This window comes from Panicum virgatum, chromosome 3N (assembly GCF_016808335.1).
Source record: "Panicum virgatum strain AP13 chromosome 3N, P.virgatum_v5, whole genome shotgun sequence".
In the NCBI taxonomy this organism is placed as follows: domain Eukaryota; kingdom Viridiplantae; phylum Streptophyta; class Magnoliopsida; order Poales; family Poaceae; genus Panicum; species Panicum virgatum.
In genome coordinates this window covers 49,546,640-49,690,818 of record NC_053147.1, presented here as the reverse complement: position 1 = coordinate 49,690,818, position 144,179 = coordinate 49,546,640, and the positions used below count along the sequence as shown (strand labels likewise).

The 144,179-nt window shown below is 45.7% G+C and overlaps 3 protein-coding genes, 1 long non-coding RNA gene and 1 pseudogene across 7 annotated transcripts; 2 read left to right on the top strand and 3 right to left on the bottom strand.

Annotated features, from left to right (window-relative positions):
• Window positions 1-23,649: 23,649 nt before the first annotated feature.
• Window positions 23,650-25,143, bottom strand: LOC120667855. Its single transcript, XM_039947848.1, has 3 exons — window positions 24,489-25,143; window positions 24,066-24,344; window positions 23,650-23,921 (listed from the first exon to the last, which is right to left on the bottom strand). The coding sequence occupies exons 1-3, from the start codon at window positions 25,141-25,143 to the stop codon at window positions 23,650-23,652; spliced, it is 1,206 nt and encodes a 401-aa protein (XP_039803782.1).
• A 12,529-nt stretch (window positions 25,144-37,672) lies between these two features.
• Window positions 37,673-38,987, top strand: LOC120666090. The gene is made up of 2 exons (XR_005671550.1): window positions 37,673-37,830; window positions 38,726-38,987. It is a non-coding gene; the product is annotated as an uncharacterized LOC120666090 (long non-coding RNA).
• A 373-nt stretch (window positions 38,988-39,360) lies between these two features.
• On the bottom strand, window positions 39,361-40,006 carry LOC120667854 (annotated as a pseudogene).
• A 43,990-nt stretch (window positions 40,007-83,996) lies between these two features.
• LOC120666089 (protein transport protein Sec24-like CEF) lies at window positions 83,997-98,149 on the top strand. 4 transcript variants are annotated; one of them, XM_039945873.1, is made up of 24 exons: window positions 84,013-85,018; window positions 86,088-86,327; window positions 86,453-86,527; window positions 86,607-86,705; window positions 87,843-87,954; window positions 88,230-88,357; window positions 88,524-88,643; window positions 90,848-90,928; window positions 92,005-92,082; window positions 92,230-92,322; window positions 92,590-92,644; window positions 92,881-92,957; window positions 93,099-93,170; window positions 93,266-93,349; window positions 94,545-94,664; window positions 94,751-94,819; window positions 95,429-95,506; window positions 95,754-95,904; window positions 96,334-96,498; window positions 96,591-96,736; window positions 96,823-97,002; window positions 97,333-97,421; window positions 97,503-97,534; window positions 97,613-98,149. In XM_039945873.1, the coding sequence occupies exons 1-24, from the start codon at window positions 84,119-84,121 to the stop codon at window positions 97,717-97,719; spliced, it is 3,351 nt and encodes a 1,116-aa protein (XP_039801807.1). In that variant the 5' UTR covers window positions 84,013-84,118; the 3' UTR covers window positions 97,720-98,149. The 4 variants fall into 4 exon arrangements, 2 of the variants coding, with proteins under 2 accessions (XP_039801807.1, XP_039801808.1); XM_039945874.1 differs by having other exon boundaries at window positions 84,017-85,018; window positions 95,754-95,892; XR_005671548.1 differs by having other exon boundaries at window positions 83,997-85,018; window positions 96,823-97,421.
• Window positions 98,150-110,174: 12,025 nt separating this feature from the next.
• On the bottom strand, window positions 110,175-114,612 carry LOC120663329. The gene is made up of 2 exons (XM_039942138.1): window positions 114,474-114,612; window positions 110,175-111,807 (listed from the first exon to the last, which is right to left on the bottom strand). Exon 2 carries the CDS (start codon window positions 111,804-111,806, stop codon window positions 110,451-110,453), a length of 1,356 nt encoding a protein of 451 aa, XP_039798072.1. The 5' UTR covers window position 111,807; window positions 114,474-114,612; the 3' UTR covers window positions 110,175-110,450.
• Window positions 114,613-144,179: the final 29,567 nt, after the last annotated feature.

Here is a 144,179-nt window from a genome sequence, read left to right as displayed (position 1 = left end):
GGGCTTACCGGGGCTGCCACGGGGAGGCGCGTGGGAGAGAAGGGATCGAGGAACACCTACCCTGGTCGACGTTCGAGTGTTTGGTGCACGGGTTCGAGCTCGTCGGCGTCAATGGCGGGTCAGTTGTTCGGTTCGCCGGCGCTGGAGGTGAAGGAGGGCTCGGGGTAGGGGAACAAGGCGCGCACGAGCACCGCGGAAGCTTGTGGATGCTCCTGGGGTAGCTGTCGTGCTCGGTCTCCCTCGGAGCTGGCCGGTCCGCGGTGAGCCCGAGCTCGCCGGCGGCGGCGCAAAAGGGGAACGGAGTCGGGAGGAGGATTTGGTTCGATTCCGCGCGCGTGGAGCTCTAATGGAAGGTGGAGAAGCTGCTGCGGTGGTTGGAGGGGGCAATGCAGGGCTGGGTTAGCCGGTCCGCGCGAGCCGGATCTCGGCGGCCATGGCGGAGCGGCGGGAGGAGGAAGAAGGAGGAGAAGGCGCGCGACGGTGGAGTTCTGGGGGTCTTTATAGGCCAAGGAGCTCTTGGGCGAGGGATGTAGCGACTGGGGGCGGTCGATTTGGGTCCGGGGCGCACGACGGCGAGCGAGCGGAGCTGCCAGCGGCGCGGCGTAGGGCGGGGGTGTCGTGGCGGCTCGGGGAGCGGCCTGGGACGCGTGTGCGCGTGAGGAGGTGCCAAGAGAAGGGCCAGGTGGCGCTGGGGGACTTCCCGGGTCCATTTGGCCGCTGGCGCACGGTGGACGAAGTCCACCGGCGGCGTACGTCAGGCGGCGGCCGAAACAGAGCAAGCCGGGAGAGAGAGAGATGGAGATAGGGGCTTTTCTGCGATTTCTGAAAATCCAGGGACCTTTCGGTAAACTAAAATTATCTCCTATTTGGAGGTCTCAAATGGAAAAGTGTTGAATACCACTTTTGCATAACTTTTCAAGATCTACAACTTTTGTGTTATGCAAAGTTTTATTTGAAACTCACATTTTGAACTATTTGTACATTTGCAAATTTGCACAAAAGGACTTTGGTTTTATTCAGTTTTTGACTTGATTTTTGGCTGAAGTTCAATTGAGCACATGTCAATTGAAGCACCTCTCATAAGCCAACTAAAATTTTATGCACCTTTTTGAATTGAAATTTGAATAGTTTTTCACTCTTTTTCTTGTCCCTTTTAATTTCTTTTGTATAATTTGTCTTTTATTTGACTCTTTCTCTTTGAATCAATTTCCCAAAAAAAATTTTAACTTTAACTAAGGTACAATGATTGTATTTAGATGTACTGACACCTGAGGTGTCACAACCTACCCCCCTTAAAAAGAATCTCGTCCCGAGATTGGATGATTGAATTGAGGTAGGGAAAATGATATACCTGAGGTGGAGCTAAGAAAACCCGGATAATGTCGATTAAGATAATCTTCCGCCTCCCAGGTGGCTTCTTCTTCAGTGTGATGAGACCACTGAACTTTATACATTTTTACCACCTTTCGACGAGTACCTCTCTCTTTTTGATCCAGAATTCTGAGTGGATATTCGGTATATGAGAGATCGGGCTCCACTAAAATTTCTTGTTGATCGATGATTTCCGTAGGAACTCGAACACATTTCTTGAGTTGGGATATGTGGAAAACATTATGGACGGCGGCGAGCCGTGAAGGAAGTCGCAAACGATAAGCCACGGGTCCACATTCTTCAATGATTTCATATGGCCCGACATAGCGAGGTGCTAGCTTACCCCTAACTCCGAAACGTTGAACGCCTCGAGTTGGGGACACTCGTAAGTAGACGTGGTCACCAACCATGAACTTCAAAGGATCCCTTCTTTTATCAAAATAACTCTTTTGCCGAGACTGAGCTGCTCGGAGATTTGCTTGTACTATTTTTACTTTCTCCTTAGCCTCGACCACTAATTCGGGTCCAAATAGTTGGCGTTCTCTAGTCTGGGACCAACTCAAAGGAGTACGACACCGTCGACCATACAAGGCCTCGAATGGTGCCATCTTCAGACTGGCCTGATAGCTGTTGTTATAAGAAAACTCAACCAAGGATAAACATTTGTCCCAGTTCTTGTCATAATGGATGACACATGCTCGAAGCATATCCTCAAGAATTTGATTCACCCTTTCGGTCTGTCCGTCAGTCTGTGGATGGTAAGCTGAGCTTCGAATTAATTTAGTTCCGAGAGCCTCTTGGAGTTGCTCCCAAAACCTTGCCACAAACTGAGGACCATGATCCGAGATAATTGTTTTGGGTATACCGTGTAGGCAGACAATCCGATCAATATAGATTTTAGCATATTTCTTGGCTCGATATTCAGTATGCAATGGAATAAAATGAGCGGTCTTTGTGAGCCTATCAACAATGACCCAAATGGAATCATGATGCTGAGAAGTATTTGGTAAGCCCACGATGAAATACATGCTGATATCTTCCCATTTCCAAGACGGAATTGGCAGCGGTTGTAGAGTTCCAGCAACCTTCAAGTGACTAGCTTTCACTCTCTGATAGGTGTCACACTCTACGACATATTTGGCAATCTCTCTCTTCATGCGAGTCCACCAAAAATTTTGTTTTAGATCTTGGTACATCTTGGTGCTACCCGGATGAATAGAGAATTTAGAGAGATGCGCTTCGTCCAGGATTTGTTTCCGCAGCTCGTGATTTTTTGGGAACGACTAAGCGATCCTCGAACCACAAAATTCCTTTATGGTCCATTCGGAAACAATTATATTTATTTTCATCTTCTACCACTTGCTGCTTGATGATACCAACACTTTTGTCATGCAATTGTGCCATGATGACCTTGTCATAAAGCGTCGGTTCCACCGAAATATGATTCAAAGAACCTTGAGGGATGATCTCCAATTTCAGCCTTTGCATTTCAACACACAATGTGTCATTATATGACTCCACTGAAAGGCAATTGCAGTGAACCTTGCGACTGAGCGCATCGGCTACAACATTAGCCTTGCCCGGATGATAATGAACTTCCAGGTCATAATCTTTGATTAATTCTAGCCATCTTCGTTGCCTCATATTCAGCTCACTTTGAGTGAAAATGTATTTGAGACTCTTATGGTCGGTATATATATTGCAATGAGTGCCCATAAGATAATGTCTCCAAAGCTTGAGAGCATGAATAACTGCGGCTAGCTCAAGATCATGAGTGGGATAATTTAGCTCGTGTGGCCGAAGTGCTCGGGAAGCATATGCTATAACCCGATTGTCTTGCATTAGAACACAACCAAGACCAGTACCTGAAGCATCACAATAAACGTCGTAGGGTTTATTGTTGTCAGGTTGAGCCAAGACTGGTGCAGTGGTTAGATGTGCTCTCAATGTATGGAATGCTTCATCACACTTCGCATTCCATTTGAACTTGACATCCTTCCTTAGTAGCTCTGTCATGGGCTTAGCAATTCTGGAGAAGTCCGGAATAAATCTGCGGTAATACCCCGCTAAGCCGAGAAAACTGCGGATCTGATGAACTGAAGTAGGAGGTTTCCAATCCATCACTTCTTGCACTTTGCTGGGATCAACTGAGATGCCTTCACTGGAAATAGTGTGACCCAGAAATTTGACTGTGTCTAGCCAAAATTCACACTTTGAGAATTTTGCGTACAGTTTATGATCTCTGAGACGTTGAAGAACAATGCGCAGATGTTGCTCATGTTCCGCCTCGTTCTTGGAATAGATCAGAATGTCGTCAATAAAAACCACGACAAACTTGTCAAGTTCCGGCATGAATACCGAGTTCATGAGATACATAAAATAAGCCGGAGCATTGGTGAGACCGAAAGACATAACCAAATATTCATAGAGACCATATCGGGTTGAGAAGGCGGTCTTGGGAATATCAAAAGGCCGGATTTTAATCTGGTGATACCCCGAACGGAGATCAATCTTGGAGAAGATCTTTGCTCCAGCCAACTGATCAAACAATACATCAATGCGGGGAAGTGGATATTTATTTTTGATGGTCACCTCATTGAGAGGCCGGTAGTCAACACACAACCTCAGACTATCATCCTTCTTCTTTATAAACAATGCTGGACAGCCCCAAGGTGAAGCACTTGGGCGAATAAAACCCTTGTCCAACATTTCTTGTAGCTGGATTTTTAGTTCAGCTAACTCTTTAGGCGGCATTCGGTACGGCCTTTTTGAAATAGGTGCTGTCCCAGGCTGAAGTTCAATGACAAATTCGATATCCCGGTCTGGCGGCATACCAGGTAAACCGTCCGGAAAAACATCTGCATATTCACGGACTACCGGAATATCTTCGAGACGAATATCTTTCATGGCATAGGCACAAGAGTTGTGACATTGATGATGAGGTAAATATAGAACCGAATGACCATGAGTTGGAGAATTTATTTCAACGGCTCGGGAAGAGATATCTAACATTACCCCATGTCTTTTCATCCAATCCATTCCCAGAATAATGTCCATACCTTCTAGTGGCAACAATATTAAAGTAGTAGGAACGGTTTTACTACCCAAACTTAGTGGCGCATTATTAACGATTTGGTTTGATGCAACTTTACCACCCGGGGTAGATATCATGAATGACCCTTTCGTGTGACAAAAATCTAACCCAACCCTTGCTCCGAATTTAGAATTAATGAAGCTATGAGATGCACCAGAGTCGAATAAGATAACTGCGGGGTGATGGTTTATGGAGAATGTACCCGACATGATTGGTGCTCCCTCGGGAAGTTCAGCAAGGTTGGTGAAGTTAAGTCCGCCCTGCCTGACTTGAATAGTTTGCCTCTGGCCCTTGTTCTGATCATTTCTGCGAGAAGCCTGCCCTTGAGTTTGTCCCGCCTGGGGGCACATCTTGGCAAAGTGATCCGGACTCCCGCATCTGAAACATCTGTTATTGTTGTCAGGGCGAACGGATTGCTGAGTATTCGGCCTTGGGCCGTTCTGCTGCTGCTGAGATGCAAATCGAGCTTGCTGAGGAAACCCGAATCGAGTCTGCTGCTGCTGTTGAGGAGGCCGAATAATCCAATGCCCTGGATGAGGGGCCTTCTGAGAGGGTGCGGGTGGGTTATTCTGCACAATATGATACCTCGGTGCAGAGGCACTCGAGGGTCCAGCAGGTGCCTTGCGCTTCTTTTTAGCGCGATGAGAAGAAATAAGATCCTCCTGGGAGATAGCCATATTCACCAATTCATTGAAAGTGTCCGCACGGACAAGATTTAGCCTTTCTTGTAATTTGGTGCAAAGGCCTCGACGGAAGCGTTCACGCTTCTTAGCGTCGGTGTCCGCGTGATGTCCAGCATACTGACACAATTGATGGAATACTTGGGCATACTGCACCACAGTACGAGTGCCCTGAGTTAAAGCCAAGAACTCGTTGAGCTTACGGTCAAGAAGTCCAGCTGGAATATGATGATCTCGAAAAGCCAATTTGAACTCATTCCAATTCACCACATGATCAGCCGGTAGCATCCCGTGGTAATGATCCCACCACATCGGAGCTGATCCGCGAAGCTACTGCGCGGCGTAGCGAGTCTTGTTCGCTTCGGAACAAGGAATAGTCAAAAGAGAAAACTTGGACTCGATTGTGCGAATCCAAGCGTCCGCGTCCAGAGGCTCATCCGCTTTATTGAATAGCGGAGGCTGGGTACTAAGGAAATCTTGGTAGCTCACTTCTTGTGCGTGATGAGCATGATGTCCACCCCGCAGTTGTTGCTGAGCTTGAACCAGCTGCCGCAAAATTTCCGTCTGGGCGGCAAGAACCTCAGCGATACCCACTGGTGGAGGAGGTGGAGGTGGATCGCCATTCCCCCCGGCTCCAAAACCACTAGGGGTGCCTCGAGTTGATCCAACCATCTGAAATGGAATTGCTTTTGCATTAGGCTCAACATTATCATCATTTCAAATGGAAGTTACAACTCAAAATGACATGGAGGTAATGGAAATTGCTTAAATCATGTTGTGCAGCAAAACTAGTGATACGAAAACGCTCATAACTGGAGTTCTATACATGATATAAACTTGAAATTTTTACAAGAGATAGAAAATTTCATGAGATACAACTTTGGTATTCATCACAAAGTCAGATTCCAAAAGTAGATTAGTCGAAAAATTCATTTACTCCTTCTCTGGTTTTTCTGTTTTACAGAAAACAGAGCTTCTGTACTTTGTCATTATCTCCTGCGATACTAATCCGTTTGGGCTGAAATTTTGCGAGTATTTCCACGATGAATTTTGGAACAACTTTGGTATTCAACTCAGGAGCTAAATCCGAAAGAAAAAGAGGATAAAAATTCGAACTTGCTGCTGCCTTCAGCTTTTCACAGATCACTGGTAATTCACATTAGTAACATTAGGGATTCATTACATCCATCATCCTCTCATTTCTACTTGGTTACTCCTAACATCAGTACTAAGGGGGTTACTCAACTCTAAGTTAGCCTAGTAGCCATGATTCAAAAGTAGGCTACACTAAGAGGAGTCTACAAAAGCTAAACAAACAGCGCCTCAGTCTACATGTTGACCGATGCCTCACTCGCCGCGGGAGTGTGAACCTCAACCGGTGCGGGCTGCGGCGCCTGGTCCTTGGAGTCCATCTCTGAAACGCCCTCGATCTCCTGAGGCTCATCCTCCTCGTCCACCTGCATCTCGTCGGGAGGTGCGTGAATGGCATCCTGCGCGTGCTGTATCGCGTGGAGCTGCCCCTGGGCCTCGTCGAACTCAAGCTGCAGGTCATGAAACTGGTCCTCCAGGAAGTTGATCGTAGCGTCACGATCCGACACCGTGTCCTGAAGCTCGTGAACCTGACCGTGGAGCTGAGCGATAAGAGTAGCCCTGCTCTCGAGCTCGGTACTAGCCTCCTGAAGCTGCCCATCTCTCAGCTGGACCGCCAGGCGCAAGGCCTGAGCGTGGTCCACCAACTGAGCGACGGCGTAACTCTGGTAAGTGTGAAGTCTGTAAAGACCGTCCAAGCACATCGCTATCGTCCGAAGTGCCCCGACCGGGTCAAGGGTAGCGACCACGTCCACGTGTGCCATCCGGTCGAGCCAAAGCGGGTCTGCCGGGTCAGGTGCAGGGAACAACCCGAACGCGGTCAGAACCACCTCCAGAGGGTGCGAAGAGCAAAAAGTGGTCATCACCCTCATGGCGGTAAGCTCCCAAGTGTCCAGCAGGTAGTGACCGACCATCTGAGTCACGATCGGCTCCCACCCGTTGAGTGGGTGCTGCGGGATCACCATCGTTACACTGCAGCGACGAACTCCGTCCTCCACAAACTCGTGGCCATCGTAAATCGGTGGCTGGAGGTAACTGGCTGCACTCAAAAGCTCCCAAAGACGGCGGGGAAACCCGTCCCAGTGCAGCCAAGTGGAGTGCACGTGCCCCTGCGCGTCAACGACCAGCAGCTCTTCCATCTGTCCCAACAAAAGACCGATGGATCAGCTGATGGTAACAAGAACTACTAACTCTGGACAGTGAAAGAAATTGTCAAAATGATAGATATTTTGTTCCAAAAATTCTCAAAAATTTACACAAGCTCCCTAGGATAACAAGGAACAATTCATCTAGTCAACACTAAGATCAATTCGGACTATAAGGGGGTGATATGCTCAGGTTTTCAGAGTGACGTCAACCAGAAAAACTGGGTGTCCAGAGAGGGTGTATTTTGACCATAATTCTCAAACTATTTGTCAAGAATTATTCAAATTTTTATGGTAAGATCACCACTTAGTTGTATACAACTTTCATATTGAACGATTTTTCGTTTGAACAACTTATGAGTGTCGAAAAATTTCAGTTGTTCAGACTGTTCAGAGTTAACAGTTTTACACAGGGTTGATCTAAAAACCCAAATACCAAGCTAGAAGGCTTCAAAAATTTTCAAAATTTTACAAGAGGTTGGTAACTTAAGGAACATAATTTAGTATTACTATCCCATGTGGATTTGAATGATTTAACAGAGGATTAAAATTCGTGGAAACCAATTTCCCCGATTTTGCAGACTATCTAGATGCTCCTTAAGACAAGTTTTTAGCCAATTTGACTGGGATTTCTTCCAAGGACTTCTTTGTTAACCATTTTGAGGATGAATGCAGAACCTATACGTCCTCACCAAGAAAAGAATTGCCAAGTAATCTTGGTCTTACGCAAATGACTTTGGTGGCATACATATTACGTCTCTCACTATATAGCTACTCGACATAGCTAAATAGCCTATAATTCGTTTTCGAGTTAGCGTACCTGTAGAAAATTGACAATATATAGATTGAACCTTCCGTGCCAACACTCACGAAAGCGTTCCCATACATTACCGATCTCTATAGAACCGGTATCCATACAATTACCGCCGTATGGACAACGTTAAGCATACGTCATCGAAATAACGTATTGACTAAGTACCGTCTTTGATGGGGAAATGAATTCCAATTTCGAACCATTACTCCCCATATATTCAACCGAAGTTGGTATATGGGCAGCAGCTCAAGTAGGCCACTGCTTGAGCTCCAGCGTTCGGCTCGCATCACCGACGGGAAGGTCAGACTCCCTCAGCTGACTGAGTAAGCATACCTTCGTGGCGATGATGTAGTTGCAGAATTAAATTACAGAATTTAAATGCTGAAAAGTACGTGCTGGAAGTTAGCCATACAAAATAAGCCACCTGATTATACCCATAAGATCCCTAGGGCTTTACGTCCTAGACTTGTCCTTGGAGATCCTAAACTCTTTCAAACACTTTAGGAGCTTTGAAGTCAAGTTTTAATTTGTTGTTTCGAAAACCGAGGCTGTCATCTCTGGTAGGCTGTCTGCGAGCTCTGATGCCAGCTGTGGCGGAACCACCCAAATTAACTGGGCCCGGGTGCACTGATCTTTGTTGCTAAGCAACTCTGACCCAAATTGGCACTCACCGGTAGTTCCTCGAGTGAAGCCTCGATAAAAGTCACGCTATTCCAGGATCAGCAGACAACACTCACATGAAGGTGAGCCCAGAGATTACAACACAGAACATTTCATACATCTCAGAGTGATTGCAGCGGAAAAGAAATTTATTACAAACCATGTTCAGAATAGTAAAGTACTACAGAGTTCCATCTACTCAAATTATTCAAGTTTCATTGTTCAGCGGAAGCAGTAAAATATAACTAGCGAAATACGTGACACATCGATAAAGCCCGTACGAATGCGTCACTCAGCGGGAGGGTGATTAGCACCAGCTGATGGGCCATCCCACTCAACATACCAACCCGGAGGCAAGGTACAAGGCCAAGTAAGACTTGCAAACAGATCCTCAAAGTTAGTACCTGAAAAACAGTGCCACAAGCAAGGCTGAGTATACTAATACTCAGCAAGACTGACCCGTCTCCGGATATATCATAGTCCGATAACTAGACATGCAAGGCTTTTTGGTTTGTGGGGTTTGATTGCCAAAAATGCCACTAAGAGTTGATCCTTATTTTCATATTATAATTAGCCATCTTCTAGTTAGATTAACCATTCTAATTTGCAACTATCTCTACTCAAGCATGGTAGAGCATACATTTAATCATACAGCAGTATTATCAACATTGGTTCCACTTGTTACTCTGTGTGACCGAAAGCATTAAGCAATCTCATGCCGTGAGAGGCGGACAATTCTAAATCGAATTTCAACCTGGCCAGGGGAACCTAGACCACACGCATGGGGATCGACTTCGCTTCCGCCCACGCTACAGTTCCCCTTTCTTTCCAGTCCGTGGATCCGGCACACCCTCCCCAACTACAGAGTCCGACCACTCTGCACCCGTACGTCGCGACAAAAATATAAATCCTACTTCTACTAGGAGGGTGCGAGATCGTTCCACTCGCCGGTCCAATCAGGTACTTAAGCTTACCGATTACCATATTTCTCGGTATGTGGCTAGTACTTTCAAACGCTTAACGAAATGAGCCACACACCGCGACCTTAGCCATTTTTGACTACACCAGCGGGGTATCACAACTACACAACCCCGCCCGTTGTCCTTACATTTCAACAGGAAATAAAGTCAGTACAATTCCTATTTGCTCGCGAGAGGCAGGAAACCACTCGACTTCTACCATACCTATTTAGCATGGCAGCTAGTCGATAAAAGATTCGGTATCAAACATAGGTTCCTAGAGATCATGCATCTACGGTTTTCGATCAATGCCAAGAAAACTTAAATGCAGAAAACAAAATATTACAATACATTCATAAATAGATAACTGAATGATAATTCGGAAAATAGTGGGATTATGCTCCGGGGCTTGCCTTCTGGGGCACTGTCAGGCAGAAAAGCCTCTGGGGCTTGGCCCAGGTCTTGAGACAAGTTAGCACAATTCAGATTAACCTCCTGCTCCGCACGAGAGTCCGCGGGCACCAATTCGTAGTCACCGTCCGTGAGATTAACCGTTTCTATATGCAATGCAAGATTATGAGTTACTCATGGATAACGATTTCTTTCCTTCACGATAAAGTTGTAGTCAACAAAGGTTACGTTAATGATGATTTCAACATTTCAGTTTCATGGGCAGTCATTTATAGAGTAGTAAACATAACTACGTTTCTTCATGAATGAGTGGGGGTTTTGGTTTTCATTTTCAATTTCAACACATAGCATGCTTTCATTATTTCATAACACAAAACTACTAATGAGCTAGTGATGAAACACTAAAGTAACACAGATCCAAACTTAAACATTCATGGTATAAATTTCAGCATCTACCCATAAAGCAAAAACTAACTATTCATGCAAATGGATTACTCTAGTTGCTTCACCTTTTTGTACAGAACGTTCAACATGAGTTCTGGTGCTACAAATGTTATGTGAGCAACTTCAAAGCATATACTCAGCACTGAAATTTTTCCAGATTTTATACACTTATACAGCAGGGGTGACAAAAAGAACAAAAACAGCAAGCCATTAACAAAGTTTAATTCTACAGAAAGTTTTGCTAGGGATATGGTTCTCAAATTTTTACCAGAGTCTAAACATGAGCTAAACATACTCCAGAAAAATTATCGAGCTTTATAACCACCAGATAAATTGGTTATGCATTTAACTTAACATGAATTAGCATAAATTTCTCAATGTGAATTTAATCAGTACTGCATATGAACTTTTTATTACAGATAGAACATACTCTAAACAAGATCATGTCCAAATATCAAGATCAGTTATGGTGTAGATTATTCAGAACAAAAATAGTAAATCTAGTCCTAAGATGCTAAGCATGATTATTCACCAAAGAAACACTCAGCAACTGCAGCTCAAAATTTTTAGGCATGGTCACAGAGCCAAAAAGAGACTTCAGAAATAAATATAGATTTTTCTGAGCATAAGAACTATATATGAAAATTAAGTTGATTAAACAAACATAAATCATGGTATATATCAAATGAACTCTAATAAATCTGAATTTTAGGATTTAGCAGGTATTCAGTGGCACATGCATTCAGTAAAAATTCCAGATTAAGTTCATGTGTATAATTTCCATAATTAAATGGAGAAATCTAACAACAGATTAGAGAATCTTGATTGTTCCAACATGATAACTGCTTTTGGTGGGTGTCATCTTTTTACTGTGATCTTAATATTGCATTAGTGATAACATATCCAAAAATCAAGGTCATTTGCTGAGTAGAACTTCCTAAACATGCATAAGGTGGTTTTCTTATTCTTTTTCCCATATTAAAATTGGTTGAGTTTCTGCAGATGTGACTGTTACAAAATTTTTAGATCTTGTTACAAGGATTCCAGATCAGTTGAGTTTATATTTTTCCGATTTTTCTGTGATTTGTTTCGCATTTTAGAAGTTCACTGATATACACTAGAAAACTTGCAGAAACACCCTTGAACGAAAAAAAGAAATTACAACCGGGTCCTTCGCCGGCCTTCTCCGCCGTGGCATCTTGCCGGTGGTGTTCTGCGATGCAGGGCTTACCGGGGCTGCCACGGGGAGGCGCGTGGGAGAGAAGGGATCGAGGAACACCTACCCTGGTCGATGTTCGAGTGTTTGGTGCACGGGTTCGAGCTCGTCGGCGTCAATGGCGGGTCAGTTGTTCGGTTCGCCGGCGCTGGAGGTGAAGGAGGGCTCGGGGTAGGGGAACAAGGCGTGCACGAGCACCGCGGAAGCTTGTGGATGCTCCTGGGGTAGCTGTCGTGCTCGGTCTCCCTCGGAGCTGGCCGGTCCGCGGTGAGCCCGAGCTCGCCGGCGGCGGCGCAAAAGGGGAACGGTGTCGGGAGGAGGATTTGGTTCGATTTCGCGCCCGTGGAGCTCTAATGGAAGGTGGAGAAGCTGCTGCGGTGGTTGGAGGGGGCAATGCAGGGCTGGGTTAGCCGGTCCGCGCGAGCCGGATCTCGGCGGCCATGGCGGAGCGGCGGGAGGAGGAAGAAGGAGGAGAAGGCGCGTGACGGTGGAGTTCTGGGGGTCTTTATAGGCCAAGGAGCTCCTGGGCGAGGGATGTAGCGACTGGGGGTGGTCGATTTGGGTCTGGGGCGCACGACGGTGAGCGAGCGGAGCTGCCAGCGGCGCGGCGCAGGGCGGGGGTGTCGTGGCGGCTCGGGGAGCGGCCTGGGACGCATGTGCGTGTGAGGAGGTGCCAAGAGGCGGGCCAGGTGGCGCTGGGGGACTTCCTGGGTCCATTTGGCCGCGGGCGCACGGTGGATGAAGTCCACCAGTTGAGTATGACAGGCGGCGGCCGAAACAGAGCAAGCCGGGAGAGAGAGATGGAGATAGGGGCTTTTCTGCGATTTCTGAAAATCCAGGGACCTTTCGGTAAACTAAAATTATCTCCTATTTGGAGGGCTCAAATGGAAAAGTGTTGAATACCACTTTTGCATAACTTTTCAAGATCTACAACTTTCGTGTTATACAAATTTTTATTTGAAACTCACATTTTGAACTATTTGTACATTTGCAAATTTGCACAAAAGGACTTTGGTTTTATTCAGTTTTTGACTTGATTTTTTGCTGAAGTTCAATTGAGCACATGTCAATTGAAGCACCTCTCATAAGCCAGCTAAAATTTTATGCACCTTTTTGAATTGAAATTTGAATAGCTTTTCACTCTTTTTCTTGTCCCCTTTAATTTCTTTTGTATAATTTGTCTTTTATTTGACTCTTTCTCTTTGAATCAATTTCCCAAATTTTTCTTTTAACTTTAGCTAAGGTACATTGATTGTATTTAGATGTACTAACACCTTAGGTGTCACATGTTGGCCTCTCTCACTTTTATTACTATTTTTTTCATTTTTTTACTGGCCAACTAAACGTGTTGGCCTTTTATAATACAGCCAGATGGATTTCATCGGCTCTTGTTATTCGCCTTCCCACATGCTCGGGAAATATTTCTTGAGGTGTTGGCCATTGACGGTTATAGGAAACTTGACACCATCCAATTCTTCAAGCATGTACCCATTTCCAGGCAAGACTTGATCAACCTTGTACGGCCCATGCCAAGTTGGAGACCACTTACCATACCTCCTATCTTTAGTTCCCAATGGTAGCACTGCCTCCCAAACCAGGTCTCCGACCTGGAAATCTTTTGGCTTGAACTTTTTGTTGTATGCACGAGCGACTTTAGCCTTGTTTTCCTTGATCTCCTCAAGTGACCAAAGTCTTAGCTCTGTGAGATCCTCCATATTGTCGCTCATCAAGGCTGCATACTCCTCAGCCGACAGATCATTCTGGAACTCAACACACCTCGATCCGGTCGTGATCTCCCATGGCAACACAGCATCTTGACCGTAGACCAGATGGTATGGTGACGTCTTGATGGATCCGTGACACGAGATACGATATGCCCACAAAGCCTCTGACAACACCTCGTGCCAGCGCCTAGGATATTCATCGATCTTCCTTTTGATCAGCTTGATAAAGCTCTGGTTGGATGCTTCAGCCTGTCCATTAGCCTGGGCATAATATGGGGATGATCTGATCAGCTTGAACCCCGTGTCATCGGCGAACTTCCTAAATTCCTCCGATATAAAGACCGATCCTCCATCGGTCGTAATGGTCTGGGGAATCCCGAACCTATGAATGATGTGCTCTTTAACGAAACTGATCACATCTTTCGATGTCACCGACCTCATGGGTACCGCCTCCACCCATTTCGTGAAATAATCCGTGACAGCCAACACCCATTGGGGACCTTGCTGGATGGCGGGTTGATCTGGCCAATCATATCCATGGCCCAACCCATAAACGGCCATGGCTTAATGATAGGATTCATTACTGATGCCGGCACCATCTGAATCTTGCCGAATCTCTGACATGCCTGACATCCCTTGTAATATTTAAAGCAGTCCTCAAGCATGGTAGGCCACTAATATCCCGATCGCCTAATCAGCCACTTCATCTTATGAGCCGATTGATGAGTACCGCAGGCTCCCTCATGAACCTCATGCAAGAGCCAATTCAACTCCGAAGGCCCCAGACATTTAAGCAGCAGTCCTTCCAAAGCCCTGTAGAACATATCGTCCCCTATCAGAACATACTTCATAGCTTTGAGTCTTATCCTTCTGGGTGCCCCCCGAGCCGAATCCTTCAAATAATTGAAGATATCGGCTCTCCAATCTCCAGGTTCTAGAAATTGAACCTCTACATCTACCCCATCGGTTGTTTCCTTGTATCCGGAAGCCATCTGTGCCAAGTCATTGGCTTCATTGTTCAAAGTCCTACGTATCCAGTGGAAATTAATGTACCTGAATTGTGACATCAACTCACGGCACTGCATCCATATCGGAAAAAGAGCCTCGCTCTCACATCTGTATTCTTCCGTGAGCTGAGAAATCACCAGTTTCGAATCCCCAAAGATTCCCACCGCTTCTACACCAGCTTCCAGGAGTAATTCCATCCCCTTGCGAACGGCCTCATACTCTACTAAATTATTGGTGCATGGAGTGGTCATCCTGATGGAAAAGGAATAAGTCGCCCCTCGAGGCGATACCAAAAGAATTCCTACACCGCACCCATCATCACACGCCGATCCGTCGAAAAACATGGCCCATGGATGAATGAAAAGTGCAGCCATATCAGTGCTGATCATGTCTGCAATAAGATCTGCCAGTGCTTGTCCCTTGACTGCCTTTGCTGGTTGATATCGGATATCGAACTCTGATAGCGCGAACATCCACTTTCCGAGTCGGCCTTTCAGAACAGGAGCCGACAGCATATGCTTTATGACATCTGATTTGCAAATAACGATTGTTTCCGCCGAGAGCAAAATATGACGAAGCTTTGTACATATAAAGAATAAACAGAGACAAAGCTTTTCAATCTCAGGGTACCTGGTCTCGGCATCCAACATGCGCCTGCTAAGGTAGAACACAACCCTTTCCAATCCGTCATGCTTCTGAACCAGCACCGAGGCGATGGAGGTGTCGCCTACGGATAAGTATATGTAGAAGGGCCTGTCTTGCTGTGGAGGAACCAAAACTGGAGGCTTCGTCAAGTATTCCTTGATTTCATCGAAAGCTTGCTACTGCTCTACCCCCCAGTGATATTCATCATCGGACTTGATTTTCACGAGACCCATGAATGGCTCGATACGTCCAGACAGATTGGAGATGAATCGTCTGACAAAGTTGATTTTGCCGATGAGCTTTTGCAACTCCTTCTTCGTAGTAGGCGGCCTCATCATCCTTACAGCTTCTTGACTTTTTAGGCCGATCTCGATCCCTCGCTCATGTACCAAAGGCGCATTTCTTCGGGTTCATTCTGAGCCCAAACCTCCGAGTCCGCTCCAATACCTTACGCAAATCTTCCAGATGTCCCTCAACCGATGTGGACTTGACCACGACATCATCAATGTAGATTTCTATAAGTTTGCCGATGAGATCATGAAAAATGTAATTCATGGCGCGTTGATATGTCACACCGGCATTTTTCAACCAAAAGGTCATAACCAAGTACTCGAACAAGCCGAACGCGCCTGGTACTCTAAACGCGGTCTTGCTTATATCCTCTGGGGCCATGAAGATCTAGTTGTAGCCGGCATTACCATCCATAAAGCTCAGTATTTTGTGACCGGCAGCTGCGTTGATCAATGTTTCTGCGACGGGCATCGGGTACTCGTCCTTTTGCGTTGCTCTGTTGAGGTCTCTGAAATCCACGCAGACTCGTCATCGGCCATCCTTCTTTTGTACAGGGACCACGCTGGAGATCCATTCTGCATACCGACATGGCCTGATGAACCCTGCGTCCAACATCTTTTGCACCTCTTTCTTAACCTCCTCTAGGATTTCGGCCTTCATCTGTCGTGCTCGTTGTTGAAACGGCCGAAATTCTATCTTAAGCGGGAGCCGATGATCGACGATGCTTCTATCCAGACCAGTCATTTCAGTATAATCCCAAGCGAAACAGTCCCGGTATTCTTTCAATAGTGCTATCATCGGCTCACGAAGGCTCGGGTCTAACCTTTTGCTGATAAATGTTGGTCGAGGCTTATCCCCGGGACCTATATCGACTTCCTCCAAATTGTCAGCTGATGTAAACCCGTACCCTAACTTGCCGTCACCTATAAATTCAACTGTGAACGCAGGTAACTCATCGTCATCTGCCACGTCGACAGCAAATACGGAGAGATAACAAAAGAAAATTTTCGGCCGACCGCACGGGATGGCCGTTTCTGTATTACCATTCGAAACTGAATGCTCATTAACAAACCAACTGCCTGAGCAGGCTATTGTTTGTTCATAATGTAACAGTTTCAACTCTAAATAAGAATTATCTACCTTTTGGGGCCGGTCGCTGGGACCGGCCTCTCTAAACCTGCTGAATTCCGTAGCGTGCCAGGATGTGTTTATTCTGTGAGGCCAGTGGATAAGACCAGCCTCTATCCATTTTTTGTCGCTTCGATCCTATCACAGTCTTCTAGCACAATCCCTGAGATCGGCTCTTGTCCTTCCGCATCCCAGGCGTTTATGTCTGCGAGCGAAACCTCGTTGGAGTCATCTGCACGGACCACCTCCACTTCGTCGCCATCCCATTGAACCAAACACTGGTGCATTGTGGAAGGAACACAACAATTGGCATGAATCCAATCCCTCCCAAGCAGCACTGTGTACGTACTCTTACTGTTGACGATGAAGAATGAAGTTGGGAAGGTCTTGAGGCCAACTGTCAACTCCACATTGAGGACGCCCTTTGCCTCCGATGGTTGCCCATTGAAATAATTGAGCATTACGTTGGTCTTGATAAGGTCAGCACCAGAATAAACACAGTTTGATGTGCCCCGCATTGGGCCACACATAAGTAGGTTCCACCACTGCATACCCATTCTGTACCGGTACTGTATGGCAAGTCTGTTGATTTGGATAGACAGTGCTTAAAGCGAGCTCCATGTCACACTCGCTGCCATCCAGAAGACTGCACTTAGTTGGTTTTGTCAGCAGATCTATTGTGTCCGGCTGAGGTGGACCATCATTTTGCCCCTTGTTAATGGGCACATCCTCCTCAGCTGTGTTTCAGCTGTGTTGTCAGAAGATCTATTATGTACACTTTGGGTGAGGTACAGACCATCCGGTATGGGCACGCCTGCAACTCTCAGCAACTCCATAACTCTATTGATTGCTTCACCAACTATCTCTTCCTTGTCTGCATCAGACCTCCTTTTCTTCTTCTTCCTGTACATTTCAGCACATTCTGGGCCAAACCCTTTACCCCAGCCAAGTGAACTAGAGACACCTCGCACCCGACCTCGATGCTCTGGATTCTCAAGTGCCTCAGTAAGAACATCATTCTCCCTAACCCCAGTGAAAGAACCATCACCAGCTTGAGCTGCAATTCTTTTCACTTTATCTGCTACGTCTGCCACCAGAGGGGAAGTGAATGTTATGTCCTCGCTTGCACTAGTGGTCGGCCCTGACCTTGCCCGCAGATATAGCCTACAACGGCCAGGATATTGCTCCCAAGGGTTCTCCTTTCCTTCTGCAGCTAGCTTTTCATCCTCCAACTCCCATTCTTTCCTTTTACCATAATAATCTTTTTTTCCCATCTTGTGCGGCTTATTGTGCTTGGCTCGCTTCTCTTTCATCTCCTGGCTCACATGCTCGAACAATGGAGATCTGATTGTCTCCACAAACTGCTCCCAGTCTTCTGGCTTCAAAAAGGGGTGCTTCTCAAAGGGAAGCTCATCTTGCCTCACAAAATCTGCTCTTAAATGCGCCTTGAATTGCCGTTGCAAAAGTGCAATCTCTTTCATAGCTGACTTAATTGCCTTATCGCGAGCAGCTGTGGACAGATTGGCTGGGTACTCTAGCTTTTCCTCCAAAATAGTGAATAGATCTCTCCTCGTTTCTGGTGTGAGATCCTCAACCTTGACGTTGATTGACACCCTCTCCCGAGCAATGAGGCCACAGACCAATACGAATCTTTCCCTTGCAGCATCTGGGGTAGGCCAACCTTGTTCATCAAGTCCAGTTGCAGTCACCTTGTCTTCTGGCCATTTAGTTTGTGTTATTGACTTGCGCGCTCGAGTGCTACTCCCAGCAATTTGTGATGAGTAAGCCTGTGAAGCAGCTGCGCTGTTTAAATTTGCACCTTGTGTATCAGTTGCATTATTAACAGGTTCACTGTCACCAGTGGAACTCTTTGATGAGCCAGACTGCATAGATTATATATCAGGTTGTCAGTAGAGCAACATAAGCAAGGCTGAAAGTGTAAACAAAATAAGTATTACATAAGTTCTACTTAGCAAAATTTTATTTGTACTAGTTTAAAATTTCTCAACTCATTTTGTACCATATGCACAAAGTTGCATCAGTAATATAATTATATACTCGTTGGGGATAGGTACTAACCATTTTGACAGGGTGAAACAATGCTTATAATAGGATAAAGCAATCAGTTAGTATGATTATGATAGCAAAAAACTATACATTGTAAATAAGTTACAAACAGTGGTAGGTGCTAAGCTTGCGTGCATCGAGGGGGCCACCACACCGGGGCTTACAGGGTATACACCACAATACCACATGCCACTCCGTTGGTTTTTTTTTTGCCCCAAATAAAGACTTACGCAGCCTAGCACCCACCACATCGCTAAAGAAGAACAACAATGTTTAGCTAACCAAAGTAGGTTCAATAGTGAGTGTGACATACCTGGCAGTCCATGAGTAGACCAAATATTGCTTGTACAAATAGTATGAAATTAATATCATGCAAACTAATAGTGGAATATTTTTTATTTGCATGCAAAACAATAGTATTCACCAAAATAACAGCAAAGTAGTCATGCTGAACTAATAAAGGTAATTCCAAGAGATTAATCCTATGTGAACTCACCGTAAACAACAGCAAATTACCATTCTCATGAGTAGCAGAATAATTTTTAACTAGTTCCTGTAACTAATATAGGCAATTCCTACCCAAAGCAACAGCAAAGTATCCTATCCAAAATTTCAATGATCAGTCACACTTGAATAACAGCAAATAGTTCCTGTAAGTATCCTACCCAAAATTAACCAGAACTACATCAAAGTAGCATGCAAAAGTAGTCAAATTCACCATGACAACAGCAATTCCATGAGAATAATCCTATGTCTCCCTAGGCCAAGCCGCAGATTTGAGGAACGAGCATTTACCTCTGTCGGAAATGAAGTAGTCGTGCTCATTGCCTGATCCGTGTTGCCTCATTGCCTGAGTTCGCCGGGTCGCTGTCGCCGGGCCGCCGGGTCGCTGTCGCCGGGCCGCCGGATCCATGGCTGGGTCGTCGTCACGCCAGGAGCCGCCACGCCGTCGTCACCACAGGAGCCGCGTCGTCGCCGTCGGGTCGGGTTAGGGTTTCTTGGTCAAAACCCTAGTCGCAACTGGCCACTGTGGGCTGCGATGGCGCGCGGAGGAGGGTCGAAACCCTAGCCGTCGGGTTGTGGGCAAAGGCGCGCGCGAGGAGGAGCGGCGCGCGTAGAAGAGGCTCCGGGAGGAAGAGGCGGGACGCGCGGACGAGGAGCATAGGGCCAGGGAGGAGTCAGGGCGCAGTGAGGAGGAAGCGAGGCACGGCGAGGAGGGCGGCGGCGGACGAGGAGAGGAGAGCGGCTGCAGAGGAGAAGACGAGAGAAGAGAAATGGAACCCAAATGGATTTGGTTGGGAGGAGGAGAAGAGGAGACGCTGACCAATGGGCCCGGCGGCCACAGCGCCCATGGCGCCCGCGTGCGAGATCCAAATTTTGGGTCGGATGGCGCCTGCGTCCATTGACGCTGACGCGTGGGCCCGACATTTTCTTTTCAAACTAAATTTGCTACCTTCAAATGCCTAAGGTACTCAAGTTCAAAAATTCAACAAAAAATGTTCCTGGAAAGGTAAAAACACAGGTAACAATCTAAGACATGGATCACCCATTGATCTGATATGGTTTGATCACAACTCAAAAAGAAAAACAGCCCAATCCTAATATTCCACAAATTTTAGAGCCCAGGAAACTGCACCTAAAAATTAATAAAAAATATCCAAAATTCATCATTTGACATATAGAATTTGAATAAAATAACATCAGTCATAGTTGTGTAATAAAAATGAAACTTACTTTACAAGATGATGAATGTTGTAAAAGTAAAGATGATATAATAATTTTAACCACATCTTAACTTGGTCAAAACATTCTACAAATTGATGTGGCAACATAATTTGGGTCCCTAAACTTTACATAAAAATTTCAAATGGATTCGATGAAGAAAGAATATACATTGTGTACAAATGACTACATCTTTCACATAGTTCCATGGAATGTTACTTGAACATTGAAGTTTAGCATACATTACAACATATACGAACTCGTATGCATGTAAAATTTGAACATAACCTTGTTCTCACCTTAACATTGCAAAATACGATGTTTTATAAAGTTATGGTTGTGCAAAACAAATGTTTTTTCTATATGCTATTTAGAAGTAACAAGATAAGGCATAGACATAGAATCTCTTAAATATATTCTGGCCTTACAAACGTCATCAACGAAAGGAGGGTGATTTTAGAAAAATTTAGAAAAAAAAACCATCCAATTTGGATTAAGTATGACGGAGAAATACCAGTTACAAATTTTAATTATATATCAAAAGGACAAATATCAACTTGGCCAATAGAACTGGGCCAATCCCGCGCTACCACCTGGCCCCGAGGCAATCTGGCGCAGCCATCTTGGTAACGAGCATATAGTAATGCCCATTTCCTTTAATGAAAAATTCAACAAAAATGTGGGGCGCCGCCCAGAATCGAACCGTGGCCGTCCAGATTCACAAAGAAAAGCCTTTTCATTGCGCTATGCGAGTAAGTTCGTTTTGTATCTGGAGACAAATATATTTAACCTTTAAAGCCGAGACAGGTGGGCAGACCGTTCCTCTTCCAATCTTCCAATAAATTGATTCGAACCGCCTCGTCTCTTCATCTTCCTCTCCCTCTCCTCGCCTCGTTTCTTCTTCTCCCTTTCCCTGGACAACTCTGGCGACGGTCCGGCGCTTCCTCTTCCTGTACGCGTCGTCTCCCTCGTCTCCGGCACCATGTCGTCCCGCAAGAGCCGTGCTCTTGTCGCCCTGCAACTCCGGGAAAAGGGCAAGTGCGTGCCGGGGAAGAAGGAAGAAGCCCAACTGCCGCAAGTGCCGAAGCCCACTCCGGCGCGCGCGGGGACAAAGGCGGGATCAGGGAAGGCGGCCGCAGGGATGAAGGCCGGCGCAGGCAAGGAGAGCGCGGGGAAGGCAGCCGCAGTGCCCCCCACGAAGCGGTCGCCACCACGGTTTCAAGAAGAGGTGACCTCCTCCGGTAGCAGCGACATCGGGCCGCCGCCGGGCTTCTCCGGCAACCCCACTCCGGCGAGCATGATGAACAAGGGGAAGGAGAAGGCCGGCGCAGGCACGTCAGGCGCGAGGAAGGTGGCCGCGTTGGTCACCCCCAAGAAGGAGGTGACCTCCTCTGGTAGCAGCGACATCGGGCTGCCGCCGGGCTTCCAAGGCCCGCCGCAGTACAATGGAATGCAGGAGATGGGGAACAAGGGGAAGGGGAAGTCAGAGGTAATCCACTGTATGAATTTGCTCCAAGTCCTATTTTGTGTGCCTGAATTAGTATGAATTTGCTCCACTGTCTTACTTTTTGTACTATTTAGCCTGAATTTGCATGAATTTGACTGAAGTTGTCTGAATTTCTCTGAACATATCATGTGAAATTAGCATGTCCTAATAAATTTGCAAGTCAAATTCTGTGCTTTGAAGTGAGGAGTTTAAAACTTAACTGGTATTCAATGTCAAACTGAAATGTGTCTGAATTTGTCTATCTGCAGAGTGATCTTGTTATCTGAAAATGTTTATTTAGATGTTCATTTTGGCTTTTTAGTTGTTTGTTGCATATATGAACATGTTAGTTCACAAGATTGAATGAATTTGTCTGAATATTCAGACTAACATGTTAGTCTGAATTTGGCTAAATTTACTGATTTTTTCCGAATATTCAGACTAACAAAAGCAAAGGAATTTAAACTTGTGCAACTTGTGCAACTATCAATGCATTGAATGAATTTGTCTGAATATTCAGACCAATATGGTGCCTAATTTCTCTGAATTTGACTGAATTTCACCAATTGTTAATAGGATGAGAATGTTTGACTGAATTTGACTGAATTCAGAATCTGTCTTTGCAGTGCTCTGAGAATGTTTTATCTTGCAGGTCCCTATTAATAGGATGACCTTCTGGGAGTTGCACAACAAGACTGCAGCATCACAGGAGAAGATCATGGCACTTCAAGATGAGCTTGCTGCCGAAAAGGCAAAGAAGAAGGCACTTCAGTGCACACTTGAAGCTGCGGCCGAGATGGCGAGAGGCAGAAACATCTAGGTTGACCAAGGCCGTAGTGGAGGCAGCTGCTATTTTGTATGCCTGATTTTGTCTAAACTTGTGTGACTGGATGGAGGAAACATGTTGGTAGAATGCCTATACTGGTTGAGGCACACTGCTTTTGTCTGTCCTTGTGTGCTTGCTAATATATATGTTATGTGAAGAAAACACTGAATTTGTGTGACTGCTAATATATATTTGTATGTATATATATGTTATGTGATCTCTAAAAATGAACTGTGTGTTCTGTGTTATGTGCTTCTGTGATTTTGTGAACTCTGGGAATGAACTCTGTGTATATATATGTTATGGGAATGCAGGAGAAATGTGAACTCTGGAAATGAACTTCTGGTGAAATAAGAAATAGGTAACGGGCATTGTGGTAACGCCCGTTACTGATAATACATTGGTAACGGGCATTGTGTTAATGCCCGTTACCAATTACAACTGACAATAATACCAACAAAGAACTTCTGGAGAACATGTCTTGAGATGAACTCTGGGGAATGAACTCTGTGATTTTCTGGAGAACATGTCTGGAGAGCACTCCACATCATATATTACAAATGGATTCAAATTTCACCAATCCACATCATATATTACAAATGGATTCAAATTTCACCAATCCACATCATATATTACAAGGTCATTCAAATTTCACCAATCCACACCAATGATATTACAAATGGATTCAAATTTCACCAATCCACACCAATATATTACAAATGGATTCAAATTTCACCAATCCACACCAATATATTACAAATGGATTCAAATTTCACCAATCCACACTAATATATTACAAATGGATTCAAATTTCACCAATCCACACCAATATATTACAAATGGATTCAAATTTCACCAATCCACATACATCAAACTTGCTTTTTCCTTGCTTTACGAACATTGATTGTTTCTTGATGGTTGCTTCGCAAGTATGGTGTTTTATCATTTGCCAAGAGTTGGGGCCTGTATGGCATGTCCAATGACGGAATTTTGTCAAATTGGTTGTATTCCTCCTCCTCAACGACATTTTCAACCCCAACTATCCTTCTTTTTCCAGGCATAACCACATACCAGTTCTTCTTTGCAAGGTCGGGTACATAGAACACTTGCTGCACATCCTTGGCGAAGATAAACAGTTCATCTTTGTAACCAAAGACTCATAGATCAACACTAACAAACCCATATTTGTCCTTGGTCACACCTTTCTTCCCATTGACCCATCGACACCGAAATAGGGCTACCTTCAATCCAACATAGTGAAGCTCCCATATCTCCTCTATCTAACCATAATATGTGTCTTTCTCTATGTCGTTGTCGATGGCATCTACACCCACACCAATATTTTGATAGATGCTCTTGCCATCCTGGGCTATGGTGTAGAAAGTGTATCTATTGATATCATATGCTTGGTATGTTGTAATAGTGAATAATGGCCCCGCTGCTAGTTTTCTTATCAAATTATCAGTTATAGCAGCGCTAGCTTTCTGGACATAATCTCGGAGCCAAGTGTTAAAGCCTTGCATGTGCTTCTTTGCAACCCAAGCCTCATTACGATTAGGATTACCTTCACATAGGTGTCGCAAGTGCTCATTGACATAAGGTGTCACTATGTCGGTCTATTGAAGCACGATGAAATGAGCCTCGTTGAAGGAATCTTGACCCGGAGTGATTGACTTTTTGCCCAAGGTCCCAACACCTGCAAGCCTACCTTCATGCCATGAATGAGGCACACCAATGGGGTTTTGGGGGTCCTTATAACCCATGGCCCACTCCACTGCTTCGATGGTACCATAGTCACGAACCATGGCTCCCTCCGGTAACGACCGGTTATGTACCAATGATTTCAGAAAGCCATAGAACCTCTCATATGGAAACATTTGATGAAGGTAAGATGGGCCAAGGTAGAAGATCTCCTTTGCAAGATGTGCTGTTAGATGGACCATGAGATCAAAGAATGATGGTGGGAAAGTAGCCTCAAGCAGGCATAGGGTCTCGAAATGCCTTCTCTCTAACCTCGACAGTGCCTCCACATCAATCACCTTCTGTTCTATCGCATTGAAGAAAAAGCACAAGCTCATGATAGCCTCGCGAACCAGTACTGTCTTGATACCTCTAAGTGCAACAGGAAGAAGAGCTGTCATCAATACATGGCAATCATGAGATTTCATCAAGTGGAAATTTAATTTCATATCCTTCACCGACACTAGCCTCTTGAAGTTCGAAGAGTAGCCTGAAGGTACTTTCAAACCATGCAAGAACTCACAGAATTCTCTTCGTTCCGTCTTTGACAATGTAGTTGCAGCTACGGGAAGGACTGTCCCCGTGTCTGTTTCCTCTGCATAGAGCTCCGGCCTAATGCCCATATCTTGCAGATCCTACCTTGCATTCTCATGATCTTTTCCTTTGCCCCTCTGTTGCAACAATGTTAAACACAGGCTCTCGCACACATTCTTCTTGGTGTGCATGGTGTCAATCGAATGACGCACATCCAACAACTGCCAGTACTCTAGCTCCCAAAGTATTGATTTTTTGTTCCACATCCCCTGCCCATCTTCTTCTTCACCATCTCGCTTCTTTCTTTTGCCAAGGATGGTCTTCTTTGGTAACTCCTCAATAGTTTTGATGTCTTTCACTTGCAGGTGGAGCTCCACTCCGGACACATGCGGAGGAGCCATTCGATCCTCCTTTTCCCCATCAAACTGACAGTCCATGTTCCGGTATGGATGTTTCTTATGGAGGAAACGACGGTGCCCCAAGAATACAAATTTCTTTGACTTTATCAGCCATAATGAGCATGTTTCATCTAAGCAATGGGGGCAAGCTTCACCGTTCCTTTTACTCTGCCTGGACAGGTTGCGATGAGCCGGGTTGTCGTTGATGGTTGTGAATAACATGGCTTGCAATGTAAAGTACTTACGCTCAAACTCATCCCAAACCTCCTCCACACCAGGCCTCCAAAGTGTCTGCAAGTCATTAACCAATGGCCTCAAGTACACATCAATACGGTCACCAGGTAGCTTTGGCCCGGAGACCAAGATTGACAACATCAAGTATTTTCGTTTCTTGCATAGCCAGGGTGGAAGGTTCAATACTGAAAGGACGACAGGCCAAGTGCTATGCGTTGAACTCTGGTTACCAAATGGGTTCACGCCGTCTGTGCTCATAGCGAACCGAATGTTCCTACAATCATCTTCAAACCAAGGGAAGTGGGCATCAATGTTACCCCACTGCGCTGCATCTGCGGGGCTGCACTGCATCTGCGGGGTGCCTAAGCTTGCCATCATCTGTCTTCTTTAGGCCTTCCTTATGCCAACGCAAGAGTTGGGCCTCCTTTCGTGTGGCAAACATGCGTTTCAAGCGGGGAACGATGGGAAAATACCATGCCACCCTCACAGGATCCCCTCTGTTACCCTTTCTGCCTCTGATCTCTTCGGGCTCGTTCCCGTCCTCAGCATTATTATCTCCGCCATCTTTGGCACTCTTGAAACGATCGAACCCACACTTAGGGCAATTGTCAAGGTCTTCATACTCTCCACGAAACAACACACAGCTATTCTTACATGCATGGATTCTTACATGCAGATCCAATAGTTGTTTGAAACTTTTGTCGGTCCAACCATAACTTGCCTTCAGCTGTAAAAGTTTGAGATCACCAGAAAGACGAGAATACTTGTGACAACCAGAGTACAGGGGTTTCTTTGAATCTTTGACGAATTGTTTCAGCCTTGATAATTCTGAAGATGTGTACACACCCTGAAACTCAACATCTCTCAACATTTGATCAACATTGTTCACACGAGGCAGCAAATCATTATCGTTGAAACCCGTAACCTCTTGGTCAGTCATATCCTTAGGACGCATGACGCTGGGTGGGAATGCTTCATATTCCTCAAAGTTGTTGCCACATTCTTCTTCCCCTATAATAATGACAAATCAATGAGTTAAGCCATTAACAATGAGTTAAGTCAATAGGCACTCGTTTCACCTTCGTTAAGGGCTTCAGCATGGCATCGACGTGCCCCTTCAACATGGTGTCGCGATTCGCCTTTGTTAAGGCATCCTTCTTCAACCTCATTAAGCCCTTCCTCACCATGCTGGTTCCAACACGTGTAATTCTCTTTGAATCCATGTGTGATCAAATGATGAAAAATGTTGTCCCATTGTCCAAACTTCTTCTAGTTGAGACAATCAACACAGGGGCAACACATTGTGGGGACAACCTGATCTCTCATGTCTGCCTCTGCTTCAGCTAGAAAACCATTGACCCCACTTAGGAATGTCTCCTAAACTCGGGGATGTCTATACATCCAAGTCCGATCAGCTGCCATCTACAAGTTCAACAAAAAAAATTTTTGAAACAAATAATATATCATCATAATCTAATATCAAGAGGAGAAGGGATAGCATGCATTTTCATAGTATTATCACCATGTAGATTACACACAAGAATTGTGGTGCTGGGTAGCTTTACAACAAAAATATGATCATTATTCCTCAATATTTGTTCCAAAGTTTCTTTGATTTAGTTGAAACAAGAATTGTCCACTAGCATTTTCACCATGATATGATAATTGTTCCAATTTTCCTCAATATTACAACAAAAATATGATAATTATCACCATGTAGCATTTGCATAGTATTATTATCAGAATCTAAACAAGAATTGTCCTATTTTTTCCTACTAGAGATGCCTACTAATTAGGAGGGGTGGAGACAGCAACGATGGTCAACGAATGGAGCTGCTGCGGTGACGACGACTGAAGCAAGCTGCTGCGCTGCAGAAGGCGCCGGAGTGACAGACGAAGGTGGAGGCGTGCTCATGCAGAGCGGCGAGCAGAGGCACCGGAGTGATAGACGAATTAAGGTGGAGGCGCGCACAGACGAAGGAGGCGGCGATCGCGGCGGCGAAGGACCGGAGCAAAGGGGAGTTATGGCTGCAGCAGCGCCGGGAGGACGCCCTCCGCCGCCGGGAGGGTGCTGGAGCAACGACGGCCGACGGGACCGGCAGCCATGATGAGGGTGGCGCAGCCGGAGGGTGCTGGAGCCGTGATTGAGGGTGGTGCAGGAGGCGGAGGGGCGCGCAGTGGCGGCAGTCGCAGCGGCGCAGGACCGCCGGCGCCGGAAGCGCCGGCTGGACGCCCGCCGGCTGCCGCAGCCTCTCGCAGCTGGAGGACGAGGAAGAAGATGCTGCTACAGGGATGCTACAGTGCTCCCCTCAATTATTGCAACAGTACCAGTAACGAGCTTCAAGTGTGTATACGTAACGGTCACTCACTCACATTAGCAGAATGGAACATCGGTAACGGGCATTAAAGTCCGTTACTCGTAATTGAGATATTTGTAACGGTCATTACCCGACCGTTATGGTTATTTGTATTTTTAGTAACGGACGTTAAGAGACCGTTACGGATTATGACATTAGTAGTAACGGTTGTATTTAAGAACCGTTACGGGCTGAAGCTAAGTAACGGTCGCACTAAATGCCCGTTACCAATGTTACTTATCAGTAACGGGCGTTGTTGTGGCGTGGCCGGGCTCGGGCATGCCAGGATTATTGGTAACGCTCGTTGTTCTGCGCCCGTTACAGATGTCCTTCTCTGTAACGGGCTTGTAGCGCCCGTTACCAATGCCGTGTTACCTATTTGAGGTTTTCACGTAGTGTTTCTAACTCAGTTATCAATACTGTTGGTGGAGTTTAAGCATCATGTGTATTATCGACGGGCCACCCACTGGCAGTGAATTGGTCAATTAAAGCAGATGAGCAATATACTTAGAAGAGCTATACACCTCGCCGGTCGCCGATGTCCATGGACGAACTTTCCTATTGGAACATGAGCGGACGATCAATTGGCTATACTGGGGATTAGTGGCTATTATTTCTCTATCGGCTATTTCTTCTTTTGCACATATTGGTTAGCCGATAGACGAAAGAGCTCGAGTTAATATGATCCTACGGCCAGGAAGTCAGCTGCCAATTTGAGCATATTTTGAAAATGAAGGAATTTAAAATAACTCATCGGCTGCCAGTTTGTCTTGAATATTTGGCATAGCCGATGGCAAGCTAATAGGGATTTTATCGTCCAGATCAAAATGCACATATGTTTTGATACCCTTTGTTTGCTAACACGGATGAAATCCAGAAGGGAGTGCTATGCAAACATGCTGGCTAATTCTGTCATCCACGTGGGGACTGATCGGCTATTAAGGATCATAGAGAAGAAGCAAGAACTCCTCCCATGCATATATGCATGTGTGGCAGGTTAATGCAGCTAGTCATTGGTATACATCGGCAAGGGTACTTGTGTCACGCCGCCTGCATGACGTATTCGGAGGACAGAAGATGTATTCAGTAGCGAGTGCGTGTGCCACCTGCGTGTGGTTGTGTGGGCCCGTGTGGGCAGTGAGTGAATAGGTATACAAAGACCCTACTGGCTGTAAAGGAAAACGAGTTGAATCTTATCTCTGAAATCGAATTCGCGAAAGGGACAGGGGACCTTCCCCTTCCCCACGCCATGTCCATCTCGTGCTACTAGTCTAGCTCACGTCGCCGGCGATCCGCCGCGGCCACGGGTGTGACAGGTGGTATCAGAGACGGTCTTCCTCGGCATCTGGGTCGTTCCTCCACCTTCCTACGGTACGCAGTCGCTGTTTCTCTCGATCCCCCGGCCAGGTTTCACTGCCCCGGCGACCGGCCCTGCTTCGCCGTGATCTCTCCGATCTCGGCGCCCACGCCCCGCCCACTGGCTCCCAGCCGGCGGCGGCCACCGCATAGCGCCGGTTAGCCGTTCCGGCGCCGTCGCCCCCAAATCGTCCAGTTGCGCCGCTTAGGTCCTTAGTTCGGGGATCGTCCTGTTCCGGCCGCAGTTCCCTGTGTCACCACCCCTCGATTTGTCTTCGGGTGTCCTTCAATCACGGCGCTCCCAAAGCCATCACCGCAGACGCAGTTCATCTTGACTGCCATGGAAGAATCTAGCCGGTGGGATGAAGACCATTGGAGTCAGGTGACCTCGAGTTTGGATCTCTTATTTGCTCGTGTCAGTGAAATTGGGGCTTCTCAGAAGGAATTGCGGGCTCGTCTAGATCTCACCACCGAATCCATGGATCTGTATGCCCGAGAGCAACAAATCATCGCCAAGCAAGTCGAGGCTACAGGTCAGGCCGTCGCTCGTCTCACTATGGATATGATGTCTGATGGTAGTGACATTGATGCTGCATCTGAGCACCCACCAAACCACCCTCGGTTCCAGCATTCTCGGCCACCCCCTCGAGGCGAGTCTTCTCACAATAGTCCTCCGGGTTTCTCTGCACGAACTGCCCGTGATACCCACACATTACCCCGTTCGGTGATACCCAAGATGCAATTTCCACAGTTTACCGGACAGCATCCCAAAATCTGGAGAGATAAGTGCCTCACCTATTTTCAGATCTCAAACATTGATGAAAGTATGTGGATTACAGCAGCATCATTGCACTTTGATAAGAATGCGGCTAAATGGTTACAAGTATACAAGAGACAGCACCCCACAGCCACTTGGGAGGAATTCGCTGATGCAGTAGAGGCTCAATTTGGTCAATATGAGTACAGAGAGGCATTGGATGATCTGCTACAGTTGCGACAGACAGGCATAGTCGAAGAGTATGCTAACCAATTTGAAGATCTGTACTATCAGATTAGCATGCACAACAGTGGGTATGATTCTGTGTTCTTTATTACTCAGTTCATCAATGGTCTGAAGCCTGAAATTGGCACTCTAGTGCACACACAAGTTCCCACCACTTTACATCGAGCAATTATGCTGGCCAATTTGCAGCAAAAGGTGCAGGATAGAACCAAACTGAAGTATCCGAAACAAACACCTTCTACCAAACCCCCATCTCCTCAGTCCAAACCACCCTCACAGTCTAGCACATTGTGGAAAGAGCGCCAGAAGAGAGATTATTGTCGTGCCAATGGGTTGTGCTACTGGTGCAATGAGAAATATGACCCTGCACATGCTGAAGTCTGTACCAAACGACCCAAGGCCCAGGCCAATGCACTCTCTTTGAACAATCTTGATGTGGATCTGAACGAGAATATCTTAGCTCAACTGGAGTTGGAAGATGCACTTTCTCAGGATTTTGGCCAGCTGTCATTGAATGCTTTGGCTGGTACATCTCAGGGCCAAGCCATGCGGGTCCGAGCTTTGGTCAAGAACAAGGTCATGCTTCTATTGGTGGACAGTGGCAGTTCCCACTCTTTTATCAGTTCTACTTTTTTGCACAAAACTGGTATTCCTTCTGTTCCTTGTGCAGCCAAGACTGTCAAAATGGCAAATGGTTCTACTCTGCTCACAGATCACATTGTTCCAGCACTGGAATGGTGGTCAAATGGCCACACTATCACTACTTCCATGAGAGTGCTAGACTTAGATGCTTATGATGCAATCTTGGGATATGACTGGCTTCAGTCCAACAGCCCAATGGTGTGTGATTGGGAGGCCCGAACAATAGAATTTGAACAAGGCTCCAAAAAGATTAAACTGCAAGGTGTGCCCACTCCCCCTCCAACTCTAAACTCAGTGACCCTAGACACCTTTTGCAAATGGGTTCAAGGAAATGAAGTCTGGGCAATAGCTTTGGTGGAACCTGTCACCACAAAACATTCACCCCCTCCTCCTACATCATTAGACCAAGTACTGGACACATATGCAGATGTGTTCCAAGATCCCAAAACACTTCCACCCAAGAGGATTCATGATCATCCTATCCCACTACAACCTGGCACTACTCTAGTTAATTCTCGGCCATATAGATATTCTCCCCTCCACAAAAATGAGATTGAAAGGCAGGTCAGGGAACTCTTACAAGCTGGCCTGATAACACATAGCACCAGTCCTTTTGCCTCCCCAGTGCTCCTAGTGCAAAAAAAGGATGGTAGCTGGAGACTTTGCATTGATTATAGGAAACTGAATTCAGTGACCATTAAGAACAGGTTCCCTATGCCTGTTATTGAAGAGATTTTAGAGGAACTAGCTGGAGCCAAATACTTCACCAAACTGGACATGAGGTCAGGATACCATCAGGTTCGAATGTTGGAACAAGATGAATTCAAAATAGCCTTCAAGACCCATCATGGCCATTTCCAATTTAAGGTCATGCCATTTGGTCTTACAAATGCACCAGCCACCTTTCAATGTTTGATGAAAGATATTCTTAGTCCTTTCCTGCGTCACTTTGTGCTTGTGTTCTTGGACGATATTCTCATCTACAGCCCCACATTGTCTAGCCATTTATCTCATTTGCAGCAAGTACTCCAGAAACTTAGAGACAATCACCTCTACCTCAGAACCAGTAAGTGTTCATTTGCTCAGGAACAATTGGAATATCTGGGACATGTGATTTCTGCTGTGGGTGTAGCTACTGACAAGTCCAAAACTGAAGCTATGGTCCAATGGCCAGTACCTAAAACTGTTACAGAGTTGCGAGCTTTTCTTGGACTCACTGGTTACTATAGGCACTTTGTCAGAAATTATGGGATCATTGCAAAGCCTCTCACTCAACTTCTGAGGACAAAAATGTTCAATTGGACTGACCAAGCTCAACAAGCTTTTCAGCATCTTAAAGAGGCAATGAGCACCACCCCAGTGTTGGCCCTGCCTGATTTCACTCAGCCATTCATAGTGGAGACAGATGCTTGTGAGGACGGTATTGGTGCTGTTCTAACCCAACATGGTCAACCCATTGCCTTTCTTAGTAAAGCTCTTGGGCCAGCTCAGAAGTCCACTTCTATCTATGAGTTTTTGGCTCTTATCATGGCAGTAGAGAAATGGAGAACTTATCTCCAGTTACAAGAGTTTGTCATCAAAACAGATCATAAGAGCCTCTCTTACTTGTCAGAGCAGAATCTCCACTCCGAGATGCAGAGGAAAGCAATGACCAGATTGATGGGTCTCAAATTCAGAATTGTCTATCGACAGGGCAAAGACAATATAGTGGCTGACTCTCTATCCAGAGTGGGGCATATGATGGCTCTCCAGGCTGTGTCTGAGGTTCAGCCAGTGTGGCTCCAAGAAGTACTCAATTCTTATGCCACTGACCCCAAAGCCCAACAACTTCTTGCACAACTGGCCATTCATTCTCCTGACACTTCTGGTTTTTCCCTTCATCAGAATCTCATCAGACACCAAGGAAAGGTGTGGATTGGTGACAACTCAGCTCTTCAAACTAAGCTTATTGCTGCTTTTCACTCCTCAGCCATTGGAGGCCATTCTGGAACTAAAGCCACCTACCACAGACTAAAAAATCTGTTTGCTTGGAAAGGTATGAAACAGGATGTTGACAACTTTATTAAACAGTGCTCCATTTGCCAACAAGCCAAACATATTAATGCTTTGCCGGCTGGATTATTAGCTCCTTTACCTATTCCTGATGGTGCTTGGGAACAAATCTCCATGGATTTCATTGAGGGCCTGCCAAAATCTGATGGCTATAGTTCTATCCTGGTTGTGGTAGATCGCCTCACGAAGTATGCCCACTTCATCCCACTGAAACATCCTTTTACTGCTGCACACATAGCCAAAGTAGTACTGGATAATGTGGTTAAGCTTCATGGGTTGCCATTGTCCATTGTCACTGATAGAGACAAAATATTCATCAGTGGATTTTGGAAAGAACTGTTCAAGCTCTACAACATCAAACTGCAGCTTAGTACAGCATATCACCCCCAAACCGATGGTCAAATGGAGCGGGTCAGTCAATGTCTCGAAATGTTCCTGCGATGTGTTGTCTATGACTCCCCTAAACAGTGGCATTCTTGGCTATCCTTGGCTGAACTTTGGTATAATTCCTCTTTTCACAGTTCTCTTAACTGTTCTCCTTTCAAAGCACTGTATGGCTATGATGCTCGGGTGGGAGCCATTACTACTATTCCAGAACAAGCCTCCTCTTCGGTGTCTGAGTTTGCCACCACCCGACAACTTCACCTGGACTCGTTGAAAGCCCATTTGTCTACTGCCCAGAATCGTATGAAACTTCAGGCTGACAAGCACCGAGTCGACCGTCAATTCATGGTGGGTGATCAAGTACTTCTTAAACTTCAGCCGTATGCTCAGTCTTCCGTGGTAAACCGCCCTTTCCCTAAACTTGCTTTCAAGTATTTCGGTCCTTATCAAGTGCTGGAACGCCTTGGACCGGCCGCATATCGTCTGGCTCTCCCTGAAGGCAGCTTGGTACATCCAGTTTTTCATATCTCCCAACTCAAGCCTTTTACACCTGATTACACACCAGTTTATACACAACTGCCATTACTTGCTGATTTGAGCGCTACTGAGCTTGAACCGGAATCGGTGCTAGATCGTCGTCTCATTAAGAAAGGTAACCGAGCTATCCCACAAGTCTTGGTGAAATGGGCTAACATTCCGCAGGCATCCGCAACCTGCGAAGATCTATACGTGGTGATGCGCCGCTTTCCTACATGCCTTGACTGGGGACAAGCAAGTTCTGCAGCGGGGGAAGATGTCTCGCCGCCTGCATGACGTATTCGGAGGACAGAAGACGTATTCAGTAGCGAGTGTGTGTGCCACCTGCGTGTGGTTGTGTGGGCCCGTGTGGGCAGTGAGTGAATGGGTATACAAAGACCCTACTGGCTATAAAGGAAAACGAGTTGAATCTTATCTCTGAAATCGAATTCGCGAAAGGGACAGGGGACCTTCCCCTTCCCCATGCCATGTCCATCTCGTGCTACTAGTCTAGCTCACGTCGCCGGCGATCCGCCGCGGCCACGGGTGTGACAACTTGCTCCCGTTCTATACATGCATGAACCTCCATAAGCTCAAGGGAGATGAAGAGGAAGGTATAGCTCGAGTATTGTCGACCTAGTAGTTCATAATGTCAGATGGGATATGTTAGATGGTCGATGGACTTACTGGCCGGCGTCTGAGAAGTGTCAGCCTATGCAGCCGATCAAGAGGAGCTAACAGAAATATGCCACGAGCGTATGGAGAGGCATTGGCCACAGAGGCATCGATTGATCTACCAGGAGGTATGTTTGAAGAGGATCATCAACCATGGAAGGATTGTACCAGAAAAGTTCGCCACGGTCTCCAGTTCGCTATGGTTTTCATCTGTCAGGTGTTCTAGGCTTTAACTTCCGGGCGCATCGCTGTCGTTTCGCCTAGATTCATATGTCAGCTATTGAAGTCTCAAGGTGTCATACTGGAGTCATCAGCAAAATTCTGGTAAGAAGCTTGAGGAAAAACATCGGCTGTGAAAAGATAGCAATGAAGAAATCTAGATGTCGGGTATATGAGTGACCAAGCTGATTCAGATATTGGATTTACAGAGTTTCAAAGCATGAAGCCTTCATACTTCGAAACTGGGGGGAGCTTGTGTTGACACTAGATTTTGGTAAATCTGATGTAATCTGAATAATGAAGCAATCGGCCATTAGTGTGCCTGGACAGAGTATCAGTGTGGAGGCCGATATACATTGGCAGTTGTCGACGGAGCCGGGAGCCATGCAAGTGGAGTTTGCTCGTGAGAGCAAGAGGAGAAAGCTAATAAGACTTGCATGCACATGTGTGGTTACATCATGTGAAGAGCTCTCGTTAATCAAGTTTGATTAGCATCGCAGCCGGATATTTTATTATTATTATGGGGTGCCCATGAGCCCATGCAATAAAGGAAGGTGCATGCAGGAGCAGTGTATGCGTGTCAAGGCAATTAGAATAAAGAAAGCAAGATTGCCACGTGAGAAGAAGACCAAGCTAATCAGGCATGCAGATTTGCCCGTTCACCGATGGATCGAAAGAAAGCTTAATTAGCAAGGATTTTACGGAAGGGAAATTAGAGTTCATGTATTTTAATATTTCCTTTTAATTTAGATTTTGTTTGTTAGGCAAGTTAGTTCAGATTATAAATATGTACCCCCATCCATTGTAAAAGGTTTGTCACACGATCAATACAAACACATTTACTTTCTCAAGTACCTTTACCTTTCTGCCCTAGGAGTAGTAGTAATGTAGATCTCTGATGAGTTCTTCAGCAAGCTTGGCTGCATCGCTTCGATCTCCAGTTCGATGTGGTCTTCGTCTACTAGGAGTTCTAGGCTTTAACCACCGGGCGCATCGCTGTGGTTTCGTCTAGATTCACCTACAAGTTACCGAGTATCCCAGATCTCAACTTTCGGGCGCATCACTGTCGTTGAATCTGGTTCTTATCCACGAGTACCTTGGATCTTCGGCCAACGGCACATTCGCTTCTGTCTGGATCTACGGTATTCACCAGTTATCGATTTTGCCCTATCTTGTGAGCGTTATCTCTTGCTAGATGTGGTAGAATCATAATTATTCTAGCTTTGAGTAAGATTGCATCGGCTGATTTATCTTTAATCTATCGTCTTGTTGTTCAGATTAATTTAATTAGTTTTATCTTGATAAAATAGACAATAGATTGTTCAATAGCCTGTTGCATCTTAATCTTGACTGCTTCTCAAGTGTTATCGGGAACGAGTTCTATTGTGGATAGATTTATTGGCTAGTGAGATTAGATTAATCTTTTGCTAGCAGTATTTCTAGACTGCAACTTCTGGGCGCATCACTGTCGTTTCATCTAGAAATACTGGTGGTAATGTTAGTCGAAGTATTATTGGCTTATGGTCCTGTTCATGGTGGATTAAGAGCCCAATGACACTTTGTTTTCTATCGGCTTCCTAGCCGATAGCTCCTGAGCTTTATTATTATTAATTGCATAAATGTATTTCGGAGAATCGATGAGTTGCTTATACTCATCAGGATGTTGGAGATCGACCTCATGGCAAACTGTGCTGTTATTCATTTATCATGGCCGATTATTTATTTATCATGTTTTATTTTGATGTGCTGTTATCGCTACTGGTGCCATGATGAAATCGGCCTGATTGGCCGATCCCTTTTGACCTTAGAAGAATTATCCTCACCTTGCCAGTTGAATGGTCAAACTGACTGGCACGCTTGGTTTGTATTCTGAAGCTTTGGCGAACAATGCCTTTAGATTCCAGTGTGTTGATTTTTGCGTCAACACCGGCCGCGCCGCCCCTCTCCCGGCCATCGCTCGTGGGCCTTGCGGTCCTTCCCCCGCTGCACGGGCCGTCCCTCGCCCGGCCACCTCTCGCGAAACCGGAGCGGGTGGAGCTCGGCACGGAGGCGGGCAGGCGGCATTCCGGCGGCGGTGGCCCCTCCCCCAGCCATCGCTTGCGAAGCCAGAGCGGGCGGAGCTCGGCGCGGAGGCGAGCAGGCGGCACTGCGGCGGTGGCCCCTCCCCCGCTGCATGGGCTGCCCCTCGCCTGGCTGTCGCTCGCGAAGCCGGAGCGGGTGGGGCTCGGCACGGAGGCAGCACTCCGGCGGCGGCCGAGGTCGGGACAAGGGTGGCGCTTGGCGTGGAGGCGGAGCTCCGGCAACAGCCAAGCTTGGGGCGAGGCAGAAAAGGCCGGGGGCCATAGGGTGGCAAGGCGGCGTGGGAGAAGCTTGGGCTCCTGCGGTTGAAGAGAGAGGAAGGAGAGGATTGGGAGACTGACATGCGGGCCTCATGTGACGGTGGTTAACGAAGCAATAACGCTTTCCATTCTCGTTCGTCCAACCAAACATGAAATAGAGCCACTCCATCTCTCCAACCAAACACGAGCATAGAACCATCATATCTTTAGAATCTGGGATAGATCCGCTCCATCCTACCTCGCTCTCCAACCAAACGCACCCTAAAGTAATGACCGGGTGATGGAAATCTCCACGACGAGCAGGTCGGCAAAGTGGCAAAGACTAAGGAGTGCCGCTCAAGATGAGAATGGACCGGGTCGACTCATTGGGTCGTTGGCCCGACCCAGATTAGGAAGGCCAATGGACCACCGGGTCCGCCTCAAATAAAATAGAGACCATTTAGAGCTGTAACTCGTTGGCCCAACGGGTTGATAGCGTCGACCCGACGCGACCCCATCCTGCGCCGCCAGCTCCTCCGCTTGGGCGCGGAGGCGAGTGAGCGGCGGCGGCGGGCGCGCCGTCTTCCCCCGACAGCGGCGACTCCGGCGGATCTCCACTCCGGTAAGCTTGTTATCTCTCCATTCTTTCCCCCCTCCCCGTCTAGCCATCTCCTTTCTTTCTGGGGCGACGCACATGCGGCGGAGGGGCGGGGCTCCGCTGACCGCTGCGGCCACGGCCGTCCTGGCTATCGCAGTCAATGTTTAGTACGCGTTCCTTGTTGATTCTGAGCGAAATCGTTGCCGAAGTTTTGGGTGTGCCATGCCCTCCTCGAGTCACCGCTGCGCCCTCCCACTCCAGCCGCCTGCGACCTAATCGAATGGAGTAAAGGCTAAACGTCGGTTAATTCTTTGCAACCGGAATCGCTTGGATTTTGGTGCATTCTGCACCTTTTGCTTGTCGCTTTCTTGCATTTTCTGAGATGATGCTGTCTAGGGTTGTTTGGGCGATTGCAAAGCATTCAGTAAACCGTAAAATCAGTAGCCCTGCATATTTTGCTGATCTTATAAGACCTCTTTTCGCAACACATCAAACTTATACAGACCTCTGTTTGCTTTTTGTAAGTGTTCTATGTATGCACATTTCCAAGACCATCTAAAGGGCTCAATTTCTGAGAAAGAGTGAGATTGTTGGCTTACTGCCCCTAACATCACAAATAGGAATGTTACACTCTGCCTCTTGCATGTACAGTATTCCCCAGATTGCAGACTCCTTTCTCTTTCTCACTCACAGTTTTTCTTGGCCATGTTTATCTTTTGGAACTGTGTCACTGTTCTTGAGAATATTGTTTACTTTCTTTGATTTGGACTAATCAGAAACATGCTTTAGAATTTAAATTAAGCAGAAGTAGTTGAATGGAAAAAATCTCAGATCTAGTATAGTATCATTTTGATTGTTTGCTCTGTTTCTTATTCACAAAAATGAACTCGTCCTTTTACTTATTCCCTTGGGATTTCAGATGCTGAGGCGTTAGTGCACCAAGATGTTGACGCACCAGGACCATAGAGGAATACGGGAGCAGAACTTTCAAACTGGTGAAGGCATTATGTAGAACTTTCAAACTTGTCTTGAGAAGTAACGTTGGGTGTAGTTACAAGAATGGATGTTGCTGGTTTTGCTTGTAACTTGCTTATGATACTTAAAAAATAGAGTCGAAGCCTGTTGAATTTAACTTTCAATTTAAGTCATGGTTATGAATAATGATGTTTGAAATGATTGCATATGCATAGATTTGATTGGGCCAAACTGTGACGCCCATTGGGCCATCAAGGTCATAGTCAAAACGTTAATTTGGGTCTGCCCATAGCCTGATAAGTTGGCCTTGAGGCCATGGGGGCCAGGTCCAAGGCCAGGGTCGGGTCGGCCCATTCTCATCTTGAGTCAAAGCGATTAAACTTGACGTGTCTCCTGCTTGGAAGAGAGAGAGGATTGCTCCCAGAATTTTTGGCTTCTTATTGAAATTTAAACAAAATTCTTAAATTTGAATCCAAAACCCACTTATATATGTATGGACAGATAACGCACACGCGTGGATTCAATCCTACAATTACACAATTCTGAGTTTCTGACAAGTGCTGTCCGACAGTCCCAAAGCTACACTGCCGCCTCCGCTGGTGGCTCGCCGGCGGCGACCTTGACGTCGGCGCGGCACATCGGGCACGTGGCGTGCGCGCGCAGCCACCCGTCGACGCACGGCGCGTGCAACGTGTGCCCGCACGCCGGCAGCCTCCGCACCTTCTCCCCGTCCCGGACGACGTTGATGCACACCGCGCACTGCTCCGCCGGCCCGGCCACCTTGCGGCGGTACTCGAACGCCGGGATGGCCTCGACGTCCTCCTGGCTGAGCCCGGCGGCGCGTTGACCTCTTGCCCCACCGGCACGGTGACGCGCAGCGGGCCGAGGTGCTCCGGGAGCAGCAGCGGCTCTGGCGCTGCCCTGTAGTAGTATTATGTGAACCAGCACCCGGCGACCAGGAGCGCGGCCGTGGCGACGGAGCCCCACGTAGCTGGCGAACACGAAAACCAGGGCGGGGATCGCGATGGCCGCCCCCACATCATGAACAGCTTCGCGCAGCGGTCCGACCGCGCCGTGTCCGGCCCAGGGCGAGTGTAACATCCCAGGGTGAAAACTTCAAAAACCGGAACCTCCGGGTTCAAAAACCGGAACTTCCGGTTTTACTCTGCTTCGTGGGCAGAGCACGAATCGCGGCGTGCCGCACGTCGCCACCGCCGCCGGCCATCCTCGGCTGTCGTGCTGCCCCCTCACTCCTCTCCTCGCCTTAAGGCCTGACAGCCCCTGCCCCCTCGAACCCTAGCCCTATTTGTCCCCAAATCCTCCATTGCCGCACCACCCCGAGCTCCGTCGCCGCCGCGATTCGTCGTCCCCGGTGAGCCGCGGCTCGATTCCTCACGTGGGGAGCATCTTCTCCTTCTCCTCGCTCGATTCCTCTCCTTACCCGGCCTCTTCATTCGCCGTGCAGAGCCCCCGGCGAGCTACTCCGCCCGCCGCCGCTCGTTTCCGTCGCGCCGCCGCCTCGTCGCCGTTCCTCGCCATCTGCCGCCGGGGTGAGCTTCGCCTTGCTGTGGAACACCCCGTGCGTGCCTCCTTCGGCCCGCTCCGGCCCTGCTCTGCCACCGGAACACGGCCGTGCCGCCGCTGCGCCATGGTCGCCGCGTCGAAGTCGAGTCGCGGACGGTCCGGCTCTTTGGAGCGGACAGTCCGCCAGTGACCGGCTGAAACCGGAACCTCCGGTTTTGTCAGAGTTGCATATCCAAACGTTATTTCATGTACATCTTTTCGCGCATATCATTTCATGCCGTTTATTTTATGCATAAGCATAGCATCGCACTAATGCATGCATTTCATTCATGCATTATAGTGACCGAACCATCAGAGGTCGAACCCGTGGAGTCCACCGAGTCCGTTGAGCCCGAGCCTGGAGTCCCGTTCGCGGTCGAGCCCGAAGCTAGCCGAGGCAAGCAGCTAAGCATAATTCCTTGCACCTATTTAATCTGAGTTAGTTAGTTATCTCACCGGGTAATGTTGGGTTATATAGTATGTAGGTATTGCATTCTTGTACCCAATTTCATGCATTGTTCTTCCTTGATTTGTTACTCATGTCCTTGTCACTTGTTAGTCAGTTAATTACTTAACTTGATTAGATGATTCGCTCTGCTTAGAATACTTATATCACTTGCTAGGAAGGAATGTCTTGTAGTGTCACACTTACTGTTTATCCTTGTTGCACTGGTTCGGCTTGGTGGTAAGAGTTTGGTAGTATCGAGATTCGAGCGGAATAGTAGGGCCTAGAGAATGAAGTCACATGGGCATAGTCCGCTTGGATTGATTAAGGACCGGGTGGATAACATCGGTTTTGAGCACCTTTTCGTGCTACCACATATCCAATATAATGGTACGGATGAGCCAATTACCTTCTTTGACTTGATCATTGGGTCCCGGTCCCAGATACGTGGCCAAGGGCTATGCAGGGAGGCTTAGTGTGTCCCCGGGTGGAACTATGTGTAGGAAAGTTTAGAGATGTCCCCGGTGGAACTAAGTCTCCACATGCAAGCTGGGCGTACCCTCAACGGTTGAGGCTTGTTGGGAACGGTTGACGTGAGTACCCCCTTGCCCGACGTGATCGGTTGGGTGAGTCGCATGGTCCTCGCGTCATGTGGGTAAAGTAGTACACCCTTGCAAGATTTGAATCAATTCGAATTGCCGCGCTCTCGGTTATGAGCACGCTCTTTATCCCATGAACTCCTCGTAGAAGTGCGGACATGTGGAAGTGGGTTTTAGTAACTCGGGAATAACTATGTTATTCTTAATATGTTCTACTAAAATTTAATTAGGGTTCGGGCAACATTAATTAATTTTGCTAGGTGTTAGTTTAGAGAGCTCATGCTTATGCAATAATTACTTAACCTTAAAGCTTTTACTTGAGCCCTTGCATGATCCTTGTTTATTTAATCACGTAAGTCTTGCGAGTACCTTTGTACTCAGGGTGCTTCTAATCCTAGTTGCAGGTGAACCGGAAGTGGTGTTCAGCCACTTCTACCCCGTCGTTCCAGGTACGGGGGAGGAGTAGGTCGTTGAGGCTGGGATGGTGTCTTTGAGCAAGACATCATCATCGTAGTAGGTTTTATCGTAACCGAACTCCGTGAGAGCATGTAAATATAATAATCTTTAAGTTTCTAAATAACATGGCTTTCGTGAGGCCAAGGCTTGTAATGGAGATTAGTTTGAACATTCCTATGTTGAACTTGTAATATAAAGTTTTGAACTCTGGTAATATAAAACTGCTCTTTGTGGTTCATTGGCGATGTATTCGATTGTAAACGGTATGTGTATATGCTGATTCTGGGCGTATGTTAGAACACATACCGGGACTACCGGATTTAATATTATTTTAGGCGAATGACGTGTCGGTTATTCGTGTCTCTAGATGTGGGGTAACACATGGCACGCTCTCTGGCAAGTACGTGTTAACTCTCATCTAAAAGATAATGATTGACGGTCGTTTAAATAGTATTAAATTGGGCGGTTCTCACAGCGAGCCAGCTCGATCTCCCACGCGCCGATCGGGCGCGCTCCGTCCATGCTGCTGTCTCGGCTAGCTTGCTGGTTGCTCAGTTGGTGGCTTATGGTGGTTGCCTGGTTGGTTGGACAGTGGACACAACTGGCAGATGATGAGAATGTCTGTGCCTAACGGCCTATATATATATGTATATATGTATATACGTATATATATACATATATATATACATATATATACAGATATATATATACATATGTATATATATGTGTATATACATATGTATATATATGTGTATATATGTGTATATATATGTGTATGTATATGTATATATGTATGTATGTATATGTATATGTATATGTATATGTATATGTATATGTATATGTATATGTATATAGGCCGCGACATGCTCTCGTAATCTATGACAAAATTGAGCAATCATTGTTGGGTAGGATGCTTAAAATTTCGTGGTCAATTTGGGGAAGAAGATGGAGAGGAATGGTGTGCAAATGAGTGGGAAACTGCATGCGAGCAGGAAGAACCAAATCAAGAGTTCAAAGACTCTACTTGATGAGGAAGTAACACCCACTCCGCTGACCTTGTTTAACCTTTTTTTTAAGGACTGACCTTGTTTAACTTGTTTAACGGAAAGCTGTATTTTGTTTAGGATTAAACAGCAAATCACCAGCGTCAGATAGCAATTCTGCCGGGGGAGCACGAATCGTCACGCGGTGTCTTTGTGGGAGCCACATCATCTTGGATTCATTTGACTCGTACGCAAATTGTTACTATTCAATGCACATGGTTGACCAAGAACTGAATTCCTAGCTAAACAAATAGAGAAAAATTGCACCTGGATTACGACTTAAATTGACATTATCTGAAAGCGTCAGGAGTATCGACATGAAGTTATCATGGACGCGCTTTGAGGTCGACAAGAAAGGAGGAAGACGCTGATATATATAGGAGCATCTGTCATCCCCTGCCCGACCCACCCACATGTGTGAATTGCTGCCATTTACCGGTAAAACTTCACAGCATGCAGCTAAACGTCAGCTAGTTATTTGTACATAGAATCATGTTGGGCAACAAATTGATGTCCAGAATAACTCCAATCTTTCTATTATTTTAGTAACGCAAAACAAATTGATGTCCAGAATAACTCCAATCTTTCTATTATTTTAGTAACGCAAAGTTGAAGTTAAAATCATATATACATATATATAAAAAAAGTGAGTGTAACCATTTGTTTCTTGAAAAAAAATTTAACCGTCCCCTGCTGGGTGATCAAGAAAACAAAAGCAAGCAATGATTACTCTATGTTGGGCCTTTTTCTATCATTGAGCGGTGTGGGCCGGTAGCATATCGCCTGGAACTTCCTGCCCAAATATCCGCGGTTCATAATATTTTCCATGTCTCTCAGCTCCGGAAATGCCTCCGTGTTCCAGAAAAGGTGATTGATATAGAAAAATTGCAACTGAAGCCCGATCTTGTCTATCCGGAGTACCCAATCAAAATTGTTGATCACAAGACCAAGGTCACTCGGAATCAAACCAGTGACTTTTATAAGCGGTAAGCTACTTGGGAGACGGAGGAATTTGTTCGGACTAAATATCCGGAATTGCTACAAGCCTATCGAGGTACACACCAATTTCTGACTCTCTCTTTAGCCATTCATTAAATCTCGGGGCAAGATTTCTTTTAGGGGGTAGGATTGCAACGCCTGCCTCGCGGACAGTCCGCGCGGGACCGGCGGACAGTCCGCCAGGCATCGCCCAGATATTTATCTGGATGGGTGTGGGACCCACTTGTCATTTCTCTCTTCCTCCTCACTCCGTCCAGAGCCAAGCGGAGCTCGTGCGCTCGCCCCGCCGGTTTCCCCCTTTCCGTCGATCTCCCTTCTCCGGCCACCAAACCTCGATTCCTCGCGCGGGAACCTTCCTCGGCACCTCCTCCACCCTCCCCAAACCCCTAGACCGGCTTCTTACAGCGGAATCATCCCCCGCCACCGCCGGTTGCCATTGGAGGTGCTTGAAGCTTTGCTCCACGTCGATCCGCTTCTCCGGTCGTCCTCCACTTGAACTGACTGCGAGAATGGATTCGTGGTGAGTTCCTTGTGCTTTCTGGACTTTTTCCCCTTCCGTGGTATGTCGCCGGCGCCGGTGAACGGCCGCCGTCGTCGCCGCCACACTTGCTGCTGCCTGCGGCACTGATCAGAAGCTAGGTATCGCGGATGGTCCGCCTGGGAGGCGCGGACAGTCCGCCGGTCAGATTAGGTTTTGTCTAGAGACGATGTTGTCTCTGGTGGGTGAGCAAAATTGACTGCGGACAGTCCGCTATAGGGGAGCGGATAGTCCGCCGTTGAAAGTTGAAAGTTGTCCAGAGACGATGTCTCTGGTGGGGTTCGCAGGATTGAACTGCGGATGGTCCGCCACTTGGGCATGGACAGTCCGCAGTAGAGTTTAGAAATTGTTCCAGAGGCGTTATTATCTCTGGTGGGCTGGCGCAGGTGTACCGCGGACGGTCCGCTAAGGGTGAGCGGACAGTCCGCCGTATAGATTGAAGTTTTTGTTCCAGAGAGGTACTTGGAGCTGGTGGGTCGGTAAAATAGTACGGCAGACGGTCCGCCACTGGGGAGCGGACAGTCCGCAGGGTAAACCAGTTGAAATAAAGTAGTTACATAATTGAGCTGCACTCATTTATTTCATATGCATACGTATAGCATCCGCAGCTGAGGGCCCCGTATTTGAGGAGATTGCGGCACCGCAGGAGGAGCCGACGCAAGCCCAGGAGGAGAGGTGTGAGCACCCGGCCCAAGGCCCGTCTGACTCCAGCTCTGTGCAGCAGCCCGAAGGCAAGCCCCGGTGCACATCCTATTAATTTTAAATTATGACACCTATATATGTATTTATTGCTTATGCATTACGTTTATGAGTTGTTTGAAACCCTAGTTGCATGAACCCAAGGTGTCCTTGAGTTGTACTAGTTTGTATAGGACGGTAGAAATGCTATGCTAGAAAGGGTTCGGTAGAAGTCGAGTAATTTTTGGTTACTCGCGAGATATAGGAAGGTTTTAAATTTCCAGATATGAGTACTAATTTTGGAAGAAAGTCTTGGAATGAAAGAAAGAATAAAATCTGAGACCGGGCAGGAGAAGTGTAGTTCCGCCTGTGTCGGTTAAGGACCGAGCCGTTGTTGGCTCTGCTGATCATGTTTGAACTGTACTAACCGCATGCCGTGAGTAGGAGATAGTCGAAACCGGTAAGCCGAGTACTGCCTTGCTTCGAAAGTACAGAACTTCTACCCACCCCTTAGGGCGAGTCGAGTGGCCGTGGAGAATCGGGATGCATATGTTTATTTTTGGTGGTCTCTCGTAGGGCTCGGCTGACTATATGCAGGTGGGGCGGTTCTGTAGTTCGAGGCGGGGAGGGGAATGGTTGGCATGTATAGTCCAACGGGGCATATGCGTGCCGTGTTGGTTAGGTCCACCTTGCAAGGTTAAAACGAATTGATTCGCCGTCAGTCGCTCTCGGATATGAGCACCTTGGTCACTGCGTCGCAGCATAGTGTTGTGATGAAAAGAGGGTTATACTTATGTTGATAAACACTTGAATTATTACTTGTTGTTCCACTATGTATGCTCTAGATTTGGTTATGCAAATATTAGACTTTGTTAATCTATATAGAACTTGGGCTAAAATAAGGAAAGTGAGGAATAACTTTAGTCGCTGTTTTCTGCAAAATAACCACCAGCCAAAAGCCTTGCATGTCTAGATACGTGGGCTAAGTTATACCCATTGGTCGGGTAAGCCTTGCTGAGTATTAGTATACTCAGGGTTTGTTGCCACAATTATTTCAGGACACGCAGACGTAGACTTTTGTCCCTGCTGCGCCAAGTTCATCCGCCGTGATGCAGAGGGATGGGAGGTCGTGGAGCCAGACGTTTAGTTAGGGGCCTCCCTAGGGCATGCTTTTGGCAGTTGTAGGCCCCTTTCCTCTGGTTTGACCCGGATTTCAGAAATGCGAAGTTGTAAATTATGTATTTATTTAAATTTGGTTTGTAAAACTTAAGGTAAAGTCTTATGTATATTTGTTGTATTTTCAAATACATGTCGTGCTTGTACCATCTGCGCCCACCTTCGCGTGGGACTATCGGTGATGTTTCGATCGGGACGTGGGTTGAGAAAGGATCGCCAAATTAAGCCGTTAAGCCAATGAGCCCGATGTGTTCAAATGACGGCCATTACGCTTAATTAGAGTTTTAATTTGGCGGTTCCGTCACATGCTTCATCAACGACCACCACGGCTTCATCAACAACCGTATGCAAATCAACTCAGGAATGACTCCATGTAACTCACTCGACTCCGCCGGCCCTCATGCTCGGGTGTTGGATGCCATACTTCAGGTCAGCACGCTCCTGCATCTCTGCCAGCTCTCACACTTAGGGACTGAATGCTTTTCTTTCGGCAACATCTCCATGCTCCTGTTCCGGCATTCTTCAGGTTTAAGTAAGCATTCATGGTTACTATCTCTTGTATTTTACTTGGTATAGTAGATGCTAATAGTAATTTTAGTTGGATGAAAATCAATTCTCTTACTCGCGGGTTCGTCGCTCTGTATTCATACATAGTGCTATTATTTGCTACGGGGATCCATACATAATTAGACTGCAGTAGTAATCAGTAGCGTAGGCGTGGGGTGTCTAGGCTAAAGATTATCCTTCCTTTCTCATGGTTCATTAGAGGTAGGCCGTAGGTGGTGACAGCTGTATTGCCCTTTTGTAATCCTCCATGTTCGGATAAAACGTAGAGTTGTTGGCTGGAGTCGTCTAGTAGACCAAGTGTAAACTGGTGCCTGTCAGACCCGGGGCAGCGGGACTACTTATAGGCATAGAATGTTCCAGAATAAGGGATATCTTATGGATGTATCTTATCTCTTTTGTAACTACCTGAATAGGCGTAGAACTGTCTATAGTACAAAGAAAACTACCCGATTATGTTGTAGTAGGACTCCAACTGTACTCGGCTAGGACTTTTCATGTAACCCTGTCCACCCAGATATATAAGAGCGGGCAGGGACCCCCTCCAAAAAATCAACACCTAAGGCAAAACAAACAACCACACATGACATAGGGTATTACGCAACTCGCGGCCCGAACCTGTCTAAATCTTTGTGTTCCTTGCACCATCGAGTTCCAGAGCAGTCGATCCCTACCTACGAACCTTACTGCTAAGGGTATCCCTGAGCAGGCTTGGCAGTAAACACCGACAGCTGGCGCGCCAAGTAGGGACTCGGCGAGCTCATCGGCGAGTTCGATGGCCACCTTCGCTTTCAGCACCATGGCGCCTCCTCAAGGCGCCACCTTCGTCTTCAGCTCGTGGGTCTACGTCGCCAATGGTTCGGGCGGCTTTGACAGCTACCTAACCAACTCTCCCACATTGAAGATCACCACGTCGGAAGAGTCCAACAAACTCGCCGGATCAGATGATCACATCATCATGTTGCTTCCCGACCACGCTAAGGAGATCGAGGCGAAACTCGTAGACAACTCGAGTTCCACTCGGACTCAGATCAATCTCAAATCGAAATTTACTCAGTTCGGACTCCTCTTGCTCAACCCGTCTTCGGATTGTGCAATTTGTCATCTCCTTACAAACAGATGATCAGATCCATCTATGAAAATAGCTTGGATCATCTCCTTTGCGTCGAAAACCACTCAGTCAACGCTAGCCGGGACGCACCCATTTTCGACGTATACCCAGATCCAGTCAAGTTATCTCAAGATAGCCTGGATTTCATCACCAATGCGTTGGTAAAAATCCAATTCGAGTCATGCCAAAGTCATACTCTTGCAGAACTACTCGATAACCTCCGGGAAGTTGCCAGCATTGACAATCTCTCGTTTCAACATGGTACTCCCCTCGTAATCGAGAGGGAAACTAGGTCTGGAGAAACTGTCCTAGCTAATTATGACTCAGACTTGAAAAGCTTCTCCCCCGAATGTTTGGTTCCAGTGATCATCCAACAACCTCAAGGTAGTCAGCATGATCCAAACAAAGCCTTGGATCAGATTTCAGCGGACAATCTGACCCAAGACGCTCCACAAGATGAAGATGAAGCTACTCGCATAGCTCGCAGGGCAAGAAATCAACGCAAAGAGGAGCGCAGGGTTCAAGCTGCTGAACGAGCTCGTCTTCCCCCGCGCAACCTCAATAACGAATTCAATAACATCGCGGATCCAGTTTTCAAAACCCCAATCGCCGCGATGACAGAAGCAGCCTTGCGACTCATGCAGATGCCTCAAGACTCAGAGATGGAGCATGTCAAACACCTTGCCAAGAACGCCGTTGAACAACTTGAGAGACAAAACCCGTTGTCCTCACTCCACGGCACCCGGTCGAGGGATACCGCAACAGTCATACCTCAAGCAAGTCATACTCCTGGAGGCCGTCATCGCCAACAACAGCTGCAACAGCAAAATCAAAGAAACCAGGAGGATCAGGAAGTTGCAAGCAATCATCGACCTAGGGGTGGCCAACCACCGGCAAACCAAACTCCTGGGCTTCAGCCAAATCACAACAACAACCGCGGGAACAACAGGGAAGAGGTAGCCGATTCCATAATGGACGCATGGGACATCATCAACGCAAGACGCAGATTGCAGCTTGCAGACAACTCTGATCGCTTCCAAGCCCTCAGCAAAGTCTTCGACAACACCTAGTACCCGAAGGATTTCAAACCTACGAACATCCAAAAGTACGACAGTAAGCAAGACCCTGCTCAATGGTTACGTTTATACTCGACCGCTGTTAGTGTTGCAGGGGGAGACACCAACACCAAGGTCCTCTACTTCCCGATGGCCCTGGAGCCCGCACCCTCACATGGCTCGAAAGCATGGCGCGCGAGTCCATACACTCGTGGGATGACCTCAAGATGGCCTTCATCGACAACTTCCAAGGTTCGCTACACCGAGTAGCTACCCGACACGCCTTGTCTATGTGCAAGCAGGAGCAAGGTGAGTCGATCAGGTCCTGCGTCAAGCGCTTCTTCGACACAAGAGCCACCATCCCCAACGTCGCCGACGACGACGTCATCGACTACTTCCAGAGCAGCATCACCGTTCAGTCTCGGTACCGTGACTTCGGGCGTAATCGCCCCAAAACGGTAGTGGAGCTACGAGACATGATGCAGCGCTGGGCAGACGAAGAAGAGCAAGAACGCAGTGGCTTCCCACACCGTAACAACGACAACAATGGGAAGCACCACAACGACCATGGAGGGCCCAATAACCAGCGGGATCCAGCGTGTAAACGCAAGCCTGATGACACTGTCGGCACTATGGATCGCACCCTGCGTGGTAAGAAGGGCGACAAGCCGCAGGACTAGTTCGACAAGATTCTTTACAACAAGAGATGTCCAATCCACCCCAAGAGCAACCACTCGATGTGGGAGTGCACGATCCTGTGCAAATCCTTCCAGTCGGCACCTGCAGACGCTCCTAAGAAAAAACAGGACAAAGATGATGAAGATGACAAGAAAGACCCTGATGGTTTCCAACAGCAACAAAATGTCGACAACGTCATATTTGGAGGAGATCCCAGCTTCTCCAAGCGAGCCCAGAAGCTCCTACTCAGAGAGATCCTTTTAGTCGAGCCAGCAATTCAGAGGCCACTGAAATACAGCGAGGTCCCCATTACCTTCTCCAGGGAAGATCAATGGACCAGCTTCTCTGAACCTGGAAAGTTCCCGCTAGTACTCGACCCAGTCGTCCAAGGCTCCAAGCTCACTCGAGTACTCATCGACGGCGGAAGTGGGCTCAACCTGATCTTCGCAAATACATTAGCCAAGATGGGCCTTAACTACATGAGTCTACTCACTCCGAGCAAGGCCCCGTTCTATGGCATCGTCCCCGGAAATTCTTCCAGACCAATTGGCTCGATCACCCTTCCGGTCACATTTGGAACAGAATATAACTTCCGGACGGAGTACATCAAGTTCAAAGTAGCCGACTTCGAATCTTCTTACCACACTATCCTGGGAAGACCAGCGTTAGCCAAATTCATGGCAGCACCATACTACGTGTACCTGCTCCTCAAGATGCCAGGCAATACAGGAGTACTTTCCTTACGAGGAGACCTCCTTAAGTCCTTCGAGTGCGACAAGGAAGCAATAGATCATGCTGCCACAATCCGGGTTCCTAGCTCTGTCAGCGAAATACTTGCTGCCGCTAAGGAACTCTCGCTCAAAGAGTCAACGCCCTCCAAGAAGCCAGGCCAGTCGTCGGTCAAGCCAACTGGTAACATAGGCACCAAAACTATCCAGCTACAAGAGGGAGACGACTCCAAAATTGCTATCATCGGAGCAGGTCTGGGCGACAAATAGGAAATCGAGCTTGTCAACTTCCTTAGGGCCACCCGAAATGTATTCGCGTGGAAACCAACGGATATTCCAGGGGTGCCCAAGGAGTTGATCGAGCATGCCCTGAAAGTCGACCCTAAAGCCACACCCAAAAAGCAACGGTTGCGGCGCTTTTCACCGGACAAGCGAGAAGCCATCAAGAAAGAGCTGGCAAAACTACTTGCAGCAAGGTTTATCAAGGAAGTCTACCATCCCGAGTGGTTGGCTAACCCTGTGCTCGTCCAGAAGAAGAACAACAATGAGTGGAGGATGTGCGTCGACTACACTGATCTAAACAAACATTGCCTAAAGGATCCTTTCGGGCTACCACGCATTGATCAAGTAATCGACTCTACAGCAGGATGTGTCCTGTTATCCTTTCTCTACTACTACTCAGGGTATCATCAGATCGGCTTGAAAGAAGAAGACCAAATCAAGACGGCCTTCATCACCCCTTACGGGGCATACGCCTACAAGATCATGTCTTTCGGATTGAAGAACGCTGGTGCTACCTACCAGCACGCGATACAGCTGTGCTTTGCCGACCATCTACATCGTAATGTTGAAGCCTATGTCGACGATGTTGTCATCAAAACCAAAACCCAGGATCAATTCATTACTGACCTAGAAGAGACCTTCAACATCCTCCGAAAATTTTGCTGGAAACTCAACCCAACCAAGTGCGTCTTTGGCGTACCCTCTGGAAAACTACTTGGATTCATCATCAGCAACTGAGGAATCGAGCCAATCCAGAGAAGATCAATGCCCTCATGGCCATGGATGCTCCAGCTACTATCAAGAACATCCAAAAGCTTACAGGCCGCATGGCAGCTCTGAACCGATTCCTGTCTAGGCTTGGTGAACAGGGCTTATCCTTCTTCAAGCTTCTAAAGCAACAAGACAAATTCGAGTGGACTACAGAAGCCGCGGAAGCACTCGAGAACCTCAAGCATCATCTCCAATCACCGCCAACTCTAACAGCTCCACTACCTGGCGAGGAACTGCTCCTCTACATCGCTGCGACTACTCATGTAGTCAATACGACGATAGTAGTCGAACGCCCGGAAGAAGGCCACGCCTATGGCGTTCAGAGACCAGTTTACTTCATCATTGAAATACTATCTGAATCAAAGGTTAGATATCCATCAATTCAGAAACTTCTGTATGGAATTCTAATCACCTCCAGAAAGTTTTGACATTACTTCGACGAGTACAAGATCTCAGTAGTAACTGACTTTCCATTGGGGGATATACTCCATAATCGGGATGCCACTGGACGATTTTCAAAGTGGGCAGTTGAACTGGGAGTCTGGGAGATCAACTTCAAGACAAGAATAGCAATCAAGTCACAGGCACTAGTCGACTTCTTAGCTGAATGGTGGAAAAATCAAATTCCAGCGCCTCATAACGTTCCAGAGCATTGGGTAATGTACTTTGGCGGCTCACTCAAGCTCGACGGAGGCGGCGCTGGAGTCCTGTTCATCTCCCCAAAGGGAGAGCAATTGAAGTATGTGTTTCAAATCTTGTTCAAGGTCTCCAATAATGAAGGTAAATACGAGGCCCTGCTACATGGCCTTCGACTAGCAGTTTCTCTTGGCATCAAGCGACTACTTGTTTACGGCGACTCTCTACTCATCGTCTAGCAAGTCAATAAAGAATGGGACATGAACAAGGATACAATGGACGCGTACGTCGAGGAAATCAGAAAGCTCAAAAATAAGTTCTCAGGATTGGAAATCCACCACGTAGACCGTGACAATAACTTGGGAGCCGATGTCCTTTCTAAACTTGGATCTACTCGAGCAGCTATTCCACCTGGAGTTTTAATCCATGAACTTTATCATCCATTAGTCAAGGTACAAAGCCAACAAGCCACTGACATGGAGGCCCTGGCCACAGTTAGAGAAGTACTGATGATCAAAGAAGATTGGCGGATCCAGTTTATTGACTTCATCAAGGAGTTCAAGCTTCCACCACATGTTGATCCTAAAAGCACTGAAGCTGCCCGCATCATCAGGCGTAGCAAGGGTTTCGTCCTCGTCGACAACAACCTATACAAGCAATCTGCTTCTGGCATCCTCATGAAGTGTGTTACCTTTGAAGAAGGCAAAGACATCCTCAGAGAGATACACGAAGGAGTTTGCGGCAACCATGCAGCATCAAGGACACTTGTCGGCAAGGCTTACAGGTCAGGTTTCTTCTGGCCAACAGCTGTTTCAGACATAGAAGACCTTGTCAGACGATGCCCCAGCTGCCAATTCTTCAGCAAAAAGACTCACGTCCCAGCAAACAACCTGATAACAATCCCTCCATCATGGCCGTTCGCTTGTTGGAGTTTGGACATGATCGGGCCATTAACCGTAGCTCTAGGAGGATTTAATCATGTGCTGGTAGCAGTCGATAAGTTTACCTAATGGATCGAGTACAAGCCCATTGTCAAGATCTCATCCGATAGAGCAGTGGATTTCATCTCTGACATCATCCACCGGTTTGGATTTCCTCATACCATCATTACGGATCTTGACTCTAACTTCACGTCACAATCTTTTTGGGATTTTTGTGACAACTCTTGCATTGAGGTCAAATATGCTTCAGTAGCTCACCCTTGAGCAAATGGTCAAGTAATGCACATCAATGGCTTAGTGGTCGACGGCCTGAAGAAAAGACTCTACGATGCCAACACCAAGAAAGGCAGCAAGTGGATTCAAGAATTATCCCATGTAGTCTGGGGGCTACGAACGCAGCCCAGCAAAGGAACTGGACAATCTTCTTTCTTCCTTACCTATGGTTCAATGGCTATACTACACGCAGATATCATGTGGAAGTCTCCAAGAGTAGAAGCCTATCAAGAAGGAGAAACAGACGTATCTCGATAACTTGAGTTAGATTCAGTCGAAGAAGCCAGAATAAATGCTTTAACACAATCGGCTAGATATCTTCAAGGAATCAGACACTATCATGATCGCAATGTCCAGCAAATATCTTTCAATGTTGGAGATCTGGTATTACGAAGGATTCAAGATGAAACAGGATTGCACAAGCTAAATTCCAGATGGGAGGGTCCTTTCATCGTAACTAAGGTTACAAGACCCGGATCATACAGAATTTCTGATGCAGATGGCAATGAGGTACCCAATTCCTGGAATATCGAGCACTTGCGCAAATTTCATCCTTGATCAAAGTAGCATGGTGATGTCAGTGGATCTCTTTAATAAAGCAAATGTTTTCATTAGCTTTTTGACTACATTAAAGGCAGCTTTCAATCTGGTAGCATCATCACTACCCTACAAAAAGGTTCATCCAACAAGGGTAATCTCTACAGATTCATACTGACCTGGATAACCTATTCAGGATAGCTTACACAGTTTTCCATCAGAATAACTACACAAGCCACATTCTTGTCCTTGACATAAGGGCACAACCTACTCGCCTAGCTCGAGAAGGTATATGTATACCTTTACTAGTTATCCATCTTGGGTAACTCGACGGAGTTCATCCTAACAGGTCAACTATAAGGAACTCCAGCCTTGCTTTAAAAGCAAAACTACTCGCCAGCTCGAGTATATTATGGATACTACTACATTTTGTCCATCTTGGGTAATCCGACGGGGTTCATCCTAACTGGTCAATTTTAGTAGTTACTCCAGTCTACAAGTTAGACACCCTATTCACAAACTTGAATAGGTATTGGATCTTTTTAAGATGATTTCATCTTGGATAACTCGACGGGGTGCATCCTAACAGATCTATCTTAGAAGTTACTCCAGTCCTTGGTCAGGACACCCTACTCACTCGCTCGAGTAGTTTATGGATATCTTTACAGTTTTTTCTATTTGGGTAGTCCGACGAGATTCATCCTAAATGATCAACTACAAAGATTACTCCATATGGGCTTTCTACTTGATTGATTGAGTAGTTTGTACTTACCCTACGGTATCAGATCATGCTTCTGAAGACATACCAACAGGATAAAAGCTATATACACCATCAAAATCTTACTGAAGAATACAAGACTTGTTACAAGCAGTTTACTCTGCCAAGTTCTTCAGAATTTCCTCAGTGATCACTTCTGATTCTTTACAATAGTCCTGAAATTTCTCATCAGAACAATCGGGAGCTATTCCTTTAGCTATGGGAGCTAAATTAAACTGAGACAAGTAAGACTTGACAACTCCTATCATGTGGGTCAGATAGTTCTTGGAGGTAGACGTCATAACATCAAAGATCTTCTTGGGAGCCTCTTCTAAACGCTCTACCAAGGACTTGCTATTCGACGACCCCTCTTCAGAATCGACTATGTCCACAATAACCTGAGCTGCTGCTACCAGTCGAGTATGGTCATCTGAAGAACCTGATGGAGGGATATTTCAGTGATTGTTATTGAAAAAGCAATATCAAGACAAAAGATCGAATACTCACAAGCTTGAGCAATCTACAACTGTTCTTGAAGCTTTGAATTTTCCTCCTAGAGCTTTGATCTTTCTTTTTCGAGGCCCTTGATCTGCCGCTTCATGTCACAAAGTTCCAAATAATGCTTCCGGTTTGCTTCATACAGCTTGTTCCGAGCAGCAAGGGATTCATCTAGTCGTTTGGCAATCAGGGCATTTTGCTGCTCCAAGGTTTTCCGGTTGTCAACAGTCTTATATAAAGCATGAGACTTCAGGAAGGACCGATTGGTGACATCTTGTAACATACAAAGAAGAATTGGTCAGACATCACCAACTACTCGACGTAGGCAAATAATAGCAGAAGAAGGCTCACCTTGGTATATTTAAAGCTCCATTGTATATAGTCAGCGAGCTTCTTTATGTTGTCTACAGACAACAGTGGATCATCAAAAAGTTCTTTTCCCAACTCTTTCTGGGTTGACTATGGCATAGATTGAAAGGGTACTAGTCGAACGGCAGGACCTCTCGATCCTTCAGCTCCACTACTACCAGTTCCACCAGCATTGGAGGTACCTTCAGCAGCCGCAGGAGTATGTTCGGGTGCTTCAGGGTTTGGCTCATTTGATATTCCATCCATTTCTGCATCTGGTATACTGGCAGTTGAGTTCTCGATCAACCCAATTACTGGTGACTCGGGGGCTGATCGAGTAGTTGTTTCTGGACCACTCTGTACCCAGTTGCGGAAATTTTGGATCTGATCTTTCTCTTGTGCTGTAAGATATTGGATCATAGCCAAGCAAGATTTTAAATACGAAAGCTGAGGCAAACTGGATACAATTAAAGAAATTCAGATTCTTACTGGCCAGCATCAAGACGAGGTATCTTCCTCTGTAGCTATGATCTAGGAGTGGCCTTCCGTTTCTTTCTATCATCAGAAGCAGCATCTACTGAAGTTGGAGGCATACAATGCCATGTCTTATAATTTTTCTGCAAAAGAAGCAAGGGTCCATCAGAAGATAAAAACTTTAATTACAAGTACTCGACGGTGTTTTTCAACACTTACCTATGCATTTTTGGGAGGATTCTTGGCCCAGAAGAATATTGGAAGCCTCAAAGATTTGTCAAAATTATCGAGTACTTTACAACATCTTCTTATTACATCAGAATGCGCTATTGGTTCTGGCGACATTCTGGTAGCATCTTCTAACCCTTCATATCTAAAGGATGGATGTTGTCGATGCTGAAGAGGTTGGATCCGATGGCTCACAAAGGAGAAAACCACGTGATCTCCAGTAACTCCCTTATTTTTCACCTGTGCAATGACTCTAAGGAGGCACTCGACTTGTTGGCCACCAGGTCCTATACTTTTCCAGTTTTTTTGGACTTGGAGGGCACCAGGAACTCTTTGTGGAAGTGGAGATTCAAAGTTCCCGACATGAAACCAGAATTTCTTCCACTCGAGTCCTTTACCCGCTGGATCATACGCTAAGTACTCGTCCCAAGTTTCAGGACGGAGTATTAGTTCACATCCGCCGACGACGGCAGGTTTGGTAGCATTTGGGATGGGGACATAGATGAAGAAATGTTGAAAAAGGTGAAAGTGGGGAAGAATACCAAGGAATGCTTCGCAAAAATGAGTAAAAATAGAAAGATGCAAGATGGATTGGGGAGTCAGATGATGCAATTGGATTCCCAAGAATTGCAGAAGAGCATATAAAAATTCCGACACGGGAAGTACAAGGCTACGTTCCACGAAATCACAGAATACAACGGTTTCCAGGGTACCTTCCATAGGGTAATCTTCTCCTTCGCCTGCATGCCACTGGATCACGCCCTGAGTTTGGAGGAGACCCAAATTCTCCAGTTCTTGCACCGCGGATTCAGACATTTTGCTTTTGCGCCAACTCGTTGAAAGATTAGCAACCACTTCATTTTCAACCTTGGATTTGTCCTTCTTGGGGGCCATCTCAACATCACGAGTTCAGGCTCGGGGGCTACGAGAGGGACTATGGATGGCACCGGGAGTGGACAAGTGTGGATCTAAATTTGACGGCGGCCAGGAATTCAAAGGGTAAAACCCTCACAAGTTACCAGACGGATTTATATGGTCTCTGGTGGCAATTTTATGAATATTTGGGAGATCAACGGATTCTTTCCTTTTAAGGGAAGTTTTTCACTACTTATTCTGCCATGAGTTTTCCTTGATTCTTAAATCTAAATGGAGAGATTTAAATTCAAGACTGGGGGGCTGCGAGATATGTGTATCAGAGATTTATTTTTAATTTTTTTGGAAAATAAGGAAGCAAAAAGACTGACGTGACCCTCACCCTGATTCTGCGATTTAACCTAAGGCTCGGGGGCTACTCCATAGGGAGCGCGAGTACTTCGCGCACCATATATGATCAAGATTTGGGGGTTTGAGCACCTCACAGTCTCGGAGCAACCAGAAGTACTTGGAGGACTACTCGACGTATCTAAAGGAAGGCCCAGAAGCAACCAGAAGGATGTTCTTACTACTTGAAATACTCGAAGATGCCCACCAAGTACTCAACGCCTGCAAGACTCGGCTACGAAAAGCTAGGGGGCTTGTCAGACCCGGGGCAGCGGGACTGCTTATAGGCATAGAATGTTTGTTGACGCTCCTTAGCGCCCCCGATTTATATACCGCAAGCGCACGGTTTCGTGTAGCTTTTCCCTTAGAGTATTCCCCCCAAGGTTTATCAATCCACGGAACCAAAGAGACAAGAAACAATCTACTAGCATAGAGATTCCTTTGTGTTGAGATGGTGAAAACGAATCTAATCTACTAAAAACACGACAAACACAGAAGGTAGCAAGAGAAAGTTAGAGATAACCAATCTAGATCATGCATATGTTGTAGTTCCAGCTAGATGAAGTAAAGTAAGATAGATGTGAATCTCAATGAAAAGCATCTTTAAACTCAAAATCTCCAATCCGATCCCTCGATACCCCACCTACTTAGTGGCAACGGCCTGTCACGACGCCACCCCTTTCAACAAAGATACCCTGAAGCAAGTCGAACCCCCTTTGGTAGTTCCGCCATGAACCTCTAGCCACCATGACTACAAGATCATGCTAAGTGATCTATCTCGATAATAGATCTAGGATGAAGCGAACCCAATGAAAAGAACGAAATCGAAAGAGAGAACATGGTCGCTAAACATTCGGAATCACAAATAACTTCACCATGAATGATAGTACATCACAAGATCACAACCGGGGCCCTACCTTGATCTTGATGATCCTAGCTCCAGAACTCCGACGTGGTCTTCCTTGCAAGGTTCCCATGTCGGCAAGGGCGAACCCTAGACAACTAGCACGACCCTCGGCTCTCCGAGAGGTGTCCCTCTATCTTCTCTGCTCCTTGGCATCATCTCCCGAATTGATCTCTGCGTGAACCTTGGGGAGGGGTCTTTAAATAGACTCAGGGAACCCTCGGTCAAAGGGGAGGTCGAACCGACCTAAAAAAGGGCTGGGCCGGCCAGCCCAATGAGCCTAGGCCGGCCGGCCTGGCACTTTCCTTCGCCGGCTCGTGTTCATCTTTCTCCCCAAGTCTCCTGGAATCTTCTACAGTTTATGTCTTTCACGATTGCACCCCTTTAGATGTCGTTATCTTCGAGATTTCTTCGAGGAGAAGGATAGGATGGAAAATCCTTCCTTAAATATCTCTTTGCTTTGCTTAGCTCCGAAGTATCTTGATCTTATCTTGTGGGCTTTGTCTTTTGGGCTTCATTGGAGGGTGGATGTGCATGAACGGGCCTCTAATCATCATGGCCTTCGATCCTTTGTTCGGGCTTTGGCCTTCGTCTTTCTTCGTGTCATCGCATGATCGTGGGCCTCGCCATTTCATGCTCCAAAATTGGTCAAAAACCTGCAAAAACGAAGTACCTCCAAAATATATGTGCAAACATGAAAACGACCAATAATTGGGCCGAGGTTAGGATGGTTAGTGATTTTGATATTAAATTAATGCCATTATTAAAGTTAAACAGGGGATAAAATGGATACTTAAGGAGTGCCAACATTCCCCCCATGCTTAAACCTTGCTCGTCCTCGAGTAAGTCTTTGATAAAAATCAGCGCTGCCTTTCAGTGTCCAATCCCTGCACTTGATCATACACGAGAAAACACAATGCTCCCAAAAAATATTTTTCAATTAATAGTTCAAGTTGTAACCAGCTTTTTCAATGTGGAAGGTAGATACAAGTTAAATGCTTCCCCACAATTATTAAGCACATGCTCTCAAAATTAAACAAGTCTCAGAATTAAGAAAGTAAGTTCCATAAGTAATGCTAAACCAAGATCAATAATTCAAACCTCATTGCAATTTGCTCATGGAAACTCTCAGCTCATCTTGTCTCTCAATCTTGCTAGAACTCTCTCCTTTCTTTCTCTCATATGTATGTGTGAGGCTTTATCTGGAGCTCTGGAAAGGTTAGTCCTAACAAAAGATATTATAATCAAGATATTATCAAAACAAGAAATACTTCTTATGGATTTACCGAGACTCATCAAAAAGACCATTGGAAAATAATTTCTTTATGGAGAGGGAGAGAATGGAACACACTCTTTAGATGGTGGACATGTGCAAATGGCAACGGTTGATCCCAAGGCACGACTGAAGTCCTTGTTATCGGATTGCACATGGTTGGAATAATTGAGTATAGAATAATCTTCAAAGTACCTGGAGTTTAATGAAGCTAAAGGAACCGAGGAGCTTTTCATCATCATTCTTTTTTTTCTTTTCTCTCTTCCACTTTTTTTCTTTCTTTCTCTTTTTTTTCTTTCTTTCTTTTTGCTCCTCAGAACCATTGGCAACACAATGCACTTACTCCACCTCCCCCCATGCTTGAACGTTTGCTTGTCCTCAAGCAATGAAGTGATGATAACTTGATGGAGTGAGTGCACAAAACCTTTATCAATTCTCTGGACTCAACTTTGGAATTTAATGGAGCATCTCCTCGTGAAAGATTGAAGCCAACAGAGGAGGAAAAAGAGCAGGCCGGCCGGCCAAAGGGTGTTGAGCCGGCCAGCCTACTGTCTGTTGGCCTCCACTTCTTCGGATTTTTCTTCTGCGAACTCTTTGATGCTTCCTAAGCTTATGTTTTACTGAATTTTGCTCTTGATTCCACTATTTTGCCGTCGAAATAAATATATACTCAACATATAGGTTGTGGTCAAGGAGGTGTTTCACAAAAAGATGTTTTTGGTTAAGGGTGGAAATCCAGCGAGGTTTGCGAAGTTCCCGGTATAGAAACTCACAATGCATGGATAGAATGGCTAGCAAAAGAGAGGTACGCAAAAATACGGAATGGTCAGCTTCTTAGTCTCGTACCAAAGAAGATAAATCCTGAATTAATTCACCTGAAAATAATTTCTTGCTCTATGGTTTGTTATGATGTATCATTTAGGCTTGTAGAAGGGTAGAGCAATTGCAAAAGGTATCATTGACAAGGTTAGGTCAAAATTAAATCCAAATTAAATTTTTCTTGACAAGCTTAAGTAAGAGAGCAAGAGTAAAAGATATGGGTCTTAATTTATCATAACCTCCACAATTGAATTAGCCGGCATTTAAGTAATTTTCAGATCATGTTAGAGAGAGCATTAGTTTAATCATGCATAAACCAAGCACAAGAAAGTAGACAAAGCGGCAACGATCATCATATTTTATCATGGCACAAACTTTCTATCATCATTACTAACCATAACATTAAAGCATAGGTGATGCATTTATTTATCATGGTGATGAAAGCAAAAGAAAACAAATTGCACACATGCTGAAAAACAGAAAATTGCTACGCACACACAAGCTTGCATACATGCTGAAAATAAATGAAATGAAATAGAAAATCCAAACCACACGTGTGAGCATTTTATTCATGGTCTTGTCGTTGATCACTCTTCTTGATTGGCTCTTGCGTTATATCCTTGGTCATAATACTGCTGAAATGCTCCTCCATTAAATTGTTCCGGTGGCGCCAGGCCTAGAAGTCCCATTTGATATGCAATTCCCGCAGTTCGATCTTCTAGTTGGGTTGTATGCCTCCGGATGGCATCTATATCTTCCATGTTTCTTCTCGCATAGGCACCCATGATTCTCATTCCCTGTTCCGGTTGAGGGAGGTCAAAATATTGTGCTCCAAATGACGGGTCGCGCATCTCTCCTTGATATGACGAGGGTGGGTAGCCGTAGTTGCTAAACGGTGGGGGTGCCGCCGCAGTGTGCCCCCATGCTTGTTCTTGGCTTCCTTCCCATTGACTCGTCCATCCTTGCGGGTATCCCTGTCCACTTGATGCACCTTGAAATTCATTCCTCCAATAAGCGGAACTTGGCGGTGGAAGGTTTACTTCTAAGTCTTCTTGTTGTGCCGATGCCGATGTCCCTTCAATTAACCTTCCTCTTTTTGATTTCTTCACCTTTTTTCCAATATTCTCAACTCGCCAATCGGTCCTCCCTCTTGCAAATAATTTCAGCCTTTGATCGGGGAGGGAAATATCCATCTCAGAAATAGTAAATCCCTTCTTTTCATCCCCTCCGATATAATGGCCTTGCCTCAAATGATCCATTCCAATATCTCTTCCCGGGACATAAAATTTTTGGATCACTCGTAACCTCGGATTCATGGCTCGGGCTATCATTGTGAGATAACATCCCGAACCAACTTCTCCCATGCCGGATGATGCTTCACAAAGCCACCTTTCAACCATGATGTTGGTGGGATCAATTACTTGCTTCTTCACCAATGCAGCATACATCCAATTTAATTCTTGGTCGGTGACCTTCGATTCTCTCATCCTCTCGAGAATTCTCTTGCTCAACCAAGAGTGGAATATTTGGATAGTCACATTACTTATATTTTTCCTTTAGCGGTTGACATCTTTTGCTATTTTTGTCCAAAATTCATCAAGCTCTCCATCTTCAACTTGCACTATTTCATATGCATTACTTTTGAATCCGAGCAAGCTTCCTATTTCTCCATAGGTGATTACTTTCTCTTCATTCTTGAGCCTAAATTTCAGACATGGAACTTCTTCATCATCAACCACTTCCATTGATTTTTCTAATGTCATGAACATCTCAAGAGCCACTTCTTCTTGCATATCAACTGTGACACCGTCGGAAAATAACTTCCAACCGATGTTCTCCAAGAGCTCATAGATGTCATGATGAAATCCCAGCTACACCAATGCTTCATCATCAAAATCATAATTTGCTCGTAGTCTTCCCTTCATGAACTTGAGCCTTTCTTCTTCTTCCTTCGACAAGATAATAAACCCATATTCTGAATTCTTGGGCTTGTATGGCGGTGGTGCGGATGACCTTGTCGAACGTCGTGGAGGAGGTGGCATCCCTTCGGTGAATCTCATGGAGGAGCTTCTCGGGTCTCTCATCCCACCAAGGAGCAGCATGTCACTCCTCAGTGTGGGGTTGTCTTCCTCCATGCTCCGCGGAGACTCGGAGACCGAGTGCCTCCGCGAAGAACTTGCCGATGCGTCGGATGTTGATGAACGCGTCCTTCTCCTCCCGGCGATGAACTTCATGAGGCCACTCATGGTGACTCCTTGCTGCACACACTCAAAAACAAACACACCGGGGGTTTCTTGCCGGTGGGAGAATAATATATCGAAGAGTGGAACAAAGTAGGAATTGTGGTGAATTTTCTGAGATTTTTGGAGTAGATTTTGGTGGACGAATTTTTCAGGGCTCTAACTGATGTTTCTGGGTGAAGAACTTGAAGAACATAAGCAAGAAAATGAGTGAGGAGTATACCTGCCAAAGGGGAGCAGCCGAGGGATTAAATAGGGGCTAGGCCGGCCGGCCTAGGGCATTTCTGGCCCTCCTTCACTTCATTTTTCTCTGGTGGCTTCCTGGTGCAATTATTCGCTTCTGTCCAGTACATCTTGCATGCTTTGCACCATCTAAATCCCGTGAACCACTCCTTCTTTGCCTTTGATGTCCACTTGCAACATTATTTCTCCACTTTGTGTCATTCACCTTGTCCCATGCTTAATCATTCATCACATGGTGCTATCTTTGCTGGAAATCACATGTCCTTCCATGCATGGCTGCTCCCTCCTTTGAATTATTTGCATGTGGTGGTAGGTAGAGAGAACTACTCTTTCCCGTGAACTCACTTTGATCAATGGATGTTAATCAAGCACATAAACCCTTTCCAAATCATGCTTAGATGTTTAATCCTCCTCTAACTTCGAAATTTCAGAATTGACTCAAAGCATGCAATGAGTTTAAATGAATAATTAGAGGGGAATTGAAACATCTTTACATTTGTAAGTCGAAAAAATATTTCCCGACTACATTAATTTTGGTTGCACCGGAACCGTTCACTTTCATGAATTGATAGCGAACAATCTCGAATTCAACCGTGGGTCTTGGGTTTAGGTTCTAATTTTTGCCAAAATGAGAGAGAGATTTTTGAAAAAGAGAATAATAAAGTTAGGAAAATTCTAATCCTATGGTGATGAAACTGAAAATTCTCTCTATGTTTGCACGAACCTACGCACCAAGAATTCAAATGATATAAACATAGCACGGCTCTATTCGTGTGTTTTATCTCAACTTGGTCCGGCCGTCATGGAGAGCACGGTCGCCAAAAATAGGTATGGAATTTTGTATGTGGCTTTCTCAAGAAGAGGCAAATAAATCATAGGATGGCTCATGTCATTGGTTTAGAATAAGAGATAACATCGGAATGACCGAGCGAATAAAGTCCAAATCAAATTGTTCGACCGAACTACCAATTGTTCAAAAGTTTATCATGTCCTTGCGTAGCAAAATTCTTAACTCACTTACCTAAACCTTTCGCGGGTTGTCCTCCCAGCAGCTTATTCTTGACTCGGCGAACGGGTTGAACTCCCGGCAGCTTTATTCTTGACTCGACGAACGGGTTGCCACCCGCAAAGCGCTTCGTTTATAGTCTATAGCTAGACTTTCTTCTTCTTCACTTCGGACCAACGCTCGGTGATGGCGCTGCAGTCTTGGGTACCCACTTCCGCACAATCCGTGGTGCGGGTTTGTCTTCTTGGTTAGTCGTCTTTTTGGTCTTCACAGGCGGGCTTTTAGCTTTCTTCTTGACGGGTGCAACGATCTTCTTTGTCGCGATGGACGCGACGACTTCTATCTCCTTCTTCGATTCCTTCTTGTTTGGATCCTCTTCCTTCTTTGGCTTCTCCTCTGTGACACAGCGGTGAGCTGGAACATATTTGACATTGATCATGTTGCATATCTTGAGGCGTGGACGAAACTTGAACTCGCTTGTGGTGCCATTGATGTCGAACTTTATCTCCCCCTTGCCAACGTCGATGTTTGCCTTTGCGGTCTTGAGGAAAGGCCTCCCAAGTATGAGAGGTGCCATGCTCCCTTCTCCCATATCGAGAATCACAAAGTCAATGGGGACTAAGTGTTCTCCAATCTTCACGGGCACGTCTTCGGCGATTCCCAAAGGATAACGAACGGAATTGTCCGCTAACTCTAGGCACATGGCGGTGGGCTCTGGCTCCGGTAAGCGTAGCTTCTCGAACACATTCTTTGGCATGACGCTCACACTTGCACCGAGATCACAAAGTGCTCTTTCGAACATAAGAGACCCAATGGAACACGGGATGGTAGGACATACGGGGTCCCTCTTCTTTTCAGGAGCTTCATTAGCGATTGCCGCACTACATTCCTCGGTTAGCTTGACAGTGCTTGGCGGTATCTCGCTTGTTTCCCATGATGTCTTTGAAGTAGCGAGAATACGTCGGAACTTGTAGAGCGTCCAAGAGCGGCATATTGATGCTCAACCTACGTACCATGTCAACAAATTTGTTGAATTGCTCATCTTCATGTTTACCTTTGCGGTATCGTGGCCTTGGCGGTAGAATCTTGGTGTCTATATCATCTATCTCAAACTCCGGTTCTTCGGTGACTATCTCTGGCATAGGAGTAGGTGCCTTCTCTTTGATGATGGTCTCCACTTCAACTCTTGGCTTAGGCTTCCTTGCTCCCGCCGCATGTTCGGGTTCTTCGGTCTCCTTTCCTGGGCGAGTTTGAATTGCCTTAGCCGTCTCCGGACTTTGAGGTTGTCCGGGCAATTTTCCTTCGTTGCTAGATAGGCGTCCGGTGAGCTGGGCTACTTGTGTTTCTAGCATCTTCATCATGTTGAGTACTTGAAGGTTAGAGCTCCCGACCTCCGTCACCTTGCCATCAATGTTCTCCAAAATCTTGTCCATAGCCTTGAACTTGGTGACGGTGTCCTTGTTGATCTTGCCTTGCTCCTCCATGAACTCCTTCAATTGTATACGAAGAGGCACCGAGTTTTGAATGGAAGAGCTTGCATTAAATTGGGGTCTACCTTGCCCATAGCGGAAGTTGGTTGGCGGAATCCATTCTCCCTTCTTCATGTAGTCGAGCATCTTGGCTTCCTCTGGACAATTCTTTTGTACATGGCCGTACTCTCCACATTCTTCACATATAGACCTTGCTTCGGTCGCCTTCAAATCAATAGCTTGGGCTTCTCTCTTTTCCACTTCCATCTTCTCCAACCTTCTCATGAGCGAGTCGATCTTCCCTTCTAGCACTTCTTCGCATTCCACTTGTAATACACTCTTCGCGGCGCCCACGGCTTGGAGTGGTTGTAGGCGCCCCGATGATGCCCATGCGTCATTGTCCTCCACCTTCTTGAATAGCTTGAAAACTTGAGTAGGCGTGAGCTCAATGATAGAACCTCCGGCCGATGCGTCAATGATCCCCCTTGATGCAGTAGTGAGGCCTTGGTAGAACTTCTGGACCACATCCTCCCTTGAAAACTTGTGATGAGGTACGCTGCGGATGTAGTCGTTGAAGTGCTCATAGGCTTCCGCAATAGTCTCCGTCGGGGCTTGCGCGAATGTTACAATCTTGTTGCGCAGAATCTAGGTCTTGCCCGGCGAGTAGAACTCCGTCATGAATTCTTTCAACAAGGACTCCCAATTTTGCGCCGTGCGTGGTGGTAGAGAATGAAACCATTGTAGCGCTCTCCCAAGTAGAGAGAACGGAAAGAGCCTCGCTCTTATTTGATCTTGAGTCATTCCTTGCATGTCGAAGGTGCGGCATAGTTGGAGGAACGCTTGAAGATGTAGATTAACGTCTTCTTTTCCAGTGAAGGGCGAGCTTTGCACCATCCTCATGATTGAAGTCTTGATCTCGAACGGAACTCCGATGTTGTCGAGATTTTGGATCGGCAAGTCCCGAACGTCCGGAGTGCATAGCTCTCCGATCGTACGCTCCGGTTCCGGTAGCGCCATCCCTTGGTGAAGTGGCGCCTCCTTTGGAATTGTTGGTGGAGTTGCTTGAGGTGAAGACGATGAACCGCCGACTTCAACGTTTGGATCTACTAGTTCCGGCTTGTTTGATCGTGCTTCTCGTCTCCTTTGCCTGTAAATTTTTTCTGGATCGTCAACAAAATTTTCGGGTTTGTTAGAGAGGCTCCCGTCCATCTCCTGTTAGTGGTTAGTGAAAAAGAAAAATATAAACGAGATCTAAAAGATGAATATAAAAGAAAAATAAAGCAAACTCTAGATTAGATTGATTTTCGTGGAATAGATCCGTTTTTTTAGTTAGCACAGAAAAACAAGAGATGTAAAAATGGTCAAAAAGAAAAATCAAGAAATATTTACGAATGCAAGTAAGATTGGATCTTAAATCGATGGTTCCCTGGCAACGGCGCTAGAAAAGCTTGTTGACGCTCCTTAGCGCCCCTGATTTATATACCGCAAGCGCACGGTTTCGTGTAGCTTTTCCCTTAGAGTATTCCCCCAAGGTTTATCAATCCACGGAACCAAAGAGACAAGAAACAATCTACTAGCATAGAGATTCCTTTGTGTTGAGATGGTGAAAACGAATCTAATCTACTAAAAACACGACAAACACCGAAGGTAGCAAGAGAAAGTTAGAGATAACCAATCTAGATCACCTAGATCATGCATATGTTGTAGTTCCAGCTAGATGAAGTGAAGTAAGATAGATGTGAATCTCAATGAAAAGCATCTTTAAACTCAAAATCTCCAATCCGATCCCTCGATACCCCACCTACTTAGTGGCAACGGCCTGTCACGACGCCACCCCTTTCAACAAAGATACCCTGAAGCAAGTCGAACCCCCTTTGGTAGTTCCGCCATGAACTTCTAGCCACCATGACTACAAGATCATGCTAAGTGATCTATCTCGATAATAGATCTAGGATGAAGCGAACCCAAAGAAAAGAACGAAATCGAAAGAGAGAACATGGTCGCTAAACATTCGGAATCACAAATAACTTCACCATGAATGATAGTACATCACAAGATCACAACCGGGGCCCTACCTTGATCTTGATGATCCTAGCTCCAAAACTCCGAAGTGGACTTCCTTGCAAGGTTCCCACGTCGGCTAGGGCGAACCCTAGACAACTAGCACGACCCTCGGCTCTCCGAGAGGTGTCCCTCTATCTTCTCTGCTCCTTGGCGTCGTCTCCCGAATTGATCTCTGCGTGAACCTTGGGGAGGGGTCTTTAAATAGACTCAGGGAACCCTCGGTCAAAGGGGAGGTCGAACCGACCTAAAAAAGGGCTGGGCCGGCCGGCCCAATGAGCCTAGGCCAGCCGGCCTGGCACTTTCCTTCGCCGGCTCGTGTTCATCTTTCTCCCCAAGTCTCCTGGAATCTTCTAGAGTTTATGTCTTTCACGATTGCACCCCTTTATACGTCGTTATCTTCGAGATTTCTTCGAGGAGAAGGATAGGATGGAAAATCCTTCCTTAAATATCTCTTTGCTTTGCTTAGCCCCGAAGTATCTTGATCTTATCTTGTGGGCTTTGTCTTTTGGGATTCATTGGAGGGTGGATGTGCATGAACGGGCCTCTAATCATCATGGCCTTCGATCCTTTGTTCGGGCTTTGGCCTTCGTCTTTCTTCGTGTCATCGCGTGATCGTGGGCCTCGCCATTTCATGCTCCAAAATTGGTCAAAAACCTGCAAAAATGAAGTACCTCCAAAATATATGTGCAAACATGAAAACGACCAATAATTAGGCCGAGGTTAGGATGGTTAGTGATTTTGATATTAAATTCATGCCATTATCAAAGTTAAACAGGGGATAAAATGGATACTTAAGGAGCGCCAACAATGTTCCAGAGTAAGGGATAGCTTATGGATGTACCTTATCTCTTTTGTAACTACCCGAATAGACGTAGAACTGGCTGCAGTACAAAGGAAACTAACCGATAGTGTTGTACTAGGACTCCAACTGTACTCGGCTAGGACTTTCCATGTAACCCTGTCCCGCCGGATATATAAGGGCGGGCGGGGACCCCCTCCCAAGAATCAACACCTAAGGCAATACAAACAACCACACAGGACGTAGGGTATTACGCAATCTGTCTAAATCTTTGTGTTCCTTGCACCATCGAGTTCCAGAGCAGTCGATCCCTACCTACGAACCTTTTATCGCCATAATTTAATAGGTTAATTAATGGGCCGCGAGTGAGTTGGGCTTAATGAAGAAATTGAAGAAGGCTTACGAATCGGCTCCTGCGTGAGCATTTGGGCCATGTGGGCCATATATCCTTAGATTTAATTCAGATTTAGTTAGAGATAGAGTCCGATATGGACACATTAGTTTAGATTGTTTCCCAAGTCTCCGGACTATAAATATGTACCCTATGATATTCGTAAGAAAGAGAACGTCATCACGTTTGCAAACAACAACTCTCGGCGCACCGCCACCCCTAATCTTAGGGTTTTATCCAAGTAAGCGCCATGCTGCCCTGATCATTTTTTGCGATCAGGGCAGTGTTGTTCTTGCTTTTACCTTAGTATTACTCGTACTGAAGTGTTTTTGATGGTGACTAATGCTAGTTATCCTGATGTTCGTAGCATGGCTTTTAGTAGATCTATCGTGCTTGTGTTGCTTATCATCTACGAATATCATGTTATCTCTGCGCAATCATGTTTCAATCTTATGCTAATTCTTGTTGCATGGAATTAGTCATGTAGAGATGACATCCTGCTTCTTTTCTATCTAATGTATCTAATCTGTTATGGTTTGTTCTTATCCTTAAGAATTGGCGTAATATCTGTTAGGTTAGGCCTTGCAAACGGGTTGGATGATCCGGTGACGTATTAGATGCTTTGCCTTAGTCTTAATAGGGAATTGATCCGGGAATCAGCTTTAGCTTGTTCTTAGGCCTCTATTCTGGTTAAGGTTCAGTTATTTATTACGCTCATTAGACCTAACTACGTGTAGGATGTTCCGATCTAGCAGTGAAGCTTTTACCGTCGTGGATTAGATTAGCTAGATTCAATTGAAGCAGCTTTACAATTATTTGCTTTATCCATTATCATCTGGATATGCAGATCCAATCTGACACCGGGACTCGATCGGCTCTTTAAAGCCGATGCAAGAGTCGTCCCGGGGAACCGACCACGGCTCGGACTAATGTTTACACGTGTTTGTGTATGCAGGCAAATCATTGCAAGCACGTCCGCACCTTCCTGATCAGGTATAGGTCAGGTGGCACGCCCTGCGTCTTAGAAAGCTGCGGCGTGTGCCAGGATTGCGGGCCGTTGACGAGGGAGCAGTGCCTGCCAGCGCCCCGGCGACCTCCCGGCTCTTCGTGTTACCTGTCGCTACTCACCGGTGGGTTTTGACCGACAACACATTCTGGCACGCCCGGTAGGACCTTCATCAGCAACAGCGCCCGCCGCAGAGATGACAGGACTTCAGGACCAAGCACTGGTTCCACCGATCACCAAACCTATCACGTATGAAGAGCTGACTCCAGAGCACAAGCAAAAATATGATGAGGTCAAAGCTCAGTTCGAAGCTGATCTCATCGGCTCTTTTGAGAGGACCCGCAACCACGACATCAGGTGGAAGGGGTTCTCACCCGAAGGCGCTCTCGACAACGTTGACCTATTCGTACCATCAGAAGAGCACATCAGAGCCCTACGCCAGGAGATGAACTACATGGTGGCTCACACGCTTCATCGGCACTCAGAAAGCCTGGTGAATGAGCTCGAGCGTGTGGCACATCCTGGGGAGTCACAAGGGAGAGGCCTCACTTCAGTCTAGGCCGCCAATATCGTACTCGCTTGCAAATCCAGGACCGCAAGGTTCGCCGATCTACGTCGTCTACAAAATCGGTGGTGACCCTGGAGAAGGCCAGTTCCTGAACGAGCCGCCTAAGGATATCCCGCACGACTACACGTGCGTGTACATACCTAACAACATCAGTCCAACGCGCGCGGGACATCTTGTGGGTGCAGGAGCAGATGCAGAGAAGCAGGCATGGCTAGCGAAGTATGCTACCGGGCCGAGTGCTGAGCCCTCAGCCCCAGGAGTTCTTAGTGTGGATCAGATCAGTGCAATATTAAGAGACCAGTTCGGTATCCTACCCAAGAGAAAGGCGATCGGCTATTCTAAGTCGTATCCAAGTGATTACGACTTGATCCCGTTGCCACCCAAGTATCGGCTCCCGGAGTTCACCAAGTTCAGCGGGTCAGAAGGGGCCAGCTCCATCGAGCATGTGAGCCGATATCTAACGCAGCTCGGGATGATCTTAGTGTCGGATCCTCTAAGGGTCCGTTTCTTTTCCCATTCTCTCACGGGTTAAGCCTTCGGATGGTATACGTCACTGCCCCCAGATTGGATCCGGACTTGGAGGCAGCTGGAAGATCAGTTCCACACCCAATATCATTCAGAGGCTGCTGAAGCCGGGATTGCCGACCTCGCCCAAGTCAGGCAGAAGCGAGGGGAAAGTGTGTCAGAGTACGTCCAGTGCTTCAGAGAAGTTAAGATTCGATGCTACTCGTCACGCATCACAGAAAAAGAGGCAGTCGATTTGGCAGTTCTGGGACTCGCTAAGCCGATCAAGGATCTGGCTTTTCAGTTGGAATTCACTTCTCTGGCACATATGCTGCAGAAGCTCATGGCGTATGAACACTACCACCCTGATCTGTACCAGGAAAAATTCAAGCGCCATGTAAACATGGCCCAAGCAGATGATTCTGATGATTCTGGCGGGGAACAAGAAGTGGCTGTGGCAGAGTGGACCCGGGGGGCAAATCCCGTCCCGTGCAAGTGGGTCAAACAGAAGGGGTTTGTGAAGGGCTTTGACTTTGACATGGCCAAGGCAGAGCAGATATTCAACTTACTGCTCAAGGAGAAGCAGTTGAAGCTCCCAGAGAATCACAAGTTGCCAACGGCACAAGAGCTACAGGGGAGGCTGTATTGCAAGTGGCACCACTCGTTCACCCATGCCACGAATGACAACAAGGAGCTGCGTCGGCAGATCCAATCGGCTATCGAGCAAGGCCGATTAATTCTGGCCCAACACACGATGAAGGTAGACAGTCAACTGTTCCCACAGGCTAACGTGGTGGAGCTGTCGGATCTTGGACCTGTGGGTCAGAACTTGGCGTTCCAGATCAACATGGCGGGACCCATGCGCCGCCGTGACGAGCAGAGGAAAGAGGCCGCTTCTGGCAAACGGTCCCAGGATGAAGACGAGCTGGAGCAACAACATGTTACTGAAGAACAAGTGCGTCATATCCGCAATCAGCTCCCAGCTTCCAATCGGCTTCTGGAAAAGTACCAGTACCAGTACAAGTTGCGCCGCCTATATGAATCAGAAGAGGAGTATGAGCACCGCACAGGGAGGACGTTGGGGAGGCGCCAGGCTATACGCAACCACTGGCATTGCCCGTTCTTCAGGTACTGTTGGAATTCCGGCATGAGCCAATTGCCTACTATAGATGATTGCTTGGAGTGTAGGCCTCGGGGACGCCAGCAAGGCGAGACATCGGTGTTCCAGCGCTTGGGGCCCAGAACACATCACGACGACCATGTGAGGCGGCCATCCAGGGATAATCTTGAGCTAGAAGAGGAAGATAAGTATCATCGTCCACGATGGTGTCCTGATGGGCTCAGCCGCTCACAGAAGCACAGGGTGCAGCGCCTACGCAATCTTGAGGAAGCAAAAGCAAGGTACCTCGAAGTGCTGAGGAAAGTGCGTCCAGATCTCGCGGAGCAAGTCAGGCAGCCGCGAAGGGTGGAAAGGCGCCCTCCAAGGAAGGAGTGGCGCCCCAAGCAGCCAAGAGCCGATGACAAGCCATCGGCTGATGTAAACATGGTGTTCGTGCTCCCATCGGAGTTTTGGGCGCCCCAACCGGAGGAGTTGGCCGTCGCACAGTTGGATCTTGGCCCACAGCCAATCATCTTCGAGAAGCCCAAGGAGAAAAGCTACAAGCACCTAAAGGGATTATATCTCAAGGGTTTCATCGACGGCAAGCCTGTGAACAGGATGTTGGTCGACACTGGCGCCGCGGTCAATCTAGTGCCGTACTTAATACTGCACTGATTGGGTTGTTCTACTGCAGATCTCATCAAGACCAACGTAATGCTCAATGATTTCAACGGCCAACCGTCGGAGGCGCAGGGCGTCCTCAATGTGGAGTTGACAGTTGGCCGCAAGACTGTCCCAACCTCGTTCTTCATCGTCAACAGCAAGAGTACGTACACAGTGCTGCTTGGGAGGGATTGGATTCACGCCAATTGTTGTGTTCCTTCCACGATGCACCAGTGTTTGGCCCAATGGGATGGTGATGAAGTGGAGGTGGTCCGTGCAGATGATTCCAGCGAGGTTTCGCTCGCAGACATGAACGCCTGGGACGCGGAAGGGCAAGAGCCGATCTCAGGGATCGCGCTAGAAGACTGTGATCGGATCGAAGCGACAAAAAATGAGCTGAGGCTGGTCTTATCCACTGGCCTCATAGAGTAAAAACATCATGGCAAGCTACGGAATCCAGCAAGATTAGAGAAGCCGGTCCCAGCGACCGGCCCCAAAAAATGAGTAATATATGTTTGGAGTTAAAGTTGTTACATTATGTACAAACAATGGCCTGCTCCGGAAGCTGGTCAGTTAATGAGCATTCAGTTTCAAGGAGTAATATAGAAACGCCGGCATGTGCGATTGGCCGAAAATTTTATTTTGTCATCTCCCCATGTTTGCTGTCGATGTGGCAGAAGATGACGAGTCGCCTACGTCCACAGTCGATATAATAGGCGACGGCAAGTTGGGGTATGGGTTTACATCAGCTGACGATTTGGAGGAAGTTGATATCGGTCCCGGGGATAAGCCGCGACCAACATTTATCAGCAAGAAGCTAGACCCGAGTCTGCGTGAGCCGATGATAGCACTGTTGAAGGAATACCGGGATTGTTTCGTGTGGGATTATACTGAAATGCCTGGTCTCGATAGAAGCATCGTCGAACATCGTCTCCCGCTTAAGAAAGGATTTTGGCCTTATCAACAGCGAGCAAGACATATGAAGGCTGAAGTCCTGGAGGAGGTCAAGAAAGAGGTGCAAAAGATGTTGGATGCAGGGTTCATCAGGCCATGCCGGTATGCAGAATGGATCTCCAGTGTGGTCCCTGTACAGAAGAAGGATGACTGATGGAGAGTCTGCGTGGATTTTAGAGACCTCAACAGAGCAACGCCAAAGGATGAATATTCGATGCCCGTGGCAGAAACATTGATCAATGCCACTGCCGGTCACAAAATGCTGAGCTTTATGGATGGTAACGCTGACCACAACCAGATTTTCATGGCCCTAGAAGACATAAGCAAGACCGCGTTCAGAGTACCAGGCGCGGTCGGCTTGTTCGAGTACTTGGTTATGACCTTTGGATTGAAAAATGCCGGTGCAACGTATCAACGCGCCATGAATTACATTTTTCATGATCTCATCGGAAAGCTGGTAGAGATCTACATTGATGATGTCGTGGTCAAGTCCATGTCAGCTGGGGGCATCTGGAAGATTTGCGTAGAGTTTTGGAACGGACTCGGAAGTTTGGGCTCAAAATAAACCCAAAGAAATGTGCCTTTGGCGTGTCAGCCGGTCAGTTCTTAAGATTCCTGGTACATGAGCGGGGAATCGAGATCGGCTTGAAGAGTCAGGAGGCGGTAAAGACAATGAAGCCGCCTACTATGAAGAAGGAGTTACAAAAGCTCATCGGCAAAATCAACTTTGTCAGACGATTTATCTCCAATCTGTCTGGACGTATCGAGCCATTCATGGGTCTGGTGAAGATCAAGTCTGATGATGAATTTCATTAGGGGGGCGGAGCATCAGCAAGCTTTCGACAAAATCAAGGAATACTTATCGAAGCCTCCAGTTTTGGTTCCTCCACGGCAAGACAGGCCCTTCTACGTGTACTTGTCCGTGGGTGACACTTCCATCGCCTCGGTTCTGGTACAGAAACATGACGACTAGGAGAGGGTTGTCTTCTACCTCAGCAGGCGCATGTTGGACGCCGAGACCAAGTATCCTGAGATCGAAAAGCTTTGTCTTTGTTTATTCTTTACACGTACAAAGCTTCGACATATTTTGCTCTCGGCGGAGACAATCGTTATATGTAAGTCGGATGTCATCAAGCATATGTTGTCGGCTCCTATTCTGAAAGGCCAACTGGGAAAATGGATGTTTGCATTGTCAGAACTCGATATCCGATATCAACCTGCAAAGGCAGTCAAGGGGCAGGCATTGGCGGACCTTATTGAAGACAGGGTCAACACTGACATATCTGCACTTTTTGTACTTGCCTGGGCCATGTTCTTTGACGGATCGGCTTGTGATGATGGGTGTGGCGTAGGAATTCTTTTGGTATCGCCTCGTGGGGCGACATATTCTTTTTCCATCAGGATGGCTACTCCATGCACCAATAATTTAGTAAAGTATGAGGCCGTTCGCAAGGGAATGGAATTATTACTGGAAGCTGGTGCAGAAGCAGTGGAAATATTTGGGGATTCGAAACTGGTGATTTCTCAGCTCACCGAGGAATATAAATGCGAGAGCGAGGCTCTTTTTCCGATATGGATGCAATGCCGTGAGTTGATGTCATAGTTCAGGTACATTAATTTCCACTGGATACGAAGGACTTGGAACAGTGAAGCCAATGATCTGGCACAGATGGCTTCTCGATACAAGGAAACAGCCGATGGAGTCGATATAGAGGTTCAGTTTCTGGAACCTGGAGACTGGAGAGCCGATATCTTCAATTATTGGAAGGATTCGGCTCGGGGGGGCACCCAGAAGGATAAGGCTCAAAGCTATGAAGTATGTTCTGATAGGGGATGACATATTCTACAGGACCTTGGAAGGACTGCTACTTAAATGTTTGGGACCTTCGGAGTCGAATCGGCTCTTGCATGAGGTTCATGAAGGAGCCTGCGGTACTCATAAATCGGCTCATAAGATGAATTGGCTGATTAGGCGATCGGGATATTACAGGCCTACCATGCTTGAGGATTTTTTTAAATATTACAAGGGATGTCAGGCATGTCAGAGAATCGGCAAAATTCAGATGGTACCGGCATCAGTAATGAATCCTATCATTAAGCCATGGCCGTTCAGGGGTTGGGCCATGGATATGATTGGCCAGATTAACCCGCCATCTAACAAAGGTCACCAATGGGTGTTGGCTGTCACGGATTATTTCACAAAATGGGTGGAGGCAGTACCCATGAGGTCGGTGGCTTCAAAAGATGTGATCAGTTTCGTTAAAGAGCACATCATTCATAGTTTTGGGATTCCTCAGACTATTACGACCGATGGAGGATCGGTCTTTATATCGGAGGAATTCAGAAAGTTTGCCGATGACACGGGGTTCAAGCTGATCAGATCATCCCCATATTATGCCCAGGCTAATGGACAGGCTGAAGCATCCAACCAGAGCCTTATCAAACTGATCAAAAGGAAGATTGATGAATATCCTAGGCGCTGGCATGAGGTGTTGTCAGAAGCTTTGTGGACATATCGTATTTCGTGTCACGGATCCATCAAGACATCACCATACCATCTGGTCTACGGTCAAGACGCTGTGTTGTCATGGGAGATCACGGCCGGATCAAGACGTGTTGAGTTTCAGAATGATCTATCGGCTGAAGAGTATGCAGCCTTGATGAGCGATAATGTGGAGAATCTTACAGAGCTAAGACTTTGGTCACTTGAGAAGATCAAGGAAAACAAGGCTAAAGTTGCTCGTGCATACAACAAAAAGGTCAAGCCGAAAGAATTCCAGGTTGGGGACCTAGTTTGGGAGGCAGTACTACCATTGGGAACTAAAGATAGGAAGTATGGTAAATGGTTTCCAACTTGGCATGGACCGTACAAGGTTGATCATGTTTTGCCTGGAAATGCATACATACTTGAGGAATTGGATGGTGTCAAGTTTCCTGTGGCGGTCAATGGCCAACACCTCAAGAAGTATTTCCCGAGCATGTGGGAAGGCAAGTGATAAAAGCCGATGAGGTCCATCTGGCTGCATTGTAATAGGCCAACACGTTGAGTTGGCCAGCAAAAAAAATGATGAGATAGGCCAACACGTTGAGTTGGCCAGTAAAAAAAAGAGGCAAAAGAGTGAGAGAGGCCAACACGTTGAGTTGGCCAGAGAAAAAATATATATGAGATGCAAGGCAGCCGATGTGTTACCATCGACTTAAGATGTTTTTAATGAGTACAAGTTTCAGGTTTAACATGCAACATTAAATGTTTTCTGAATAGTTCTACTAGTTCAGGAACCCTTCTATGGCATGGATGGCTTCTGCGCGTACGGCGTCGGCTCTTGCGATGATCGCTTCGTCATCCTTGTCATCGCCTGTTACTATCTGTTGACTCAAGGTGCTTATCTCTGCAAACTCTGCCCGTATCTGCTCGGTCATTTCTTGGGCTTCTTGCTTGGAGTTTGCAATCGAGGCTTTCTCCTCTTGGATCAGTCTTTGGGTGGTGCGGACCTTTTCTTCTAGTTCCATCAGTTCCTTTTCCAGGAGGTTGAGCCGCCTTGTACTCTCGGAGATGTCAGCTTTGGCATCCAGAGTTGTTTTCTTTTGGTTGAGCAGTTTACACTTCTGAGCAATGTCAGCTTTCAGAGGAATTTGAGAATGCCTTAATTCTATTCTCTGTTGTGTTACTTTCACTTCTGCCCGAAAGAAAGGAAGATGGCCGACTGGCCAAAGCTTGACTCAAAGTGACTCTGGAAGTTGGGATTCTATCTGCTCAAGGATTTCTTTTATCTTGCTGGAATCGTCAACCAGAGTACTGATTGGAGCAGAGAGCAGACCCTTGATGAGTTGAAGCTGATCTGCCAAGTTAGCCGATTGCTGTAAAGATGGTACCTTTGCTCCAAGGGCAGTCAGACCCATTGATGCTGGGTCAAAGGAGAGCAAATCTGAAATGTTGAAGCCCTGTGAAGATATCAGAGTTAGTTTTGGGAGCAAGGCATATCAACAGAGTCGTCGGCTGATTTAAAATCGGCTCATGCGATGTTACCTGTTGTAAGGAAGAAGCAATGGTCGATCCGAGTGTGATCGGCTCAATTGGGGCAGCGGCAGTAGCATCGGCTATGATGGCTTGCTCGTCACGCGGAGCTTCAGGAGTTCTGGGTTGGGCTTCCATTGTCACATCATCTGTTGCGGTTTCTTCGCTGCGAATTTCTGCTTGGACGATGGTTACTTCTTGCTGTTCAGGGATTTCAGTTGTTCCAGTGTCGACTTCATGAACAGCGGTTCTCTGTTGTGATGGGCTTCCAGTGCTAAGGATTTCTTCAGTTGTGTCCTGGAGAAAAGATTATAATTAACCAGAGTATATGTGCATATAAAAGGGGAGAACGTTCAGGAGAGTTCAGAGAGATGGATTACCTGGTTGGTGTTGGAGTCTGATAGACTCGGAGAAGGTTGTGATGTCTTCTTGATGACCCGTCTCGTGAAGATCTTTCTTTTCTTAGTTGGCACTCGGGGGCAGCACTTCCAGAGAATTATCTCCGCTTAGAGACCGGCTGGGGTGAGTCTGGCCGAACAGTCATTATTACTTTTTTCATTGGCGGTGATCCCTTGCAAAAGAGAACATCAGGGGTGGATGGAAGAAAGTGGAATGGTTCCCTGTTATTGGCTACAGGTTCTCGACCATCTTGTTGCTGTAAGCAATGTGAGTAAGGATTAGCCAAGAGAAATTGGGAGAGGGGTTAGAAAGAATGAGAGCGTGGATTCAATACCTCTTCCTCGTGGATTGCATATTCAGGATCAATTTGCTGCAGTAGAGGGCCCAAAGCTCTTCTGAATACGTGAGTTTTCAACATTTCCCACCAAGTGTTAAAGCCGATTGACGAGGAAGTAAAAGATAGATTGGCTGGTATTAGAATGTGGAGGTTGTCAAATATGTTGTAGCATCTTGAACTGGTAAGACCGTTAGGTAGATCAGCTCTACTCTCCACCAAGTGGTGAATATGGAAGTGGGGAGGGACTTGTCCTAGGCCGAACTGCCGAGCTGCTATGACTGGTTGATAGGTTTCATAACCTGGTTTAATGATTCTGTTAGAAGTGTTTATGCCGATAGGAAGAAAGCCAGGTCGGATCATTAGAGAATATAGATGCCGAGTGCTGTTGTCATCGGCAAAGCTGTCCAGTCTAAAGGTAGTTGGGTTCTCGAAGACTTCAGATTCAGTGAATGGAAAGAAGAGGGGATTCCCTAGGCCTTTGTAGAAAATTCTGAACCATTTTGAGTTCAGTTTACTGCCAGGGAGGCTGAATTAGGCTTGGCCATAGCTGGTGCATCTAATTGGTCTGCCATTCTTGTCATGGAAGGAATTCTTGGTCAGGCTTTGAAAGTTTGGAATCCGATGCTGGAAGTAGAGTTGTGCCCATAACTGAATGAACCACCAAGGACCTCCAGTTTTGAGTTTCCTTTGGCTGAGCAAGCTGGTTGTCATCAAATTGAGACATCTGTATGTTTCTTTGAGGAAAAGCTTGCCTAGGCTGGTGCGGTTGCCCTGGGCTAGATGGTAAGCCAAAGGAAGATAATTCTTGGTTGGGGCTAAGGAAGGACCACAGAAGATGAAATGTTCTAACCAAATATTTAGAAAGCCTGTGTGTTCCTTTTTACTTACTGGACCTTTCATTTTCATGTGCTGGTTAATATAAGTGCTCCAGTTTGTGCAGTCTGTTTTGGATGAAAGTTTGAAGGGGACTTCTACCATTCTGTGAGCAGCAGGAATAGGAGACTTAATGTCTAGGCCAGTAATCATGGTAACATCCAGCAGAGTAGGGGTCATGGGTCCATGATCAAAGAGAAAACAGTTTAAAGCATCGGACCAGAAATAGCCGATAGTCTTCAGAAGGTTTTCATCTTTGTCTAAGGGAGATAATGATAGACTGAGTGCATCTGCTATGTTCAGTTCTTGCCACAAGGGCATGTAGGCTTTTGCTATTCTGTTGTACCATGTAGTCCAGCTTTCGGGTGGATTGGGCCAGGCTCTTAAGCAGTCGGCCCAGGAATTCAAATCAATATTTTGACTTACGAAAGGGATCCTATTTGCTTTACAGGGGATTAAATATGTGGGATTTTCATAAGTTCGTGGGCCGAGACAAAAAGGATTTTGGATTGGAAGGATGCGGCAGAAGGATGTCTGACACCTGAAGTTCAGAGATTCAGAAATTTGCATATGGTGTCATATTTCAAAGTTTAATTTGTTCAGAGGTGTAATGAGCTGAAGGAAGTTAAAAAGGTAGGCTGAATATTACCTTCAGGCCGCAAATTGCCGCATCGTCGATTGCAGAGCTCGTTGTCTGAGCTGCCGAGTCCGCCATGGTTCAGATCTGCTGACTTAGGGTTTGGTTGTTCTGCGGGCTCTGATTCGAATTCTGGATGCTTGCGAGTCTTTGCTTGAATTTATGGAGCGGGATTCTCGAATTACGCTCGGATTTGGAGTGTCTAGTTTGAATTGGATTCAGAAGTGGAAGTGGTGTCCTGTTCTTATACGAGTTGTTTCCAATTTTGAATTTCGTCGGCTCTTGGACATTAGTAAAGGCTGATGCGATGCCATCAGCTTTTTGGGGTGAGATCCGAGCAAACAAGTTAAAAGATAACAAGTTTCATTAAAAGTTGGATTCTTACAAAAGAGCCGATTTGATAAAGGGAAATTCCTTCGGCTTTACAATACTACTTCTACTCTACTACCTACATCTACCGCTCGTAGGTACCTAGTACCTACGGCGCTTGGGGCTTCGAGCCAGTGCATCTCTGCCGTCGCTGTCGTCGTCGTCGTCGCTGGCGCCATCAAAGGCGCTGCTGCTGCTGTCGGTCTCGACGTCATTGCTCTAGCCGCCGCCGCCGCCGCTCTCTTCTTCGCTGTCCTCCTCGGAGGACCCGAGGAATCGGAAGGGCTTTCCTCCCATCGGTTCGTCGCTGCTGAAGGAGGAGCCGATTTCCTCTTCCGAGGAGGAATCGGCTCCATCCCAGGAGAAGCCTTCCTCACTGCTGCTCTCCAACTCCTCCTGGAACAGGAGTTGGAGGTCTTCGCCTTCAGTTTGGGGCTCGTCGTCTTCGGAGGCGATCCCGAAGTCGAACTCCTCTGTATCGCAGTGCAGAGGAGTGAGCGCCTCGTACGCCGCCGCCGGGTTGTACTCCGGCGTCGGTTCCTGACTCTCAGGAATGGAGTCGAGGGAGGAGGCAGAGAAGTTTGAAGAAGAAGGGGAAGAAGGAGGAGAAGAAGAATAGCCGATGGAGTTGGAGCCGGAGGAGGAGGAAATCTCCATGGCTACTAAAGGTTGGGGTTTTCTGTGCTACTTGGCTTTGGGAGGAGGATGAGTTTGTCGTGAAGAGAGTCGATTCGGGGTGAGATTAAATAGTAAAAAAATGGAAGACGGATCGGCAGTTTCACATTCTACGAGGAGCCAGTTGCTGAGACGTTGTGTCTTCCATGGTGGTTGTTGTGCGTTTTAATGAAGCATCAATGGGAAGATGAAGCGGTGAAGTGGTTTTGGAATTATCATTGCCAAAACCAGGGGGCATGTGTTATCGCCATAATTCAACAGGTTAATTAATGGGCCGCGAGTGAGTTGGGCTTAATGAAGAAATTGAAGAGGCTTACGAATCGGCTCCTGTGTGAGCATTTGGGCCATGTATCCTTAGATTTAGTTCAGATTGAGTTAGAGATAGAGTCCGATATGGACACATTAGTTTAGATTGTTTCCCAAGTCTCCGGACTATAAATATGTACCCTATGATATTCGTAAGAAAGAGAACATCATCACGTTTACAAACAACAACTCTCGGCGCACCGCCACCCCTAATCTTAGAGTTTCATCCAAGGAAGCGCCATGCTGCCCTGATCATTTTTTGCGATCAGGGCAGTGTTGTTCTTGCTTTTACCTTAGTATTACTCGTACTGAAGTGTTTTTTATGGCGAGTAATGCTAGTTATCCTGATGTTCATAGCATGGCTTTTAGTAGATCTATCGTGCTTGTGTTGCTTATCATCTACGAATATCATGTTATCTCTGCGCAATCATGTTTCAATCTTATGCTAATTCTTGTCGCATGGAATTAGTCGCGTAGAGATGACACCCTGCTTCTTTTCTATCTAATGGATCTAATCTGTTATGGTTTGTTCTTATCCTTAAGAATTGGCGTAATATCTGTTAGGTTAGGGCTTGCAAACGGGTTGGATGATCCGGTGACGTATTAGATGCTTTGCCTTAGTCTTAACAGGGAATTAATCCAGGAATCGGCTTTAGCTTGTTCTTAGGCCTCTATTCTGGTTAAGGTTCAGTTATTTATTACGCTCATTAGGCCTAACTACGTGTAGGATGTTCCGATCTAGCAGTGAAGCTTTTACCGTCGTGGATTAGATTAGCTAGATTCAATTGAAGCAGCTTTACAGTTATTTGCTTTATCCATTATCATCTGGATATGCAGATCCAATCTGACACCGGGACTCGATCGGCTCTTTAAAGTCGATGCAAGAGTCGTCCCGGGGAGCCGACCACGGCTCGGACTAATGTTTACACGTGTTTATGTATGCAGGCAAATCGTTGCAAGCACGTCCGCACCTTCCTGATCAGGTATAGGTCAGGTGGCACGCCCTGCGTCTTAGAAAGCCGCGGCGTGTGCCAGGATTGCGGGCCGTTGACGAGGGAGCAGTGCCTGCCAGCGCCCCGGCGACCTCCCGGCTCTTCGTGTTGTCTGTCGCTACTCATCTGTGGGTTTTGACCGACAACAGAACCTTACTACTAAGGGTATCCCTGAGCAGGCTTGGCGGTAAACACCGATAGTGCCCGAAACAAGTATTGTACCTGAGAGATCGACCTTTTAACTCAGTTATAGTGCTATCTTTGGAATCCTCTCTATCCTTGATACCTATTTTGGTGTGTTCTTGGATCGACTAGAATAGAAGTTAGTGCACACATATTCTCTTGGATTCGATAACCCTTGGAATACTTTGAGGTGAAAACTATAACAGTATCCGTGCGCTTGTGGATTTACTCGTGACGCTAAAATACCCAACAGATTCCCAAGCACTAACGGAAGAACCACACACGGCTGGCAGAGGAGCCACCAGCCAACTCGGCTACTTTATGGACCTCCTATCCCTCTAACCGAACATGGATGATTACTGTGACCAAACAGAACTGCCACCACTTGCTGGCTACCATAGGCGAACCTAGGGGTGGGTGGGTCCCGGCCCACCCTAAGATTTGGTCCAAAAATCTTCACCCTCTCCATTTATATATTTAATCTTATTTATTACTATAGAAATAGCTATTAATTATTATTTATATAACAAGTGATAATTGAATTGAGAAGGTAAAGTAAGAAAATAACATCTTTATTAGATTAGATTGACTTAACACTAAAATATTTTAAAAAATATCACTCTATTAGATCACCCTAACATGAAATTCTAGATTAGCCACTACTGGCTACCTCTACAATCCGTTGGGGGAAAAACAACATCCAACAATACTTTATTAACCCAAATACCATATCTACACTAATAAACGAGTTCTTGTGCCACTGACCATTCCCGAAGTTGTTGCTTTGCCTTTTGAGCATCCTTTGACAAATGAAAGGTAGATGAGATTTTCAAGTCCTTCTTGCTTCAAAGGATCACCGCCCGGGACTTGCAATGTGATTGAAGAACTGCCGTTTCTCGTTGCACCAATCTGCAGCACGGGCCACCATCTCGATCTCATCCGCGTAGTTGCCTTGTTTCGCGACGACGATAGCTCCCCTTGCCTTGGTCATTGTGAATCGAAAGCTCCACCAACATTAATACTTACTCTTACTCTTATACGCCATGGAAAGGGAGGGCTAGGAGCGCCCGGACGTTATGGGCGTGACACGTGTCCTGGAGAGAGACGAAGTCCGACGAGGAACATGGATTTGGCTCATACGCAGCAATCAGTCCATTCGTGTCCTGAGAGAGGAAGTCCAACACGGGATATGGATTTGGCCCATACGCAACATTCAACCAATTCCCACGCCCTCCAGCGTACTTCTGTTCCTGCTCTATACGCATACTAACCATCAACCATTTTACTCTATATTTTCAAGTAGGCGCAGTGTAGCGCGCAATTTACCTAGTCTTTACCCATTCACCAAAATTTCGGACCAAAATTGGTCAAAATAAATATGCACTTAAAGACTCAGCATCAAAATATCAAATGCGAGCCCGTTCGGTTTGCTGGAAATTTCCAGCGCTGGCTGGGCTAGGGCTAATGGGCGAGGGATCCTCTGCTCCATCAAATTCTGTAGGAGCTCGAAAGCACACGCACACATAAACACACACCGTGACGGATGAAAGCGATGGTCCGCAAATAATCTGGGTGGGAACCGAGCCACCGCCATGTCGCCTTCTGCCTGGCGCGGCTGGAACCAGCCAGCCCAGGAAACCAGCAAACCGAACAGGCTGTGCAGCTGAATTCGGCAAAAATTTATATAGCACAAGCTCAAACAGACTCGACAGTGTCAGTGAGAATCCCCGGTCGAGCCGAGCAGCATGCACCACCGTCGCATCCGACGGTCCCGGGCGGGTGTCCGAAACGCTCCCTCGAACGCCTCGACATAAAATCCGGCCTCCTTTTCTCTCTCCTCTCCTCCCTCTCCCTCCTTTTCCTTCCTTCCTCAGATCACGATCTCCGCCCCGCTCCGCCGGCCCCCGATCCATGTCGTCCTCGTCGCCGTCGAGGCCGCCGCCGCCATTCGCACCGCAAAACCCTACCTCAGCACCCCGGCAGCTCGCGGGGCCATTCTCCAACATGCAGATCTCCCACGCGGGCGCGGCGCCCCCGCCCTTCGCCGGCGGCCCTCCCGGGAGCGGCACCGTGCCGCCCTCGGCGATCCGCGCTCCCCAGGGCCCCCCGCCGCCCCCCTCGCAGCCGCTTCCGCCGTTCGCCCGGCCTGGCGCGCCGTTGCAGCAGCAGCAGTCCCCGCCTCCCTTCGGCGGCCCGCCACCCGCTCTGGCTTCGCACACGCAGCCGCAGGTGCAGCGGCCGGCGTTCCGTGGACCACCGTCCGGCCCGCCGCCGCAGGTGCAGCGGGCGCCCTTCGGTGGGCCGCCCCCGGGAGTATCGCAGCAACCTCCGCCGTTCGGTGGGCCGCTCTCTGGAGTGTCGCAGCAGCCTCTGCCGTCCGGCGGGCCGCCAGCCGCTGCGGCATCGCGGCCTGCTCTGTTCAGTGGGCCGCCAGCAGTGGCGTCTCAGCTGCCGCAGCCTGCAGCGGTGCCACAGCGTTCCCCGTTCGGCGGTCCTGTGGCACTGTCAGGTCAACCCCCTTCACTCGTCGGGGGCTCGTTTACCACTGCTCAGGCGCCATCGTTCGGCGGCCCGCCGGGGTCAGTGCCTCAGACAGCACCCACAGGTGGGCTGCCACCACCCTTTGGAGGGCCACCAGTGACGCAGCAGGTGCAGTTTGGTGCGCCGCCACCGTTTGGCGGACCAAGTGCAGTTCTGCCAGGTTCGCAGCCTCCAGCATTTGCTGCATCACAGGCACCACCATTCATGGGTCCTACAGGGGGTAATGCACCAACCTTTGCCCCTCCGGCCTGGCAGGGCCAGGCACGACCAGTGAGTGATTTTCTTCATATTAAGTTTCCCAACTTGTTCATGAACTGATGAGGTTTAGTGAACAAACTAATATAGCTAGGCTAGGGGCAAATGTAGCACCGCAATGTTTAGTTTCATTCCATGTGTGCTAAAGGAATTAATGAGAAAAATTAGGAATATGGCCTACATTCAATAACTCTTGTCGTGGCATGTGTAATTTGGCACGCTTAATTGAATTATTGAATAACTGTGGGTTCCTCTAGGCTTAGGAAGAGTGCCATACCTAAACTGTCATTATCGTTCAGTCAAGGTGGCACTTTGACTTTCATGGAAAATTGGAAATAATTAGGTAGTTCAATCAGAATTGTCTCGTAGCAACTAGTATTTCAACTGTCTGAAATTTTTATTGCTGTTTGAGATTATTCCATAGTGAAGGATTAAAAAAGATGGTTTATTTACAAAAAGGAAGCACTGTGGCTTTTTGATACTTTGCTAGGTGCCTAATGATTTATTCATCTAGGAAGTTAATCATTATTACTTTCATGAGAAGAAATGCCTCCTCTGATCTAAAATGTGAGTCATTTTAGGATTCTCGTTGGTTATCTTTTTGGCTTTCAAGTTTCAGGCTTTGATCATCGGTGTATAATGCATTACATAGTTGACAGCATAAGATTGTTGTTACTCGATTCATCCTGAAAATTGCTTTCAATAATATTTTCATAGAAATGGTTTCGTCAAAATGCCACCTTTCAGAACATGACATAGTTCAATTCTTTATGATGTATCAGGCTTAGCTCAGTAGGTGACTTTTATCCAGACTAATCATTACTAGTTCTATGAAAAGATTTTCTGTGGATCTATTGGTGGATGAGATACCAAAAATTTGTGTCCACCTTGTAGAACATGATACACTGAATTCTATGGTGCTTCAGGCTTATTTATGCTGTTGAGGCGTCTTTTGTCCAGATTGATCATTACTAGTCTGATGAAAAGATCTTTTGTGGATCTTTTTGGTGGATGCGACACTAGAAAATTTCCTTTGAACATTGTAATTAACACTCTTATGGTGATTTGTTCAACTTATTTGTAGGGAGCTGTTCCTGGTGGTATGCAACCATCTATGAGAATGCCTGGCATGCCTGGTGCCATGCCACCCAATGCACTTGGCCAAGGGATGTCACTTGCACCAACACCCACCATGCCATACTCCCCCCATGCCCAGGTCTCAACCCCATCCAAAATTGATCCTCATCAAATTCCACGGCCAGTTCCGGAGACATCAGTCATCATCTTTGAGACCCGGCAAGGTGGACAAGCTGCTATCCCACCGGTATATCTTCAGATCTGTACTAATTTATGATTATATATCTATTTCTAAAATGCTTGTTCCAGGTGGTTCTAAGTGGAACTAAGTTACTTGTTCTATTCCTCTAAGAGCAGTACTTTTCATTGTAGGCTGCCTCCAGTGAATTCATTGTGAAGGACACTGGCAATTGCAACCCCCGTTTGATGAGATGCACAATGAATCAAGTTGGTTTTGAAATTTATTTTTCTCCTTTCATAGCATCTTTCTTTTTTTTTAAACTGTGTATGTTACATATGTTATCAGATACCATGTACAGGCGATCTCTTGACAACATCAGGAATGCCATTAGCCTTGTTGGTACAGCCTTTTGCTCTTCCTCATCCATCTGAGGAACCTATCCAGGTACTTAATCTCAGTGGTTGCACATAAAGAAAAGGGGCAAAAGCGTTTATACCCCTGTTTTGCAGCGAAATGGTGATTTTACCTTCATTTTTTTAACTTTGTGATTTTACCCCTACGATTTCAAAACGAAGGCATATTTTACCCTTAGTCTGTTAAGTCTCTCTAACAGTGTTAATTGTTAGACAAAAGGACAACTTTGCCCATATGTTTTTACCCCTATTTATTATTATAATTGTGCTTTTACCCTTGTATTTGAACAAATGGACGTGCAAGCCACTGTCTTTGGGGTTGCTGATATCGGACAATTGATGCATAACGATATTGTTCATTTTGAAATGTAAGAAAAAGATTAGAACAAAAGTCAATGCATTCGAAGAAAATAAGAATAAAAAACTCGAGACAACTTCTACCGTTGAGGCCTTTCGTCAAACAAGTAGTGCGCACTATTTCTAGCCTCGTAGACTAGCCCGCTGCGCTTACCACCATGGCAGAGTCCTGCAAGCACTCTGTATGAGCTGCGACCTGCTGCTGCACTGCTAACGGGCGCTCTGATCTGCATCGCGTTGCATACCTAAACTGCACGACTGCCACTGCCCTTGGCCCTTGCCATAATGGTTGCCTGGTTGCAGCCCCCGCATGGCGTTCTCAGTGTCCCAAGGTGGTTGCGACGGAGACTGAGCGTGGCGGCCGCAAGTGGCCCTGCGGGCAAGCGAAGTGGAGGGCTGCAGTGGCGCTTGGGCGAGCGGCGGGCACGCGCTGGAAGGGCGGGCGAGCGGCGGGTGCGCGCTGGAGGGACGGCAAGCGGATCCCAGTGCGCCGGAGCTTCCAAACCTAGGTCGGGTGTGAGCCGATTGATTTCTCCCAACAGGATGGTGAAAGGAGATAAGGCTAGGGGTATTATTGTCTTTTCCTCTAGGTGTTTTTTCTTTTTTCTTTTTTTTCTTCCATTTAATTCCAGCAACTCAAACGGTGTTACAAAGTAGGGGCAAACGGCTGCTTCGTTACAAAATAACGAAGGAAAAATCACAAAGTTTAAAAAGAAGGGGTAAAATCACAATTGAGCTTTGGAGTAGGGGCAGAAACGCTTTTTTCCCTAAAGAAAAAAGCTTTGGTATTGATACTTCTTTCTTATTACAGCTTGTGGATTTTGGAGAGATGGGCCCCATCAGGTGTTCGCGCTGCAAAGCGTACATAAATTCATTCATGAGATTCATTGACCAAGGGAAACACTTTATATGTAACTTATGTGGTAAGGGATTTAGTTTTAATGCGACTTTTCTGATTTCCTTTGATACACACTTTATATCAAATCTATGACATTTTAAAGCCTGATGCTTATTTCCCTTTCCCTTGGAAAGATGGTACCATCTTTAGTCAGGCATCTTTGAAATACTTAGTTCTTCTTATTTTTTTTTAAAATATATTTATTGTGATTCTTGATTTCAAACTATATATGTCACTTGTTTAGCATATTCTATTCAGGTAATACTACTTTCCATTTAACAAAATACACTGGTTATACAGGATTTAGCAATGATACTCCAAGGGAGTACTTCTGCAACTTGGGCCCTGATGGTAGGCGACGTGATGCTGATGAAAGGCCTGAGTTGTGTAGAGGATCAGTTGAATTTGTTGCTACCAAGGAGTTTCTGGTGTGATTTCACCTGCTTTTGTGTACCCCTTAAATTTTTCTGAGCAAGTTCATCTTATTATAAACAATCATCTTATCGGTTCCCTTTTGATTGCCATGTTCACCTCATTAAGTGAGTTGTCACATTAATGATGTAGTATTAATCATGATTTCATTATCAATTTCAGGTCCGTGACCCAATGCCTGCTGTCTATTTCTTTCTTATTGATGTCTCCATGAATGCTGTGCATACTGGTGCAACAGCTGCAGCCTGCAGTGCAATTTCCCAGGCTCTTTCAGACCTTCCTGTAAGTTTGGATGTTTTTTTTGGTATGCATTGACTACTACAAAACAACATGCTATCAGCTTTTAGCTGAATTCTACTTATATGACATAATATGCAGTTAATTTGTACGATCTACTGCAAATGTATTGCTTGTTTGTCTTATCTTTGCCTTGAAACTTCTCTTTCTTGTAATTGTCACCCTTCACGAACTTTCTTCGCGGTGAAACAGGTTTGGTGGCTTACTTTTTGAATCACTCACCTATTGATGATTATGTTAGATCCTGGTTACCAGAATCATGGTTTATTGGATTCGTGATATGAGTTCATGATTCACGGTTCACCATTTTTTTAATGTAATGTGCGTCGGGAGCATATCTCTCTGGTTGGTGAATTGGGAATTGGGTTTATTCATAGTACTACCCATAAAAAAAGAAGGGACATGCAAAGAAAAGAAGACCACACTGCACCGAGCCTGATCAGTAATCATCCAGCCTTAGCATCACAACCTCCCACACCAAGCTGCCTTTCCCCTTACGTTGCCCTAGTGCCCTCCAGTCCAGTTCCACCAGAGGCGGAGCCACCACTAGGGCGAGCCAGGGCGGCCGCCCTAGGTCCCTCTAGGTGAGATCAAGAGCATATCTGTTAATAGCAGAGGTAGTAGGAAAAAAGAAAAAGGATGGATCTGAGAAACATAGGAAGAACAGAAAATTGGCTTGCGGAGGACAGGTTACTTGAGAAAGGAGTAAGAGTTCATGCAAGTTGTTCGATACCTTTTCTCCTCGCACGCACTCAGTATTTAATCACCGACTCTCTTGTATTTATATGCGCAGGCACATCTAGCCAAAACAGACACTAGGCTTCCTGATGCGGCGGCCCATAATAGTAGATGCTTCCTCCAGTTCGTGGGTGCTGACAATATCCCCCATTCTCTAACTCCGGTAGGGGCTCATGACGGTGCGGCGGCACCCCCTGAACGCGAGGATGACGGACCTCTACCGCCGAGAGTCGCGAGACTCAGATTGGGCCATTGGAGCATTGGGCGAGAGGACTTCGTGATCTCGTGGGCTGTTCGGTCGAGTGGGCTATGGCCTCTTAAGCGGTTTAGCCTAGCGCCCCAGTCCAATGCTGCGTCTTCTTGCCACTAGACGCCGTTGCTGACTTCGGCAGTTCACCATCCACCCCCGCCTGCAGTCCCACTCACGCCGGCGCGTCGCTGCTGTTGCGCGACGGCGCTCCGCGCCCGCCCGTCCTGCAGCCTGGCCTTGGCACCCACCGGGCACGCCAGCATCCCGTGCGTCGCCGACATGGACGCCTGCAGCTGGGCAGCAAGTCTCTCCGCCTCGCTTTAGTCGTGCAAAAATTTTATAGTAGAACTCCGCCCTAGGTAATTTTTTGGGCTGACTTCGCCACTGTTCCACAACCAAACCTTCAGCTGACGCCACTGGTCTCTTTCCTTTCTGTCCTTTTCTACCACAATGTAGCACAGCCAATGCCATGAATTCCTTTTAGCTGACCATCATTTTCTCACCAATGACTATCAAAATGGATAGCTTGTGTCATCCTTGTGTATCTGATACCCATAGTTTTGCTTGGACTGCTGACTGCTGCCACAGCGTGCCCCTCTCTCACGCTGGTTGCATCCCTTCCCATTTCCATTTTTCCATCCTTATCTTGTGTCCAGTGTCCATGGCTGTACCTCCGATAGCGACTCTCGTATTGTGGCCTCATGCTGCTGCCATCAGTTAAAGCCTCGATCCTTGATATCCTCCTCAGCACCCCACTTTTTGTCCATGTGGATTTGCCTAGCCCTTTGTACCGCCTGCTGTTTCAGAGCAATTCAGTTTGCATTGCATGCAACAAATTGTGGTTCACAGCCTCACTACATGATTCTGGTAGCTATGGTAGATTGTAATCAATGACGAAACTCAGATATGCAGTAGTGCATATTTTTGGCAATGAGTAAATGAGCAACATCTAATTTCTTGACAAATCATTTTATTTTTTTTGTTATCATTATTTTAAAAGATGGATTTGAACTATTCGGTGTGCCATATTTGTTCCACTATATTTGTTGGTTGGAACACAAGTAGACATGATTATTGATTTGATATAGCTATGTTTACATATTTTCTTTCCATGTTTCTTTATTTCTTTAACTATTCACACAAGTTGAAACATAATATTCACTGTTGAACCACCCTGACATTACTTTTGTATCTTTTCTAGGAAGGCCCTCGAACTATGGTTGGAATTGCTACATTCGATTCTGCTATTCACTTCTACAGCCTGAAATGTGCTCAACAGCAGGTATTTTCTGATCTAGTTTGTAGGTATTGCAAGCACTCTATGCATCACAGAGTTATTTTGTGCAAGTCAAAATACTGTTGGATTCTCTTACCTTCTGAATTTCTTATCAGACACTCACGAAAGTGCTGCTACCCTTTTTTTTTCTTATTCTTTTTCTGATCTTTTGGGCATTAAATGTTCACCAAGTTGGTTATTAAAGGAGATACGTATAGTGGTATGGCTATAATGTTGGACAATGGCAACTTGATATAAGGATCTCACCCTCATGCAGGAAGATCTGAGAAAGCCCAATTACTTCAAGCTTGATCCCCAAAACAATCTGCCCGCCTCCATATATAGAGTCCAGCCCTTACAACCAAATCTTCTCAACAAACTATTGAATACTTTAAATATAAAGCTGTCACTAACTTTCTCAGCCACTAGTGCCTGTTTGATCTTTCTTCTTGCGCTGAAACTTCTACCGAAGAACCTGTCCAGTGTCCACAACATTTAGACATTTGGTGACACAGTCTGCAAACCACATTATTTTGGGTGTCAAAGCATCTGAAAATTTCCAATTTATCCTACCTCTGTATAATCTAAGTTAGGACCATTAGTGTCCAAATGTAGGTGGAAGCCAAACATTGGAACCAAAAAGAGATCTTTGACAAACCATACCTCTTTGATACTAAAACAGTTTTTTAATAGGTCAAGTACTGCAATTACTGTCTTCATTATTTGTTGAGTGTTCTTGGTGTTCATATTTTTTCTGAAAAGAAGAATGTGAACTACAATGTTATGTTTATTTGTGAACTAGATCTGAAAGTAATGCTTGATACCATAACCTTGTTTTCAAATTTTTTGCATATATTTGGCAGATTCCATCTTTTTACCAAAGCATATAATGTTTCTTGAAACAAACATATATTCTATGAAATTTTTAGCTGTCTTGTTCTATTAGTTGCAAGCACTGATCTTGCTTTTTTGTTCCTGCTTTTCTTTTCAAAGAAGCTTCTAAACTGTAACTATTTCTGGCTGCTTGCTGTTTTATGGATCTCAAACGTTCAAAGTGCACATTTGCTTTTTGTACTTTGCAGCCTTTGATGCTTATTGTTCCTGATGTCCAAGATGTGTACACTCCGCTTCAAACGGACCTCATTCTTCCAATCTCAGAGGTTTGTACTCACATTTTACATGAATGGCAAATCGATTCTTGTTGTTAGTTTACCAGACCTTCAAATATCTGTTAGAAGCTTCAGTAGAATTAAGAAATCTATCCATTCTTTACAAAGCTCTGAATACCTTATTTTTTGAGTTTTTAGTGCCGTGAGAATTTGGAGCAACTTTTGGAGAGCATCCCAATCATGTTTGAGAACAACAGGGTTGCTGATTCGGCATTTGGTGCTGCAATGAAGGTACTCTCATCTTTAGAATGTGACCTTTTGTGTTTCTCCTTTTTGTACCACTATTTGTTTTCAGACCATACAGTGTTTGATTTACTTGCTAACAGCTGCACTAGCATTTCATCAACTTCACCAGTTTAGTACACATTTACTTACAAAATATGCTGTTTGATTGTGATTAAGGTGTAACCTGCTTGCAAAATTTTATCGTCATCATTATTCTGTTACTTTTGTCTGTTTCATTGGACCAGTTTATTCTGATCACCATGTTGTGTGCAGGCAAGTTTTCTAGCTATGAAGTCCACCGGTGGAAAGTTGCTTGTATTTCAGTCAGGTATTTTTTGATAAAAGAACTTGTCTATTTGGTGGGTGGAAAGGAACCAATTTTATTCCAGCTTTCTTTACAAGTGTTGCTAGATTAATTGCCATTCTCTATTGCTTAGCTGCTGGTCATGGCTTTCCTTGACCAAAATAAAATAGTAAAGCTGTCTGGTGCCACAGATATATATTATTTCTAATTGGTTTATTAAAGATGGAAACTGTTAATGCTGTATCATTGGTGCTTCGCAGTGCTACCATCCTTAGGAATAGGTTCTTTGTCTGCTAGGGAAGCTGAAGGTAGATCAAATATTTCAACTGGAGACAAGGTATGATGCATTTTTAGGGGTATCATGCATATGTACATGTAACATATAATCATATTTGTCATGTCCCTTCCATTTTTTTCTTTGTTAATATTGCACCTTATTTTATTATTGATCCATCGCAATATTTTGTGTGCTCTCCAGGAGGCGCATAAGCTTCTTCAGCCTGTTGATAAGACTCTCAAGACAATGGCACTAGAATTTGCTGAGTACCAAGTGAGAAAACAATAGTTTCTATGTTGTTTGAGAGTTTGGATGTCTTTATAACATTTTAATAATAGAATAACATTGACTTGGTTTTCATTTATCAGGTTTGTGTAGATGTGTTCCTTAGCACGCAATCATATGTAGATATTGCTTCAATATCAGTTGTTCCCAATACAACTGGTGGCCGGGTATGCCTCTATTCTACAGCTGCCTGAGTTTGGTTAAACATGTTTATTTGGTCGATCTTGTTACTCTGCAAATCTGCAACATGCTATAGCTAAATATAGTTTAGGTAATATATTATGATACTTTTATCACTTGAGGTAGACACCGCCAGGAAGAAGGCATAGTATTGTAGGCCTTCAGGAGTTGGGACTTGGGACTAGTGGAGTCTATACATGAGCATGGCCTTTATTTTTCTTGTTTGATTCCAATACCGGCTTCTATTGTTATCAACTTTAGTGGGAATAAAAATCCTGATGTATAATACATTAATACCACATCCTTACAATAGCATATGGCTTATAATATAGCTGTCTCTAGGTTTGCCAATTTCTGCAGTCACTGCGATTTAGATCAAGTGAGCAGTACCTACTGGGCATAAAAAGAGTAAATAAAGTGTCTGATCCGTTTTGACTATGTTTACGTTGAAGGCGTTGATCAAGAATAATCTGCATATATTGTGTGCCTTTGTGCCATGCATATGTGCATGTAACCATGGTGGAAAAGACTTGTCAACACTACATGTTGCAATCAGCACCATACATGCATATCGATATATGTTCTCTTTCAGAATGCCATGTGTATGTCATGATAGAATTGGAACACATATAATTGGATTTTGATAGTCTCAGCTATCGTTCGACACTTAACATGTCCTAAGGACGTTTTTCTTATATCTTATTACACATTGATATGCAGGTTTGTAATTTTAGTCGTACTCAATTCGATGTAATTGTTTGATCTTAAAGGGGATCTTCTATAATTTCGCACATAAGGGATTATTTCTTGGTTTCATCCAGTCATTGATAACTTTATTATCTTTAGATAGTAGTAGATAGTGGAAATGCTCATAAAGGGTCATTAAAACCAAGGATATAGACCTGCTTGCCATCAACACCATAATAGATAGATTTTTCTGAAGAAACCTGCTAGTGGAGGAAGGCCTTCTAGGGATAAGAGACATAGGGGCTAAAGCGAGAGCCAAAAAAGGATATTTCGTGTATAATTTTGAATCCCGGTTCAACATTAGAAGTATAGAACTCCTAGGTACACCTGATTTTCTCATATCATAGCTGCTCATCTCTATGGCATATTCTTGAAAACAATCTTTCTACCTGTTATTGTGTTGTTTGATCCTAATATCTATCCTTTATTTTGCAGGTTTACTACTATTACCCATTTTCTGCTCTCTCCGATCCAGCCAAACTGTATAATGATCTTAGATGGAATATTAGTAGACCACAGGGTTTTGAGGCTGTCATGCGCATCAGGTGTAGTCAGGTAAGTATATGTTAAACCTTTTCTTACCCTTTTGTACCATGTTGTGATAGTAACTTCATTTCTCTCTCTTTTCAATGTGTCATTAGGGGCTTCAAGTTCAAGATTACTTTGGCAATTTCTGCAAGCGTGTTCCTACTGATATTGATCTTCCTGCGGTGAGCAATTAGGATTGATGTGTGATTCTAATGCAGTTACAGGCATCATTCTTTGCTTGCATAACCAACTTGTCTGTACGAAGTGTGATGCATGGGGACATGAATAATAGAACTTTGTTTTGTTGCATTCAGCGTTCATCTGTCTTTGTTGTAGTATTGTAGAGATACTCTCTGGTCTCTGAGGCAGTTGTCTGGTGATGTTTAAGGGTAATGTTTGAACACAAGCTTGTCAAAGGTTGGAACATCCAAAATATACGGGCTTTTTTTTCAAATGAATTTTTTTTGACTTGAAATTCTGGAGCCACAATTATGTTATATTTTGCTATAATTGTTGCCAATTTGGTAACAGATCATTTTGAAGGTTGAGAAACCAAGACTCAGAAAAAAAAAATGATAAGCTGAGCATGCAAACTACCAGGACATTGGTCGAACTGGTTAATGCAATGCCTTAAGTTTTAACAAGCAAATTTGTAAATATAACACTGGTGGGCATGCCATGGTCCTTACAAACAGAAATGATCTAATGTTTCATATATTGTGTTGCCGTGCATTCTTTAGCTACTGACTATTTGTCAGTTTCTTAAGACACTCCTTTGGGCTTTGGTGCAGGTTGACTCAGACAAAGCTATAATGGTTACTTTTAAGCACGATGACAAATTGCAGGAAAATTCAGAATGTGCTTTCCAGGTAATAATTTCTGTTAAATTTGCTCAGTACAGAATTTTCTTATCAGAATGTACTTTTTGGATTTTTTCCCCCTCGGATGCGTGGAAGAGATATTTTTCAATCTTATCTTTGCTCAGTAGCTTATGACTGGTGTAAATGCCTTTTGAATTAACCATTTGCTATGAGACGATGACTTATTTTATACAGTTCAACAGTAGTAGTACAGTGGGGCAAGTAATCTGACAAGTGATTTGTGCTGCATTTTCAGTGCGCACTTCTCTACACGACAATTTTTGGGCAAAGGAGGATACGGGTCATAAACCTTTCCCTTTCATGCACAAATATGCTCAGTAACCTTTTCCGATATGCTGATCTGGAAACACAATTCACATATGTTGTAAAGCAAGGTGAATTTACTGGTAACTTAAGTTCATTAGTATATACTTCTGTTACTTCTACAGTAATCATCACAATTTTGCATATATAGCGAACGAGCGCTAACTCGGCTGGTGGGAGTGCAGTAGCAAAAACCACCAGGTCGGGGGTTCGATCCCCGGCTCGCACAGGGAGGAAAACTCCCTCACTTGTCCCATGTCCAAAGCATAGCTGGGTCCGGCCCTTCTTACGGGTAACGGGCCACTATGTATGGATGGAGCAAGGGTTCGGGGGGTTTTCTAGACCTGCGTGAGGTCTTCTTCTTAGTGTAATGCCGTGGGGGCGGTCTCCCCCCGCAGGTCTAGTTTTTTTTTTTCAATTTTGCATATCTGATCTATTTAAGCAGTTTTTACGAATTCTCATGTATCATACAACAAGAATACCGTGGTAGATTGACTTATTTTGCATAACAGCTGCAAAAGGCATTCCATCGTTACCTCTTTCTCAAGTTAGGGATCAAGTAACAAGTACATGTATCAATATCCTCCAGTCATACCGAAAGTATTGTGCATCTGTAAGTAGTTCTGGGCAATTGATTCTTCCGGAGGCTCTGAAACTTCTACCATTGTATACTCTAGGTATGATTATTTGCTATCTAATTATATCAATTTTTAAATTCGTTGATGCACTTATGATTATGCAACTTCACTAACTATTCTTCAATTATCAGCTTTAACTAAAAGTGTGGGATTGCGCAATGATGGGAGATTGGATGATCGGTCCTATTGGGCCTCTATTGTATCTTCAATTTCTGTGCTACTAGCTATTCCGTTGGTGTTTCCTAGGATGATTGCCCTCCATGATCTTACATCAAGGGTACAGGAGTCAAGGCTTTTTTTTTTCTACCTTTTACATCAAAGTCATGAACTATTAATTAATTTTTAGCTGCAACTTGTGTGTAGGAAGATGATGATTCCCTTATACCGAGTCCCCTTACACTCAATAGCGAGAATATACATGATGATGGAGTTTATTTGTTAGAAAATGGTGAGTATGGTTTTATTTATGTCGGAAATTCAGTCAACCCTGTGACCCTAGAGCAAATATTCGGTGTCTCGTCTTTGGCTGGAGTACCAAATCAGGTAATTCCTTCACCTCATCTCTCTCCATTTACCTCATGTATTTTAAATTTACTCCAGATGTGGATCACAGCTAGAATTATTCATTACACTTGTTTTAAACCTAAAATGTGGCATCCCCTAGTAGACCAATTTCCCCAAGAAACTGAGCAAATTTTGTACAGCACTTTAGGAAAACCTGTCTTTAGGACACTGAAAAACAATTCTTGTCTGTACAAAGAGTGCCCTATGGACAATTGTTTTAGTGTCCTACTGAAAAAATCATGGAAATGCTGTACGTCCCAGACAAATTTCTCAATTGCTGTAAGTTGATTAATGATTTGCTTGTTTCAGTTTGTACTGGAGCCATTTGATAATGAACTCTCCAGGAAAGTAAATGAAGTGGTGAATGAAATAAGGCGTCAGAGATGCTCTTACTTGAGGTATTGCACCAGACTCTCAACTATATTGACAATACAAATCACTTGATTCCAACACTTGACATTCCAAAATTGTTTTTGCAGATTGAGACTATGTAAAAAGGGTGACCCATCTGGTTAGTCTCATGATTTTCTTATCCTTGGTTACCTTCTCTATGTTTCCATTATACTGACACTACACTGTTGCACTGCAGGAGATTTCTTCCGATCACTATTAGTTGAGGACAAGGCACCAGGCGGACTTTCCTATGTTGAGTTTCTTGTACATGTGCACAGGCAGATCCAAAGCAAGATGACGTGAAATGACCGCCACCTCATTGTTGTAACATTTTGGTCAGTAGGAATCCAGAACAAAATTGATTTTTGCATGAGGATAAAACAGAAATGAATGAACCAAGGACTCTCCAATCAGTGCAACCTAGTTCTCACCTGGTGAGTCGTCGTAGAATCGACATGATTCTGCAATCACTTACAAGATCAGTTTTGGTGTAGGCGATATATGTTTCTGTACAGAGATGAGTGGACTTTCGTGTCTTCAATTTTGAAAGTATTTATTCTTGTTAACAGCGGCTGTATTTTGTCGAGAGGAAGCTTATAGTGGTTGGGCAATAATGTTGTATGTTTAGCCGTGAGAGTCATTTGGTTGTAAATGAACAGAAGTAATGATTCGCAAAGTGACATGTTGTGAATATCATGGTTAACATTCTTTTTGGCCACATCGGCACACGTCATATTTACAAACATGCGCCCAACTCTTGAGATTCTACGAGTGTTAGCATTCTCGCAAGGTGTTCAAAATTAGTAAATAAATAAGTTGTGCAAGGTGTTATTCACGTTTTCAGTTTTGATGTGAAGCACTTGCAAAAGATACTGGACCTAGGCGGGTACACGTGGCTTTTGAATTCCAGACCTTACAACTGACATGTGTTTGAAGACTTGTCGGTACAAGTCACAAATTTTTAATTTATAATTTGGACATATTTTGCTTATGTCACATTCTTTATACAACGTGTCGAAGTTCATTATGCTGTAAAAATTGTCATATAAACGAACAAAGGACAACACGACTGCACATTGAGATCAATGCCTATTCTCAGTAAAATTGATCGTCATCAGTCCACCCAAATGGTTCATTTCTTGAAATAACAAAGAAAAAACAAAACCCAATTGTTTCAGTAGAATTTTAAATTCAAAATTTAGGCCACATGCATTGAGATGGCTCATTAGGCATGGCACGCCATTAGCAAAGTTGAATCCTAAAGAAGAAATTTAGCATGGAATGTAACCCATATTACTAATTACCGCAATTGTGCAAAAAAAAATCATTTTATAATCCGATGGGTTATCGACCCATGATGGATTGATAAGAAGGGCCCGTTTGTTAGATTCTGCTTTTCGAAAGCTTGTTTGTGTTGGTTGTCTGGAAAAACTGTTCTGATTTTGCTCACCAGATGTTTGTCTCCACAGGATGCTGAGTTGGTGCTTTAACTGTAAACCCGTGAGTCTATGAGGGTGCTTGAACAGTAAATGCTTAACACTGTGTCCTCTTTTTTTAAACCCTCTTTTTTAGTTTTTTTAACCCCTCCGAACAGCATTCCAGAGCCAGCAAAAGCCCTTCTATTCAATGCTATTCAATTATTTTTCAACACATTAATTCTCATCAACTTGCTTGAAAGTAGCTGCATTGCTCATGTCATGGAAAACATAGGTATTCGTAGAAGATACTTCTGTATCACAGTTGATACTTAATTGCATAGCTAACTTGTTCCTGCCTCTACCATAATAACTAATGCTGTTTCAATCTTGTTATTTTTGTGGAAATGACCTCTCTTATGTTCACATGATTAACTATCACACTGTGAGGAGAGACTAAATTTGTTTAGAGGTAGAAGAAGGCCCCACCTAACAATTATCCTGGATCCACCACTCAGGAGGGACCCAAGTAGGCCTGGGCATTTTTTCACCGAAAAAACCGAACCGAACCGAACCGGCCCGAACCGAACCGAATTGTCGGTTTTTCGGTTTTTTCGGTTCGGCTTCGGGTTGGATTTTTAGGAAGTTCGGTCATCGGGTTCGGGTTCGGTTTTTATCTCGCACCGAACCGAATAGCCGAAAAACCGAATTAGACCCGGCCGTCCCAAAGGGCAAAGGCCAAGACAGCCAGTGCAGCCCACGGCCCATTAACCTGTCCAATATATACCAGCCTGTTGCTTGATATCTTTCTGTCAAAATGAGACTCGGTTTTGTTCGGTTGCACCGAAAAACCGAACCGAAAAACCGACATTTTCGGTGTCGGTTTTTTGTTTCCTTGAGGACCGATCGGTTTATGGTTTTAGACAACCGAATTTTTCTCAAACCGAAAAAACCGACCCGAACTAAACCGAAAAACCGAATGCCCAGTCCTAGACCCAAGGGACCCAAGCACCTTTACTGAACAAGGTGTGAAAGAAATAGATATGGTGTCATTACCCCTTCTACCGTTCAAATGAAATATTACAATTAAATAAAGCATGGAGAAGGGAGCATAAAAAATACAAGCAAGATCACCCCCTTACATTTCTTTTCAATATTTTTAGATTTGGATGAGAGAGTACTTACAGCTAACAAAAAATGGATGAGAGAATACTTAAAGCTAACAAAAAAAATATTTTGGACTGCATCTCATATTCGTCCAAAGTTTGGCCTATCTGTGAACAGAAATCTAGATTTACTTTGGACTTTAGAGTCCAAGGAGTACAAGGAGGAAAAAGTACAACAGGACTTTGGGCAATCCAAATCCATTACCTCCTTCAGGTAAATACTTAACGGAAGGCTACAGAGAGAAAAAACCATACATCCGCTACAATCAGAAATCTGGGCTGTTATGTCATAGGCGATGCTGACTAGATGATTTATGGGACTCCTTACCTTGCCCAACGGTGGGGATAGTCCGCAAGTTTGCTCGCTCCTCTACCATTGCTGTGCATACGCATGATATCAATAAATGGAACAGATGGGGTAAAGATTAGTATATGGTATGTTCATGGAAAAAAAATACATTTTGCCTGCTGGCGAGCTATGTTCTGCATCTGTCCAATGCCAGCCTCTACTGCTTGAGCAACCTTGGCAGACTTGGGGACACTGTCTGCTATCTCATGACTGCAAATGGATGTTCCATGAACTAGTTACAGGATGGTATATGCCTTTAAACAAAAATGGCTAGCAGCATTGTCGTTCACCAAATAAGAACATTAGTGCCCAACACACCCTAGGACTACAACTGCACGGATGAGGAGGTTTAACAACATCTCGCTATCAGGTTATTGCCCTATTTCTCCATGCTGATCAGCAAACTTTCATGGTTGCCTTATTTATCATATCTGGCCATAGTTTGTAACTTCACTTATAAGGCACCTAAAATCATTTTCACATATAAGGCATCTAAAATCATTTTTTTTTAGCATCACAGAGCTTTGTATTAATTCTCAGCAAAATTACAGTCTACGGCTGCTAGTTCAACTAGCCAGTCCGGAAAATCATCAAAAAAGAAAAACGAGCGCTCGGTAGTCGACACTGTCGAAGCACAGATATGAGCCACCGAGTTCGCCTCCCTACCGACCCAACGAACAGAAAACTCTGAGAAATTCTTGCCTAGCTCTGCGATATCAAAACACAGACCGCCGATGTACGATCTTGTCGATGATGGATCCACGAGGAGTTTTGCTAACCCTTGACTATCCACCTCCAGAATGCATTTGTCGAGTCCCCTCTCCAAAGCGAGTTCCACACCCTCCTTCGCAGCCATTGCTTCTGCAGTGAGGGCGTCCGGCACATCGTCAAGCCACCTCGCCTCGGCCCCCACAAGTCGTCCCACGTGATCACGGATGACGACTCCGGCACGGCCTGAGCACATGGTATTATCAAAACCTGCATCAGTATTTATTTTCATCCACCCCGGTGGAGGAGTATCCCACACCTTGCTGACAACAGGTGGAGCAGGCTTCGCCACCGGCTTCAGATTCTCCAATTCTTGCATCAAGCTTGATATAAATCGCGCCATAGCCCCAGGCTCCCAGGTCTTCCGCTCATGACGGCGGTCATTTCGACTCCTCCACAGCGACCATGCCCCGCATGCTATAAGAGCAGCCGTGGACTGGGAGCAAACATTTGGCCGGAATACATCTGAAGCCCACGTCCAGGGGTGTAGATATGGTATTGCTCTCCCCATAAGCTTTCTGACCTCCTTCCAAAACATCTTGGCAAGTGGGCATTCAAAGAAAACATGATATAGCGATTCAGACGGGTCACCGCACACCTCACAGTAACTCTCTTTCTCTATATGTCTCCTTAACAACTCTGATTTTGCTGGAAGGGAATTATGCAGCACCCTCCACCAAAACACTCTGACCTTTGGAGGTACATCAAGCTTCCAGAGTTTGGCCCAGAACCCTGAATCATCCGACACCGAGGTCTCGCTTGAGGCTGCCATTGCCATGGCAGTTTGCTCCTCCTTAAGAGCTCTGTATGCCGATCGGACTGAGTAGCAGCCATTCTTCTCTAAGGCCCACGCAACGACATCCTCCTCCAACCGCATGCTTGGCTTTATCTTGAGCACTTCATTCGCCTCAATCGTCATGAAAGACTTCCGTACCTCTCCCTCATTCCAGCACCTAGTTCCCGGGATAAAAAGGTCATGTACTCTTTCCGCGGTAGCCTCTGGCATACGCAACAGCGGCTTGAACGAGCGCAAGCCCGGGATCCAGTTCTCCTCCCAGACACTAATATCTCCAGGGCCGACCCGCTTGATAAGCCCCCGAGCCAGAATATCACGTCCGTGCAGGATTGACCTCCAAGTAGCCGAACATCGCCTCTTCCTAGTTGCCAAGAGGAAATCAGAATTTGGGTAATACTTTCCTTTCAGCACCCGCGCACACAAAGAGTCCGGTCTAGTGATGAGTCGCCATCCCTGCTTCCCCAACATAGCCTTGTTGAACAATGGGAAGTCTCTGAAACCGATCCCTCCCTCAGCCTTTGCTCTAGTGAGTTTCTCCCAACGAAGCCAGTGCAACTTGTGGTTATCCAGGGAGTAGACCTGGGCATGGGTCACCCGACCCGAACAACCCGACCCAACCCGCCCGAAAAAAACCCGACCCGAGCTACGTGGCGGGTGGGCGCGGGCCGTATTTTTTGACCCGCAACAATCAACGGGCCGGGCATGGGCCGTGATTTTTGACCCAAAACCCGACCCAACCCGAAAAACCCGACCCAAAGGCCAAAAAACCCGACCCAACCCGAAAAAAAACCCGACCCGACACGCCCGCGCAGGGTGCACGGGCCAACCCGACCCGACCCTGTGATAGGTACGGGTCGGGCGCGGGCCGTCCTATGCGACCCGTGACCCGACCTTGACCCGACCCGAACCCGACCCGACCCGACGTTTGCCCAGGTCTACCAGGGAGCTCCCCCACCAATAGTTAGAGACTGCCGATGTCAATTTTTTGCAAACCATTGGAGATAGCTTGAAACATGACATGGCATAAGTTGGTACTGATTGGGCATTAGACTTGAGTAACACTTCTCTCGCAGCACAGCTCAAAGATTTTTCCGCCCAACCACCAATCATCCCCCGAACCCTTTCTTGCACAAAGTTAAAGACACCATATGCTCCCCTCTCACACGCAGTAGGCAAGCCAAGGTATCTCTCACCCAGTGCCTCAGTCGGGATTTGTAAGCTCTCATGAACTGCCTCTTTGTCATCTTGCACGCAATTCTGACTGAAAAATATTGCAGATTTACTCTTGTTTACAAGCTGACCAGAGCCCCTATTGTAATCCTCCAGAATACTCGCCACCCTAGCAGCTCCCCGTTTGGATGCCTGGGTAAGAATCAAACAGTCATCCGCGAACAAAAGATGTGAGATCCACGGCGACTGTCTGCTCACCCTCATCCCTCTTGAGATGTAACGGGGCCCGATATTCTTAATCATAGATGAGAGACCTTCTGCACACAGCAAAAACAGGTACGGTGAAATCGGATCTCCCTGCCGGATGCCTCTGGAAGGTTTAAAAATCTCCGAGAAAAACCCATTGACACGAACAGAGAAAGAGACCGTAGTAACACACTTCATCACCCGAGTACACCAAGTTTCAGAGAAACCCAAAGCCCTCATGATAGCAGTTACACTTGTGCTGAATAATTCTATGGACTAAAAGCACTGATGTCATAATTAGTCTATGCAAACATCACTGACTGCTGTTCAATGATATGAACGGGAAATTCAGGTCCCTTTGCATTTTTCAATGTGAAATATAAAACTGCAGCAATTTAGAATAACTGTGTTGCAGATTATGTTGGGTGGTTAGAGGAAAAAAAGAGTATGTTAGCTCCTTTAACAGAATCCATTTCCAACAATAAAAATGGATGAACGGCTAAATAAAATGAAAGAATTTGCCCATGTTCACAAGGTATACTAACTGAACCCAGATAATCAGCTAATTTATGCAATCACTAATCCCCATTTTATCCTCTTACCTCAAGTCACTAAGCTCAAGGGTGAGATCACTGATTTCCATGACAGAGAGCTTTACAGCAGCCATGGTACTTGGTAACTCCTCTAGAGCTGCGTCAGCCAGCATAGAAAATGAATTCGCGGCTCTCCTCATAGCCTGATGAGTAAATTGAAGCTCAAAGTTCCATCGGACGAATTTGTACTATGGGATATCAGTTCGAAACTTTACAGCAACCAATTTAATATTGAAGGAAAAACCAATGGCATGACTGTTGCAGTTTCCTGCCTTCTCTCAACCTTTCATACCACCATCTCTTATTTCAAACTCCAGCAATTAACTCCTCAACTTTCAGAATTTCAGAAAAAGGAAAATAAACTCAACTTTCAGAACATTATTCCTTTTCTTTTTTATCATACTCGTTATATGTCACATTAACTACTGTATGGATATTGGATAGCCAGCGAGCCATGATATCAACTAAAAAACAACTTTTCAATAACAACATGCATCATGAGAAATAACCAGAATAATGACTACAAAAAGGTCATGAATTGTAACTGCTACTTTTACTGTTCCTTTTACCATCTCTGCTTTTTCCTTCTTTAAAATTCATTCAAGTTTGAATGCTTGATCATGAAAAGTAATATCCAAACCCCCAAATGGTATTATCTCTGACAAGACTAACTCTTATATGAGGGGTTATCTTCAGGGTAATATACTGGCTGTGCCGCTGTGGTTGTGATCCTTGCTGCAAGGGAAAGAAATGCAGAGGAGTGGCATGACGAAAAAGAGACAGATATCATGGAGATCGCAAACATGAGATTTATGGACAAGCTGTGCAATGTTTAGTTCTAACACTATGGCTTGTTGAGTTTTTCATATTTGGCTTGTTATTCAGCCTAGTGTTTGAGACTTGTGATACTGAGCAGATATGTCATATGTTTCCTTGAAAGCAGAGGATGGATGTTTCATTCCATCATCAAAAAAGATATCCTTGCCCCCCTCCCCCCCCCCCCCCCCCCACACCACCCATGTAAATTTGAGAATCCATGACCACCTATAAGGCTAACTGCATGAGTTTTTTCACTGAGAAGTTATTTCTCAACTGATAAACCCTCAGTTGGCACAATGTTTAGACATTTGTCTAGGATGAAAGAGGTAGAAGGCATGCAAACTATTAACATTGATGTTCATAACAAAAGAGAAGCCACATTATTAACAGTTCCAATCATCCAATGGAAGATGCAACTGTAGCATTGGCCATATGACAAGCATTGTGAATAAATCAATCACTCCAATACCTACAGTGAGGATCATAGTAACACCTTAATTCAGCATAATGCACTACAACATTTTTACCATTATAGTTCCTCATAATTTCACTGAACTGATAAGGTTGACAAAATCTTAAATTCCTGAGTACTTCATTTAGTCCTAGAATATGTCTAGGATTCAATTTGAGAGATCAGTTCCCAACAAGTTTAGCTCAAATATTAAGCAATTTTATTTTTTTTATTCTCAAACATATGGCTCTATGCTAGATTGATACAACAATCTCAACAAATATTGCAGCCAATGACTTAATAAAAATAACAAATGTCCAACATATGCAGATGAATCCATTTCCCATCATGAACCCAAAGTGGTATCAAGAAGGATGGGGCATGGTGGCAAAGCTGTCCTCCCAATAAACATCAGTAACAATTAAGACTAGAAGCCAACACAACATAATCACACAATGCTATACTTCACTGGCTTGCAGGACTTACCAGCATCGTCGGAATCGCCACGACCACCATCCCCGTGAACGCCACGCACGTCTGCACCACACAAACCAACGCAGTCCATCAGCTCCAGATTGCTGGGCGAGAACCAGCCCCGGGAAACCAAATCAAGAAGCACCACTTTGTTCAGGAGATCGGCGCGGGCATCTCACCGTGACGGTGACAGCGGCCAGGAAGAAGAACACCGGGTCGCCGCCCGGCGCCGCGCGGAGGCGTGCTGGAAGGCTGAAGCCGGCGCCCACGCTCGATACGTACTCCCCATCCCCGAACTCCAGCTGCTCCTCCGCCTCGGCGTCTTTATCCACCACCGCTCCGTCCTCCTCCGAAGCCTCGTGGCTGGTGCCTGAGACGCCTTTCTTCGGGAGAGGAGGGGATGGCGGTGGCAGTGGTGGCGGGCGCCATGATGCAAAGAGAGCGCGCGTGCGGCGGAGGTGGCGGGAAGTAGGCGCCGTGCCGAGGGAGACGGAGACGGGAAGGAGAGGACAGGGAGGCAGCAGAGGGCGGAGACGGCGGAGACAGTGGTTGGCGGCTTCCATGGGGGCGGGGAACGGCGGCGCGGCCGCGAGCCCCTGCGCCAGTGAAAACTGTGGAAGTGACACTTTTAATAAAGGGTTAATTGGATCCACGCTATTATAATTATCCGAGTTTACTGATCTGCCATTACTATTCATCATATTGGAACCGTGCCATTACAATTTCAAAACTCTCCGAAACATGCCATTACATACTCTTTCAACGTGTTTCTCAAAATTTATTGACCAAAATAAATTTGGTAGTTTTTCGTTTTCACTCCATCATATTTCTTTTTTTTCTTTTCCTATGTTTTTATTCCTATGTTTCAAAAAATGACCCTTTAGTCTCTATAACCTTTTAAAACCATATAAGTATTAGTTATCACAGTATTTTTTCAATCATTATCTAAGATTAAGAGATCATTATTTAAATTGAAAAGTACAGCTAGGATAAACTTAATTACCTTAGTCGATAAAACCAATTAATCAAACTTGCTCATCAGCAGACTTTTTACCACTCTATAACCTTGCCCAGTTCTAGTAATGTGGTACTGGGGAGATGCTATAACAATATATTTTAGAGATGTCAATTGGTGACTCTTAGGTGCCTCTCCAACTCTATTTTGTTCAAAATTTTGCGCTAATTTTTCAAACTGAGATCTTATTTGAAGAATTAGTATAAAATTTTGAACTAAAGAGGGTTGGAGGTGCACCTAAAGGTCACCAATTTGCATCCCTAATATATTTGTACACCCCTATGCAAATAACATATAAAATCTCATGAAATGGAATAATCAACCCAAGTTCGTGCCATTTGGACTGTCTAAATTTTTTTTTGGATCAATCACATTGACCAACATGGCACATGTGAGGAAAACCGTATCCACATACTCAATCTGAATATCTGATGGCTCAATCTACTGATTGGTTATGTTGTTAGCTCTGATGGTGATTCCAGCCTGTACGATAGGTTGTGCGTACATCAGAGAAGGAGCACAAACTATTTTTTCTAATCACATGGCAATTAACCCATAACTGTTCCAACTCCCTTTGACCAATTGATCTAATCAAACCCTTCACCGAAAGATCCATCACATGAACCTGACATGAAACCGTAATAGATCATATCTTCTAGAACAACATATCTTCTATGTGGGCATGATCCAAGTCACAAACTAAGCAAGATGGCTCTGGTGCCACTAAAACGAAATGAGTAGGCTATGCTATCTATAAGAATTAAAATTCTACCTCGTTCAACCAGTAAACATGCGAGGAAGGGGATTGTGAATCATTACCACTACTATATGTGCAGCATAACAGAAGAGTAGATGTGTGTCGGTATAGAGGAGGTGGTCAATCATCTCATTCTTGTCCTAGCAGCAACCACACATCGTTGGAACAGATCAGCTCAACAGCAGTGCATCCATGGAGTCCACATATACGACGATAGATCATCGTGCATGGGTGTGATGACACCACGTATCCAGCTAGGGTTTATGATTAGGCCAGGTGGGGGTGGAGGCTAGGATTACTCACATGGAGCAACTCACCTCTAGCCACACCCCACATATTTATGGAGCATTTGCTAATGGGCTTTCATGTTATAGGCCCATTATAATCCTTTTGGACACATCACCAACAGTCCCTACCCTCCTTATATGATTCGGGGGTAGGGTTACAAGTTAGTTGGATGCATCTCCTATAGTCGGTTACAAGATTTAGTCTAATTATAATACACTATAATAGAAATATTTTCTTTTAAAATCCACACCTAATCTCTGGCATATCTTTGTAACTTCCTTGCAGATGATATGTACCGCACTCATGTATCCATCTTGACCCATTATCCATAGGAGGTAAGACGATCCATCTCATAGTACCTAGGGGTCATATCCCTATGGACATCGTTAGGAGATTCTCTAGCTAACACTACTGTAGCGACCCATCACTGCTAGTTTGTGAGGGCACTAGATCTAGTTTGGAGGTGTTAGGGGGAGGTTACACGAACTGGCGGTGATAAGGGACTTCTCATTTGATGGTTTAGGACACGGGATGGTGGTGTCACAAATCGACGGTAATGATCGTTTTCACTTTCATGTCTGGTCCGGATCTCAACCTAGCAGTGATAGGTACTTTCAGCACTGAAATGCAGACTCGTATTAAGATCTCTCATCTTTGAAGATCTCTCATCTTTGATAGAGGAGCTTTCATCAGAGACGCGACCTTAGGATCTCGCGTCTCCTTTGTAACTCCACATTGGGGACACGGGTTTTTGATCTATGACTCGGATATCCTGTTCCATTATCGAAGACGTAACTTGTTAATTGGTGTCTCCGATGAGTTACCATAGGCGATGTGTTTTCTTTTCAGCCAGCGTGGAAGAACATATTGGAGACGTGTTGAGTTTATCTTGTTTCGAGACGTGTTACAAATCAGTCTCTCTGAATGGGGGTGTCTTCATTGATGGTTTCTTACATAGTGGAGCCACCCACTAATGTGGTGAAAGTCTATCACCGCCAATTTCAGCTCAACTGGTGGTGATGAGGCGTTGGCAACAACCAAATCTATAGTAGTGTAAAAAGCCTAACTCCAGATTTCATACTGCATCGGCAGCATATATACGGGCTTCGTATCGTCCCTAGAGTTTTCACACATTGGAACCCCTCATCTCTTGTGGCTGTTAGTGCAGTGTGCATGTCTGCATCGAGATCTCGGTGCTATTGAAGTTGTTCCATGTCCACTGCTTTCTTCATGTTGGTTGGTGGTTCTCATCTTTTATATAATTTATCTTTGGTTCGTCAGATACCAAAACCATTCAGCAAACTTATCCCTCGGTTTTGCTTTCTTCAGAAATCAGACCTATGTATGATAATACCTCAACTGAATAGAAAATTAACCCATCAGTGTGACCATTGGCCTAACTATTATGACCAGTATATACTTGCAGTATTGTCGGATCCTTGCCACCTATTCCTATAGCACCTAGTGTTAGAGTGCACAACGAAATCTGGTCTGGCCTGCTATACCCACGAGCCAGCGCCCTACCAGACCTAGGTCTATCAGAGGCCAACCAACCGAGGCCTTAGACCTAACTCAACCCAAAAGACTAGCCCGATGGATGAGAGCTACCCTCACCTTATATGTTGTACTCTTCTACTATTAATTTTCTGATGTGGAACTAAATTTAACAATTTCTCTCGTCACACATCAGGCCCAACTCTTTCATTTCCAAGTTAAAACCCCTAGTATATAAAAGAATGAAATTCACATACAACCTATGTGATCTCTCGGAAGATGTTATCCAGGCCCCGGTGTCCAACTCTCCAGCCAAGCACAAGCTGTGCGGCCATTCAGAGACGTACCCTGGAGATATTCTAGATTTCCCTCTTATACTACTTATTAGAGTGCACAGTGAAATCCAGCCTAGCCCCTATACCCACGAACCAGCGCCCTACTAGACCTAGGTCCACCGGAGTCCAACCAACTAAAGCCTTAGGCCTAATTCAATCCAAAAGACTAGCTCGATAGGTGAGGGCTGCTCCCACCTTATATTGTGCTCCTCCACCACCAATTTCTGATGTGGGACTAAATCTAACACCTAGTCCTACTTTCTGCCAAAGTGTATATTTATCTTTTCAAACCAGTAGTTTGAGTGAAGGTCTATTTATCTCCAAGCGTTGCACTTGATAAGTATAAAACAGTTATACAACCTATACTCATACCAAGCCAGTCTACCGTTGCTTCAATTTATCATAAAAAAAGATGAAGACAACGAGATGCTTCACAACTCTTTATTAGTATGTATGAAGTTGAGATTGTATTAGGAAATAGAGATTGCCTCTCACTAGCTTCTCCCACGCGATAATGCTCAGCCATGCATGCAAAGGGGTGCTCGATCTCCATCATATCCGGTTTCCAGTCCAAGAACCCAGAGAACAAGGCAATCCGCTTTGGGATGCAGAAGAACAATCAGAAGTGAATATCGACCATTCATTATTCTGCTGACATATAATTTGTAATAAAAATTACATCACAGTTTCATGGAGACTAAGAGTAGCAAATCAATGTTCTTACATTCTGCAGAATTCACATTAGCACATAATGACAACCGTCCGACAAAGCAATTCCGACATATTTCAAGATCCAATAAACATTTTCATCAAAGGAGTCCAGATATTTGAGAGTATCAAAATCACATTATTATTCTAACTCAACGAGAAGCTAAAATCAATAAAGATGATTTGCACTTCATTTTAATGCACATATGCAACCGCCAGGATCACCATCACAAATTCTGCCTTGCAATGGTGGCACAACAATGGGTGGAAGAGCTGCCATGCTATTTCGGTATCCAAAAATAGACGTCAAGTTAAATTGGTCGCTCAAATCCCTTCCGAGGTCTTCCACCTTGCCACTTTCCAAGTCATAAAGTAACACCTTATCCAATGTACTCCATTCCTCACTCACTCCTAGATACAGCCATCGCCCACTCGCTAACCCAAATGGTCTCACCACCCACCGCTCACAAAACTTAGATTGCCAGCAACTGCGCAGCCTCATCGAGTGGCAGAACTGGAATGCATCGCCACTCACCTCCATAATACTTTTCCATTCTTTCTTGTGCATGAGCTCCCAATAATGGATACCTCCTTCCACAAGCCGGTAGATGGCCAAGCCATCCTTAGTAATGGTTGTGCACACAAGTACGTCGTCGATGGAGGTATCGATGCTATGACGGTCCCACTTCTCAGACTTGGATCCTTGTATCATCCATGGCATTTTGATGATGCCTCCTGAACTTTTAGAAACATCAAACCAAAGCAAACTGTCCTGATAGTCCCAGTATAGGACACCACTTGCATAGACCACTTTGTCGCATTCATCTTCCTTGATGTTTGCATTAACTATAGTATTAGACATGACCCACCGGCCCGTGCCTGACGAGAATATGACAAAGCAGAACTCCATTGTGGTGTAACTTATGTTTTTAGTTGGGATTGCTTGGACAATCTTGAACTTGTGCTCTTCTGATGAAAGTTGTTCCTTGGGTTGATCAATATTGTGCTCCTTGATTGAAGACGGTTCATTGGGTGGATCAAACACAAGTCCTACAACCCTACCCTGGAATAGGTGTTGAGCGGCACCCGGAATTGGTTGTGCTTGTTGTGTTGCCGGATTAGCAATGAGGATGGTCCGTGCTCGATAACGTTTAACATCAGAAATATACTGAATGCACAGAAGACCATTTGTTGATGCCAGCAGACTGAAGCTCCCCTTATTATCTATACAGCTACCCAGGAAGCCTAGTCTTGATGACGGGACACCAACGAGTGTAGGTGTTGATGAAATCACATTAAGGTAATAATCATAATGGCCATCAGAATTGATGAGGAAGCCGATTTGGATGAGTGCAGGGCATGATGGACAGAGTCTTGCCTGTTTAGTAGCAAACTTAGTATTGTTGGTGATTTGCATGTAGCAGTGCTTGGACATAGTCTTCAAGCATGTCACTAACTTGAATGGCAGCCGTGAAAAGATGTTCTCGCATAAGACATCTTCAGGTATGTCGTAGTTGACTTTCAATCTTGATGTTCCTGGAGCCATACTGATGAGAAGAAAAAAAAGTCATGATAAACTAGCAGAAAACCAGAAAGTACACTTTTCTAACTCTAATCCTAACTCCCAAAGTTACAGATTAATTTCATGATCAAGCATACATTGAAACATTCCAACATGGTAAACCAAATGTACATTCAAAGATTCCACGTAGCCAAAAGCATGATATATAATTGAACTTCTTCTCTAATTACTATGGTTCGTACTATAACTATATTATTTCTATCATATTTCCCAAGTCACCTACTTATAACTTCGCTAATAAATATGTAAATGTGATTTTGTCAAACTAGTTCTTTGATGTGAGAAAATAATACAACTATAGAAGTCAAATGAATCATAGTGCAATATGGTAAACAGTATACATACACATCAAGTATAAATTAACCACACATATATTACTATTTTAAATTTCATATTTCTTGAGCCCTTAGCCATTCTTCTTGATCTTATTAAGTAAAATGCACAATTGATACTATAGATTAATGATACGATATATTAAACTAATACAATGATGACTATTTGAGGAACTGACATAGTAAAAGAATTCTAAGAGTAATGAAAAGGACTACCTATATGTATAATTATTGTCATAAATCAACTTATAATGATATCACAGGCAAACAAGAACACTACAATCTTTGTATATTCTACTTTAGAATGTGAGATAAACAGAACAGCCATGTCCTAAGTAAAATAAATGAAGGGAAATAAGCTCATTTGATCCACTCTTCTAATCATTGTGCACAGCTCTATAACAGCTTGCACTTTAAATATACTGGTATTTAGTAGACCTTGGCATTTGACAGTGTGAGATTGGCGTCGATAGTACACAAGCAATTTGGTTTAGGTGGATAATTAGGCCTTTTTCAGTTTAATGTGGAATATCATGGATTGATAGGGAACTGAATTTGGCACTCCATGCTAATCTTTGCCAACTGCTATGCAACCAAACAAGAACTTATGAAGACCAACATCACCTAGGTCAGATGTGTCCCTTATCTTGTTTTATCAGAGTTGATCGAACCACACCCTAGTACCATCTAGGGCTCATATTCTATTCCACACATCCAACTATTTCCTCAGGGCTTGTTTCATCAGTTCCCTTAACCCTTGTTCGGTTAGTCCCATATATGAGGGGTTGGAGGAGATTGAGGTCTTGTTCAATAAATCCTAGCCTTCTCAAGAGAGGATGGATGCGATTAATTTCCATATAAGTTTGTGGGATAATTAATCGTTCCTAATAATCCCATCCAATCACTCCCAATCTAGGACTTATTGAACAATCTAAGACTTGTTGCTAGCATGTGTTTTGTTTGGAACCTAGATGGCTCGGGTTGATTCGATCCCTATTTTTTAGGTTGGAGTGAACACATCTAGTGTTTGGTTGAGTGGTATGGGTCCAAACCAATTTTTTATTTGGCTGGAGGGATTTATAGGGGTGGAATGGATTTCTATTTCACACCATTAGCAACAGTAAAATGTGAACCCCACATGTCATTTTCTTACATATATATGTTTTTCTTATCCCTCGCCTCCTTCGTCATACCGAGCAGTGGCCCCACGTCAAGGTCCCCATGCTACCGCGTGTCCTCCCGCTGCACCTCCATGCTAGCCTTGCACCGTGCAGTGCTACAGTGGTCCATGCTCGCGCAGCCTTGCGCCGCTCCACCATGCTTGCCCCACCCTGAGTCACCATGTCAGTAGACTACTGCTCACCCTGCACGCCGCTCGCCCTCGCCCGCCACTCCTGCTTCGGCCGCACAGCCCCTCTATTGGCTGCCCCCTCGCTCGCTCCATCCGACTCGCGCCCCAGTGAGCTGACCTTCTCCAGGCGCGCCAGGCTGCAGCTGGCTAGCCACGCTCCCGCCCCTTCGGCTACTCCCCCGCTGGCTGCGCCGGGCTGAATAGCTCCATCCATGCTCCCACCCTCTCACCTACGCGCAGCCCACAAATGAAGGCGGGTAACGCTCAACAAGGATGAAGTGGGTTGGATTGGTTTGCTTAGTTTGGAGATCTACAGGGAATATTTCTATCGGGGTCCTTCACAACCCATGCCAACTTCAATCGAAACACGGGTCCATCCTGGTCGAACCAGTCCCAAGCACCTGAACCTGCCAATCAAACACATGCTAACTAACTTATAAGTGAACTCAGCCCCTCCAATTTCAATCCCTATGGAGTGGACATTAACCGAACAATGCCTTGTGGACATTGAATCAGGTTGAGGGGTATAAATCCCCTATATATCAGGATCGGATGGATTTACTCCCCTCTGTCTACTTCAATCCTCTTAAATCCCCATCAAACCGGACAAAACCTTAGGAATTCTTGTTGGTCCTCTTTTGCCCCACCTACTCACATTCTAAGTCCTCCTAAACTCACATCACCCCTATGGTGTCTACAAGTGCTTGAAATACTAGCTACAAATATGTCATGTGAACATGAGGAAAGCATCGATCTCGATTTGTAAAGGCTGTCTAGAACTATCGCCTAGAGAAACAAAAAATGGAAGAGCCACAAATCGGGCATACTGTAGGATAACAAACAACTCAATGATAAATCTCAAATAAGACACCAAAGGGAACAATTCCAAATAAGTAGAACAAAAAGTTCGAAGAAAAAATGAATCTATAGTGTATCATGTATAGGTACCTTGATCCTCAAATAGATCTGATCTTCAAGGACATCATCCAACCATTTGTAGACCAACGAAGCAGTTAGGACGGAGTGAATTTGAGGATGTCGATGATTGCAAGCTCAAGAAGAGAGGAGACCTTGGGAAATTAGGGGAAGTGGATGGTGGGGAATGGATGGGCGGAATAGAGAGAGGAACAAATAAATAAGCAAGAGAGGCGTGAGATTCACGCAGACTCATAAAGTCAGAAACCGTCTATGATGACAAGCAGTCCTTTATTTTACTTGTAAAAGTTTGGTATACTTTCACAATGATTTATATAAATCACAAAAAAATCATTATCAATTAAGACCACTTGAAGTGTTACCATACCATCATGCCTTTTTTGTGCAGCTACTAACATCTTTATTGAAGGGATTTTTCCAACGCCTTTGTTTTTTCCAACACAACCAATCTGACAACGCCTACCGACAAAACAATTAATGTGGTGTGGGGTCCTAATATCTAAAGTTAAATAGTGGCCAGGTTGGCAAAACCAACCTGCCACAATCCTCGTAGTGTGAGTTGGAACTTTATATTTTTTATTTGCTTCCGTTATTGTAGTTTCTCTCATTTCCTTCTAACATTTCCTCTTTCTTAATGTGGCTGACTACAAACGTAAAGAATCCAATCAAATGTTGGAATTTGGGCTTGGCCCAAAGAATTTTTAAGCAATTCCAAATAAAATCTCAAAGGCCCATGAGGGTATAGGGAAGTAGAAACCTTTAGTCCCACATTGCTAATAGAAGTTGAGGATGGGGTTTGAAATTCCTATATATATATATATATATATGACCCATCAGCCTCCACCAAATATACCAATTCGAGCTAGGGTTTTGCCTTCTCTCGCTACTGCGCCGCCGCTGTAGCCTTCTTCGTCCCGAGCGTCGGCGTGCACCGGCGAATGGGAGAGCAGGTCTCCGGAACCCTTCGCCCTTGTGGTCCTGCACTGGGAGAGGGCGAATAAGGTTTTTGGGAAGCGCTCCGCACGACTGCTCAACAAAGATGTTCATCACGGCTCGTCCTCCGTCCAAGTTAGGCGCTGCGGCGAATCGTCATGTGCGACACCATCTGCTGCACTCTGTTCGCAGGACAATCTTCGTCCAGTCAGCGCCGTTTTTTTTCCAAAGGCAAAATCTTAGTAAGTGTGTTGTTGTTTTATTCTTTAATCATGTTTTCTGAGATCATAATTATGTTGTGTCTTATCACTAGTATGATAGAGTTGTTCATGCTAGGTATTATCATGCTTATGATTTATTTATTTCAGAATTTAAGCATGCAATTGCCTAATATTTCAACAATCCAAAAACCTTATTATGGGCAATCTGTTGATTTTACTATGGCTAGTTTTGCTGAGTCCTGACATGTTTACTGGTGTCCACTTTAAGAGATGACAAATCAAGGTCCGTCTCTGGCTTACTATGCTGCATGCATGGGAAGCGAGGCTTGGTATTCCAGCAGTGAACATTCTCCTAAGGAGAGGAGGAAGTTCACGGATGCCAACGACCTCTTCATGGGATGCGTGATAAGTGTTCTCACTGATCATCTGGATGATGTGTACATGCACATAACAGATGCAAAAGAGTTGTGGAATGCATTGGTTGCTAAGTATGATGCAACGATGCTGGCAGTGATCTGTATACCATGGAGAGCTTTCATGACTTCAGGATGATGAACAACCATTCTGTTGTAGAACAGGCTCATGAGGTACAAGTTCTTGTCAAGAAACTCGAACTCCTGAAGTGTCCTTTACCCGATAAGTTTGTAGCTGGGTGCATAATTGCAAAGTTGCCTTTCTCATGGAGGAACTTCGCCACTACTCTGAAACACAAGAGACATGAAATATCAGTTGAAAACCTGATAGCATCTCTTGATGTTGAGGAGAAAACTTGGCCTAAGGATGCTTCTGAGAAAGGAGGCAAGGGTAACTCTAGCGCCAACATGGTGCAGAAGAACCATCCACACAACAAGAACAAAAAGGCTGCCCACAAGCCTGCCAAGACTACTACCTTCAAGAAGAAGAAGAAGAAGAGTACAAACACCAAAGGAGCTTGCCACTCGTGTGGTGATGGGGGACACTTCGCAAGAGACTTTCCAAATCGTGTAGACCGCAGGGCAAAGGCTACTCCTGGATCAAGATCCAAGGATGTCAACATGACAACACTAGGCAGTACTGAGGATGGGTATGGTAATCTGTCTACTGCTCTTTCAGTATTTCAATCATGAGTTGGTGGTTTGATATGGGTGCTAATGTTCATGTGTGTGCTGACATCTCTTTGTTCTCTTCTTACCAGGCCGTCCAAGGTTCAAGTGTGCTGATGGAAAATGGGTTACATGCTTCTGTTCATGGTGTTGGTACGATAGATCTGAAGTTTACTTCGGGAAAGATCGTGCAACTGAAGAACGTGCAGCATGTCCCAACTATCAATAAGAATCTAGTGAGCAGCTCCCTTCTGTGCAAGGACGTGTTTAAGGTGGTGTCAGAGTCCAATAAATTAGTCGTGTCGAAACATGGACAATTCATTGGTAAAGGCTATGATTGCAGAGGCTTGTTCTGCCTTTCCCTTGCAGATTTTTGTAATAAGTCAGTGAACCATATTTGCGAGTATTTGGCACTCTCGTTTATATCACGTTAACTTTGGCTTAGTGTCTCGATTATCCAGCATGTGTTTAATTCTGAATTTCACCATTGTCAAAGGTTCAAAATGCCATAGTTGTGTGCAATCGAAGCAACCTCGAAAGCCTCACAAGGTAGCCAAGGAGAGAAACTTGTGTAAGGATCTCCGGGGTGTCCGACCCTAGAGGGGGAGGGGGTGAATAGGGTCGCTAATCGCTTTCTATCCTAGGGCTCAATCTATTTGCATGAGATAAACCTAACACGTCCTACACATGCTAGTTATGACTAAGGTTTATCTATGCTACTCTCTACTTACCCCTAAAAGACTTGCAACCTATAGCCAATCCTAATAAAACTAACTAGGAAAGTAAAGGAATGCAAGATAGAGTAAATGCGGAAACGTAATACGGTAAGTAAAGATGTAAGGGAGAGAATATGCAAACTCCCGTGAAGACACCAAGACACACGATTTAACGTGGTTCAGTTAGGACACCAAGTCCCTCCCTACGTCCACAGCCACTTGTCCAACACGAACAAGTGTGATGCCGAGTCTCTCTGCTTGATCACCGTCTTGCGTTCGCCACCAAGGCTCCCGGCAAGCAAAGGCTAAGTGACCCCAAGTCACCAAGACAAAGGCCACCGCCACCGTCTCTCTCGAAGTGTCACCCACGGCACCGTCTTCACTATTAGAGCTTCTCACCAAGAGGGGTCTCCTTCTCCGCACAAAGTGTCGTTGCCTCTCCACACCAAGTCGGAGGGTCACACGATGAGTACACAAGATGCTTGCCGCAGCAAGGCTTCTCTCAAGGGAGCTCTCGCAAGAACTAATCCCTATTACAAGCACTAAGCACTCTCACAAGTGTGCTTAAGCCTCTATGATGTACAATGATGCTCTATGGTGGTTGGAGGTGTTCTTCAAGTGTAGTAGGCTTCAGCAACTCCAGCACTCTCCAGCAACCTCAAATGACCCGGCCTTGGGGGTATATATAGCCCACACACCCCAAAAGAGCCGTTGGGAAAGGCTGACAAAAATTCTTATCGTCAGTTAAACCGACACTCCAGTTTTGTCAACACCGGATCAACCGGTGAGTGTACTTTCCCTTCTTCTAGCCGTTACTGTCTTCCAACGGCTACTTGATCAATCAACCGACGCTCTTGAAATTACCATCGGTTTAACCGGTGAGTGCAAGCTCAGAAACCCCCGAAAAATGGAGTCTCTGGACAACTGCATCGACGCTCAATTTTGAGCATCGTCGGTTTAACCGGTGCTAAACCCTAGCCTCAGAGTCTGGGTCCATTGCACCGACGCCTTCATTTTTCCCGTCGTCGGTTCAACCGGTGCACTCTGCTGACTTGGTCTCCACTGAGCCCATTGCACCGGTGAGTACAATTTTACTATCGTTGGTTTAACCGGTGATAGTAAATTGTCTCTGTTTTGATCTTTTTGACTTGGATTTCTTCACGGTCTCTTCGATTCTTTCTGACTTGGATTTCTTCACGGTCTCTTCGATTCTTCACAGTCTCCACTGAGCGGAACCACCGTAGGGACGGCCCACGCTACGCCTATCTTGTCTTTGTCATCACTTGAACTTAAAAGCCTGAGAATGATCGTCTTAACAATCATATTAGTCCAAGTGTTGTGTTGTCTATATCAAACACCAAAACATTATATTGAAATATGGCATGAGAGGCCATTTTCGCTACAACTTGGCACCTCTCGAACTCATACATTCTGATCTGTGCGAGAAGAATGGTGTGTTGACAAAGGGTGGAAAGAGATATTTCGTGACTTTGATTGATGATGCGTCTAGATTTTGCTATGTTTATTTGTTGCAAACTAAGGATGAAGCGCTAGACTACTTTAAAATCTATAAGACCGAAGTTGAAAATCAACTAGAGAGAAAGATCAAACATTTAAGGTCAGATTGTGGTGGTGAATATTTTCCCAAAATTTCTGATGAATTCTTTGAGGAACATGGTATTATTCATGAGAGGATGCCTCCCTACTCACCCGAGAAAAATGGGTTGCTGAGAGAAAGAACTGCATGTTGACTGACTTTGTTAATGCCATGTTAGACACTGCTGGTTTATCTAAAGCATGGTGGGGGAGTCTTTATTGACTGCCAGTCATGTCTTGAATAGAGTTCCAAATAGAAATAAAGAATAGACTCCATATGAGATATGGATAGGGAGAAAACCATCGCTTTCTTACCTGCGCACATGGGGATGCTTGGCGAAAGTCAATGTTCCAATCAACAAGAATTGCAAGTTGGGATTTAAAACAATGGAGTATAGCTTACATATCTTTAGTAGCTAAATCTGAGATACCTGATGTGTATGTTGATAGTACTATGAAATCTCGTGATGCAACTTTTTTTGAGAATATTTTTCCTATGAAAGATATGCATAGCACATCTATATTTTCTTCTGAGATAACTCCTGAACCTGTTGCACCTACTGTTACTGAGACTTTTCAACAACCAGTAGAGCATGAAGAAATCCTTGAGAATGATGACAGTGAAGCTCCTCAAAGGAGCAAGAGACAAAGAGTTGCAAAACCCTTTGGTAATGACTTCACTGTATACCTTGTGGATGACACACCCAGTACAATTGCTGAGGCATATGCATCTCCAGATGCAGATGATTGGAAAGAAGCTGTCCAAAGTGAGATGGACTCGATTCTATCCAATGGTACGTGGGAATTCACTGAGCTACCCTATGGTTGCAAACCTGTGGGTTGTAAATGGGTGTTCAAGAAAAAGCTTAGGCCTGATGGTACTATTGATTAGTATAGGGATCGGCTTGTGGCCAAAGGTTACACACAAAAGGAAGGCGAAGACTTCTTTGACACATACTCACCTATTGCTAGATTGATTACTATTCGAGCACTCTTTTCTCTGGCTGTCTCATATGGTCTTATCGTTCATCAGATGGACGCTAAGACAACTTTCCTGAATGGAGAGTTGGATGAGGAGATCTATATGGATTAGCCTGATGGGTTTGTAGTGAAGGGTCAAGAGAGCAAGGTGTGCAAATTGTTGAAGTCTTTGTATGATCTGAAACGAACGCTTAAGCAATGACATGAGAAGTTTGATAGAACTTTAACTTCTGTGGGTTCTGTCATAAATGAGGCTGATAGATGTGTGTACTATCGCTATGGTAGGGGTGCAGGAGTCATATTATGTTTGTATGTGGATGACATACTAATTTTTGGTACGAACATTGATGTGATCAATGATGTCATGTATTTTCTATCAACAAAGAGTTTTGATATGAAAAATCTGGGTGATGCTGATGTGATTCTGAACATCAAGCTGATTAAGGGTGAGAATGGCATTACTCTTTTGTGATCTCATTATGTGGAGAAGATATTTACCCGCTTTGGCTATGTGGATAGAAAGTGTTCTCCAACTCCTTATGATCCCAGTGTAATACTCCAAAAGAACAAGAAAATTGCTAAAGATCAGCTGAGACACTCTCAGATAATTGGTTCACTGATGTACTCATATAGCGCAACGAGACCTGATATGTCATTTGCTATGAGAAAATTGAGTAGGTTCATGTCCAACCCAGGTACTGATCATTGGCATGCACTTGAAAGGGTTATGCGCTATCTAGTTGGTACTATGTGTTATGGGATTTACTATTCTAGGCACCCTGCTGTGCTTGAGGGATATAGTGATTCAAATTGGATATCTGATGCTGATGAGCTTTATGACATGAGTGGGTATGTCTTTACCCTTGGTGGTGGTGCGATTTCATGGAGGTCTTGCAAGCATACCATTTTGACGAGGTTAACCATGGAAGTAGACTTACTGCCTTGGATACAGCTATTGTTGAGGCAGAATGCTGCGTGAGCTCTTGATGGACTTGCCTGTGGTTGGAAAACCAGTGCCGATGTAACACCCTAATTCAAATTTCAGCAATTTATAATAAATTTAATTGGTTTTATTTAATTTTCTAAGGTTTATATGTCTAGTCTTGCATTTAATCTAAATTTTTGTTCTATAAGTAATTAAAATCTACCTTAGGTTTAATTTCGTTGTTGCATCATGCTGGAGCATTGCTTTAATTGTTTGAGTGCTTGAGTGAATTCAAATTCAGATTTGAATTCATTTGGTTTGAGTTTGTTTGAAAAAGAAGAAAGGAAAAGAAAAGAATAAGACCCAAACCCACTTTCCAACCCAGTCAACTCAAGCCCAACCCTTTTTCCCCGCACGGGCCTTCTTTCCCTCTACCTCGGCCCAGGCAACCCAGCTACCGGCCCAACTCTTCTCCTCTTCCGCACAGCCCACTTCCCCTCTTCCCAGGCTTGCCCCCACGCGTCGGCCCGCGCCCTCCCGTGCTCCGCACGGGCCTGCTCCCACTGCAGCCCAGCGTCCCGCACAGCCCACGCGCGCTCGCTCCCCGCCGTGCACGCCCGCGCGTCAGTGTTACCCCGCGCCTGCCCGCGTTCTGCACCGCGCCGCTTTCTCCGGCTGACGAGGAGGCCCCACAAGTCAGCAGCCCAGCAGCACCCGCACGCCAGCGCCATGTCTCGCTCGCTCCCTCTCTCCGCTCAGCCGCGTCACGCGCGCTCTCCGTCCCCGACCAACCGGCCCCACCTGTCGGCGCCGCTCCTTCCGCAGACCCCGCGCGCACGCTGCCCCAGCGCCGCTGACAGCCCGGCCCCCTTGTCAGACTCTTCTCTCCCGACGCGCCCGCGCAAGTCACGGCCGAAATCGCCGGCCTTGATCCTCGGGGCACCCTTCCCTGGGCACGCCCCCCAGATCCCGCCCGCCTACCCTTTTATCGCACCCCGCGGCTCTCCTGTACGCCATCCTCACGCCAGCACCGCCGTTAAACTAGCACCGCCGCCTGCCGAAACTCTGTGCTCGGTAGCCGCCGCCACGCCACCACGAACCCGCCACCTCGAGGACCAACTCCGGCCACTGCGCATCACTGGAGCACCGCGTGGAGGAGGAGGTCGCCTGCAGCCGCTCTCTCCTCCCCTACTCCAAGCTCCGCTCGGGAATTGCTCGCTGGAGCATCAGCGAGCCACCACGCCGCGGAGGATCCACCGCTGCGAGCCCTCTGCGCCGTTTTCGAGCACCGCATGAGCTTCATGGAGTAGTAAGGATCCTCCCAGCCCCTTTTTCCCTTCCTCCTCAACAACCGAGCACCTCTGCGCCTACTCGCCGGAGCGCGATGGCCGCTCCGCCATGGCGCACCCTGCTAGAGCCGCTGTAGACCCGCACAAACACGCCCAGTGGTTTACGCATGTCACACTCATGCTCCTGGGCCAAACCGCTACTTGAATCAACACCGGGAACGCTAGTTAGGCGAACTCCGGCAAGCCGGGGACGAGCGCCGCCGCGGGAACTCCAACTCCGGCGCGTCCCGCCGCCGCCGTGGCCCGCGATGGCCCTGAGCCGTCCGATCGATGCCCAGCGGTCACGATTAGAACGACTTATCCCATCAGTTCTGAGCCGCCAGATCGCGATCTGAAGGCCCAAAATAGAAGGTACCGGTTCGGCCTGGCGATCTTTCTAAAGAGCCCCTTCGTTTTTTTTGTTTTTAACCCGCAGTCCACCAGAGTGTAAAAGTAATTCCAGATAAACCCCTACTTTTACGTTTTAAACCCCGAGCTCTTTAGAATTTGAACCCGCCGTCCTTGGCTGCTGTTTTTGCGAGTTAGACCCTGAAACTAAGGTTTAATTATGTTTTAGCCCTCGTTTTTTTGCAGAAAACCCCCTGGAACTTAGATTTTCTTACAAATAAGCCCCTGAACCTTGTTTTTAGCCTAGAATATGCGTTTTAGCTCCGTTTTTAGCGTTCTTTATATCCACGCGATCGTTGTAACGCGTAGAATAGTTTTAGAGTAGTTTTTCTTGCTGTTTTTATGTATTGATGTACTGTTTCTTAGTTTTTGTTAGTGTTTGCTTGTATGCTTATTATTGTGCATTGTTTTGGGCCATGTGTTCGTGAGTAGACGTTGATCCACCTGAGGAGCCCCAGTACCAGTACCCGGAGCAGCCGACTTCCGAGCACTTTGAGCAGCAGCCAGAGCAGTACGAGGAAGGCAAGTATAACATGAACAACCCATCACTTTTAAATACAATTTCATACTGCATTTTAATACTGTATGCCTATAAGGATTTCCTAGCCACTTTATATCCTTTATATATACCTTGGGGTTGCATTTTGGTTAGTTGTGCTAGGTTGCTGCGCTACAACACACTCTGGTCCTTTTTAATTAATTTGATTAATGGTTTACTTGAATTTAATTCTGAGAGTGGCACTCTGTGTGGCTTGAGTGACTCACTTCTCGTTAAAAGATGTTTTTTTAGAAACATGGTTTAGGGGGCCAGCACGGTGCTTACTGCCTGGTTGGCCACTCTCCATAAGGACCGGTTCATAGAGCGACAACCTGGGACAACAGCGCTACCACAAGGCTAGAATGGGATAGACTTGGCGTAATAATTAGATCTTTTTGGTTTGGAGTAACTTACCTGCGGGGCAAGAGTAGCAAGCTTCAATGGTCCCTGCTCCTCCGGCTTGGTCTGTGCTACGTGCTTGTACCCCTGGAGGTGGGCCCCATCGTCGCCGACCTAACTCTCGCGGTTACGCCTTACCAACGAGATTCTTTTTAAAGGCCTCGTAGTGAGTCGCTGGCCATCTCACCTAAGGAAGTGTGATGAACACCTGGCGTAGCTCACGACTTGTGGGTAAAGATGTGCAACCTCTGCAGAGTGTAAAACTGGTATACTAGCCGTGCTCACGGTTATGAGCGGCCCAGATCCTCCTTTTGATTAGTGAAGTTATCTCCTTCCGACGAGGGAGGTGCTTCTCGGGGTTACCTTGGTGGCTTGGTTTTGGTATGGTTCTCAGTAGTAGTATAATTAATTCTGATTAATTAATATGTAACTGGGTCAATGGTAATTCATCAACTCGTAGTAAATAGCTTTAATAAAATTTTGCCAACACTTAAAAGCTAATGCAGTTGAGTCAGCCAGCCTAGAGCCTCATAGTTTGTGTTATACTTGTTGAGTACAAGTTGTGTACTCACTCTTGCCTCCTCTCTACTTTTTCCTCTGGCTTCGATACTGCTGCTCAGTTCTTGCCGACTCGAGGGAGTTCGTTCAGCGCTACCAGGACTACGAGGACTTCTAGGTGCTTCGTCTCCCAGTCGACGTCCCTGTGGCGCCCTGCTTCAGCTTCGGAGAGTTTTTATCGTATTTTGTACTTCGCTTCCGCTGTATCAGACATTTTTGTCATTATTGTAATAAATAACATTCGTATTCGCTTTATTACATCTTTTTACGTGATATGTGCTATGATATACTGTTCATTCTGTTGTATATACGTGTGACTTGATCCTGGCACGTATATGATTGCTCGGTTTATGCTCTTTTATAAACCGGGTGTTACAGCCGACTATCCTTATGAACTGCGACAATCAAACAATGATAGTCAAGGTTCACAGTGCTAAGGATAATGCGAAGTCATCAAGACATATCAAGAGACGACTGAAGTCTATTAGGAATTTGAGAAACTCTGAAGTGATAAGTGTTGCTTATATTTCAACAGAGAAGAACCTGGCAGATCCCTTTACAAAAGGGCTATCATGGAATGTGATAGAAGGTGCATTGGAGGAGATGGGCATGAGACTCGTGTAAGTTTCCATAGTAGTAACCCAACCTATGTGATCGGAGATCCCGTGAATTAGGACCTAGAAAGAACAAGCTATTGGTGAACTGAGGAGAGTAATTCCTTTCTAAACCCTCTCTAAGTGAAGATGCAATGCTGTCAAATGTTGTAAGGAAGGTTGGCTATACGCCTTAATGTGTTTCTATTGGCTTTGATAAGCAAAGATGTTGTCCTACAGAGCACTCTTGAAAGAAACACACCTATATGAGCTCAACTGTTAAACATCGCAGTCTACGAGACTTGGGTAATCTCTAACAAGCTCATGAAGAGACCAGAGAGTATGACGTATATGCTCCGCCCGCATAGTAGGCTACTGGCAGCCGTGTACCGGTTATGAATTTGAGTGAAACTTGTTCACACCAAACTTGCAATTCAAGGCGTAGTCCATTGTTCAAGTTGTGGATAAGTGTAGCTTGAAGCTCTAGGTGAGAGTTCAACTTAATAGTCTTCACTGAAACATCGGGATATTAAACAGTAGTGACAAACAAGCAAATCTCTAAATGGGTACTTGAGATCTGGTGGGGGATTGTTGGAATTTGGGCTTGGCCCAAAGAATTTGGGAATGAGCAAACCCCTGGTTTGGCCGACCCCACCTTGGTGCCCCTGGCCACCGTCTTCCTTCGTGTGTCTGCATGGTGGGTCCTGATGTTGGTACGTCGGTGCCGGGGTCTAGTTGGTTGGTTTCGTCTGGTTTGTGGTCCTCTTTTGCATGTGTTACGTAGGACGCGATCTTCTGCGACTTTGTCTGCATATTCTTTGTGCTTTCTTCTTATTCCGGACTTGTGCTCCTGAAAATATAAATCTTCGAAAACAACTGTGGAGCTAGGTTAGTGATACAAATATGCGAGTAGGAGGTATGGTTTTTCTTCTTTTATGAGTATAGTTGATGGTCATATTTCGCACTTAACGACTGTCAACACACCCCCCAAGCTAGCCTTTTGCTCCTCCCGAGCAAAACAAGGCACTTGTTGTTGATCAGGAGTTGCTACGATGTTGAATTTCCAACTTATACTTAGGCACAACCAAATGCTTCTTACCTTGATTTTGAATAAGTTGGCCCTTGTTCTTACCTCTTACCTTACTCCTGTGGAGCTTATAGTTTCACCTCATCTTTGGCGGTTGAGAGTCAGAATAGTATCATAAAGTGCTCATATTTCTTTCTCTTTAGTTCAACCGTCAATCCAGAGGTTTTGTAAAGTTTTTCAAAAGAAATTTATAAAGTTCCTCGGATGATCTCTCGGATCGCTCAATGTGTATGATTCCTTACCAAGGCTTTTTATTGTGCCTTTTCTTCCTCAACCTATTCTCTAATGGCTGTTTTTGTGGAGTTGTAGGTATGGAGGATTTGACGGCATACCTGCTTCTCATATTTTGCTAAGTCAAAGACCGGATCCAAAGGAGAAACAAGTCATAAACCTTGATCAAGATATGCAAATGTGTGGATATTTTTGGTGGATGGTGTATGAACTCCTTTGTATGGACCATCTCTATTTTTCTTTCTTTTTGGATAAGGGGCTATCTTTTCTTTCTCTTTTTTTTGACATGCCTAAGCATGTGGCATACCTTCTTTGGGTATGCATCTTTTTTCTCTCTCTCTTTTTTTAGATATGCCGAAGCATGTGGCATATCTTCTTTGGGTATGCATCTTTTATTTTTCTTTTTGCATAGCCCCATATCCCTTGATGTATTTTTTTGAGAGAGAGTGGTGTCATATGTAAACATGGAGTTTTATTTTGTGGATGGATGGATGTTTGCTTACTTCTAGTGTAGAAGCATAGCATGTGGTGGAAATGTGTACGTGATCTTGATCATGGGAGTATGAAATGAATCTCACTAAGGGTCACAACAATTTGACAAAGCTCAATGAGATAGCAAGTTGCATATGTGGAAGGTTTTGCAGTGAAAACAACATATGGCTTTGGATAGGAATTTTCATATCAACGAGGAACTTTATTCTATTTTTGTGTTTTCAAAATTAAATACTCTGGATATCAAGCATCATGTAAGAGAAGATCATAGCAACTCTACTTAACCATATCATAGCTCACAACAACTTAGATTTGGATCATGCTTTCCGCTACCCACAAGTTTCAAGTTTAAGGTTTGAACTTTTAAGACAACGAACCCAAAACTAGGTAGAGCATAAAGTTGTAACTAAGCATATGAAGGAAATTAACAGAACAACTATTCATCATCTCAACATGAAAAACTCACACCTTGCTTACTACACATATTAAAGAAATATTTTTGGTGTTTTCTAAGTTTTGAAATTTTTTATTTGTTTTTTTAGTTATACAAATTTTTATGGATTTTCTGGTTTTGCAAATTTTTATGGGTTTCATGCAAGGTTATGAAAGTGGTAAGGATAAATGATATAAGTTACCTCTCGTGGGTGTTCTTCCCCAAGCTAGCCTCAGGCTCACTACGGCTGATCGGGGTAGAAACCCGTCTAGCAGCAGTATAACCTCCACTCCTCCTGTCGTTGTAACTGATCCATGTCGTGGAGTCTCTCGCCAGTGTGACGCTGCCATGCTTGGATTGTATCGATGTGCTGGTGCAGCATTTCTTGTATGTTGTCACTCTGCACCCGCAGCTCACCTAGCTATTGGGTGATGGTGTCGAAACCTCGGGACGAGGCCGTCCGTCTGATGAGGTTCGGTGCTCCGCTGGAGCTGGAACTGGTGGACCGGCGGCCTGGTGCCTGTCGTGCCCACTCCTCGGTGCTGGCACTGTGCCATGATGAACCACCGACCTCATGTTGATGTGAGTGCTGTGGCTGATGAGGTGATGGTGTCAGTTCTGCTTCTCTTCTGGCCCTGCTACTTGTCATTCTGCCAGGTAAACCAGAAGATCTATGCCTATGAGCTCCATCTCGTGGAACGAGAGGGATGGTTAGCGAATGGTAATTATACAAATAGAATTCCGCATTGGGCAGCAGAATCTCATTTGTAAAGCCCAAGTAGAAGAAAATCAAAGAGTCATTCGTGCCTTTCTTGAGTGTGTGACCTTGGATCAAGTAAGCCTCGTCGATAAACGCACGGTCGCCCTCAATGAAAGGAATATAATTCTCCTCTAAGGCACCGACACATGTAGCAATATGAGTAATCAAAGAAGTGCACTCAATAGGACCTATCATCTTGAAATTCCAAAGCCATTGCTGTTATCGCCATAAATTAACAGGGTTAATTTATGGGCCGAAAGCAAGATGGGTTTAAAGCAGAAGAATAAGAAGGCTTGTAAATCGGCTCCTGCGTGAGCATTTGGGCCACATGGGCCATGTATCTTTAGATTTAGTTCAAGATTAGAGATAGAGTCCGATCGGGACAAGATTAGTTTAGATTGTTTCCCAAGCCTCCGGACTATAAATTTGTACCCTATGTTATTCGTAAAAAAAAGAACGTCATCACGTCTCGCAAAACAACAATCTCGGCGCATCGCCACCCCTAATCCTAGGGTTTTCATCCAAGTAAGCGCCATGCTGCCCTGATCGCTTCTCGCGATAAGGGCAGTGTTGTTCTTGCTTTTACCTTGGTACTACTCGTACTGAAGCGTTTTTGATGGCGAGTAGTACTAGTTATCCTGATGTTCGTGCCAGAATGTGTTGTCAGTCGAAACCCACCGGCGAGCAGCGACAGGCAACACGAAGAGCCGGGAGGTCACCGGGACGCTGGCAGGCACTACTCCCTCGTCGACGGCCCGCAATTCCGTCACGCGCCCGGTGATTCCGGAGAATGTCGGGCGTGCCACCTGACCTATACCCGATCAGGAAGGTGCGAACGTGCTTGCAACAATTTGCCTGCATACACAAACACATGGAAACATAAGTCCGAGCTGTGGTCGGCTCCCCGGGATGACTCTTGCATCGACTTTAAAGAGCCGATCGAGTCCCGGTGTCCGATTGGATCTGTTTGCATCCGGATATTGATAAATAAAGCGAATAACTGTAAAGCTGCTTCAATTAAATCTAACTAATCTAATCCACGATGGTAAAAGCTTCACTGTTAGATCGGAACATCCTACACGTGATTGGGCCTAATGAACGCAACAGATAACTAAACCATAACCCAAAACAGAGGCCTGAGAACTAGCAAGAGCCGATTCCTAGAACAATCCCTATCAAGGCTAAAATAAAGCATCTAGTACACCACCGGATCATCCAACCCGTTTGCAAGGCCTAATCTAACAGATATTGCGCCAACTCTTAAAGAAAAGAGCAAACCGTAACAGATCAGATCTACTAAACATTAAAGAAGCAGGGTGTTGCCTTTACGCAGCTAACTCTATGCAACGAGAGCTAGTATAAGATGATGTCATGATCGCGTAAAGACAACATGATATTCATAGACAATTAGCAACAAAAGCATGATAGATCTACTAAAAGCCATGCTACGAACATCAGGATAACTAGTACTACTCGCCATAAAAAATGCTTCAGTACGAGTAGTACCAAGGTAAAAGCAAGAACAACGCTGCCCTGATCACGAGAAGCGATCAGGGCAGCATGGCGCTTACTTGGATGAAACCCTAGGATTAGGGGTGGCGATGCGCCGAGATTGTTGTTTTGCGAGACGTGATGACGTTCTTTTTTTACGAATAACATAGGGTACATATTTATAGTCCGGAGACTTGGGAAACAATCTAAACTGATCTTGTCCCGATCGGACTCTATCTCTAATCTAGAACTAAATCTAAAGATACATGGCCCATGTGGCCCAACAGCTCACGCAGGAGCCGATTTACAAGCCTTCTTATTCTTCTGCTTTAAGCCCATCTTGCTTTCGGCTCATAAATTAACCCTGGTTAATTTATGGCGATAACACATGCCCCCTGGTTTTGGCAATGATAATTCCAAAACCATTCTGTTGCTTCATCTTCCCGTTAATGTTCATTAAACACACTGCAACCACCAAGGAAGACGCAATGTTTCTGCAACTGGCTCCTTGTAGAATATGAAACTGCCGATCCGTCTTCCATCTTTTCACTATTTAATCTCACCCCGAATCGGCTCTTCTTCACAGCAAACTCCTTCTTCCTCCCAAAGCCAATAGCGCAGAAAACCCATTCCTCCGCCAGCCATGGCAATCTCTTCTTCCTCCGAATCCAACTCCTTCGGAGACTCTTCCTCCTCATCTTCTCCTTCTTCTTCCCCCTCCCTGCTTCTTCCATCGACTCCATCCCGGAGAGTCGGGAGCCGACGCCGGAGTGGGACCCAACTGCAGCGTATGAAGCACTGGCTCCTCTGCACTGGGATGCAGAGGAGTTCGACTTCGGGACCGAATCCGGGGAGGACGAGCCCAAGACCGAGGGAGAATACCTCCGACTCCTGTTCTAGGAGGAGTCGGAGAGCAGCGACGAGGAAGACCCCTCTTCGGACGGAGTCGACTCATCCTCGGAAGAGGAGATTGACTCCTCCTCCGACGATGATGAGCCGATGGGCAGAAAGCCCTTTCGGTTCCTCGGGTCCTCCGAGGAGGACAGCGAGGAAGAGAACAGCGGCAGCGGTGACGGCTGGAGCGACTTCGGGTCCGAAGGCGGCAGCAGCGCCTTCGGCAGTGACGACGACGACGACGGCAGCGAGTATGCACCGGCCCGAAGCCCCAAGCGCCATAGGTACTAGGTACTTACGAGCAGTAGAAGTAGTAATGTAGGAGTAGGATTGCAAAGCAGAAGAATAAGAAGGCTTGTAAATCGGCTCCTGCGTGAGCGTTTGGGCCACATGGGCCATGTATCTTTAGATTTAGTTCAAGATTAGAGGTAGAGTCCAATCGGGACAAGATTAGTTTAGATTGTTTCCCAAGTCTCCGGACTATAAATATGTACCCTATGTTATTCGTAAAAAAAGAACGTCATCACGTCTCGCAAAGCAACAATCTCGGCGCATCGCCACCCCTAATCCTAGGGTTTCATCCAAGTAAGCGCCATGCTGCCCTGATCGCTTCTCGCGATCAGGGCAGCGTTGTTCTTGCTTTTACCTTGGTACTACTCATACTGAAGCGTTTTTGATGGCGAGTAGTACTAGTTATCTTGATGTTCATAGCATGGCTTTTAGTAGATCTATCATGCTTTTGTTGCTAATTGTCTACGAATATCATGTTATCTTTACGCGATCATGACATCATCTTATACTAGCTCTCGTTGCATAGAGTTAGCTGCATAAAGGCAACACCCTGCTTCTTTAATGTTTAGTAGATCTGATCTGTTACGGTTTGCTATTTTCTTTAAGAGTTGGCGCAATATCTGTTAGATTAGGCCTTGCAAACGGGTTGGATGATCCGGTGGTGTACTAGATGCTTTATTTTAGCCTTGATAGGGATTGTTCCGAGAATCGGCTCTTGCTAGTTCTTAGGCCTCTGTTTTGGGTTATGGTTTAGTTATCTGTTGCGTTCATTAGGCCTAATCATGTGTAGGATGTTCCGATCTAACAGTGAAGCTTTTACCATCGTGGATTAGATTAGTTAGATTTAATTGAAGCAGCTTTACAGTTATTCACTTTATTTATCAATATCCGGATGCAAACAGATCCAATCTGACACCGGGACTCGATCGGCTCTTTAAAGCCGATGCAAGAGTCGTCCCGGGGAGCCGACCACGGCTCGGACTTATGTTTCCACATGTTTGTGTATGCAGGCAAATCGTTGCAAGCACGTTCGCACCTTCCTGATCGGGTATAGGTCAGGTGGCACGCCCGACATTCTCCGGAATCACCGGGCGCGTGACGGAATTGCGGGTCGTCGATGAGGGAGCAGTGCCTGCCAGCCCCCCGGCGACCTCCCGGCTCTTCGTGTTGCCTGTCGCCGCTCGCCGGTGGGTTTCGACCGACAACACATTCTGGCACGCCCGGTGGGACCTTCATCGACAACAACGCCCACCACAGAGATGGTTGGAGCTCAAGACCAAGTACCGGTTCCGCCGGTCACCAAGCCTGTCACGTATGAAGAGCTGACTCCAGAACACAAGCTAAAATATGATGAGATCAAAGCTCAGTTCGAAGCCGATCTCATCGGCTCTTTTGAGAGAACCCGCAACCATGGCATAAGGTGGAAGGGGTTCTCACCAGAGGGTGCTCTCGGCAACGTTGATCTATCTGTGCCGTCAGAGGAGTGCACGAGGGCCCTACACCAGGAGATGAACTACATGGTGGCTCACATGCTCCATCGGTACTCAGAAAGCCTGGTGAACGAGCTCGAGCACGTGGCACATCGCGTTGTCCAGGAGGTGATCAAGAACCAGTACTCCCCATCGGGACCAATCCTGGGGAGTCACAGGGGGGAAGTGCACTGCAAACCAGGCCGCTAGTGTCCTATTCGCTCGCGGCAGCAGGACAACAGAGTGCGCCGATCTATGTCATCCACAAGATCGGCGGTGATCTTGGAGAAGTCCAGTTCCTCACCGAGCCACCCAAGGAGATCCCGCACGGCTACACATGCACATACATTCCTAACAGCGTCAATCCAACACGCTCGGTACAGTTGGTAAGCCCAGGAGCTTCTGGAGCAGACACGGAGAAACAAGCGTGGCTGGCAAAGTACGCTACCAGGCCGAGTGCTGAGCCATCGGCCCCAGGAGTTCTTAGTGTGGAGCAGGTCAGTGCAATACTGAGAGACCAATTCGGCATCCTACCCAAGAGAAAAGCGATCGGCTATTCCAAGCCGTATCCAAGTGACTATGACTTGATCCCGTTGCCTTCCAAGTATCGGCTCCCTGAGTTCACCAAGTTCAGCGGGTCAGAAGGAGCCAGCTCCATAGAGCATGTGAGCCGATACTTAACGCAGCTTGGGATGATCTCAGTATCGGATCCTCTGAGGGTCCGGTTCTTCGGCCAATCTCTTACAGGCCCAGCTTTTGGATGGTACGCGTCATTGGCTCCAGATTCAATTCGAACTTGGAGGCAGCTGGAAGATCAGTTCCATACCCAGTATCACTCAGAGGCTACTGAAGCTGGGATTGCCGACCTCGCCCAAGTCAGGTAGAAGCAAGGAGAGACTGTGTCGCAATACATACAACGCTTCAGAGAAGTCAAGAACCAATGCTACTCATCGCGCATCACAGAGAAGGAGGCAGTCGATTCGGCTGTTCTGGGACTCGCTAAGCCGATCAAGGATATGGATTTCCAGTTGGAGTTCACATCTCTGGCGCACCTGGTGCAGAAGCTTACGGCATATGAGCTTTACCATCCTGAGCTGTACCAGGACAAGTTCAAGTGCCATGTGAACATGGCCCAAGCAGATGAATCTGATGACTCTGGCGAGGAACAAGAAGTGGTCGTGGCAGAGTGGACTCGGGGAGCAAACCCCGTTCTGTGCAAGTTGATCAAACAGCAGGGGCTTGTGAAGGGCTTCAACTTCGATGTGGCCAAAGCAGAGCAGATATTTGATCTGCTGCTCAAAGAAAAACAGCTGAAGCTCCCAGAGAATCACAAGCTACCAACCGCACAAGAGTTGTATGGGAGGCTATACTGTAAATGGCATCACTCGTTCACTCATGCCACGGGTGAATGCAAGGAGCTGCGTCGTCAGATTCAATCGGCTATCGAACAAGGCCGATTAATCTTGGCCCAACACACAATGAAGGTCGACACGAAGCCCTTCCCACAAGCCAACGTGGTAGAGTTGTCAGACTTCACCCCTACGGGCCAGAATTTTTCATTCCAGATCAACATGACGGGGCATGTACGCCGTCGTGACGAGCAAGGGAGAGAGGCCGTTTCTGGCAAACGACCCCAAAATCAAAATGAGCCAGGATGACAGCATATTACTATAGAGCAAGTGCGTCACATCCGCAATCAGCTTCCAGCTTCCGATCGGCTTCTGGAGAAATACGAATATCAGCATAAGCTGCATCGCCGATATCAATCGGAAGAAGAAGAGTATGAGCACTGTACAGGGAGGACGCTAGGAAGGAGCCAGGCTATACGCGACCACTGGCATTTCCCATTCTTCAGGTACTGTTGGAATTCCGGCATGAGCCGATTGCCCACTATAGATGATTGTCTGGAGTGCAGGCCTCGGACACGCCAGTCAGGCGAGACATCGGTGTTCCGGCGCTTGGGGCCCAAAGTGCCTCACGATGATCATGTTGAGCGGCCGACCAGGGGTGATCTCGAGCCGTAAGAAGAAGAAGACAGGTACCATCGCCCACGGTGGTGTCCTGACGGGCTTAATCGCTCGCAGAAGCGCAGAGTGCAGCGCTTGCGCAATCTAGAAGAGGCGGGAGCAAAGTACCTCGATGTGCTAAGGAAGGCGCGTCCGGATCTCGCGGAACAAGTCAGGCACCCGCGAAGGGTGGAAAGGCGCCCTCCAAGAAAAGAGTGGCGCCCCAAGCAGACAAAAGCCGATGAGAAGCCATCGGCTGATGTGAACATGGTGTTCGTACTCCCGTCAGAGTTCCGGGCACCCCAACCGGAGGATTTGCCTGTTGCACAGTTGGATCTTGGCCCCCAGCCGATCATCTTCGAGAAGCCAAAGGAAAAAAGCTACAAACACTTGAAAGGGCTGTATCTCAAGGGCTTCATCAACGGTAAACCCGTTAACAGGATGTTGGTTGACACCGGTGCTGCAGTCAACCTGATGCCATATTTAGTGTTGTGCCGGTTGGGGCGTTCTTCTGCCGACCTAATCAAGACCAATGTGATGCTCAACGACTTCAACGGGCAGCCATCAGAGGCCATGGGGGTTCTTAATGTGGAGTTGACAGTGGGCCGCAAGACGATCCCGACTTCGTTCTTCATCGTCAACAGCAAGAGTACATACACGGTGTTGCTTGGGAGAGATTGGATCCACACCAACTGTTGTATCCCTTCCACAATGCATCAGTATCTGGTCCAATGGGATGGCGATGAAGTAGAAGTGGTCCCTACAGACGATTCCAGCGAGGTCTCGCTTGCAGATATGAACACCTGGGACGTAGAAGGACAAGAGCCGATCTCAGGGATTTCACTGGAAGACTGTGATCGGATCGAGGCGACAAAAAACGGACTGAGGCTGGTCTTATCCACCGGCCTCACAGAGTAAACACGTCCTGGCATGCTACGGGGTGTAATAGAGTTAGAGAGGCCGGTCCCAGCGACCGGCCCCAAAAAATAGAAAAATCCTATTTGGGGTCGGAATTGTTACATCATGTACATACGATGGCCTGCTTTGGCAGTTGGCCACTCATCGACTATTTGGTTTCGGATGATAATGGAAGTATAGAAGCGGCCAGCCCGTGCGGTTGGCCAAATAATTTTACTTGTCATCTCCCTGTGTTTGCCGCGGATCTTGTGGATAACGAAAACTTGCCTGCGTTCACAGCTGGTTTTTCAGACGATGGCAAACTGGGATATGGGTTCACGTCAGCTGATGATTTGGAAGAGGTTGACATCGGTCCTGGGGATAAGCCACGGCCGATATTTATCAGTAAGAAGTTGGATCCGGCCTTGCGCGAGGAGATGATTGCACTGCTGAAAGAGTATCGGGATTGTTTCGCATGGGATTACACTGAGATGCCCGGTCTAGACAGAAGCATCGTCGAGCATCGGCTCCCACTCAAGAAAGGGTTTCGGCCGTTTCAGCAACGAGCACGTTAGATGAAGGCTGAAGTCCTAGAAGAAGTCAAGAAAGAAGTGGAGAAGATGTTGGATGCTGGGTTATTCAGGCCGTGCCGGTATGCAGAATGGATCTCTAGCGTGGTACCGGTACAAAAGAAGGATGGCCGATGGCGTGTCTGCGTCGATTTTAGAGATCTCAACAGAGCGACGCCGAAGGACGAGTACCCGATGCCTGTTGCAGAGACACTAATCAACGCAGCTGCCGGCCACAAAATGATGAGTTTTATGGACGGTAATGCCGGCTATAACCAGATCTTCATGGCCCCAGAAGACGTGAACAAGACCGCGTTCAGAGTACTAGGCGCAGTCGGCTTGTTCGAATATTTGGTTATGACCTTTGGACTGAAAATTCCGGTGCAACGTACCAACGTGCCATGAATTACATTTTTCATGATCTCATCGGCAAACTGGTAGAAATTTATATTGATGATGTCGTGGTCAAATCCAAATCAGCTGGGGGGCATCTAGAAGATCTGCGTTAAGTCTTGGAGCGGACTCGAAGGTTTGGGCTCAAGATGAAGCCAAAGAAGTGTGCCTTTGGTGTGTCGACCGGTCAATTTTTGAGATTCTTGGTGAATGAACGGGGAATCGAGATCGGCCTGAAGAGTCAGGAAGCTGTAAAGACGATGAAGCCGCCTACCACGAAGAAAGAGTTGTAGAAGCTCATCGGTAAAATTAACTTTGTCAGACGATTTATTTCTAATCTGTCTGGGCGCATTGAACCGTTCATGGGTTTAGTGAAGATCAAATCCGATGATGAGTTTCGCTGGGGGGCAGAATAGCAGCAAGCTTTCGATGAAATCAAAGAATATTTGTCAAAGCCTCCAGTGTTGGTTCCTCCTCAGCAAGATAGGCCGTTCTACGTGTATCTATCCGTGGGTGACACTTCCATTGCTTCGGTGTTAGTCCAGAAGCACGACGGCCAGGAGAGGGTGGTTTTCTACCTCAGCAGGCGCATGTTAGATGCCGAGACCAGGTATCCTGAGATCGAGAAGCTTTGCCTTTGCTTATTCTTTACATGTACAAAGCTTCGCCATATTTTGCTCTCGGTGGAAACAATTGTCATATGCAAATCGGATGTCATAAAGCATATGCTGTCGGCTCCTGTCCTGAAAGGCCGGCTTGGAAAATGGATGTTTGCATTGTCAGAATTCGATATTCGGTATCAGCCTGCAAAAGCAGTTAAAGGACAGGCACTTGCGGATCTTGTTGCAGACAGGATCAGTACTGATATTGCTGCACTATTTATTCATGCTTGGGCTATGTTTTTTGACGGATCGGCTTGTGATGATGGATGCGGTGTGGGAATTCTGTTGGTGTCGCCTCGAGGGGAGACTTACTCTTTTTCCATCAGGATGACTGCCCCATGCACCAATAATTTGGTGGAATATGAAGCCATTCGCAAAGGGATGGAACTGCTCCTCGAAGCTGGTGCAGAAGCGGTGGAATTTTTTGGAGATTCGAAGCTGGTGATTTCTCAGCTCACGGAAGAATATAGATGGGAGGGCGAGGCTCTTTTTCCGATATGGATGCAGTGCCGTGAGTTGATATCACAATTCAGGTACCTCAATTTCCACTGGATATGCAGGACTCTGAACAATGAAGCCAATGATTTGGCACAGATGGCTTCTGGATACAAGGAAACGGCTGATGGAGTCGATGTGGAGGTTCAGTTTCTAGAACTCGGAGACTGGAGAGCCGATATCTTCAATTACTTGAAGAATTCGGCTCGGGGGGCACCCAGGAGGATAAGACTCAAGGCTATGAAGTATGTTCTGATAGGGGATGACATGTTCTACAGGACCTTGGAAGGACTACTGCTTAAATGTCTGGGACCTTCGGAGTCAAATCGGCTCTTGTATGAGGTTCATGAAGGAGCCTGCGGTACTCATCAATCGGCTCATAAGATGAAGTGGCTGATTAGGCGATCAGGATATTACTGGCCTACCATGCTTGAAGATTGCTTCAAATATTATAAGGGGTGTTAGGCATGTCAGAGGTTTGGCAAAATTCAGATAGTGCCAACATCAGTAATGAATCCTATCATCAAATCGTGGCCATTCAGAGGTTGGGCCATGGACATGATTGGTCAGATCAACCCGTCATCTAGCAAGGGTCATCAGTGGGTCTTAGCTGCCACAGATTATTTCACAAAGTGAGTAGAAGCAGTGCCCATGAGGTCAGTAGCGTCAAGAGATGTGATCAGCTTTGTCAAAGAGCACATCATTCACAGATTTGGGATCCCTCAGACCATTACGACTGATGGAGGATCGGTCTTTATATCAGAGGAATTCAGGAAGTTTGCCGATGACATGGGGATTAAGCTGATCAGATCATCTCCATATTATGCCCAAGCTAATGGACAGGCTGAAGCATCCAACCAGAGCCTCATCAAGCTCATAAAGAGAAAGATCGATGAATATCCTAGGCGCTGGCATGAAGTGTTGTCAAAAGCTTTGTGGGCGTATCGTATTTCATGTCACGGGTCCACCAAGACATCGCCGTACCATTTGGTCTATGGCCAAGACGCTATGTTGCCATGGGAAATCGCGGCTGGATCAAGGCATGTCGAGTTCTAGAACGATATGACAACTGAACAATATGCAGCCTTGATGAACGATAATGTGGAGGATCTGACAGAGCTAAGACTTTGGTTATTGGAGAAGATAAAGGAAAACAAGGCTAAAGTTGCTCGTGCGTACAACAAGAAAGTCAGGCCAAAAGAATTTCAGGTTGGAGACTTGGTTTGGGAGGCAGTATTGCCATTGGGAACTAAAGATAAAAAGTATGGCAAGTGGTCTCCAACTTGGCACGGACCGTACAAGGTTGATCAGGTTTTGCCTGGAAATGCCTACATGCTTGAAGAGTTGGATGGTGTCAAGTTTCCCATGGCGGTTAATGGCCAACACCTCAAGAAATATTTTCCAAGCATGTGGGAAGGCGAGTGACAAGAGCCGATGGGATCCATCCGGCTGTACTGAGATAGGCCAACACGTTGAGTTGGCCAGTAAAAAAAAGAAAAAAAGAAAGAGATAGGCCAACACGTTGAGTTGGCCGGTAAAAAAAAAGAGATAGGCCAACACGTTGAGTTGGCCGGTAAAAAAAATGAATGAGAGGCCAACACGTTGAGTTGGCTAGTAGAAATACATATGAGAAGCAAGATAGCCGATGTGCGACCATCGACTTAAGATGTTTTAAACAGTTACAAGTTTTAGGATTAACAGGCAGTACTAGTTGTTTCTTGAGCCTATCTATTGGTTCAGGAATTCTTCTATGGCATGGATGGCTTCTGTGCGGCGTCTGCTCGTGCTATGATTGCTTCATCATCCTTGTCATCGCCTGTTACTATCTGCCGACTCAAGGTGCTTATCTCTGCAAACTCTGCTTGTATCTGCTCGGCTATTTCCTGGGTTTCTTGTTTGGAGTTTGCAATGGAAGCTTCCTCGGCCTAGATGAGTTTCTTGGTGGTGCGGACCTTTTCTTCGAGTTCCACCAATTCTTTCTCCAGGAGGTCGAGTTGGTTCATGTTGGCAGACACGTTAGCTTTGATATCTAGAGTTTCCTTCTTCTGGTTGAGGGCCTTGCACTTTTGGGCAATGTCAACCATCAGAGAGACTTGAGAACGACGTGCTTCTATTCTTTGTTGTGCTTTATTCACTTCTACTCGGAAGAATGGAAGATTGCTGGCTGGCCAGAGCTTGATTTGCAGTAGCTCCGGGAGTTGGGATTCTATTTGCTCGAAGATGTTCTTTATTTCACTAGAATCACCAACTAGAGCAGTGATTGGAACAGAGAGCAGGTTTTTGATAGTTTGAAGCTGATTTGTAATTGTAATTGGCTGCTGTTGTGGCTGCACTTTTGCATTCGGTGCATTCAGACCCATTGATGCTGGATCAAAGGAGAGTAGGTCTGAAATATTGAAGCCCTGCTAATATGATGAAGATTAATTGGGAATGAAGTGCATTAATGGGGTGATCAGCTGATTTAAATTGGCTCGTGAAAGTTACCTGTTCTGAACAAGAAGTGATGATCGGCTCTAGTATAGCCGATCCGGTTGGATTGGAGATGACGACAGAGGCTTCGACTATGTCAGCTTGTTCATCATGCGCATCCGTCAGAGCATTTGAAGTGTTAATTTCAAGGATGTCTTCAGTTGTGTCCTAGAAATAGAATTACAGTCAACCAGGGTACATGTGTATGCAATAAAGAAGAAGTTTTAGAAAGATGAGTTACCTGGTTGGTGTTGGACTCTGATGGACTCGGGGAAGCTGGTGCTGGTTTTTTGATAATTCGCCTCGTGATCGTCTTCCTTTTCTTGGTCAAGACTCGGGGGGCAACAATTACAGAAGCTTGTCTTTGTTTAGAAGCCGACTGAAGCAAGTCTGGTTGAATAGTCATTGTCACTTTCTTCATTAATGATGATCCCTTACAGAAGAGTACATCAGGGGCAGTTGGAAGAAAGTGGAATGGCTCCCCATTGCTAGTCATCTCTGCAAACTCTGCTTGTATCTGCTCGGCTATTTCCTGGGTTTCTTGTTTGGAGTTTGCAATGGAAGCTTCCTCGGCCTAGATGAGTTTCTTGGTGGTGCGGACCTTTTCTTCGAGTTCCACCAATTCTTTCTTCAGGAGGTTGAGTTGGTTCATGTTGGCAGACACGTTAGCTTTGATATCTAGAGTTTCCTTCTTCTGGTTGAGGGCCTTGCACTTTTGGGCAATGTCAACCATCAGAGAGACTTGAGAACGACGTGCTTCTATTCTTTGTTGTGCTTTATTCACTTCTACTCGGAAGAATGGAAGATTGCTGGCTGGCCAGAGCTTGATTTGCAGTAGCTCCGGGAGTTGGGATTCTATTTGCTTGAAGATGTTCTTTATTTCACTAGAATCACCAACTAGAGCAGTGATTGGAACAGAGAGCAGGTTTTTGATAGTCTGAAGCTGATTTGTAATTGTAATTGGCTGCTGTTGTGGCTGCACTTTTGCATTCGGTGCATTCAGACCCATTGATGCTGGATCAAAGGAGAGTAGGTCTGAAATATTGAAGCCCTGCTAATACGATGAAGATTAATTGGGAATGAAGTGCATTAATGGGGTGATCAGCTGATTTAAATTGGCTCGTGAAAGTTACCTGTTCTGAACAAGAAGTGATGATCGGCTCTAGTATAGCCGATCCGGTTGGATTGGAGATGACGACAGAGGCTTCGACTATGTCAGCTTGTTCGTCATGCGCATCCGTCAGAGCATTTGAAGTGTTAATTTCAAGGATGTCTTCAGTTGCGTCCTAGAAATAGAATTACAGTCAACCAGGGTACATGTGTATGCAATAAAGAAGAAGTTTTAGAAAGATGAGTTACCTGGTTGGTGTTGGACTCTGATGGACTCGGGGAAGCTGGTGCTGGTTTTTTGATAATTCGCCTCGTGATCGTCTTCCTTTTCTTGGTCAAGACTCGGGGGGCAACAATTACAGAAGCTTGTCTTTGTTTAGAAGCCGACTGAAGCAAGTCTGGTTGAATAGTCATTGTCACTTTCTTCATTAATGATGATCCCTTACAGAAGAGTACATCAGGGGCAGTTGGAAGAAAGTGGAATGGCTCCCCATTGCTAGTCATAGGTTCTGGACCATCCTGTTGCTGCTGATAGGGTGAGCAGGATTAGTCAGGTAAAGGAATGGAGGACTTAGAAAGAATGTATGTATAAATTCAGTACCTCTTCCTCGGGGATTACATATTCAGGATCAATTTGCTGCAGTCGAGGACCTAGAGCTTTCCTAAATACATGTGTTTTCCACATTCCCCACCATGTACTAAAATCGGTTGATGAAGGATCAAGGGACAGATCGGCTGATATTGGAATGTGGAGATCATCGAACATGATGTAGCATCTTGAGCTGGTAAGACCATCAGGCAAATCGGCTCTACTCTCCACCAAGTGGTGAATATGGAAGTGGGGAGGGATTTGTCCTAGGCCGAATTGCCGAGCTGCTATGACTGGTTGGTAAGCTTCGTAACCTGGCTTGATAATTCTATTGGAGGTGCTTATGCCAATAGGAAGGAAGCCAGGTCGGATCATTAAAGAGTATAGATGCCGAGTGCTGTCGTCATCGGCAAAGTTATCTAATCTGAAGGCAGTTGGGTTTTCAAAGGATTCAGATTCAGTGAATTGAAAATAGAGTGGATTGTCCAGTCCTTTGTAGAAGACTCTGAACCAGTTTGCTGCATCTGCTGAATTCAGTTTACTGCCAGGAAGACTAAATAAAACTTGGCCATAACTAATACATCTAATTGGTTTGCCACTCTCATCAGGAAAAGAGTTCTTGGTCAGGCCTTGGAAGTTTGGGATATGGTGCTGAAAGTACAGTTGTGCCCACAACTGAATAAACCACCAAGGGCCTCCAGTTCTCAGTTTCTTTTGGTTAAGCAAGTTAGATGTCATCAAATGGAGATATCTGAAGGTTTCTCCAAGGAAAAGTTTACCTAGGCCGGTGTGGTTGCCATGGGCCAAGTGGTAGGTCAAGGGAAGATAATTCTTAGTTGGAGCTAAAGAAGGGCCATAGAAGATGAAGTGTTCTAGCCAAAGATTTAAGAAGGTTGTGTGTTCCTTCTCAGTCACTGGACCTTTTGTTTTCATGTGCTGACTCATGTAAGTGCCCCAGTTTGTGCAGTTAACCTTGGATGAAAGTTTAAAGGGAACTTCTGCCATTTTGTGGGCAGCTGGATTAGGAGATCCAATATCTAGGCCAGTTATCATGGTAACATCTAGCAGAGTAATGGTCATGGGTCCATGACCGAAGAAAAAACAGTTCAGGGCATTGGACCAGAAATAGCCGATAGTTTTCAGAAGGTTTTCATCTTTGTCGAAAGGAGACAGTGATAAGCTAAGTGCATCGGCTATGTTCAAATCCTGCCACAAGGGCATATAAGCTTTTGCTACTCTGCTGTACCATGTAATCCAGCTCTTAGGGGGGTTAGGCCAGACTCTTAAGCAGTCGACCCAGAGGTTCAAATCGATGTTTTGACTCACGAAAGGGATCCTATTTGCTTCACAAGTGATCAAATCTATGGGATTTTCATAGGTTCGTGGGCCAAGACAGAAAGATTTTGGATTGGAAGGAAGCGACAGAATGGTTTTGGAATTATCATTGCCAAAACCAGGGGGCATGTGTTATCGCCATAAATTAAAGGGTTAATTTATGGGCCGAAAGCAAGATGAGCTTAAAGCAAAAGAATAAGAAGGCTTGTAAATCAGCTCCTGCGTGAGCGTTTGGGCCACATGGGCCATGTATCTTTAGATTTAGTTCAAGATTAGAGATAGAGTCCGATCGGGACAAGATTAGTTTAGATTGTTTCCCAAGTCTCTGGACTATAAATATGTACCCTATGTTATTCATAAAAATGAACGTCATCACGTCTCGCAAAACAACAATCTCGGCGCATCGCCACCCATAATCCTAGGGTTTCATCCAAGTAAGCGTCATGCTGCCCTGATCGCTTCTCGCGATCAGGGCAGCGTTGTTCTTGCTTTTACCTTGGTACTACTCGTACTAAAGCGTTTTTGATGGCGAGTAGTACTAGTTATCCTGATGTTCATAGCATGGTTTTTAGTAGATCTATCATGCTTTTGTTGCTAATTGTCTACGAATATCATGTTGTCTTTACGCGATCATGATATCATCTTATACTAGCTCTCGTTGCATAGAGTTAGCTGCGTAAAGGCAACACCCTGCTTCTTTTATGTTTAGTAGATCTGATCTGTTACGGTTTGCTCTTTTCTTTAAGAGTTGGCACAATATCTGTTAGATTAGGCCTTGCAAACGGGTTGGATGATCCGGTGGCCCCAAAATTCATGACGATTAAAACCGCGGCAAGCTTGCTCAAGAGAAATTGGCCAGCGTTTGTTGAAATCGAGGTGGCCGGTAAAAGTTTTCCAAGAAAGCAAATATTCTTTCCCAAAAAGTCAAAATAAACCCCGTTTTCCACCTCCCGAAGAGTGCAAAGAAATTGGATGGTGAGGAGTCGAGAACCATACTCCTCAACGGGAACGAAGTTATCCCATCCAATCGCATGCCAAACTTTAGAGAAATCTTCGTACATACCTATTTTGATGAGGAGATCCAGATCGAACGCTCGGGTGTCGATGAAGCTTCGGTTCTTGAGGATGGCGTAGCCTTGTCATTCATGATCATCTCGCAAGTTGAGGTAGGGAGCATCTTCTGCGTCAATTTCTATGGTCTCGGCTTGCGGTTTGGTTTGCATCTCTTTGTATTGTTCTTCTTCCTCATAGTCCATCGTGCTTGGTGTAAGCGTAGATTGGGGAGTGTACGAGATTGAGCCACCCCAAGAACGGGATGAACTTCCTCCCGTCATTTTTTTGAATGTGCCGGAAACCTTCCGTCCTAAGCCTTTCATGATGGAGCAAAACAAACACGTACAACTCGAAACGGGTTACGTTAGTGAAATTGAAATGAATGTTCTTTCCCGCGAGTTGTTCCTTCTTTCTTGCAGCAAAGAAATGAGAGAGAGAGGTCTCTTGAAATCAAATTTTGAGCAAAAATCCAATGAAAACCTGAGAGCAAAGTTTGAGAGAGTTTGAGAGGGAGTGAGTGAATGAGAGTTGAGTGTGAGAGCTCAAAATTCACCCCTCGGCCTGTTTTTAAAGGAAGAATGGCTGGGCACCATTGGAAGAGACAAGCCTCAACGGCTAGTGACCGTTGCAGAAGGATGGGCCCACTAGCTGTTGGCAAGGGGTCGGCCGACCCTAGGGTTGGGCTGAACCCTAGGTGGCCCTCCCTGCTGACAG

Coding starts and splice junctions, on each gene's coding strand:
- LOC120667855 (XM_039947848.1), bottom strand. CDS start 25,143: ATGGGCATTAGGCCGGAGCTCTATGCAGAGGAAACAGACACGGGGACA. Junction 24,345..24,488: donor GCCTCATTCATGGCATGAAG/GTAGGCTTGCAG, acceptor ACCTATGTGAAG/GTAATCCTAATCGTAATGAG. Junction 23,922..24,065: donor AGAGAAAGACACATATTATG/GTTAGATAGAGG, acceptor TTGGTTACAAAG/ATGAACTGTTTATCTTCGCC.
- LOC120666089 (XM_039945873.1), top strand. CDS start 84,119: ATGTCGTCCTCGTCGCCGTCGAGGCCGCCGCCGCCATTCGCACCGCAA. Junction 85,019..86,087: donor GGCAGGGCCAGGCACGACCA/GTGAGTGATTTT, acceptor ACTTATTTGTAG/GGAGCTGTTCCTGGTGGTAT. Junction 92,645..92,880: donor GTTGCTTGTATTTCAGTCAG/GTATTTTTTGAT, acceptor GGTGCTTCGCAG/TGCTACCATCCTTAGGAATA.
- LOC120663329 (XM_039942138.1), bottom strand. CDS start 111,806: ATGGCTCCAGGAACATCAAGATTGAAAGTCAACTACGACATACCTGAA.